Here is a 120,286-nt window from a genome sequence, read left to right on the forward strand (position 1 = left end):
TGTGTGTGTGTGTGTGTGTGTGTGTGTGTGTGTGTGTGTGTGTGTGTAATAAAACCATATATACAGTAATGCTGATCGTGAAACACTTAAAGCAATTTTATTTGTTATAGTTTGGTTATTGTAATAAGCCAAAGAAAATAGCTATAAAGTTCTAAGTTGGTTTAGTGTGGAGCCTTTGAAACCACTTCAATCGAAGTAATGTTCAGTCCATGTGACTTATAGTATAAGTATATATAATATAATAGTTTTAATTTATTTTAATTACTATTACATATCATATTAATTAAACTTTCTGTCAATCTTGAAGTACTTGACAATAAATAATTGCTTTTCAAAAAAAAAAAAAAAATGTTTTATCGATATACTCAGTGTTGGTGTAACATAAAAACATAATTTAAGAAAGTAGGACATGAGTAATCATACAAGCTTAGTCAGTAAACCAATATTAAAATTTAGAAACTTTAATAATTTACATTAATATTTAGTCACACCGTGTGTATTATATGCAAAGGTACTCATAATTGATCAATACTATTCTGCTTCTAGAGAGTTAACTACCTTGAGTATCATATATGATATACAACAAACTTGACCAGTCGGTCCAATTAATTTGAACATAAACTTTCTAACTCGTCTTGAGTATCACATTAGCTTTTTTATTGCTAAACGAATCCAGCACTAAAGAAATACTTAAGTTTTTCCAATGTAGTCATACTACTTTCTTTTGGAAATTATCGATATTTTTCCATCCATATGTTTTATACCATCGTTTTAAATCAATTTTGATTATATTTTATCAATTTCAAGTAAGTATCAATATTAATACTCTGGCCCCACTGCGTTGTTGTTATTTCTTATTAAAACAGTTAATTTTTTAAATTTAAATTTAAACTTGAATAGCATTCTAATTTATTTTAAATATCTATTAAGTATAAGTTATTATTTATTCACACGATATTACTGATTTTTTGGTTACTATCTTAGATTGGTCTGGATATAATAGTTCTACTAGAGGTGAAAATGAAATGAAAACAATAAATAATTGAAAAACTATAGGATTCCAAGAAGTGTAGAGGTGTAGACGTCTTGTCTTATAATACTTAATAATTAAATTTAATTACCAAAAATATATATCGTATTAAATCAGGCATGTATGTATGATATTAATGCATGCCATGCATGCATTGATAAAATTAAAATAAATAATTGAATATTAGAATCATAACACGATATGCTCCTAACATCGCCACATATAATTAACTATTCCGCTGTAGAATATTTTAATTAAGTATCAAAACTAAGCAAATTAATCATATCTTTATTGATTTAATTGTATTATATTACCATATATTATCGACTGCAGTAAACATTTCCAATGGTTAATATCCAAAAACAATCCTTTCAATGTGATATTTGTAGATTTAACGTTTCAAAATAAAATGTAAAAGATCAATTAAATAATAAAATTCGTTGATACAATATAACGTTATATCAAATGATTATGCTTAAGACATATAATCATTGTTAAAGTATATAGTTTTAATAAAAATGCATTAATGTCCAGATGATGAATACTACAAATTATATTTTGTATCGCAGAATCATATTATGCATTCGTTATTTATATTTAATTTTTTTAATTTTTTTATGCTAAAATTTAACCGTTTGAATTTATATATTTCAGATGTATCTTATCCCGGAAACTATTTTAGAGGACGTAAACCATCTGATAATGTTAGAAACTTTGTCAGATATGATGATGGAGAATCGTATCGTGGTACAAATAATCACGATCCGGGAATATATTGGACAGGGCTTGGAAAGAAAAAACGTCGTTAGCCATTATTTGCCCAATACATTTAAATACAGTATCTATCAGTTTTCATCAATCTTCACTTGCACCTACAATTCCAACAACAAAAACACACTGTTAGTTTACTGTGATTTAGTTATGTTTGATTTTATTCCATAACGTATTGTATGAAATAAACTTTCATTTACACAGCATAAATATAAAAATAATGTGTATTTTTAATTTGTTCATAAACATCAAAAATGTATATAATAATATATCAATATAATTTTCCTAGTTCAAACATGTAATACTGTATTGTAGCAAACACGAAAAAAAAATACGCAAGAGTTCCTTTATTGTTAAGTGCCTCGTACCCGGCATTACAGTGTATAGGAGTCATCTGGATCAAAAGTGATTGAAATTCAAAAATACTCTTTCGGTTGCAATTTATTCAGGTGATTAATGACTTTTTTTTGTAAAAATACCAAATATTTAAACATTTTTTCGTTAACTATTACCTTTAATCTTTATGAATTATGTACACAGTTTTACATTTGCTTAAAATCTATCGATACCTTCAAAGCACATTTCATTTCCGCTAATACCCTTCCTTTGTATGTTATCATTTGTTGGACTAAAATATTCAGATGCATTAAACATTTCAAATATTCACGATACCAAGAGTTCATTGAACTCAGCCTGCGCTCGTATTTCCGATGTAAAACATATTTGGTGTGTAGACAGTGTCTACTAGACACACGCGTCGTATAAACGTAGAAGAATTTAATTTAAAATACTCATACATACATAGACTTAAGAAAATGTATGCAATTACTGCGTGACAATATCACACATTATTGCGACCAGTTCCTTTTAATCATATGGTGTTGACATAAATTGTATGTTTTGTTGTTTTTGTTTTCTCCCAATGTTAAGAGATTTCCAAAAGAATCGTCATCAGAGTGCGTAATTAATTAATAAAGCTACATCGTTTCATACTGTATGTTTATTTGACTTTCAAAGGCATCTCACGAAGCCTTACTTAATATTTATTAATATAGTGGGATGAAAATTCGAAATCGTAAACAATATAATTATTATATCGACTTCTGAAATATAAGCTAACCATTTGTCAATAACGCTGTGCTTATTGAAGGGGATGGGGTCAATTTATTACGAAAATACAATGTACCACTGTTATAACACGGATTCGAGAATTTTATTATGTGTGTAACTATAGTCGAATAAAAATTAAAATTAAAATAAGTTAAGTTTTAATAAATTAAAATAAAAATAAAAATTATTTTCTTACATTCTTAATTTAATTAACTGTTGAAAATCTACTTTTGGAAAAAAAATGTTTGTATTCTAACGCAAGTTATCTTTTACTTAGATTTATTATTCTTGTTTAAAGACTTAAATATAATAATATAAGTAGTGCAAAACCAACACTAATAAAATAAACAATTTAAACATTTTAAATTATTTTTTTTTTTAATTGTTACACCTATTTACAGGATTAGTAAATCATTTATTTAATAAATTTGCTGTATCTTCGATGTATGCGTTCATAAAAAGAAAATAAATATTCAAATGGCTATAAATAAATAAATTTTTATTCAAAAATTGAACTTTATCTCTTTCTAAACACATAATAATAAAAATAAAAATAAAATATTTCTTATTTATCACATAATGTTGAACTTAATATACATACTATTGCCAGTTAATGTTTGGTTACATACGTAATTACGGTATATTTAAAAGCTATATATTTAACGTATTGTGTTATATGACCACCTATAGAAAATATAAATTAAACAGAGTTGATTAAACTGAATAATTTTGATGAAATCTATATATAGAACTTCGATTACTATAATTTAAATGGGCGTCTGCTACAATCAAATTAAAAGTTTTAGGAACAAAATTATAATTTCGCGTAAACTTTTAGATTTAATTATTCGTTCATCTTTTTATCAACTATTAAATGCGAAAAAATTAAATTATGAAAATCTAATGAGCACATGAATTACTATTTTTTTTTTTTTTTAACTCACATTTAAGCATTTGTGGCGATTGTAAGAAATAATAATTAAAAGAAAAACATCAGATAATGTACAAAAAAGCCCGTGTATAATGTATATAACTTCCATTGTCGCTTGACTGGGATAAACGTGTATTCTTCTAGTCCGAATAACAAAGGTAAACATTTTGATTAATTTTGGTAAATCAAAATAAAATAAGAAAATACTATTTGAGCAACGATGGTTTGTTTTTACCACTAAGCTAATGGCTGAATGTAAACTGCGGCAAGAAAAAAATTAACATTATACAATCTGTGACATTACCGATAAGATACATTATATGAGCTGTGGCAATTTATTTTATATATCTATGATATTATATACTATATAGTATCTAAATCATATACCTACCTATGTGTACCTAGTATATCGTTTGATTAATTATATTATGTTACGTCTTGCGTGTTCCTAAGCTGTATTATCACTTATTTTTGATTTATATTTAAATTTGAATTTAAAACTAGTTGACGCAATTAATTGTTTGCCATTCTGGCTAAACATAGTTAAAAATTCCATCACGTTGAATTAAATATTACATTTTTAACTACTTTTAATGATATCTAACACTAGTAAGTAGGTATTAACTTGTATTATCAAAATTAAAGGAACCAATATTTAGTATGTTTCGTTAAAACTGAAAAATATATTTGGATTTACTTAACAATTTTGTACACAAGACGTAATATAACATAATTAAACGATATACGTACATTAGTACACATAGGTACATATTACATATTATATAGCAGAGATGGATATCGATCACGATAACCTTTCCCATTTTCTTGAATTTTCCAATTTTTTTCAGAAAACAAATAAAACATTTTTTTTTTTTTTTGTAAATTTGTGTATCTTTGTATATACCACGAATATAAAAATTAGATTTAGAAAAAAGGCAATAAATAAAATAGAAAAAAGAGATTATACACTGATATCGAGTAATTATCGTATAGCCACAGGTACATTATGCGTAACACATATGTACATAGACATGTATTTTTTGTTTATTGAAAACCTTTTTTTTTTTTTTTTGTCGATCGCAACAACCTAGAAAAAATCAGAGGTCGATCGCAAGTCTATTAAAGTTGGTCACCCTTATATAATACCTATATAATATCATAGGTATATAAAATAAATAGCTACTGCTTGTATAATGTATTCATCGGTTTTGCCGCAGATTGTACATATAATATTAATTTTTTTCTTGCCGCATTTTAAATACCGACTTTCAGAAAAAGGTTAATTTTGCCGCCGCTTACCATCTCCTAAACTAATATCAGTTATGTTGGATGGTGTTTTTAAGAATTATATTGTTTATGCGATTAAAAGTTTAAAAATAGGTAACTTACGTATCCATTGTATTTGGTTATTTAATTTTGGTCATGACATTTATTTCGAAAAAAAAACACATACAAAAATACGAAATACCTTAAATAATAGTGTGCATTTGGTCAACGTGTAATTTTGATTACAGATCTTCGCTTTCAAGATTGATTCTTGGCAAAAATCATGTAATATTTTCTATGAGAATAGTTTATTTGATCATTAGTTTTAATTGAGTGCTTAATTGTTGGTTATATGCAATTTTTCAAAAGAAAACTTGAAGAAAATGTAAATTAATTTTCGTAAATAATTAAACAGCTGTACCAACATTAAAATTATTTTAAATGATTTAATTTGCTTTTAAAAATACTTATTTTTAATTTACAGAATAAACAGTTTGAAGATTTTGTATATTTAAAACAAGTAGTGAATTCAAATATCTTACGTGAGTCGCACTGTATTCGTTTAATAATTAAAATTGGTTTATAATAGATAATCCATTTTTTATTAATTCCTATGTATGAAATTAGAATTGGAAATCGAATTTTCTAGTAGATATTTATACAATGTAGTACTTCACTATTACTGTAGTAGTTATACAACGTTGTAACGATGGGAGAAAAAGAATATTCGTTATTTTATTTTATTATCAAATATTATTTCAACAATATAAAAATATTAAATCATGAAAAACGGACGATGAAACTTTTACACGGGAGATAAATTGGAAATAAGTAATGCTTGGAAATCAATTTTCTACCAAATGAAAAGAAAAACAAAAGGCAACAAGAAATCCATTGAAGAAAAAGTAACCTTATATCGGATGATAACTTTAAGTTTTTGTGAGTGTAAAAATAGAGAAAAAAAATGCGCGAAACGTAAAAATATGAATCGTCATATTTCCGGTAGTTAAGATGCGTCACCTGCCAATGGGTTAAGGAAAAAAAAAGAAAAGTGGTTGACTCACCCATTACTAAAAAATAACTTTGGTAGCGCCTATTATATTATGAAGCCTGGACGGAAACGAAAAAAGCAACAATTTGTCACAACAATGATACTGTGAACATATACTCTGCAATATCGCAAAAAGTCTGAAACGTCAGCACATTCCTGAAGCATAGGTGTATCTAGGGGTTCACTGGGAGCAAGTATCACCCTCGTTGGTAAAGAATAATATTAAAAATAAGTATATTTAGAAGAACTTAATAATATATAAGAAAAATAAATGTTGATAGGTTTAGTACAATATTATCATAATATTTTTAGGAATCTAAGTCCCCTTCCAAGATATCCCTACATATATCTATGATCAGCTATATTATATAGTGTTCCGATCGTAAATAGATGCTGAATCTGCCTTTGTATTGAAGGCATGAATATATCGTATTTAAAAAATTAAATATTAATGCAATACAAATAAATACAGTTTTGTCTAAAATCTAAAGTATAGATATGATAATGAGTACATTTTTTCAATTGTGTTTCATTCTAAGCATCTCGCTATAACACTTCACTATTTAATAACCTTGATTTCTGTTGACATTTCTGTTCTTTTAGGAAATTAACGACTGCAGTTTTGAAACCACATGTCATATACGAGACTAAACTCTTAGGTTCTTCACGAGTCGGTCAAGTAAATTTATTCAAGTATTAATCAGAGTGTTTTTAAATTCTTCGTATTCATTAGTATAATATTGTATCCCACATAAAAATAACGGTTGTTTTTCACACGGTTATGGATACATGATCGTAGCAAGTGTTACAAATATTCCAAAACTGCAATTTATTTAATGCAAGTAATGACTGATAATGATTACCAAGTGTATTGTTCACCATTTAAATGACGAACTTAATAATTAGTGTTTCCGTAGAAATTCTTATTGCATAAAAATAGATGATAATATATTAAACCTATACGCATTATTATCATTATTATTTGCAGTTTAATAATATCCAAATTTAAGTCTTAATCTATTACAACTACTTTTAGTCAGTATGTCTAATAATAATAATAAGTATGTCTAATATTAATATAGCTTGAATTGTATCTGTACGAATTTTGACGATTTATAGTTCATACTTGTACACCCACCATTAGTTACACCCATCGGTTAAAAAAAATATGAATTTACTTTTTCATAAATAAACAAATTTAAAAATAAAAAACTTAAATTTAGATATTAAATAAGCATGTAATGCTAATGATAATGATATGCAAATTACTCTTGGTAACAAAAAACCCCTGCTTTAGATTAGAAGAACTATATTTCGCACCATTACAATATTGTTATAAACTGTAGACGTTCGACTTGAAATTCTATACATTTTTCTGAAACGGAATATTTATTTTAAGATCCTGTATGTGATTTCATCAGGTACGATTCTTACTGTTTATGCATTAAGCCCTTCGTCAATATTGACCCGTTGTATACAAGTAATGTACTGTACGCGAAAAAGTTGCACTAAATAACATAGCCTACGGAGTACCTACAGACCATTTATTAAGCCCTATCGAAATTGTGTTTATACGCAGTGCTTCTATTGTTGGTTTTTTTTTTTTGCTTTTTTTCCAGCAATAAACAAAACATATGCTATACATTTTTACACTCGTACGAAATTCGCCAAACTATTTATCAGAGAATAATTGGTAAGCGTTTGAAGAGGTAACGCCTGTCCTCTATCAACAGTACGTTTCTATAAGTGTATTAGTCTAACGTGCGTATAACCCATGAGTATACCATCGTATACCCACTTACTCCTGTTAATTTTTTTAACACACCAAAAATAAATTGATAAAACGAGAAGAGTATATGGTCATAAATATTATACAAACAATCGTGATCTTTTTATTTAGAAAATAGGTGAAGATACAGCGTGTTATAAAGATTTTAAGGAGTATAAGATATTTTGATGCTTTCCAATTGGGAAGTTTATAATATTGTTTGGTATTGATATTAAGGGCATAAGCCTTCAAACCACTAAAGCATATATATATTCCTAGATGGGTCTAGAAGAATTGTAATTTTTTTTTATATTACAAGTGGTATAAATGTATTGAAACGAAGCAACTTTTCAAAATAATGAACTACATAATATGAGTCAATTAACGAAAGGAGACGCAAGTAATAATATATAAAATAAACGTTTTTAAATCTTCAACCATATTTTTAGATTATTTGTTCGTCGTATGGATTGCATAAAGGATAAAACTTCTATGATAATGTTATATTTTTCTTGATACCAATAAGAACCTGGGAATAAACTAGTTTAAAACTGTATTGTGGGATCCAACTCAATTATAGCAAAAAAAGTTTTTACAGTTCAATTGATTATAAGATTAATTTTATGTTTTATAACTTATATTAATTTTATCTTATTTTTTCATAATTATAGATATGGTTAACAAAAACAATAAGTAAAAATACGTTAGTCCGTTAAACAATAATAAAGTTCTGTACTCCAAATAATCTAAAGCATTTATACTAAAGTCTTATTTTTTATTTTTATTTTTTAATTATAGAACTTTAAGTAATAACTATGATATTTCCACAGTTAAAATATTAAATTTGCACATATAAATACTGAGCTTAAAGTGGCAAAAAAAGCCAAGGGGGACTCTAATCGCTATATAATTTTGAGCGTTTCATATAGTCTTATAAAAAATTCCTAGTTATTATTCATAGATTATACGTATATATTACTATATAATTTATAATTTATATTTAATATGAGTTAGTTTTTGTTTATAAAATACTGTTTAACATTTAGTGACATCAACTTGTTTTACTAAATATTACTTATCTCAAAAATGTTATTCGTGTTATGATATTTATAAATTATAAAAAATAAACAATATTTTTAAATGTATATAAATTAAATAAAGTACAATAAATTAAATTTAACATGGATAATAATAAAAATAACATGGTGAAATCAATATTATCAACAGTAACATAAATTATATTTTAAGAATATTTCAATATTATAATATATACATAATAAATATTTTATCTACCTCCTGTACTAACTAAAGTTATAGAAAATTAAGTATCGAGGCATTGCCATATAGGATAATACGAATGAGATTCTTTGTTTAAGTTTTTTTTGTTTCTTTTTAAACATATAGATTCAGTAGCAGAACGTTTTCCCTTTCTAATCCATGATTCAAAAAAGGGCTTAGGATTAAAATTATCTAAAGGTGGTCCAACACAATGAATAAATATTAGTGAAGAAATATGATTAGACGTTAATGTACTTCTAATAGGAGACACAATTAAATTCATCGAACTTAACGTACGCTCACATTCTGATAATGAAATTGCTATTGAATTAATTATAGTTAAAAGTGGTTTTATGTCACTGTTTAGTATTTTGTTTTCTTTGTACTCACGAAAACCCCGAACAGCTGAAACTTGGTCAATTTGAAACAATTGTGACAAGCGATGAATATTTTTATCTCCATATTGAATGTCTATATTTTCAGGCCAATTTTCTGGTGAAAGCACTTCAAAATCTTCATTAAGTTTTTAAAATTTATTTGAAATTCATTATAAATTTCACAAGACGAAACATTGCTTGAGTAGTCATGAGTCTTTCTTTCATATTATTACTTAAGCCAATGAAAAATTGCGCTATTTATATTTTTACTATTGACGATTTGGAGTAGAGTGGTATGCCTTTAAATTTATTTATTTCACAAGCAGGTATTACCTCTTGACTTTTGGGACCGGGTTATAATATTCGCCATCGATTCTAGAACTCTAATTGAACGTTGAATAGTTCTATGAGCAACAGGTAATGTCATATCTCTTTTTTGCAATTGTTTAGATAAATCAGATAGTTCTATTAATGAATCATATAATATACCAAGATTATACACAGATTTTTCTGAAGTAAGAATATTTTTTAATCCTTCATATTTAGCTCTTTCTTTAGAATCTCTGCGAGTGCCGGTAGATGCATAGGAAAAATGTTTGTATAGAGCTTCAAAATTATTCCATACAGCTCTTAATGTACGTTCACTAGAAGCAATCCATCGAATGGTAAAAATTTTACCGGTGGTCAATAATTGTTGTTCTAACGAAGCAGCACATTCTCGCAATTCATTTGAATTTTTTGGTGATATATGGTATAATGAATAAACTTTTTCAATAAAACACTGAAAATGATTCAATCCATTTACTTCTTTTAAACTGTCATTTACGGCTAATTCTAGGCGATGGTTACAACAGTGCCAAGATATTAATATATAGATATATAGATATAAATCTTTTTTCAGTAGAGCACTACACCAGCATTGCGTCCCAACATATTAGATGCACCATCACTCACAAATGATATAATTTTTTTTTTTAAAAATTCAAAATCAATTTTATACTTTTCAAGTACTTGCAAAATAGCTTCTTTTATAGTTATTGTAGAAGCATTTTTTAATTCAATTATATCAAAAAAAAAAAAAAAAATGAGTAATGACAGTAATTTTACAAGTGACCAAAGTCTTGACAATTAAAACATTACGGCGGATCGTATGTGGTCTTATTTGATTTTTCTATAACTACTTATCATTGCATTCGAGGTCAACAAAAAATATTGGAAGGAATGGCTATTTTTTTTTCTTATCTCACTCAGGGGTGGACCCATGGGGCACTAGAGATAAGAACTACCCCCGTTGGAAAAAATAATATCCAAAATAAAGTATATTTAGAACTAAATAATAAAAAAAAAAATAAAATAAAATAAAAATAAATAAATGTTGACAGTTTTAGTACAATAATATTGTCGCATTATTTGGGGGGATCTAAGCCCCAACCCATGACACCCTTATTTCTCCCCTATGTGTCTTTTTAACAATGCAGCAGAAATTTCAGCACCGAGAATTGAATGATGGAGATTTCTGATTACGATCCTAGAAGGATACTCAGAGCGAGAATGAAAAATATAAAAACTGATGTTATTTTCCATCAAATGCTTAATTATTATGTTGAAGTTATCACAGAGAAGTATACTAAATTTCTGATGTAAACAAGCAAAGCAATAGACCCAACCTGGTCCGTGGAATGATGTGAATGTGTGACGGTGTCATCATGAGAGAATCAAATATCGTGTTATAACTATTATCGATTGAGGAGAGGACAGCGAAACTGTTAGGTGAAGTATATATCTCTTTTCCTTCATGATTCTTAACTGAACAGTTGGATAATATTCGTTTGGATGACGCAGGCAAGTAAGGTGGACTTTTAACGGAACGAATTATAATTTTACATACGTTGAAAATAAAACAACCAATAATACTATTTACATAATTAAAATACAAATAACGGAACGAACGTAATAATAATTAATGAAACTTATAATGTATGTACAAACATCATAGTTTTCTGCGAATAATTTTAAAATGAAATTCCTACACAGCAGTTACTCGCAAGGAATATTTGTATATTTCATGTAATTATTATAATGTATTATAATAATTGTTAATTTCAGTTTATATATTATCGTTACAATCGTAACGTAATTATTCCTTGGAAAACTTTTTAATAATTATTTCGTTCAAAGAGCTTATTAAAAGAAAGTAGTTGTAAACAACCATATACGTGAGCTGTTTAAAACAATGGTCGGAAAGAATCAACCACTCTTTGTCTCAATGATTTATCAGTTATGAATAAGCTTCTGAATTCACTCATAATTTCAGGAAATGTTGTAAAGCTTATACTTCTCGTAAAACGTAAAACAACAAATTACCACAGCAATACAAGTGGACTACATATTTCATGTCTGGCTGTAGACTTTTTAACGCTAAACACAATAATATTAAAATATGCAGCGAGTGTATTTCACGCGAATAAAATCATGAGATAAACCCTTTTCGCTGTTAATATTTAAAACCCCACAGATTAAACGTTCAGATTACAAAAATGTTTACAATTTATTCGGATTTTTATTTTTTACCGTAGATGTTTATCGTGAACATGCCGGAAATGCGCGCAAACGTGCATTTGATCAAATGCCGCAATAAATTACAAGTCTGGTCAATGTAACAACATTTTTAGAAAATATTTATCAATATAATAACGAAGAACCGAATACATTTACCAGCACGTGGTAGTGCATCAATTTGCAATTTCGAAATGTGAGCGAATTACCGACTATGCGAATATAATTAGATACCAAGTAATTCCTTGAAATACAGTTTATACAGCATTAGGTATATGCGATTATTGGGCTCTGAAATGGAATTTGATGTAGTATTTGTATTTAAATGGAATTACAAAATTAACTCAACTGGTCTCGCAAGACGTGTACACGTTTAATTACATTTTATTCAGGTGATTCATAATATGCTGATATATGCTACACTGCTCAAGTTGTTAGATATGTCTCCGTCCACATACAAACCAATAATATATGTACTTATTTTTTATCCACTTTATTGGTAACGTGGTAATTGAAACATTGGTGAGTCCGTCACCTTATGATAAATGTACGTTCGTTACTCCAGCCCCCCCCCCCCCAATTTTTAATTTTGCCATTTTTTTTGCGCCAATAATTAGTGCTCAATTCTTGCCAATTCCTGCCATATTTTCAGAATTCCTGCTGTACCAGTTTTTTCAGAAAGTCGAATTTTCTACGGGTGGGTATGTCAATATTAGGGTTAGGTAGTTGTAGGAATTGCATATTGTATGTTCTCAATTTATAGCAGACCAAACTAGAAATCTGAACTATACAATGGTGAGTTAAAAGATTGAAAATTAAAAATGCATATTTTGCATATTTTGTCAATTTTAGTTAAAAAAATGCATATTTCATTGATTTTGCACTCGTATTATGTATAGGTATTTCATATTTTTCTAAAAAAAATGTTAATATTTTTAAAATTTTATTTTCCTCGTCTGCATATTTCTATTAATATTGAATACCTATATAAAATTCAAAATTATCAATGAAGATATTTATTGCCATAGTTACAGTTAAAAATTAATTTAATAACAACGATGTGATACGCATTTATTCTATTACGCTAAAATACCAAAATACTTATGTTAAGAAATTTTTATCTTATCGTCAAAATGCCAACCAATTATACATTTTTTCCATTATAAATAGTTTTTGTGTATATTATTGATTATTAACAACATCAGATAACATTAAATGTATTTGATGTGGTAATCAGGGGCGAATTTTCCATTAGGCACTGTAGGCTAATTAAAAAAAACTAACTATTTCAACAATAACAAAACCTACTATGATAAAAATTTATTAATAGTCGATAATAATATCATTGTTTATCTATTTTAAATTATTTTGTCCAAAGAAAATCATGAAGATTTATAATCATTATAAATACAGTTGGTCATTATACAACTTATATGAAAAGAGGATGCAGAAATTAGGAGCAGTACGATTTAAAAAAAAAATCCAGTCCAAGTAAAATAACAGACGACAGTACCTGTTGAATTTCTATTTTATTCGATTTAAAAAACATTTCAATTTAACTTTTTAATTAAAATTTAAAAATTTTATTGTAGATTTTATTAGAGCTGAACATAAATACACAAACTATTAAACATTTCCGTTGTGTATCGTATAATAATTATTATGGTGCAATTCTTTACAGGAACAATATAAAACAACATTAACGTAAAATTATACATTTTAACAAAATATGTGAATATAAGATACACTTAACTGTATTAATATTATAATATTACAGATCAATCAATATATCAATATTTAACAATAGTATAAAAAATTGTGTTCTCTGTAGTAATTGTGTACATAGATACGTCATCCATAAAAACATACCCACCCATAGAAAATTCAACTTTCTAGAAAAATTGAAATAGCAGTAATTCTTAAAATATTAGTAGGGATCGGCAGGAATTGAGCACTAATTATTGAATTAGAATTCATAAAAATTCATAAAAAAAATTGTAAAAAGTTAAACTCAAAGTGTGGGTGGGGCTGTGTAACGTTACCTCAGCCCCACTCGTAGAAAATTCGACTTTTTGAAAAAAACTGGTACAACAGAAATTCTGAAAATATGGCAGGAATCGGCAGGAATTGAGCACTAATTATTGGTGCAAAAAAAAATTGCAAAATTAAAAATTGAGGGGGGGGCTGGGATAATGTACGTAATAAATGTAAGTACATTCATTTTCAATACGTCGTGTACACCTGTTCTTACAGAGGCTCAAAACTAATATATTTACGTAGAACAGATGGCCCGTGAGTTTATTTGGCTTAGTCCCGACTTCGTAAATACATTTTCGTCAATATCACTAGTCGCGCTACGGGTTTTCGGAAAAAGAGTTGTGTGTCCGGATTAGACGTCATAGATTCACCCCACGGTTTCGAAATAATTTGGGCGCCACAGCACTTGTACGTCCACCGTAAACGCCTAACATCCGTAAGTACATCGAAACAAAGGAAACAAACGCGAACACATAACAATCCAATTGCCATCAAATAAACCGTACGGATTTTAATTAACAGCTAATCAAAACGTGCAATTGGCGTTCGACAAAGCCTGTTCAATGCGTGATTTACGTCGGTCGTACACCGTTTACGGTTATACACGCCCCGTCAATACCTATCTCAATTAGAGGTTGTGAGGCTCCGCAAATGCGAGTGCAGTGCCTCGGGGACCTGCGGCACACAGTCGCCCGCAATTTGACGCGCGGTGCCGCAGCGTCACCGCGCGCGTTCGTGCGCATAGCCAATCCAGTTGTGAGTAACATAAAACGTACAAGCGGTACCGCGCGTTTAAAAATCGCACGTGTGCATCAAGCCTAAGACATCATATAACAACGAAGCAAGTTTTAATTGATGCCGTGATCGTAAAATAAAGTTTATGCGCCGACGATCTGTTGGCATACCAAACACAGTGCTTATAATTTACCCAACATAGTTTACGCGTCACTCCCGGTGAACGCAGTGCACACACACGGTATAGATTACGCGTAGTGCAATAATTGTTTATTACCGGGAACCGTTACGCGGCGCTTAGAAATACGTTTATTATACGTACCGCTATTGCCGCCATATCGTACGCGTTGTATTATTACTGTTAACGAGAAACTTTCTTCACTTCGCTGGTATAGAATTACACGGCAGAGTCTTCCGGAAAAACTAGAACATTTGAAGTAGCTCTCGCGGAAGTAAAAAAAAAAAAAACATTTTAATTGCATTTTTTTTTTTTTCGTATTGAAAACAGAATAATGCATTGTATTAAGCCTTTAAAAGTTTAAAAGTTAGAAATATAATATCTTAAAATCTAACAGATGGTGCCTATTCGTATGTATGTATACATAACTATTTCTGCGAACATGGAAATGCGAGTTCGTCCGACATTACCAAGTTAACAACAAAACTGCAGTTTTCTGGGGTCGTCTTTTCCGTCAATTTTTTTTTTTTTTTTATTCTTTTCAAACCGTGGTCGCAATCGGCGGTTCAATAGCATCAGATCCTGCATGATTTAGATTGCAGGTGTTGGAAAAAGTGTTCTCATCATATTTCAAAAAACTTAATCCAATACATAATATGCATTTGCATATAAATCCGTTCCTTAGTTATTATAGTCATAATTATATAATTATTTTCGTTTCGTTGAATTAGATCATTTCCGGTCAGAAGAAATACTGCATGGGTGATCAAATGTCTGCACGTTTAATTTTATAAAAATCTGATTGCATAGGGTCTATAAACATACGGTAAATTAATTAAATTAAATGTTTTCTTAGGTATTTATTTAGCTGGACGCCATACCTAATCGATTCGATCATAATATATTTCTACGGGTATAATTTAATAATCACCGATTAAAGTCAACAGAGGAGTGTAGACACTATAATAACTGGTCAGTGTTGAATATCTCGTTCGGTATACGAAGCAAACGGCTGGACCAGCGGCGTAACCAGAACTTTTAATGCCCGTGGCTAAATAATCCAACAGGCCCTTAGTTTTACAATTTTGGAAAAATGAGTTATGATGAATTACCTACAAAAAATAACCATCTATGATACAAAATTCTTCCCTTTAAAGTGACAAACGATTAAAAACATGTTTAGTGTAATATTATTTTAATAATTTTAAAAACTTTACATTGAAAACTAAAGTGCAAATAAAATTATAATTTTCAATTTGTTTTTTAATCCCTTCAGCTTCATTTCGTTCATCTAACTTCGAGCTGCAAAGTATACATTTTGTTAAAGCTTTTTGAGTTTCAACAAATCTAATTTTAAGCGCAAAAACTGCATCATAACGACCAACTATATATATAACCAGTACTCGGGACTTATAATACTTAAAATCATTAAAATAAGCGCTTAAAAACATAATTATGAGCAACAAAATAAGCATTTAAAAATTTTAAAATCAAGCATAAATATTTATTCAAAAAAACTATAAAATTCTAACTAAAAAATCAAATAAAATCAAATGAAATAAAAATAAATCTTCACTTTCAAGACTTGAATGATTTCATGGATTTTTTAAGTAATTTTTCTGAAAAATAAAATGTAAACTGTTCTTTTTGTTTTTGATCATTCTGACGTTTGACACTCAGTTCTATTTTCAGCGTTACAATATCTTTGTTAACCCTACAACAATGCTTCGGGCGGCGACAAACTACGCGACAACGTAGATAAGAAGAATTATTTTTATTTTTAATTCTATCAAAAACGACTTTGCTGGAGAAAACTATAAAAACATTTAAAAAACTGGTCAAATAAGCAAAAATAATCAAAAAAACTGGAAATAATCATTTTTTTGAAAAAATGCTGAAAAAATCAAAAAAAGGCACTTTCAAATTTCATAATTGTACGTGTTATAACTTGATATACACTTCTATAGCACTCTTCTACCTTTTAAGTCAATCCATAAAAATAAGCAAATGCTTTAATTCCCGAGCCCTGTATATGTATAACTATAATGGTGATTTGTTTTTGAATTTGTTATAATTATTCTTGATGGGCCCTCTAGAGTCGTGGTCCGTGGCCCATTGCCCGTCATGCCACTTTATCGGTACGCCACTGGGCCGGACTTGTACGGTGTAAAAATGTCGTGTGACAATTTATTACGAATCATTTTGTAAAATAATCGTTTTCTTCCAGTAGGTTCTATACGTAAACGTACGCGTGCAAATGGACGTCGTTCTGCACGCGCGTTGATTTTAAAACTCAATATTTTTTACCCTTGGCCTTTTGGTGACACCGCATAACGTAAATCCTGTGATTTCAACAGTGAAATTGAGTATGTGTGTGTGCGTGCGTGCGTGCGTGTGTGTGTGTGTGTATATGGATACATTTTTTTACATCTGTGATTTCGAATCTCTATTCGTTCCAACCATGCACAACACTGAAGATTGTATCGAAATGGCGGCACATCGCAATATATTATTTATCAATAACTCTCTGCGACGGGCGAGGACGGTGTGTTAATATTTGATTACAGGCGTGCGGTCACGGAATTAGGTACGAACGTTCGTATGCACACGCATACGATACGTATATTTATATATATATATATATAAATGCAAGGATCGCGAGTTGCGGTCGCGGCGCGTTTGAGAGTTGAAAAACGAAAAATTAGGAAAATAAATAAAATAAAACGACGAAAAGAAGAAATAATACCAAAAAGAAGAAAAAAAAAAAGAAAGAAAAATTAAACAACGCGCGAAAACAATGACGGCACCTAGGGGTGGAAACCTTCGTGGAAAACGAAGAATACGAAAAACACGTAGGTATTACAACTAACGTCGACCGTGCGCCGAATAATTAATAAACATTGCACGTCGGTCGACCGACGGAACTTAGAACGCGAACATCATGTCGAACCGTCGTTGTCATTGCACCGGGCCGTGTTTGCCCACAGATTATCCGGCTATAGTACAACAATAATAATAACAATAATAACAATGATAAAAGTAAAACAGCTCGCGTGCGGCCAAAACACCGCGGGCCACTATCCCCGGGCTGTGATACGGTTACGAAACCGCGGTTACCTTAGACGGGAGTTTGTTTACGAAACCGGAAAGTTCCTCAGCCGCGGCGGTCCGTTATCTGCATATTATAATATACTCGAGTATTTGTAGTGCGCGCCGAAACCGTGTCCGCTCGGTTTGCGGACAGATCGGCGGACGGGCTGCAGGTCATAAATATTGTATCGTGCGACGTCCAAGATGGTTCGAAGTTGTAACGTGTACCCTTAGACCTTGTATACTTGTATACTTAGACTTGCAAGCATAGGCGTACGCGGGATTGTATTTCAGGTGTCGCGCACAACACTTTTGGGCCCTATCTTAACACGGCGTGTAGGTATATTTAATAAATTATAACGTAGAAATAATTAAATAAACGTGATTTTAATTTTTTGTTTAATACGAGTGTTGCGTTAGTCCCAACGAATATGTTTTCTTCGAATCTCAAATATTTTTTTCGGTTAGTTTCTTCGATAGTTTATGGTTTGTACTTTTTCAGTCGATCATAGCTATTATGTATCATTATGATAAGTTTTTGCACGAAAATGTATAATATTTAGCATCATTTTTGCTATTGCGAAACATCGTTTACTTTTTACCAAATATTTTAGAATAAATTACATTTAATTTGAGCAACATCAATTATAATACAGATCTCTTAGCCTTAGACTAAATTGTAGGACTCCATTTACAACATTTCGGAGGGTGTCCGGACACACCCAGCACTCCCCATGCGTACGCCTATGTTAATAAGGTGTTTACCTAATATACGGGAACCCCTAGCGTTGGCGTAGAAATTCAATTGGATCATCAACATAAGTGTACATTTGGATTGTTATAAAGAGGGGGGGTCTAAAATTGTAAACATAACGCAAAACACAGGCCTACCCCGCAACTCTTCTATCATTATTTTAAAATAATTGCTAAATATTTATATAAGTACTTCGCAATTATTTATTTTTCAAAAACATACGAATTTTAATTTACTTTAAAATTTTTATTATATTAACTTAACATGATGATACTTATGTTCATCTGAAAATTACTTAAGAATGACATCTTTAGAAATATTTTTAGTCTCGAATTTTTCTAAATATAACATAAACACATGATTGAATCTATCCTGTAACAAGGATATTCATAATCGTGTTAATATCCCTGACAAATAGCAAAAAAGTTTCTTTCGCACGTGGAAGAATTAATAGGTAACGTTTAAGTTTTTTTTTATACGAATTAAACAAGTTTTGGTAAATATTCTCTTGTAAAATAAGCTTTAATGGATGTGAAAGTAGAAGATAGTATTTGTACTGGGTTTGTATATAAATAGTATTTTTCCGATTAGCGATAATAATAGACGATAAGCTAAAATACGAAAAAACATTTTCATCGTCTCCTTTTAATTCATAAAATAATGTATAAAATAGTTCTCTATTAGATCTCTTTAAAATCAATGGACGTACTCAAATCTTCTTGATGTACTTTTGCGTTTTTTTTATTAGATTATATATTTAAAGGCCCATGATACGTCGCACATTACGTATAAATAAATCATAATCGTCGTCATTATAAAATAATAAATATTAATCTAGCGGCTAATTCTATAATTCCATATTTTATTGCAATACATAATTATTTATACATGAATCTTAAACCAGTAAATAGATTATTCAATTTTAATTTTAATTAAATTTATTCTGTAATAGATGTCCATGTACCGATGGTTATCTTGCTTAGAAATAATTATGATGCAATATATTTTATTAGTAATTTTATTTTTTATTTTCTGTTTGTTATTAATTTTATTTTTTAGGGGTCTATAAGATTGTTTGGAAGGTCTAAGCTCCCTCCGTATTTACGTCTATGATCATCAGACGTGCGAATCAAAACGTACAACAGATATTCATTGGATCGCGTGCGAGCATAACATTTCACGTATAATTTTAATAGTCGAAAAGCAACAATATTAAATTAAAATTCGGTAAAAAAAAACAACCATTTGATTTGAATCAATGCACGAAAAACTAGTAAATATTTATTATTTATTAAATTAAAATTTACTATTTTTTTTTTTTTTTTGCTTTACAACGCAGTGAGATTACGCGATGGAGAAAATCTATAGCACCTACTGTTTAAGCTAAAATATTAGAGTATTCTCTTCCGATTCGTGTTTTAGTTATAAGGGTCGGTTACGGTTACTGTGGGTTAGCTATGTGGTCGTGGTTCGATAGAAATTCAACACATTGATGTACTCGGAAGAAGAAGGGATATGTGGTGATGTTTTACCATTATTAGTAACTATCTTATTGTTGATGAGTGCAAAATTTAGAAAAATAAAATAACTATTTTCTCTTTGACCTCGTGCATATTTAGAATTTTAAAAACAGAAATGAAAGAATCTACTTCTCGCTTTAAATGGATTTTACCACTTTTAATTATTTTTTCTCCATTTTTCAAGTCCATCCCTCTATCACCAATATCAATTATAAAATAATAAAATAACGAGATTTTTACGTTTATTTTTATTGAAATAGAGGCAAAATTAAAAATAATAAAAAATTGATCTCGTAGATTACACGTTCATAACGAATTCATAAATATTTCAAAAACCTCATCGCATCACTAGATCTATAAATGTTTGTTGGAATCAGAAAACCAAAACTAAGATACTTATTTTACGTTGTATAATAATTTTCATTGAGTGCTTCCATCTATTACCAAAAAAGATGCCAATTTCATAATTGGAGTAAATGGGTTGTAGACGTTGGTGTATCAACACACAAGACACTTAATTTTTTTTTTTCAACTAAGTAGAATTGTGTAATTTATTACGTATGCATTCGATATACTGAATTGTACCTAAATAGGCAAGGTTATAAGGTACTAGTTATTCTTAGGCGAATAGGTACCTGATGCATTTTTAGAGATAGCCACCATTGGGCGTATGTACCTATTAAAAATATTGTAATAAACCTTTTTGAAATGATTTTCGTAGCTTTTTTTTTTTTGTTTAAGGGATTCTTTAATCTGTTCTCTAAGATATGTATATCAAACTAACAAACTGTGACCAAAACGATCAAATCGTTTATTATTCTCTTACAACTTGTTGAAAATAGTAATTTTCAACGATAATACAATACGTTTTAACAAATGATAGGTACTGGTTTCACTGTAATACCATACCAGTAATACTTTTATTTGTGAAACAAACACTCGCGATGTAAACAACTAACAAATAAGATATAATTAATTTATTAATTCGATCACGTTTTGTAACAGAATAAACATTTAACAGGTACTAGAATTCAATTGCGAATTATTGGTGTATAATAATTTAAAAGTCAAAACTACCAAAAACTATTTACAATTGTATACGATCACCAATACTATGCTGCTGATTATAAAAATATTTTATTTGTTTCCGTGTATAATTTAAATTTATTTGTGGTCCATTGATATTCGTTTCGATTAATATTGTATACAATAAATTTACTGTTGATTGCTAGGTAAATAAAACAAAGAAAGAAAACACAAATGTTTGAAAAAAACATTGCAATTTAATTAAATTTATAGAAATTGATATTCGAAATAAATTAAGACAAAATAGATATTAAATTAAATTACATTATATTCAAAGCACTAACATTTCATTGAAATGTTTCATTTTTTAAATATTAATAAATTAATTATTATTTAAATACATTAATATTAATTAAATATTAAATATATTTTAAATATTATTATTTAATTATAAATTTAAATTCAGTGAAATTCAAAATGTTGAGGAAAATAGTTTTTTTTTTTTTAAAGAGTTTATAAATTCAACATTTCAATTATTATACATGATCCGTATTTGATATTTTGTTTTAACAGAATAAGGTAAATATAGTACTTGCATATTAATATCAAAATTATTTATAAACTTTATATTTACAAGCAAACACTTTGATGACAATGTGTAATTAATTTACATTAGGTAATAAATGTAAATTGTAATTATGTACATATTAAATTACTGTTAATAAGTTATGAAGAAACACTTCAAGGAATAAACTTTTAATGTCGCATATCATTTTTAGTAAATTCAATTACCACTCAAATTCAAAAGTTCAATTGGTATTAATGATTATGTTAAAGTTATAATTCCAACAGCACAAGTTCATTAAACATGGTTTGATATATTATGTATCATTAAATTGTGATGTATACTTTTTACCACATTTATGAATTATTTTGATATAAAGCACTTTATAAATAAGCTATCCAATGCACAGTTTAATCAGGGTAATGGTCAAATAGGAATTTTTCCACAAATCATGTGCAATGGTATTACTATTCAATTAGTGCATTATTTACTGGTAATTATTTTAAAGTTTGTTTTAAAAGTATTATCAAACAGTTATAATACTCTAATAAAGTAATAACTTTTATTGATGCCAAATAATCTTCATAACTTGAATGAATTTATTTCAAACCAATATATATTGATTATGCTAATCAAATAATCAATTAATCATTAATATTATTGATTTCATTATTTTCATTACTATTTAAAGAGGAAGGTTCTCAAAATACATTATTTAGACATAATTGAAAACCATTTTTATATTTAAGCAAGTCTATAAATATGCAGTGAATATCAATAGTCTATTTATGAATAAAAAGATAAATTAACATCAAAAGATTAATGAACACATAACAACTATACTTGTATGTGCTCAATAATGTACTAGGTACAACAAATATGCTATTCTGTTAAAATAACAAAACAATTTAATATGAATTACATAAATTATTTTTACTGTTTTTAGTTTTCATAATGAAGAAAAATTAAGTTATGATACATACTAAATTACAAATATATTAGTATTACATAAGAGGAATTGAATTAATAATTCAAACATAATAATAATACAATAATAATATTAATAATGAAAGAGTATCCACACAATGCACAAATATACCAATGGATGTACCTTACACACAATACAAATAAGTAGAATGAACAATTTCTCTAATAAAAATTTGGTTGTCGTAGTAAATTCATGGAAAAAACATAGTCAAATAAAATGCATATGCACGCAATGCAAATACCTACATTTGCCACTGTTGATACTTAGTATTTGACATTCAGAATGATAATTTGGACATTTTAGTATTCCCTACCCCCACATACAAGCAATAAGATGTATCCATGTGTGAAAAATTATTTGTTTTCATTAGGTCTTACTATTAATATTGCAAAATGTAATGTTTTGATTAATTGATTTTATATAATAATCAGTCGCTTGCTCTAAGTGGAAAGGAATTTTTTCTCATTAATAAAATATTTCAAGTCAAAGCTATTCTCTAGAACAGTGGTCGCCAATCTTTTGGACCTCACGAACCACTAAATATATGCTCTAAATTCTACGAACCACTTTTAGCTTAAAATAGCTTTTTACATAATTACCATTAAATAAATTGATGAGGTATTTTTTTTTTCTGTCATATTTAACTTTTTATTTTCATTGTTTGTTACAATGGATCTATTATCCACATAATACCATGTCTAGGATCTTATTTTTTTGGGAAATAACGACAAAAAGATTCTATAAGTATACCTAACATTCAAATTTTTCTGTGGACCATCGGTTAGCGACCGCTGCTCTAGAGCAGGGGTGGGCAACCTTTTGAATCACGCGGGCCATATTTTTTTTTCGAATGTTTATCAAGGGCCACATTAAAATAAATTTTTTACACATGATATATACTAATAATTGTATTGCTATTATATTTGATTATTTTATATAGAAATATGAATGTAAAAATATACGAATGTTACTGAAAAAATTGCTTTTAAGAAAAAAATTAATTTTTTGACAAATTAAATATCATGGCTTACCTTTGATTTCGACGAAAAAGTATAAATCAACCAAAAAATTATTAAAAGAAATGATGTTCATCACAAATTGTTCTTTTTTAGTCGCCATAATGTTTGGATTTACTTGTAAAATGAAACTATTACAAACGCAAAAAGTCACACGTACGGGCGTAATCACGGTGTAATACTAATTGCTACAAACGCAAAGTAACTATGCCCATAGATTAAATATATTAGATACATAAGTATTAAATGCATAGAGTAAATATATTTAAAATTTTAATTATTAAATATATATAAGTATATTTAATTTATCCTATGACTGAGTAGTGCAGCCATCATTATCTTCGACTCCGATTAGATAATAATAAAAATTCTATTGATTAAACTGACTGTATAACTATATAGAATAAACATCAACTATTAACGATTAGATTAGATTTTGTTTATAAAGAAAAAAGAATTGAATAGTATTGAAAATTGTATGAAAGATTTTATTGAACAAAAATAAAACACAAAAATTAACCACCTTTGTGCGGGCCATAAAAAATTGCTTCGCGGGCCACATGCGGCCCGCGGGCCGCGGGTTGCCGACCCCTGCTCTAGAGGAACAAAAGTACGACTCTACATGAGTATTGTAAGACCAACGTAAATCTATGATGCGAATTATGGTTAACAATGCAAGTTTAACAAAAACTCAGAAGCTTTGAGAATAAAGTACTAAGAACAATATGTGGACCAGTTTATGATACCGAAATAAATAGGAGGCATAGAATAAAAAACAAAAAAATAAGGGAAATCATCAAAGTACCTCTCATAACAAGTTATGTAAAGGGACAGAGAAGAGGGACAAAATCCAATGGTTTGGACACATAATAAGACAAAGGGGAAACAAATGAAGTTAGTGTAGCAATTGAATACAAGCAGAAGACCCAGAGCCAGACCCAATAAACGATGGATGGATGGAGTGCAACAAGATATAGAGAGGCTGGAACAGATTGGGAGAAAAGGATACAGGATCGTGATTATGGAGATCAGTGATGGTGGCAGCCAAAACTTTCAGAGTTGTAAAGGCACATAAGAAGAAGTTGATTTTATATATTATATATTTTTTCATATTAAAACACTAACAATATTTGAAATGAATTCTCAAAAGAATTATTGAAAATGGAATTATTTTAATATTAATTAAATTAATCACACAAATTGAAATAACCAAAAGATGTAAAAATAAACAAAAAGTAATACATGACCATTTTTTATTCATTTGTAATTACGCATGCCAATAATTAAGAAGTAAAGTAAAACTATCTCTAAGGCTAATTACATTTATATAATTAACTATTAAAATAAAAAAATCATATCCAAAATATTATAAATGAATGCCAGATTAATAAATAACCGTTACAGATAAATTTTGATATATTTTAAATTATAGGGATAGACAATATTTAAAAAAAAATGACCAAGTATATATTATATACATGAATATATAATAAACTCTGATTCTAACTTTGTTTCTTTTCCAATAAAATTGCTACTGCTTTTAAATAAAATTTTCTTCTGGTTCTTTAGGAGCATCTAGATCACGGTAATGAATAATTGGCCTGTAATCAAAGCCACCAAAAAATTAATAAAATTGTACAACATAATAATACAAAACATATATGTGATGATTTACTTTTAATTAAATTAATTAATACTGGATAAATATTAATAAATAATGATACATACCTGCCACTACCTCTAAAACCCCCACGAGCTGGCGGTCTTGAATATCCATACATTCCTCGGCCAAATCCAGCACCTCCATAAGGTGGATAACCAGACATTTGATAGCTATAACATAAAAAAATTAATTATTTGTTAAAAAATGTAATAATAAATAAAATAATTTTTACGGATTTGCAGCTGGCGGATAAGATTGTGGAGCATCATTCACATCTTTTCTAGCTTGTTTGGAATTGCCAGGATGTTCAGGTAATTGAGGTCTTTTTGGATCGCGAAGATAATTATTGAAACACTTGACCTTAATAAATATAAAATTTAAGTTTATGAACTTATAATAACAACTAAACAGTTATTTAAATTTACTTCTTTTTTCACATCATCCAGTTTATCAATATGCTTATTGAAAATATGTTTGCGTACAAATTCGGGACCTTTAAATTTTTTGCCTGACAAAGGACACAGCCACTTTACTTTCGAAATTTCCTGAGTATTAGATGTAACAAACTTTTCAATTTCTTCTTCTTCATTTTTTGCTCCAAGTTGCAATAATTCTTTTTCACTTATTTCAGCAGGGGTAGAAATAGTCAGGTAATTTGCTTTTGTTTGGAAATTATGATTATAATCATTTATTTCTTGTTGGGTAGGCTACATTTTTTTGTAAAATTAGCAGTGTTAATGAAAGTTAAATTTTTAACTATGTGAATAAATAAAATACATACAGGATTACTTGGTGGTGCACAGCGAGCATGCATAATACCGCACCTATTTGGCATCTCATCTTCATTTACATACTCACTGTGGTTATAAAAGTCAACTGAGTGTACAATACGCAAGTAAAGTATCATTTTATCTAAGGCCTAAAAATATACACATAGTTATTTTACAATTTAATAAATTTTATAACTATATTGTGCATAATATATATTTAAAAAGTTAAATGAATAATACATTTAAATTCTTATTTAATACCTTAAGTAATAGCAAATCTTTTTCAGTACTGTCCTCGGGTTCACAGGCAGCATTTTCACCTAAAAGTTCTTCTTCTTCAGCAGATGCTTCTTCAATAAGAAAATCAGTGATGTTGTGTAACACAGGATTACGTGACACTAGACCATAAGTATTTTCTGAAGCAGTTTCCTCTCCCTCTGATTGCCATAATCCTGAACGTTTATCAAAGTTGTTTATTATGTTGGCACATATTTTCATATCATTACGAGCCACTTGTCTGTGATTGGTAATTCCATTAACAGATCGAATACGTTTACTTAAATCTCTATTGACTATTGCGCCCAACTCACATTCACGCAACTACAAAAAATAATAAAAATAAATAGGATAAATATTATTAATTAAATTTTATAATGCATTTGCTAACACTATTTAATTAATTAAAAATTATTCATTACAAAATTTTAAATATAGTTAAAACATTTACTTACTCTAACGCTACTCAGATTCCAACACATATCTTTGATATTAACATTTCTATCAAATGTTACCCAACCACGTCTAAACCAGCGACGTTCAGGTAAGGGATCAGCTATGGACAATCTTATAAATCCAGGGAATCGTTTAAAAATCTGCAATTTTTTTTTTTTTTTTTTACTATGTTAAAATTTCAATGATTAAAAATTTACTTACAGTTTCCAATTCACTTTTAGTTACAACGGGAGATAAATTACGCAAGAATACTGAAGTTGTACGATGCAATGCTCTTGGTTTTAAAATATCCTCCTAAATTAAAGATACATAACAATTAATTAATAACTATACATTTTATTTTAGTTAAAATATTTTTTTTATATATACAAACATTTTGATCGCTATCATTTGTTATGTCCATGACTTCTGGTTTTTCACCATCTACATCCTTAGTTTCTAGAAATATTTAAAATTAATTTAATTAAGTTATTTTAATAACAATTAAAATTTATAAACATTTTATAATTCTTCAGAAAAATTAAAAATAATAACATAAAATAGATGAAATTGCATTTATTCTAAAATACTAATTGTAATTACAGTATATATTTTATTTCAAAATAATTAAGTTTTGAAACAATTTTTTTTTTTTTTTTTTTGAACAATGAGATAGAATGAAGATAAAATAAATTTACAAATATTTAATTACCATAGTTTACTTTATGTTATAATGTTTAGCATTTTAATAAATTCCATAAAAGTTTTTAGTAATATTCAGTAGCATATTTATATGCAGGTATTATAGGCACATGCCAATAGTGGTAAATTTGAAGAATGTATTTTGTTATTAATTATCAATAAAATCGGTTTTAATCTTAAAAAATTATGTTTTAGCATTTAAATAAAATTTGTTTTGCATACTCAACTAGTTAATATATTTATATAGTAGGTAATTAAATGATAACTCAGTTAGTGTGGTGTATTATTTTAGTTATTTTGAGCAGACATTTCCCACAGGCCTACATGTGGGAAACATCTAAATATGTCCCTGGTAATATTACATTTTTAATTATTAATATAGTAAGACATAGTTTACCTTTAGAATTATTTGTTTCTGAATTTTCTTTCTTATCTGCTTCTTCACCTTCTTCTTTATCACTATCCACTTCACCATCAGAATTTCCACCAGCACTGAAACATTGACAAATTAAAATTTTTTTAATTAATAAAATGCATAATTAAAATTTTAACACACAAATATATAAATATTTTTTAAAAAACTATTTCTAAAAATAAATGATATTGAAGAATACAAAAAAAAAAAAATAAATAAATAAATAAATAAAATAAAAAAATATTGAAAACATAAAATTTTAAACGGTTTAAAATTAAAAATTAAATACATATATATGGACTGATTTATGTATGAAGTAGTTCCTGGGCTGAATAAACTGTGAGGCCCTTAAATATAAACAAGAAAATATACTATTTTACTTATTAAATAATATTTATTGCCATAATTAATAATTAAATGAATTATAAAAATGTTAAATAATTAAAATTAAACGCATGAAATTTTTTTTCTAAATTCTAAAACACCGTTCATTGTCAATAAACTTAAATATATCTACTATTAAGTTAGATTAAAATTAAATTTTAAATGTTCAAATAAAGTTCAGTATTATTTAATTAAATATGTGTAATCATAAATAAAATCATTTTTCTGTATCATATTGTTTCTAATTTAAATATCAATTAATTGAGGGGGCCCAAGGATATAGCCTACTCAGTCTTCCCATAAATCCAGCTCTACATATATTTATTTTTATAACTTTATAATAACATAAATGTAAAAATCATTACTCAATAATTTTTTTTTTTGATTCTTTTTTTTCAGATACCGGTTCATTTTTAGCTTTTAATGGCTCTACAGGATCTAATACAGTTAAGTCAAAATCTGTGCCTCCTTCAAGTTTTATAACGACTGAATCAAGAAGATGAACCAAAGGCTCTGTATTTTCAGCATCCACCGAAACAGAATCAATTTTACCATTGGCTAGAAATTCTTTAAAAACTTCTAATCGTTTCTATAAACAATATAAAATATATAAATACATGTTCATAAAATTTTAATTTTTTTTCTTATCTATTTACTTTCAATGCTATGGTTTGCTCTTCTTTTCGTTTCACACTATCATCTGGATGATATTTAATCTTAAACCTTTAAGAATAACATATTAAAAAATTATTTAATATTTAAAATAATTTATAAAATTATATTACCATTCTTCATCTTTATGTGCGATAAAAAATTCATTTAGCTGGTTTCTTTTGAACTGTAATTTATATTCATTATACTTTTCTAATGCTTCCTCATCAGTTATATTATCATCTTGAGTAATCAAAAAAGCTTTCAAAGACATCATTGGAGGTTGAGTTTCTCCTGAAGATTGGTCTACTGCTGGTGGAGCAGAATGACTTACAGTATGAGCTCCAGGATCTCTCATTGGCATAATTCTTAAATTTCATAAAACAATTATAATTATTGCATTTTAAGCAAAACTAAAGTAAAAAATAATTTTTTTTAATTTAATGAAATATATACATATGTACATATGGTCTCTAAATTACTTAGACATTTTTATTAAATTAAAATCATAATTGGTTTAATTACAAAATCAAATGTAAATTTCATATTGAATAATCTGAGTTTATATAAAATTAATTATTTCTTTGATTTCATACAAATTATAGATACTAAAATAAATATAAATATTTATACTGGTAATTTTGTACAACTTAATTGTAACTATGTCTATCGCTTAGAAAAGGGTTTACTCATAAGACAATAATAAAAATAAAAATTAAAAAATTATATTTATTACTCACCTAGAAACAGGAGCCATATGATGTGCAGGAGGTTCCCAAGGTGCACCATAACCATAACCAGGAGGTTCATAACCAATACGCCTATCTTCCCTAAAAAATATAGATTTATACAATAAATTAAAGAGGGTATTTCTAATATTTAATAAGACTACACTTACCAATCTGGAGGTCTCATCCTTTTAACTGGAGGTGATAAGTCTCTTTGAGCACCAGGACTATAACGATCGCGCATTGGGCCTCTATAATCTCCACGACCTCTATTACGTGCACCCCATGTTTCTCTAAAAAATATAAATACTTATACACATAATCATGTAAGTATATTTAAATTAAATTTAAGTAGTTATAAATAATATTGAATTAATGTTTATGCAACATATAACAAATTGAAAAATTATTATTAAGCTTATTTAAAATACAATTATTTTGTATGTATTTATGATTACATTTTTCAACAAATTCACTACTTAATGCAAAAAAAAAAAAAATATTATGTTATTAAGAATTTAATAAATTAATTAAATAAAAATGTAATAGTTATCAAATTATAAGTACCTTGGAGTTTTCATCATTCGGCTAAAAAAATAAAAAATAAATATAATAGGTTTTATACAATATAATTAAACTTATCTTTAAAAAATATATATATATATATTTAGGTAAAATAGCAAAGTTTTAACAACATAAGTATTAAAAATTATAGTATTGGTAATTTTAAGTAGAAATATAATAAAAAAAAATGTGATAAAAGCATTCTACTAGTTTCTTTAAATATTGAAGTTACGCCACTTATATTAAATGAATTTTTTTACATAAATATAATCATTACCTTTAATTAATGAATGGCAACTTTTAATAAAGTGTAAGCCAGTAAAGCTAAATTAAAATGTAAATAACTTTTTAAAATGAAAACGAATTTAATAAATTATTATAATGTAATAAATATACAGTTTAAAATTTTAACATTAATTTCATTAAATTCTTACTGAATTGGATGAAAAATAATACATAACTAAAAAGAACTTACAGAACATTTTTTCACTAAGGTTTAAAATTTAATATATTACAGTCAACATTTGTGACTTTATTAATAAATGCAGACGAAATGATTCTTTAGCTATTACATGGAAAGCCAAGAAAGAAAAATCAAAAATAAATATAGAAAATACTATTAATATAAATTCTTTTAGTTTCAGATTATATTGTTTTATAATTCACTCGTTTAAAATTATTTATTTTCAGTCAAGTATATCTACTTGTTGACTATAGAATATTACTTTTTCACAACAAATACTAAAGAAATTATCTTTTGAAATGCATGAAATAATAACTCTTATCTTAGCCAAGTAAATAAAAAAATTATACCCCCAACTAGTATCTTGAATATTCACAACTTATTTTTTTATTTTTAACTAAAACGTATAAACTCTTATTTTAACAATGGGATTTAAAATTTGTAATTTTAGTCATTCAGAAGTGTAAATAACACTAGAAATTAATAAAAATAACGTTACCTGTCATTCCAATCGTCTCTCATCCTACGGTCATCTCTTCGGTTGTCACCACCTCTGATTGACTCAGTTCGTTCACCTCGAAATTTGTCCCTCCGTTTCCTATCATACTCATCATCACTGTCACCCATTGTCTACTTTTAAATTTCGACCTATAAATGGTTTTAAATATCACTCAAGATGAACTTTAACCAAACATATACGCTTAATAATAAGCGCATATCACAATTAATGTTCAACAATTTACAATATATTTGTGTCAAACTTTATAATGTGCTTTAAGTGCAACGCAGGTTTTAGTGTGTATTCACAAATTAAATAATAAAACTTTCCAACGAATGGCAAGAAAATCAAGAAAAAATTAATTAAATATTAAAAAGTGACATCACGTATCGTGATTCGTGAAACAGCGAAATTAACAAGCCGCTAGAGAATCGGAAATTGTTGAAAAATTGTTAAAATCACACAGATAGAAGCTATATGGGACAAACAAACGTGAAAACAGTGCTGACAACTTAATATCACGATCAAATGTATCAAACCCCATGCTATTTCCTTATCCCTTCACACACAGTGGCGTATTTTCAAATTTTTTAGTGGGGAGGTGGGTTTAAAATTGTTCTAAAAAAAAAAAAGTTATATTCTATTATTGTAAAAGATTCAAGGCATGAATTAATAATAATATTATTCTATTATTATCATCGTAGAAAGCAATTTATGAGTTGAACCTTTTTTCTCCTGGGAGGGGTTGAAACCCGTGTCCCCCCTGTAAATCTGCAATCAACAATGGTTTAAAAGTTTTTACGGGTAAAATATCATATAAAATCTAAATTAAAAAAATGTTAAGCAAACCCGGATACAAGGGGGGCTATGGGGGCTGAAAACCCCTCCTTAGACATTAGGTGGAACCATAAGATATAAAAAAGACTTCGTAAAAATCGACATACGCAACGAATTATGACAGTAACTCACTTTACTAGCCGCCCCTGTTGGTAGCACATAAAATTGATAAATATTCACGTGTAGTGTAGAATCATTAGTTAAATGAGGTTACGATTAACAAGTGTTTTACAACCATTTCGCTGAACAAAGTCAAACGTTGTTAGAAAAAGATTCACAACAAACGAAATGATAAAACGCGAGTCCCTCAAGCATGATCGCCTAGAGGGGGTGGCAAGACGGGACATTTGCCCCTTCCCCCAAAGTGGAAAAAATTAATGGAACGGTTAATAACTAGGTATGCAATCCAACAACTGCGAAGACTTCAGTTTTTATTTGATAACGATCAGTGTCGGACGCAGGGAGGGGTTTTGGGGATTCAAATTTCCTAGGGCGTTATTGGTGGTTAGGATGGCACTGACGGGTAGGTACATATCGGGGGGCATCAAGTTTCAGGGGCGGAAAAATATTTTAGTAAAATTAATTTTAAAAATTATGTACCTAATGAAAAAAATATAAAACAATAAAAAAAAAAAAATAGTATGTTTTATTATGTTATAATTTGATTAATTTGTTTTGCATTTTAACTGCATTTTTTGAATTTAAGTGCATATTTTATTGCATTTTTTTTGAAATTTTTAATGCATTTTATAAGGTTCTTTAGTGCATTAAATTCACAGCCCTAGTTATAATTCTTATTGAACACAATTTTTTTATTGTGTTATAAGACCAGAACATTAAGTTCAGTGTCTTATACAGAAAAAACCAGTTATATAATATAATATTTTTATATATATTGTATTATAATATAAAATAATAATGTAGTAATATAGAAATAGTATTTATCATTGATATTATATATTAGTGATAACAAACTCAAGATGATAATGAAACAATAATTTTAGCCCTGATAACTGCTCCGAAAAACTAGCTCACTTGCTGTTGCGATCCTCTCGTTAGCCATTAAGGATGGCAAATTTTTTGTGAACATCGATGTATCGATTTATTTATTACGAAACATCGATGGTGACAGTGTTGATAAATTAAAAAACCATCGAAGTCAAGAACTCTATGTATTTAGAAAAACATCGATGTTTTTAAAAAAAGTAAACATACATTTTATAGGAAAAAAACTATTATTCTTTGCCATAGCCCACAAGCTAAATTAATTATTTACATTTAAAATTTAAACATACACAATCAACTCAATTTATTTAATTATTTTTTAAAAAGATTAAAAAAAAAAACATTGTGTAAAAAAATTAAATTTAAATTAAATTAATAAAGTTCACAGTCAAATATAATCACAATAAATTCGTAAGTTATAACAAATTTTTTTATATATTATTTGAAATTGAAAACAATGTTGTCATTCATATCGAAGCCAAAATTGATCGGCCAAGTTGTTTAAAAAAATAAATTTTGATGCCGATTATTGATTTCTATAATTAGGTATTTTCTAGCGATAAGACTATAATATTATGATGATTATGATTATTATGATCAAGATACAGTCATCCTGACTTGTTTTATTAACCAAGTTAATATTAAATTATAAATATCCGTTTATGTATCTATATTTTATTGTTTGCAAATGAAAAATTTTAAAAATATTTTGTGTAATATTCTTGAACATCGGAAATAAAGCAAACATCGGTAAACATGACACATCGATTCAAAATATCGTTACTTAAACACCGATTTTTTTAGCTTAAAACATCGATGTTTTTTTACATCCCTAATCGTTATACGTCCCGGAAAACCGGAACTGTCACTGGTTTTGGACTTCGTGTTCAAATGTCCCGAAAAATGTTTTCGGGACGTCCCGGCTTAGACGTTTAAAGGAAATGTAGCATTGTTTAGTTTTTAATTTGACTAGTTAGATTTGATCATTGATTATAAATACTATAAATAATGTATAAATGTTTTCAGAAATCGAAAGCCATTTAAATAAAACTTTTGATAAAAAGTTTATAATAAAAATAAAAAATGAGAAATATAATATAGAAAATATTACCTGAAAGATCTTTCTACTGAATACGAAGATGCAGGTAAAGTAATGGAAATTTTCACAGCCATACCTACAGCTGGGTTTTAATCTCAATTTTCAGCATTAAATGTAATTGTTTTAAAATGCAATTAAAATATGAATATAAGTATATAACAATACAATTAAGCTGAATAAACAATTTATATTGTTGTACCAACATAGTAAAAATGAATCCAGATTAGTCAGACTAATCTACTAATCGGAATACAAGTTGTGTTACATCTACTTCAATAATATACACTAACTACAAATTAAAGTAAACAGTAATAACTAGGCTTAGGAACTTCTAGAATTTCCATACTTTTTTTAATTATTGTTAAATGTAGCAGAGTGCGAAATAAATTCGTTTTTCGGTGCCATGATATCGGATCTAAAATTTGAATGTGCATATTTTTGCATAATTGATAGATTTTGCAAGAGAGTGTATATTTTAAAATTGTTATGCTTATTTTGCATATTTTGACAATTTTTTCAAATTTAAAATTAAAAATTACAGATATATATAACTATATATACATATTTCAAACGATTGAAAAAAATGTACTAAGAGGACTTAATACTATCAGTAATATGCTATCTGCAAATTACCTCTTATATCTGGTCATAATTTTTGTGTAAGTATAAATAATACTATAAACCCGTATCGATCGTATAACCTGCTGGATATCGCCCCTAAGTCAAATAATAATCATATATATAATGACTGACGATATTTGTTTCCATATTCTTTAACTTGCAAATATTGGTCAAAAATATATTTTTGTAGATTGAAAACATGGTTAAGATCAAGAATAAGCCAGCATAGACTAACAGGTTTAGCTTTACTACATGTGCATAAAGATATTATTGTATTCATTAATGAAATAATCAATAAATTTGCCAAAATGAAAAAAAGAAATTTGGAATTTGTTATTTGACTACTTACTGACCTTATGTTTTCTTCTTAGATATTTGTTAAATTAAGTTACCTATCTTAATTTTTTTTTAAAGTTTTTAAAAAATAATTAATACGTATTATTACTACTATGATTATTTGTTGTTTTTTTACACAGGATTCAGACTGAAGGTACAATTTAAATATAGGAATTATTTGTGTTGTTATTATTAATACTTATTTTACATGCAGTAGGTTTTAAATATATTTATTATATAAATATTTAATTCAATTTGGTATTTGTATTTTTATTAATTCACTTAAATGAGAAAGTAACAGGAACATGAGCTGTAAGTAATGAACTGTAAATTATTTTTAAGTTTATATAGAAGAAAAATTAGTTTCACCCCCTCCCCCTCTCACGGCTTCAACTCAAATACGCCCTTGAGTTACATTTTATAATATATATATATATATATTTATTAACACAAAAAGTTTTAGGTTTAGTTTTAAATTAAAAATTCATCATAGGCTTTACCCTCTTTAACACTATATCTTATTTAACTGTTAATTATTTTTTATTATTAATTAGTTATCATAGTTTAACTATTATCATAATTCTTAAATTTGAAAAAATTAAGTTATGGTTAAAAACATTTTTATTTCTTTGATATTTTAAAGTAATCAAGTGTTTACTATATTATATCAATATAGTAAATTGTATAAATTAAATAATAATAATTTATTTTTGTATATATTAATTGCATTCTGTTATTTATTTTTAGGTAAATGTGTTGTTGATGAAACAGATGAAGGCTGGTTCATTACATACATTGATCGTGATTTAGCAACAACTGAACTAGAAGAAAAAATGAGGAAAAAGAAAAAAGCAGAAAAAGATAACAAGGAACGTGAAATGGAGTTTTTGCAACAACAAATTTTAGAAGGCCAAAAAAAAAAAATCAGCTGAAAAATCAACTGAAAATAACAATCGTAAAGAACTTGTCAGGGAATAACAGTAAACTGTCTATAAATTTAAAAATGGATATTTTTAAAAAACCAACAGTGGCACCCCTTAATAATGTATTGAGTACAGCTGGTTCTTAAGGTATGTCTACGATATCAAAATCTAATACAATTTTTGGGGGTTTCCAAATTTTGGACAATTGTCCTTAATACTCCCCTCCGCCTTAAAATCTGGCCCTGCGTGTACTTGGTCTATAGGAGATTTATTATCAATCGAGTTTCCAAGTAAGGGAATAAAGTTTAATTAAATTCACCTTGGTTCCATTCATATCAATGTCATGCACACAGGCGGACATATCACACCAGATTAAGTTTCAAGTTCGAAAATCGTTATTGTTGATAACACCGACCATGCTTCTTCAATACAGTCATTGTATTGTCATATCTCAGGTTAAAGATTTTTTTTTTAATATTCATATAATTTAAAAATCATTAAATACCAACCCACTGTCGTACAACTAATCTATTGAATTATAGTATTAAAACATACTTATCTGTGCGTACACCCATTCTGCATTATTTTTTAACATGATACCTATTACGAGTTATTTATAGATAACAATTGTGACATTTTTTCAGAATTCAAGATATTTTAAAAGTTTTTTTCTTTCCTTAAACATTTGTTGTTATATTTGGTCAACATAGTGACTGCCATTAAAAAGGTTATCAAATACTCAGAACTGCGTGACCCTTTTGTGATGCACTCAGATATCTATACTACATAGATATTATAGTATAGTATAGTATAGATATTTATGGGTATACATTGATGTGTTGATAATATTAAGAAAATGTGGTAACTCCTTTTTTTTTTTTGTTTTGTAAAACTTGATATTGTTATTTAATGTAATTAAAATATAAAAACCATTATTAAACCAATCATTTTTTTTTAAACCATTTTATAGTTCAATATTTGGTTTGAGCATGTCATGGAAAACAATTTCATTATGTTTGTGTATTTATGGAATTTTAAAAGAGTTCCGTCCATCCGAATCATACGTGATTCCTTATTTACAAGGTCCACGAATGAATTTCACTGAAGAACAAGTAAGTTAAATTTCATGAATCAATTTTAGTGGATTGAATATATTTAATATTTTTAATTATCAATCAAGTTCATCCAAGCATTAATTGTTCATTGAGAAAGAACTTTATTGCAGTTCTGTAATTGTTTGTATTATTTTATTAGATATCTTATATTATCGTGTTAACTATAAAGTGTTCATGATAAAGCATTTATCAAAAGTTAAAGTAAGGTTTAATCTTTTTAAAATAACTTCTAACATTTTTATTTAGGTATCTATAGATATATTTTGTCATGAATCATGATAAATCTAGTTTTAAAACTCTTGGTAGCTCAAACAAAAAATGAATCTCAATTATTTTAATAAATAGCTTTAAAAATTGTTATAAATATTTAAAGATAAAAATTTTATAAAACTACACATTAAGGAACTAAAGTTCATGAGGAAATAAATTATTTTTGAAGCGTCTATCAATTGTTAAATTATCTTTTTTATTGAATCATATTTTTATTGAATTTTAGATTAACAATAAAATACTTCCTATTGGTGTTTATGCTTCAATGATATCTATGATATTTGTTTCATTAACAACCGATTGGCTTCGGTATAAAATTGTTATTGTAATTCAAGCATTATGCGGTGTATGTATTTATGCTTTACTATCTTTATTAACAAGTTTTACATCTGTTGTTGTAAGTATGATTATTATTAATTTCATGTATTAACTGATACATAATTATAGTTTTTCATAAATAATATATTATTTATTTTTAGATTGTTGAAATTTTATATGGTATTTTTGTAGCTACTGAGGTTGCATACTACACATATATTTATTCTGTTGTGGATGTAAAATATTATCAGCAGGTTACAAGTCATACTAGAACTGCCCATCTTATAGGGCGTTTTTTTTCAGGAATAATTTCTCAGGTGTTGATTTCAACAGACATAGTTGATTCATACCAATTAAATTTTATAACATTAGGAAGTTAGTTTATTTATATTAAAACTTATTTAAAAATTACAAAATTATAATTTACTATGTAACATCTATTTATATAAATTCAGGTCTAGGAACCGCAACAATTTGGTCTTTAGTATTACCACCAGTAAAAGAGATTGAGTCAGAAGCTTATCAACAAAAAGTGGTAGAAATGGAAATACAACAAATGAATCCAATTAAAACAAAAACTCAAACAATTAATGAAATGGAAACAGAAACTAAATTAGTAGAAGATAACGAAGGACAAGTTGAAAATCCTATAGAAGTAAATAACTGTAAATTAAGAAAAAAAAGAAAAAAAATTATTTATAGTTCATTATTTTAATTTATCATGTTTGAAAAAACAGAAATACATTTTTTTAAATTAAGGATAAAATGATTTTTAAAAAGAAAATTTTAGGATAACAAGATGTCATGGAAATATGTCAAGTCTATGTGCAATGAGTATAATAATTCATATATTTTGAAATGGTCATTTTGGGTGATAACAGCAACTTGTTGTTTTAACCAAGTAGAAATACAATTGATGAAGTACATATTTTTATTTTTATTCATAAATTAAATTTTTGGTTTATAGGTATCATTTTATATTCAATCATTGTGGGAGTCATTGAGTCATGATAAATGTCTTCATGCTGACTGTAAAAAAACTTCAGAATGGAATGGAGCTGTTGATGCTTTATATACTATTATAAGTAAGAACACCAATTTTATGAAACCAATGGTAAAACTTAAAAATTATTAATTATTAATTATTATACACATTAAGAGAAGAAGCTTAATCCTGGAAAATTAAAATATACTAAAATATTAGTAAAATAATAATTAGTATTAATATATTAATATATACCTTATTAAAAAGTATCCCAATTGAATCAATGACTGAAGAAACTTCACAAGTAATATATTTTATGAAATTTAGATATTAATAAAAACGTATACTAGACATGTGTTTTTATGTATTTAGAGTAAAAACACTAGATTATTATTACTTATTTATTTGATAAAAAATGTATAACTAAAGATGTTTATATACTCAACACATAGAAACACATGACTAGTATATATTTTTACTAATATCTCAATTTCATAAAATATATAACTTATGACATTTCTGCAGTTATCTATTCAATTGTTATGTATGTAAAATATAATGATTTAAAACAATAAAAATACTCAAAATAATTTTGAGTTTGATATTAGGTGCATATGTTACATATGAATGTGGTTCAATCAAACTAAATATGGATAAATATTGTAATTTACTTATCATGGTTGCATCTTTTCTTCAATGTGCAACTCTTTATTCATCAATTATATACAATTCAATTTATATATCCTATATAAATTATATAATTTATAATACAATTTATCAAGCAGTGATGACCATTGCCAGGTTAGACGATATACCTATTGCTAATAGTATTTTAAATTAAGTGTTTTTATTATATTGTAAAACCTATAGTTCAGAAATAGCCAGATGTGTTAGTAAAGATAAACATGGATTTGTATTTGGTATCAACAATTTATTAGCTGCAGTTTTACAATCATTTGCTACTTTTTTCATGAGTAGTTTATCGTCATCTAAAATTTTGGTAAATATTAATGGATTATATAATTATAACATTTCGTACTAAAAACAGTAAATATATATATATATATATATATTTTTTTATATAGTTTGAATGGTATGCTAAATTTTGTTTGGTTATTGGAATATGTTATTTATTCGTATATGTTAGACAAACCTTCAAGAAGTTGATATTTAAGCCTTGAAATACAGTGGATAATAAGTGGATAATAATAAGTGGATCTTAATAATCAGAACCTCAATACAATTTATTAAATCGAGAATTAATAATTAAAATATTTTATGTTACTTTCAAAAGTTTAGTTATTCTATTTTATGTATAAAATATGAGTACATCTTGCAATTTATAAAATGTATAAATTAAATCAGACAAAAAATGACCAGAAATTACAGAAGTGTGGACACAGAAGAAAATACAGTACAACTAAGAAATATACAGTATAAATGTTGTTGCAATATTAAATCTAGTTGTAGGTACTTATGTCACCTATGTATAATTTTTATTTTATCATGATAGAATCCTTAACCCTTTTAGAAATAATGATAAAATAAAACATTTAATTAAAGATGTATTATTTAAATAAAAAAATAGAAAAATAATAAAAATGTTTCTTTGGAATAATGTAATTCATTATAAGGTAGCTGATGATTTTGTATATGCATTGTTGACTAATGAATGTACTGTAATATAAGTGTATTTGCCTCAAAGCTTAGATTATTGTAATTTGTAGTCACCATAAATTAGTTTTAGATGTTTACTTACTAGGGTGCTTATAACCCTTTTGAATCAGTGAACTGGAATTACAAAATATATGGAATAGTGAACGTTATGCAGGAGCTGGCTGTATTAAATATTGCAATGGAGCCTGTGAACATGTTGAACGTAAAAAACTGTAACTTTACCTAAAATTCGACATTAATATCACTCTGTAGTTATGATTAACTGATACGAATAGTTAACCGTTGCCGAGTGATGTAATCATAAATTAAACGATGTTTTGTAAAAAAAAAACGTAAAGTTCAAACTTAAATTAATGGCGATTACCTAATGGTTGGTAACCTTTGGGAGAAAATATGGTAACACTATAGACATAATATATTATATTATTTTTATTAAATACAACATTTTTTATATTATTATATTTCATGTATTATTTTATGTCTATGGGTATTACAGTTATTTTTATAATGACCATAATGTCTTTTGTTGATATTTTTTTTCTATGTTCACGGCCGTGTGGTAGGTAACCGATAACCTTATCACGGATTAAACGAAAACATTAAATCTAGTCGATAACAAGACATTGACCAAAGTATCTTTGATTATTTGTAAATATGGGTGTCGAGTAATAGTTTTTATTTCGTACGGTCGCTACCCCGTGACGTTTGAAGATTTAAATTTGTATTTAAAAATAAGTGGTAAGCCAAATAATCGAATAAAACCATGGAGGATTTACGTGTGTTTTAAACATCAATTTTTACTTAACATCAGTAGTTCCGCTCAGCGGTTTACTCGTAATTTAAACTCCAATTTCGTGACCAAAGGTCATAGAGATCCTTTGTTCAGGTGATTATTGTAGTAGCTTAGTGGTTGGATATTACCAAAAATAATTGTTATTAATGATCATATTTCTGTTATAATTTTTTTTAAATGTTTTTTTCGTCCTTATAGATGTTTTATACCGATTTCGAGGATAATAGTTCCAGCGGTAATGGTCAAAATGTTTCTGTCAAATTGTATGAGTGAGTGATTTTGGATTTACAATTATATAATCAATTTATTTCTCTCGGTCATTCAAAATCAAGTTTTATAGAACATATATTTTATGTTATCTAGGTGAAAAATTAAAAAAATAACTCCTACAACTGAACAAGTGATAGTTTTTTAGATATAATTTCTTAATAGACATCTAGTTTCAATATAATAATTTTAAACTATTTTTGTACTGTGTATTTCACAAATAGACAAACAATTATTTATCAGTTATAATATTTTTATAATTTAATTGTAATTCAAAACTCATAGGTTAAGTGAAATATGTGTTGATTTTGTTTGGCGAATAGAAACAGTAAATTGGTACAATATTCTCTGAAATCTTAAATTTTTATTTTATTTTATTTTATATCTATTGTGTTTTTTATTATATAGGTCGGAGTGGAAATATTTATTTAATATTGATGATATTGATGAGTTGCGTGATATTGCAATTAAAGGTGAATTGCGAACATCTAGATTTCGGAGTATATGCTGGCGACTTCTGCTGGGACTATTACCATCAGATTCATCTGAATGGTTAATAACAATTGAAAAATTTCGATCTACATATGAACAAACCAAATTGATACATTACAATGATCCTCATACACAGGATTCAGGACCAGACAATCCTTTATCACTAGATGATGATGTTAGTATTTTTTCTTATTCATAGTTATATTTCAAACTTGATTTTATCAATTATCTTTGTAAATTATATATTAAATAATTAAATTATTTCAGAGTATTTGGAAACAGTATTTCAAAGATATGGAATTGAAGAAAATTATCCAACAAGACGTGATTCGAACATCTCCTGGAGTTGAGTTTTTTAGAACAGAAAAAATTCAAAAAATAATGGTTGATTTATTGTTTTGTTATTCAAGGGAACATCCAGATTTAAGTTATAGACAGGTATGTCCTTTTAAGGTACATTTTTGTTCTCTTTTACTTTTATTTATATCCTAGCTACTTGTTTAGGTAAAAATAATAAGTGGGATGCTTATTAAATAAATAAAAGAGTGAAAAATTATGTATGATGAAGTAAAAACAATAGCGGAAGGGAAAGGACTTAGGATGTATTTTATAATATAAATAATGAGATTTTGGAAGAAGTTAAGAAGTATTGTGAGTTGTGATAAGGTATGATATATTAATGAAGTTAGGTGAGGTTCATTGGTTTAAGTACCTAGAATTGTAGTACAAAGGAATGGTGAGTACGAGATAGATTTGTAAAATAGGATTAAAATTGTGAATAAATAAAGAGAAATATTATTTTAATGCTTGAATGTTTATATTTTATATTATTTATACATTTATATATTTATGTAATAAATTATAATAAGCTAGATTTTTTTTTTTTCTAAAAGTTTAGAATTATTTAAATTGAACACCACTTTGGTTGATTTGTGTGCATTAACAATTGACATTCCTACTACTCTATTTTATTTCCTTTATCAACTATATTGTTTGTAACTATAATTTATTTATTTTAATTGTAATACAAGATTATTACTGAAAAATGAATTATTTATGTAGTTAAATCAATTTTTTGATTTAAAGTATCTCATATAATGTGATTCTGATCATAGATTTTTTATTTTAAAAATGTTATTGAATTCCTATTTTTAATTTATGTTTAATATAGGGTATGCATGAAATTCTTGCTCCATTATTATTTGTTCTACATTGTGACCATCAGGCATTACTTCATGTTTTAGAGCAGTCATCTTCTGATGTTAGGTAACATTAATTTAATTTTTATTTATTTAAATAATTTTTCTATTAATATGTTTTATTTCACTAATATTCTGTTAACATTTTTCTTTCAGCGATTTAATAAAAAAAATTCTTGAACCTGCATATCTGGAAGCAGATGCTTAGTAAGATTTTAATAAAACAGCATAATCAAAGTTAATTAATTTTAATGCTTTCTAATTCTAGTTCACTGTTTAATACTATTATGGAAATAATGAAAGATTATTATAATATTAATGATTTTGTAACATCGACACCAAAAGAATCTGAGACAGTAAAGACTACTGTAAGTTGATAAATAATATAATGTTAGTTACTATTTATTTTGTTTTATATTGATTCATTAATGATTTTAGAGTTTGACATCTGAAAGTGAAGTTGTTAGAAAACTTTCCAAAATACGTAATACAATGTTAACTAGACATGATCCAGAATTACACGAGCATTTATTAGCTTTAGATATTTCATTTACAACTTTTGGAGTGTTAGTTAATTTTTAACTTTTTCTGTTTATTTTTTTAATAAAGTACTGATCAATAAAAATTTCAGTCGTTGGTTGAGATTACTGTTTGGAGGAGAATTTTCATTGATGGATTTATTAGTATTATGGGATACTATTTTTGCCAAATCACCTGAAAATTTTGCAATAGTTAATGATATTTTTGTTGCCATGTTGGTTCTTTTACGAGCTCAATGTAAGTATTTTTAATTAAATAATTTTTTTTTCTGTGAAAAGCATATTTAATTATTAATTTTACATTTTCAGTACTTAAGAATGATAATACTAATTGTTTACATTATTTAATGAGATATCCACACGTTGATGTGATGACCGTTATTGAATATGCATTGCATATGTCTGATCCTAAGGTAAAAATAAATTTATTATTATTTGTTTCATTTAAGTGAAATTATATTTTGTTCTAGAAACATTTGTTACCATCTGTGATTAATTCTCTGAAAATTGATAAAAGTGAAAACATTAAAACTAATATTACAGATGACCAGTCAGAACGGTTAGTATTGCTGTTTTATAAAGTATATTATATCTTGTAAATAAAAGTTGCTAAAACAAGAACACAATGTCTCTGGAAAAAAAAATATTGTGTCATTAGTTAAGAGTATGTTATGGGATTGTTTCCATAGTATCTCTTGTTGCAAAACCGAATATTGCCATTTTGTTTGCGTAGTGTAAATTCTGTAATGACTATATTGTATAATGATTTGTAATTGATAATTATTTTTATTTTAGACCAAATAAATTTGTCAACACTTATTCAACAAGACATATTCATAGTTCATCAGATGTAATTACAATTTTAAAATAAAATCAAAATTAAATATTGGTAACTGTATTGAATTTTAATTTTTTTAGGATTTGCTTGAGTTGTGTAGAGTTAAGTTATTGCAGTATCATTCCATTTTAAATCCAATTGTCCCTAATCATAATAAAGAAGCAAGACAAGCTTTAAGTGGGATTTTAGAGGTAAAATAAATGTACACATGTAAATATTCAATCTGTCTAATTATTATGAATAGAAAATATAATAAATGTTCATATCTATAATAGTTATGTGGTATGCTTAATTTGCGGCCTGGCATCATTGAAATGGGCAAAGATATTGTACGAAGTACAACTGTGATTCAAGCACCTCTTACACCTGAAACACCAGATAGTGGACCAATTTTACCTCCTCCTGCTTCTGCTATCACTATGAAAGTATTTCGAAAAATAGAAAGTTCAACTGATTCGCAAATACAAGGAGCACCTACCAAAAATCCATTAAAACAAATGAAACGATAAATAAAATGTTATGCATATGCTTAATTTTTTTGTGATTTGAATTTTCTGTGATTTAATATTTTACATTCTTATATAATAATAAGCTCTAAGTTTATAGTTATTAGTTTTAATTTATCCATTGTATACTTGGTTGTTATTATACAACAGAGTTTTGTTAAGTATGTGTTTATGCATTTTTTTTCAAGTTTTTATTTAATAATAATAAATATTTGAAAATAAAGGCTTAAATTTTCATTGTCTTTTCAATCTATGAATGTATAAATTTATATTTATTACAACCCATGTAAAGTAAATTACTTAATTTATTAATATGTCAGCTTTGATATTTAAGTGAAACAGCAGAGTAGCATGAAATGATGAGATTTTGTTAATACATGGAAATGGTTAAATTTAAAAGAATACATTTTTCTTTCAATGCCTAAGATGATAAATTATGATGATACGGCAGCTAAAGATGAAATGATAAATAGCAATACAATAATGTTTATAAATTAGCATTGATGAATCTGGATATAGTTTATCGAAAACCTTAAATATGTGTTGAAAATAAAATAAATACATTGCTTTAAAATATTATTTTTAATATGCTATAAGACCCCAATACCCAAATATATATGCAGATTTACAACACATTTACAAAAAATTAAACAATTTTTTTTATACACAATGGTAATTTTAAATGGTAAAAAAAGAAAATAATAATAATAAATTAATATATACCATATAGACTAATAAAATATTATTATTTTATAGATAACAAATTAATGCATTTTCTTTGGTATTTACAATTGGTTTTATCGTTGAATTAAGAAAAAAAAAAAAAAACGGAGAAAAAGATACAATATTGTTAGTCAGTTAAATTGAATTTTATTAAAGTTAAATGATTTAATATTATATACTTTGTTCTATAAACAGAATAAAATAATGCGCGTACACAATAATACTCAATTTAACATTCTAATCATCTATGATTGTGAAAAGTGAAATTTTGTAAAATAACTATAGCAAAATTAGATTTGTGTGTTGTTAAAATGAGATTACAGTGTACAGAAAACGACTATTAGTTTTTATTTATATGTATAAATAATATAAACATTTCATCTTCAGATAACAAAAAAAAAAAAAAATAATAATAATATAAAGATAAAAAGAAAGACAAATTAATAAATAAAAACTAATGAATATAATGTTAGAGTAAACAGTTTTTTGGCGTGGACAAAAACGACTTTGTAGTTGATAATAGTAGATGAATAATATACATGAAGGGATTTTGTGTTTTTAAGTACGGACGTTATGGGGGGGGGGGAAGAAACAAATAAAAACATATTATGTATAATTAATACTAGTAATATATAATAATACATTAAAAATAAAATAATAATAATAATAAAAATAACAGAAAAAAAAATGAAAATAAAATATCAAAAGTGCCTTACTTAGAGCGGGGCAATTATTACTTCAAACACGATATCGGATAAAAATCGTAAGCGAATAGAATAATATTTTTTTTATGGTTTTTTTATTTTTATATTTTTGTCAAAGAATCGGGACTAGTTGTATAATAACCGGTTCGCCGTTACGATTTTTTAATAGTAATAAACTAAATATTCGCATACACTATAGTACACCCGCGGAAGAGCACACAGTGGAATCACCGCCGCCATCGCACGGATGTCGTTATTATTTCATGCGATTCACTATTAGGTCGGGTACGACCAGCAGAGACTTTTGATACGGCGACTCGGCGATCTTGCCGGCCAATCGCGTTGCTTCGAGACAGTGTTTTTTGGCAAGGAACCGCGTCTGCTCGAGGCCCTGCGATTTGTGCACCAACTCAAAGGCGCGTTCCGCATCACCTGGTTCCTGGAACCGTCGCATTATCATGGCATTCAACTCCGGGTACTGAAAAAGAAGCAAACGTTTGACTGAGGCCAGAGGCGGCACGAACTTTTGCAATAAAATCACGTGCGAGACAACATCCAAACAGTTATTCGACCCACCCGTAACTATCTTGTCCACCAGTTAAGTATAACTCAAAAACATAAGCGGATATTGGGGGGGAGGGCTTAAGTCCCCTCTGGACATAATAAAACCATATCAGACGTCAAAATAAATTGTGTATTTTAATATTTGATATTTATAATTTTTATTTTATTTTGTTGGCAATAAATGAAATAAAGGAATATATTGATACAATTAAAATAAAATAAAATGAGTAGCTATTAAATATTTTATATTTTTATGTTCCTATTAATTATAAGTATATACTCGTATGTATATTTGGTTCCTCAACTAGAATAAATTAGGAGTAGCCACTAGTTAGTAGGTTGAAGTGTCTAAAAATGTCTGTTTACACTGATGGATAAAACAAAAATGTTCAGTCCCCCTCACAGATGTGACTAAATATCCGCCTATGCTCAAAAACAGACAGGAACGCCCGCAGCAGTGTAACTTGGGGGGGGGGGGGTAAAAATCGCTGAGTATGAGACATATCTCATACTCATAAGTCAGAACCGGTTTTATGTAAAAAGACTTCTTATTTTGTAACTGACATGAAAAATCTCAGGAGATGCAATGATCCCCAATGGTTCTCTCTCCGGGCATTCCTGCATCCTGATAACTAGATAATACATCAATATACAAAGAAACCTCCATCGTTATACCTAATAAGTTCTACAATGCCTTTTTCTAAAACCCTTTGAATTTGTAGGAAAATTTATTATACTATGAGTCTCTACTTCTTACGTTCGGATAGTACTGTTACTATATAAGTAATACTTACATTTACCCACCCATCTATACAAGAATTTAGGCTCCAAATTCATTTACAGATAAATACATTTTTTTTTATTTAAATATCAAATACCATTAATGTTTTCTTCTTGCTATATGATACGTGTAAGCTTAGATTAAACACATTTTTGTGGGTTTACCGTTAAATAATTATAAGACTTGAGGAGAAGGAGAATTTGTAAAGGGGTTCTGAGCTACAGCTCACTCAAAACTGCAGGTTGATCTATTATAAAAAAAAACAACCAAAATGTCAAATTCTGAGAACTACCCTATTCTAGTTTATCTTTTTTTTTTTACTGAAATTGTATAAGTTTCATGAATGGATAAGATTTTATGGACCAAGATGACATTTATTGGACACCGATAGACCGTGAGCGAAACTTGGATGTTTGGTCCCCTCAAAACGAAGTAATATTTTTTTAATTAATATAAGACATAGCATGGTAAGACGTGCAAATAGAACAAATCGTCTGATAATAGACACATTTTTTTTTACGCAAACCAAAATTGCGTGTAGAGCGATACTGGTCCGATGACAGAACCGTTACGAACTGTGTTTATAGATATTGTTAGATAATAAAGTGAATTCCCTTCCCTTGAGATCTTATCGCATTAGTAGCTGACAACAGGAAGTGCGTTCAACGAGAGCCCCGGGAAAGACAATGATTTTGTTATCTAACGGCAGAACCATACAGAATAATATTTTAATTACGTTTCCATAGGGAAAGATAATATGTGTACAAGTGTATGGACGAGTCATAATCGATGATTCTTGTGCACGGCCGTATATTAACAAATCGGTATAACCGTCGATACGTTCTATCAGACGATGGTTATAGGTGAAGTTGGCACATGTTCATGTCGTCACATCTGCACAATACGAACCGCTTGTCGGTTAAACTGTTTTATTTTCTTTCAATTTTTTAATCGTTCCCAGAAATATTTATTTCCATATAGGTACGTGTGTACGACCACAAAAGACGGCAACCGTCTAGCACCACGGAGTTTATTATGTAACGACATTTTTAGAAAACAGTATTCGTTCAAGCTTCATAGTTCATGAAATACAAGCACTGGAGTCGGTAACCGCATTAGGCACCGCCGCATGTATGTATAAAAGGTACGTGTGTTTGGTACATCGGATGCATATAACACGTGATTATTAGATTGTAATTATTTAAACGAGCATGAAATGGGAATAGATAGAAAACGAATTTTAATTGAACATTACGAAAAAAAATTAATTAAATTTCTCTGCACGCGTACGAAATTCGCAGCCGACCCTGGCTGAAATTATCGCCTATACTTGTATATTGTACATAAAATATAATGCGTATATACATTCTACGACGGTATTTAAACGCATACCTATATATACATAGTAATAACTTGAATTTCAACAACGCAACGTGTCGTTGAGCAAGCGTAATAAACTATACCTCCTATATTTGTATTATTATAATACATAAGCACACCATTTAATATGATGTATTTAAAGAAATACATCCATCGAAATGTAAATGTGAACATTTCAAGCGAAAAGTGTGGAATTCGAACACAATTGATCAAAAATCATATAGCAGCTCTCTGCCTCGGCGCGACGTATTATGTATACTATTAGTTATTACTATTATTATAACGTGGAGCGCGCGATGAACATTGATGTAATAAAAGAGAAAAATATTTTATAACCCGACGAACAGGTTTATTTTCGTGGGTATTAGAATTCCAACCAAAAACGCACGCAGACAACCAGATCCGATTGGTTATACAAGAAAGCAGGTATTCGGTAAAAGAAATTTAACGATGACGACCAGAGGCGAATCAAAATGCTGAAATTCGATATTATAATTTTTAGGCAACATGCATTCGAATTGAACATAGAGTTGTGCCGTGGAACTGTACGCGAGGAGAAAACAAGTGAGCCGTTAAATATTCTCACACGATGACGAGAATATGGCATTGACCACTACTGCCGCCGCTGCGTTAAGTTCGTCCACTCGATGATGTATATACTCGTATATATTAAAATACAATATTCGACATCGGTGAATAAGAAGAAAAAAACTTGAAATATATTAGAATTCTATTAGGATTCACTGTACACAAAGATCGCAGGAAGTGGACGACGGAACTTCAAAGCCCATTTTGATGCGTTTTAGATTGACATTTATGTATTGCATTTATTTACATTGTTATAACACAACAGTGGTACAGCGTTAAAATAGTGCAATCGTTAGAAATTAATTAAATCGAACTTGTTTTATTTTTCGAGACGAATATTAATATTATAATCGATTTGGTAAATTGGAATAGTATCACCAAAATACGTACGGATTATTATAGTAAAAACATATTCATGGTAAAATGCAGAAAGACATGACAGATGTTGCTGAGCTGAATGTACAAGTACAACGCTAGACTGCAATTAAATACTTATTTATACCATTTCCAAAGGTAGAAGTTTTGTTACATGATAATAAACAATAGGTCGTAGTGAGATTCGACCGATTAATGACACTTTTAAATGCTGTATAATTAACGTTTTAATATAGTCAAATATATTTTTTCGCGCGTCGAAGAAATTTCTTGGGAATAGACATTATAATAATAAAACACGTTTTATGCGTTTGACTTACTAAATAGTTATGCTTATAACATAATTACGAGATTAATTGTCTTACTGGAAAATTTGATGAAATAAAAGCTCAAAATCGGATTGTTTTTAATTCGGTACGTCCCAAAACACCATACGGAATGGCTGGAACTTTTTAGTATGCATAGAAAATATCGTTAGACTTACCTTTTCGCAGGCGAACAGAACAGGAGCGGTAGCTAAGCCTAGTTTCAAATCGGCTGCGGTCGGTTTGCCCATGGCATCTTTGCTGGACACGAAATCTAACAGATCGTCGACCAACTGGAACGCCAGGCCTATGTTACGACCGTATTCGAACGTTACATCGACTAGTTTGTCATCGGCACCGGCTAGCATTGCCTCCTGCACAAAACAAAGCACGAATATAACGAAACAATAATAATAATAATAATAGAAGAAAAAATAACGAAAACAAAAGAATTTAAACAATAACGTATCGTATCTGTGTGCAACGGCGGCATAAATGTTTTTGATTTCCCTAAAAAAACATAAAAAATTTTAAAGTTATTTTATAGACTCACGATTTTATCGGCTCTACGATTCAGAGGACTCAAAATTCGACCTTGCACACAAACTATAAGTACTTATCTACATAAAAATATCTACGAATAGTGTACTTTTAACGCAAAACACCAGGTTATATTATATCAATAGGAAAAAAATGAGATATTCTGTGCAGTGTGATAGTATCACAGAAGTTTCAATTATACTTTTCTTTCACTATATCATTTAAAAAATTAATACAACTAATCCCCTTTTTGTTTTTTCTACTTTGCGTCAGACACCTCATAATCTTATTACTACGCAGGATGAGTGACTTGACAAAAAAATGATTTCAGTCTACTTAAATACACGTCCTATATATATTTTCACGTGTTTTTGAGGTTCAACCCGGTGTTAATATGAGTGGAAAAATAAAAATATAATCCGAAATGTTCATTAAATGTAAAAATTAACGAATGAAATACGCAATAAAACCATTTTTTAATAATATTTTACGTTATAGTTAAAAATTAATCGTCTGCAAAAAAACCGAAACGTTTCTATTCAGATTTATTCAATGTAAATTCGGACGATCGTCATTCTCGTACCATGCACAGTTTGAAAAATAAGGCCAAGTGCAACTGGAATATTATATTATATATTGAATTGATATTTAATCACGTGAATGGTTGGTTAACGAATAATATAAGGAGTGCCGATTATATTATAGTACCTATACATACAAATTTTTTACCGAATTTCGGCAATATATTGTATTTAATATTTATTAAGCAGAGAAAATTTACTATAATAAAATATAAATGCCACACACACACAATTCCACGTGCAAATAGTGTTAATATATTTACTTTAAAATATTTTGTTACTCACAGCTTTTACTGAATTAGCTATAAGACTAGCTGTTTTTCTGTATGTTTTCGTTAAGTAGTGAGCAAATCTTTCGTTCTCAGTCTCTTTGGAGCCGAGCTGCATGAATTCTCCTTGAACCAAGTCAGTGATGATCTGTAAGGTTTTCAATTTTTGTTGTTTTTTCGATACTATATAAGGTATTTTTTAACTTTTGTTTGTTATCAACTTTATAAAATTACACTTACTTGACTAAGTGTGATCGTGACGTCATTGTGGTTAAGTCTAGCGATCATCATAGACGTTACTGCCAATATATAATCACCAGCCATGGCTACCTAATAAATAATTTATTATTATATTTCTTATAATATTAATTGAGGTATTTAATTAAAAATGTGTAGACTAATATATCAAATTGAAAATAAATTTGATATTTGAATTTGAAGAAGTACAATTAATGTTATGTTAACATTGAATGTTAGATTTTATTTTATAGTTGGTTAAGATCAATAAAAATAACAATAAATCTCTATTTTATGAAATTATTATTTAATGAACATTTGTAAAATGAGTTAATTCAATTTCTTTATTGTGCTATTATCAGTAAAATTATAATCAATTTCGATTTAAAAATTTAGCTCAACAACGGTAATTTATACTAAAGTATTCCAATGAGATCGAGTGGTATTGTATGAATAGTATAATGCATAAACATATGAAGGCAGCTGATCGATTATTAACGTCTGATTATAGGTTCTACCTATGAAGCGTATACAATGCATTACAAAAGAAGATACTTTCACTACTATAACCATTACTTGGATATAAAGAAGAATACAACGTTAATTATGTATTTTTTAAAACAAATACGTATTATTTTATATTAGTCGATTAGCGTCTTGGATGCAATAGGAGTTGCCTAACTTAAGCGCCCGATTATGTTTTCGAGGTGACCGTACTAATGATCTTTAGTTAAAAATATACATAATATAATATATTAAGATTTTTTTTTCGTCCGACTTAATATAATATTATTATATTAAGTCAAACGAAAAAAAAATCTTGTTTACATATATTACATTAGTAAAATTATAGAAGCGTAAATTATTGTTATTTTTTTATAGCATAGGATTTTGAGGGTACAATAGTAAAAATAAATAATAAATAATGATCAAGAAACCTATTAAATGAAACCAATACAAAATAAATAAAAATCTATGCGTTTTAACTAAGAACAACCTAGTTTAAAATTCCTCAAAAACTAGAAATTGTGTTTGGAAAAAAGTATTAACATTCGTAGAGTCATTCAACTTGTTTAATAACATTATTAAATGTTGTAATATGAACAACCAGTTTATTTCTCTATAAAAATAAAATACCATTCAAGGTCATGAATATTAGTTAGCGTATTTAATTTCACAAGCATTTTTTATGTTTTTTTGTATGATCGTATTCAAATACAATTGTTATGATATTTACAAATATTAGGTTTTCTTCAAAAATTGAATGTTTCAAATAAATAAACATAATATAAATTTTATCATGTGTAGTTTCATATCAAAAATGCAGTGTTATTATTCATTTGATTAATATTATATAGCTTAAAGTAAATTTTCTCATAAATATTTTAATATTAAAATACAAAACATATGTACACGAAAATCTTAATAATATTTCTACATTTTACATAATAAGTATGAGACGTATTTAATTTTATATAAACGGAATTCATCTAGAATTTACGCGTTTAGTCAAAACGAAGTTCTTATGTTAATAACGACAAAGATTACACTATTGATAAAGATAGATATTACATTAGTATTTGTTTAAAATTGATAGTGTACAATTTATTTTAATACTTTGTAAACGATGGAGTAGTATAAAATTTATAAGGTAAAATAAGTTTTATAATACATAGAAAAAATGTCATTTTAAACACTAATTCAATGGATAACTCAAAGACTATGAAATGGAAATCGCCAACAAATTTTTATAGAAATATGTGCTTATAAAAGCAAAATAATATTTTACTGCATTTATACGAGATAAAAATCTTATAATTTATCAGAGGAATTATCAAAAGTTATTAAAAACCTGTGGATGATAAAATATATTTATGATTTAGAATTGTATTGCAACGTAGACATACAAGTACATAATTGTATAATTAATGTAAAAGTTGTTAATAATTTTTAGATGCGTAAAGCATACTTATAATTAATTTATGTCATGAGTATGAACCTTAAATATTTTATCAAAGTCTATAGCGTAATTTTGTTCACGGTGAACATCCGGAATGACCTAATTACGGCGTAGGACGTGAATTTCCAACGAGTTTTCAATACATTTACTCATAAATAATTGATTTATCCATCAAAGCTTTGAAATGTCTGACATAGTTTAGTACGTGAAGCCGAAAAACCTTGGGTATTCAAAGCCGATACATATTATGTTCGTTTACTTTCGCCCATCGGACATTGAGTATCGTCGTACACAATTTCGCAAACACGTGATAAAGCCAAGACGGCGAACAAATCAAAAACGGAGAGACACAATTGTCTGACGCAATCAAACAGCTCAAAAAAAATATATATGTGCAATAAAATACACACACACACACACACACACACACACACACACACATACACACACATATATATATATATATATGTATGTATATAAATACAATTTAAAATTATTTATATTGTACACACATTAATCCGAATAATTTATGAGTGAAGCGTCGTAGTATCATCATGGCAAGCTATACCAAGGTCGGATGGTTTTTCGAAAAGAAAAAAATCTAAAACGTCCGACAAGGCCTGAGAGGGAGGTGCGCCTAATGGGAAAATACACACTCATCACGCGCACATATACCATGATTGCATAATTCAGTCGGATGTGAAAAGAAACCGCATTCCAGCAGATAAAATGTAAGGAGGTGATGATAAAGGTGTGTGCTGGGGAAAAGGATAATACGCGATGGATGACCAACCAAGAAGAGTGCAGCCTTGTATCCGGTCAAGGACGACACCCGATGTTGATTGTCGGTTATACACGTGGATATACTCGATCATTCACCTGAAAACGTTCTAACTCGGTAAAAAGGGCCTACTTGGTGATTTTTGAAAAATAATAATAATGCAATATAAATGTAGATATTAAAAAGATAAAAACTGATCACTCAACTAAAAATGTGGACAATAGCGATAAATATATTGTATCATCGTCCGTAAAATAAAATGTACATCACTTGAATGTTTTTAAATATTTGGAACGTAGTTTAATTATTCTGGTTTTAGTTTTTATCAAATCTGGTTAGAAAATAAAATAAAATACAACATATAAATCACAAAATGTGTATTTCTAATAATAATATAAATGTTAAAATTTTTAATATGTTTGGTTACTTGTATTTTAGAATTCTCTAATGGAGAATAATTTATAAAAAAAATTGTTTAGAAATTCATATACGCTTTAGATAAAAATATAAGATTATCAATATTGAACAATGTTAATAACCTAGGTTTAATTAGTAATATGCTTAAGTATATAAAATACATATAAGTATACAAACATAAGTATTTAATAACGTAAGAATAATGCAATTTTTTGTGAGTCCGAATTATTTAACTGTATAAACAATATGTAATTTAAACTTAAAATATACTATGGATATGGTAGCAGTGGCGTATCCAGGATTCATTTAACGGGGGTGTTTAAAAATTTAATAAAATTATGGTAAGCGAGGGCTCCGCCTCTCTCCCCGTATTATATTAATAAATACCATGTTTTTATAAAAATTATTATATTAAGACAGTATATGTAAAATCTACAAGTTATATACAAAGTTTATTTAAATTATACTATAAGTTTGCAATTAGGTAAAATACCATAAAATCCGGTCGATGGGGGTTGTTTTAATACCCATATCACCCCCCTTAAAAACGCCCCTGTATGGTAGTAATTATAAAATTAATTTAAAAATAATCGAAACAAAATATTAGTACATGTTTAAACTTTCAGATTTCAATAAATGTACATAAAATTACTTAATAAAAGTTGGCCCACGGTTTGAAGCACTAATTATTTCAGAACTGGATAATCCTAGAATTTATTTTACCAATTAATTAATTCAAATTTCCCATGAATTTTCGCGTTACTTTCGAGTAAAATATATTATTTGTAAAACTGTATGGCGTGTATTAAATATAAATAAAAAATTTTCATTATAAACTCATAATAATTAACAAATAAACACAAATATACGTTAACTATGTTTGAGGGTATGTACTGGGCTTTTTTTTACTTAAGTATAAAATATTATATTTATAAATAGTAATGTGATATAATAATGTGTATAATGTATATAGTAATGTGTATAATAGTAATTGTCTCATGTGATTATAAATGATAATAAAATAATGAACAACAAACTATTTCACACACTCTGTGGCAAGTAATATATAAATAATTCGAGCAAAGCACAAAAGAACGAATTTACAAATAAATAGGGAATACAGCAATATATACAAAATCAGTTAAGCTATTGACTAGCCAAATACCTAACAATTACACTATATTATATGGTATAGTATTTCATCATCATCAAATTTCATAACAATTTAAATTGCATTACCCTAAATTATTTTTTCATCAGACGTCGTGACCCAGTCAAAAACAATAAAAAAGCTCAGCTAAGACCACAAAATGATTTATGACGTTACGTTACATACCAACGCTGACAGCACATACATTTTGACTTAATTAAATGAAAATTGTATAATAATAATTATCATTGTGCAACATATAATTTTCATAGACAAAAAAGAATTGAAGACATTAATAAAATAATATTTGCTCTCTACCTCTTTGTAATTTCAAATAGTAATTCGAAATTCTATATTTTAATACAAGACCCCAAGACACAACATTTTGTTTTTTTATATTTATATTCATTAATTGTATGTATATATAAACTTTGAAATAACAACAAATTTAGACTTTTTCGACAATTAAACAGGTATATAAATATGGAAGTGAGACCTGGACAATTAATAAGAAAGAAAAATAAATGTTAGAAGCTCTAGAGATGTGGTGATGGAGAAAGATGTAGAGAATAATCTGGACTGATAGAAGATCAAATGAAGACATCCTGAGCACAATAAATGAAAAACGAACATTGATAAACATTATAAAGAGGAGATGGCAGATGATAGGACACACGTTGAGGCATGGAGATAAATCGCATAGTTTAATAACCGAAGAAATGATAGAGGGTACAATATCAAGAGGAAGACCTAGGACGAGATACATTAGCCAAATAATACAGGATGCAGGAGTCACTTCCTACAAAGAACTTAAGAATATGGCGAATGATAGAGAAAAATGGAGAAACCATTTATTGTAAAATATTTGTTAAAAACCAATCTTCGGATTGAAAAACAAAAAAAAAAAAAAAATAATTAATTATGGTTATTATCGTTGTATGGAAATAATGATACATGTTTAAATTATTTGTCATTTTTTTTAGTATTTAATGCAATTCTAAATAATTAAAAAACAATCATTATATCAATTACAGCATTTGTTGTAAATTATATACTTTTGAAAATAATAAAGTAGTTGATAATAATAAATGTTATGTATCAAATTTTAAATTAGAAAAATAGTACTTAAAAAAATAACACAAAAAAAATTGACAATAGAAAATGAACGCGATTTGTATCTCAGGGTGATCAATAATTTATATAAGAATTATTCTTCAAATTCATCATTTACTTGTTATAAAATAACCTGCGAAATTCGTCCAAGGATAATGAATTTATACGAGAATAATCGGGTTGCAGACATATAGACGCCAACCACAATCTGGTTTTATACCAAGGTGTATCCATATATGCGTAGAACAATCATATTTCTAAAATAAGTCCGTTCTATATTGTTGTAAAGTTTTATTAAAACATTCTCTACAAAGTATTGAGCTGTATGGAAAATTATTTGTACTTCACAAAGTTTTGTACCAACACAAACAAAAGAAAAAAAAACGCATCACTTTATAACTAGAAAGTTGGTTCATCTTGTGCCAATATAATAATTATATTATAGGTGAAAGCAATCTATGTATAATATTTTGTGGTAGGAATATATTTTTGCAAGCGTGCCTCGGGTTGAACTTGGGTGTGTCATTTTGGAGGGATTCGACTGCATTCCGATTGCCCTTCTCTAATAATTTCACTTAAGGTCATATGGCCATTCTGGGTCAATCGGTTTGTAGGGGTTTTAATAACAGATTTCGTTTATGTTTTTTCACAATCATAAAAAAGTAGGGGTATTACATAGGTATCGAATTTAATTTTGTACTTGTTTAACAATTTTAAAATATATTCACGAAGAGTATACAATATTTACACACGTATATTTGTACATGAATGAAATAATAACGACTAAATATTTATAAATATTATTAGTATTACATTAGTATAAGTACATATAAATTGGCACATATTAGTTGGAAAACTATATAAATTAAGTATAATTTATGATTGTGTAAATATTCATTTATAACATCGTGGCATGTTACAATTACGCCAATTTACCAATGACGTATCTAAATAAATAATTACAGTATTATAATTTAAGTAAAAAATTAAAAACAAAAAAAAAAACAATAGAAAGTTATTTTAAATTAAATATTTGTTTGGTTGATGTGAAAAAAAAATCTTTCATATTATTTTTCGAACTGGCATTATTATGAAATAACATTGTTAGAAAATCACAATAACTTGAATATAAGATCCCATTACAGAAATTCCATATAATATATGTTAAACGATCCGATGCAAATATAAAAAAAAAAAAGTAAAATACTTGTAAGTTATTATGTAAATATACAGAAATTTACTTTTTAAACAATGTCTAAATATTTAAAGACGAAACGATGTTTACTCATTGTATATTTTGTTGTTTATTATGTTCAATGACTATGTCAAAAATCCAGTTGTCAATTTAAATAAATAGAAATTAATGATAGAATGAATTAAGAACTATTATAATTGAATAGTAAAATGGTTGATACATTTTTCAATTTAAATTTTTATATCAACAATGTACTTAGAGAAAACTTATTAACTTATCTCATCGCAAATAATACAAATGCATTACATTGCATAATATATCTATACACGAATAATGATATATAGAAGTAAAATATTTGATACGTTCATTAAACTTAGCTATAGATGTGTCAATAATTGTTAAGTGAAACCTTTTTTTTTATTGTAATATTTTTTCAAATACTATAAATAACGACTATAGTACATTATTATATATTATTTCATATTCACTTATTAATGTTTTAAATAAATTTATTCTGATATTATCACAAATATAATTAAAAATACTTATAATTAGTTAAAAGTTAAGGGTTATGGACAATGATAACGAATTATAAATAGTAATTTTGAAGTTTTTTAGCGATTTTTTTAGGAGAATTGGAAATTTGATTTATCAATAAAGTTAAAAAATGTATATAACTGAACATTACCCGGTATTACCACTAATTACTTTTTATTTATTTTGAATTAATTATTCGGCTATCATGATTTGTAATTTGAATGCATTTTAAATAATGTCATCTGCAGAGATTTTACTTAGCAATATTCATGAAAAGTTTACAAATTTGATTCTTTAATTTAATTAAATCTTAATATGTTATGATTGTAAACAATCAAAGTTGTATATGTTAGAAAAAAGTGCCAATACTTTGTGATTTCTATTAATAAGCTATAACACATTCACATTCATGTTAATGAATTCAGTATATTATCATCAATACAAATAAAATAAATGGCAAAATACTATGTAATCATATTATATATATTTCGTTTTTAGTTCCTTAAAATTGTACATTATTACAAATAACTTAAAAATATATGAAAAATAAAATGCAATTTAATTTTACTTCAAACTTGAATAAAGATAACTGATGCTATGAGCATTTACTTTATAACAAAACTAACAAGTGCGTTTTAAAAAATTAAATACAATTTGATGGAATGCCGACATCAATTCGTTTCAACCAATGAAGCATTTCGGTAACTGGTTCCACGTAATACAACGTGTAAATGGGTTAACGTAATTATTCAGCCAAGATATTGGTCCTGAAATTCATTAATTTGGTAAGAATATTTAAAGGTATTCAAATTAAAAAATTATTTAAAACTGTATAAACTGTAAAACTTCAAATAAATTGACATATTAAATGCTTAATAGCGATATTTATTGTCAAATCGTTGATTAGTATTTTTCGGTGAACTAGTAAATTATTGAAACGGTCATTCATATTTCGCTCTCACCATTTTTTTTGTGCTATCATTAGCCCTGTTCTCGTTGAACTATAATTTATCCGGAAACTGGATATCTGTCTTTTTGATTCTTAGGAATTTTATCTCAAATAATGTCTAAGACCAAATACACTCTCTACATTTGGAAGACAGTGGATACGTCAAAGTATTATTTATTAATGAATAAAAAAACAAATTTGTTGTTTACACATTGCGTGAAAGGCCTTCCGGAACAAGTGTCTAATTGTGAAACACACAGGATGTACACTCCTAAATATACAAATTGTCTACACATTGAACTTTCTCTATATGTTGCCACCATCATCGATTCATATATACAGGCATAAATATACACTGTAGGGCTAGGAATAATAATAATACACGGTTTTACGATATTATCAAATTTTTAAGCGTGGAAAAGGATGTGATGTAAGATAGAGAAAGAAGAGAGAGAGAGAGAGAGAGAGAGAGAGAGAGAGAAGAGAGAAAGAAATTAAGAAGAAAGATTTTTCACCTCTTGAAACCACAGAGGTGAATAATGAAATGAAAAATATTCTTTGATTTATAGGAGGAATGTTCAGGTATGGTTTCGAGTATATTTGGATGATGCAACGCAATAGCTGTGACTGCAACGGCGGCGACGTACCATTTACCTACATTCACGCCAACATCGCAGTGACTGTTGTTGCTACTACTGCGTGTCGGTAGTCGACCTTGCCCTTTATCGACGAAGTAGCAGCCGCCGTCACCATCGCGGCATCGGGGCTATAGTGAGTCCGACTAGTCTAGTTGACATTTTCGTTTTTATCATTTGTATTTTTTATTTTTTTTTATCATGCGCCATAGAGATTGGATGAGCAGCAGTCTTTTATGGTACGAAACGATACGACGATACGAATATAATGAACGAAAAAAAAAACCAGCAAAATACACACAATCCAGCAATGTGTGTACAACTTTCTTATAAAAGACCGCTTTCGAGAGAACTGTGTTTGAGTTCTCCAAGTGAAATTAATCGATACCCGCGTGTGCGGCGGTATGCCAACCAGCCATCTCCGACGTCGCGGTCGTAGCTCGACGAACGCAAGTATTAAGTGGGTCTCCATCCGTAGTGAAAGTAAACCCACGATGCCAAACCTTCTTCATTCATCGACCGACCGTATTGGTCTTTGCCGGGCGGCTGGACACCGGTGCCGTCGCCGTACCATATTTAATTATCACTCTACATTTTTACAATTATTATTAATGTAATGTACCGAGCATACACACATACACACAAACGAACTACAAAACACAATCATAATACGTGGACCCAGCGACCTGTGCAGATTTTCGTTTTTTTTGCGACCAATATGCGTCATTTTATCCACCATAATAACGTGTATTTAGCTCAATTAGTCATACACGTGGATATTTAAAACGAATATATAAATACACCAAACGAAACCATCACACGTAAAGCAACTCGCGTGAAACTAAATTTTTAATTTAGCCTGGATTTAATTAGCATTATAGTTATTTTGCTTAAGCGTAACAGATATGTTAAAGTCTAAATGTTTGTGGTGCTGGTATATTAAACAGCTAATTACTGTTAAAAACATATAATATTTAACGTTTTTTATATTTAATAATTTATAAAAACAAAAAACGGTTTTTAAATTTATGACAGGATTACAGTTTCAGATTATTTAAGTTACTATTTTTTTCTCTAGTTGTAACGTTAAGTTACATACATTTAAAACATTCATACATATTTAACATTAGTTAACAAAGATAAATTATTCTATACGATTAGTCTGCCACAGAATTGTCTAATGTAATAGTATGTTAATAAGCAACATCTTCTTTAGAGCCAATAGAATATAATATGTAGACAAAAATTATTGTATTTCAAAAGATTTTCAAAATACTTAGTTCATACATAATATGCGATTTAGTTTTTGTAATTAATGCAGAGAAAATGTACTCGTAACGGGTATAGGGCCAAGGTCACGCTATTTTCCACTTGTAAAATATTAGATTAAACAATTGAATCATTTTAGTAGGTTGAATCTTGAAAGTATGTCTTTGTAAGTTGTGCGTTACTTTTTACTCTACCTAATTTATTTTATTTAATATTGAAGAATAAAAGTAACAGATATTTCAATAATTGAATATAATTATTATATTGTAGACTTTTTAAAAACTAAATTTGGTACTTACAGTTACTTTCGATAAGTTAAATAAAATTATATACTGAATATATGATTTGAGATATTTATCATTTAATACATTATTGAGAATAATTTTTGAATGGTAAAAATGGTTGAAATTACTGTTATTGAAAGGCAGCTGAATTTTAGGAGGATAATGATTACGTATTAATAATTTATAATAAAATGAAGAAGTGTTTCATTGGTACCAATTAAACCACTGGATCCAGCCATAAGGTAATTATATGCCTTAAGGCTATGATCAAGGTCTAATGATTTTTACTGGACAGGAAAGGTTCTTGCTTTCAAATTTAACATTAAACATATATACATGAGTCACATTCAATTCAGTCTAATTTATTATTATACAATATATAATTAATAATTATTTATTAGCTAAAAAAAATGATGAAGTTTAATCTCAAACCGAAGGCTAAAATATAAATGTATTATGTATACATAAAATAAAAGAATTAATGATATAGAATTATCTTTAAAATATTAAGAAATATATTTAGCATAAAAAATATGTATATGTAAATACCTACACGATTATATACGAAAATTTATGTTGCTTAAATAATAAGTTATAGAAATACAATATGTAATGAATATTTTTGTTTAAATTACAATTTTGAGAAACTGTTGTAGTGAAATGATCATCAACAGCTATTTGATAAGTAGCACTTCCATTTTTAATTTTCCGAAATTATTCAAAACCGGTAAGTAAGAAATTAAAAATAATATTCTAAATTTAATTTCCTTTTAATTTATTTGTATTACATAACTCTATATTTCAATATAATTTCTTTAATTTTATGTCATACAAAAATATATAGTATTTAGTTAAACAAATATATTTAATTAAATGACGTATTTTTTTGTGACTCCAAAGTGCATTTACACTAGGCTTTCCTCGACGAAAGTCGGATTGATCAATAACATCGTCATGAATTAAGGAAGCAGAATGTATCATTTCCGCAATCATGGCTACTTCTCTTTGTTTTTTGTCCAAACCACTGAAATAATATAGTTTAAATTACTGAATTGGAAGGAATAACTTTTTAATTTATTGAAAATTGTATTATCTATAGTGTTGTGGGAAACCGAAAGACTACTCTACTTTTAATCAAATTTATATGTAATATATGAGGAAAATTTTTAAAAACAAAAAAAAAAAAAAGAAAAGCTGTACATTTTAAATAACTGGTTACTAAAAAATCCTATAAGACATTATTATTACTTTAACACTCCATATTATTTTTCATTATTGTATATTCTTAAAAAATTAAATACTTATTTTTTTAAAAATTATTTTATAAAATAAAATAATGGTAATTACTTTAAGTAATGTAGATAGATATTGTTATTGAAATATGTGTATATAAAACCTAGACCTAAATGTAAGTAAAACATCTAGGTTACATGAGTTATAACCAGTTTCGATATCCTTGACGTCTTCCTGCGTAGGAGCATTTCAACCCGTTTTAGTTATATCCCTATCCGTATATAATATAGCACATATTATATGCTTTGATCTAATTTTTGTACACATTTTATTATTTTAATAAATTTAATAAATTTTTTTTGTAAACACAATTTATGTTAACCTTTAATAAGAGAAAATTTCTAGAGCTTAGCAAATATAATTTCTAAAATCATAAATTAAAAATAAGCTATATACTTACTTATTATTCATATGGTAATTTATGGCATGCGCCATAAGGATAGCCACCATTGGCCTGAGGGCTTTTCCTTGCCCATCAAAGTAATATGTAGCTATCGTTCGTAGCTCATCTTGATTAGTGTTCAGTTCGAGTTCCTAAATATAAAATCAAAAAAATTATTTTCAAATAAAAAATTTTGTTTAAAAGTTTTTAAACTAGGAAAAGATTTATTAACTAATTTATATCCCCCTAAATATCATTCTTGAAGTAGTGATACTGAATATCCCATTATATCATGCTGTCTAGCCTAGTACAGCTTTTTTTACTCATCATATATTCTATTTCAGTTTGTAAATATTTCTTGATAGAAAATTAAAAATTAAAATAATGTATATTTATTAAATTCTTTGATGTTTTAAAATATAAAAATACATTAATATTTAGCTATCGTTATTAGCTTATTACATTTAAGTATTATCTTGTATCAACATTATACTATTCATAAATAGTTATAATGTATAAAGTACGTAGAATACTCAATGTGAAGAAGTACCTCTGTATCGAATTATATACGTAGAGAATACTATAATGTATGTGCATAAAATATAGAATTGATTCTATTATACTAATTGAACATGAAATGTGAGCAATTGTAAATGGTAAAATTACAGACGCTATTTAAAAATAATATATTATACGCGGTGAAAGTTTCTATTAACATCTAATCATAGAGATTCGCTCAACCTTTAAAATAAATGTTTATTGAATAAAAATGTACGAGTTATACTTTGTCTCAAATTATTTTTATACAAATTGTGTAAATTGTATTTGGTTTGCAAAAAATAATAATAAGAATTATTCAAAACTAAGCAATAAACGAATCAATCTAATATAATCATTTATTGCTTGAATGTACACTTAAGTTATATATGCATATGAGTACTTATGATAAAATAACAATTTATTTTGTGTTAAAGTAAAAAAAAAAGTTCAGACGTTAATACGAAATCAGTTTTAAGGGTAGAAAATGTACGAATATTATAAATATATAGCTTAGGATACTTAGGTGAAAACAAAAGTAAACAATACAAGCATAAAAACACAAACCTGTCTGATGTCGGTGTATACATCTCTGAGGTCATCATCTAGCAGTCTATATGGGTCGATAGAAGACAGAGAATCTGTATCTGTATCTTGTAAAGTAGTAAAACGCCGGCAGTGATTCCTTTGATGATCCGATCTTATTCGGTTTAATTGTTTCTGTACAAAAAAAGTTGTTGATAATTTTTTATTTCTAAAAAATTATTTGTTGGTATCAATCACGCCCATATATTTAAAGAGATATATTCAAATTCAAACATTATTATATTCTTTCTAAATGACTAAACGACCGGTTTTCTGTAATATACACGTGTTTATACTTTCCATCCTGCAGGCATTTGGCCCCCTCATCATTGACTTGGGTTATGTGGGACATGACCGAGATACATATATTATTCATTGTTTCAAAATTCCGTCCCCTTATAAAGAATCAAGGGTCAAGCGATTATTATATTATGCAAAATTTTATACAATATAGATTTTTTTTTTGTTTCGAAATTTAAATGCTTGTATAGGCAATTTTTTTTTAGTAAATACGTACCAGAAAAAATATTATAATCATTAAAAATACCCATCGTATGATACTCAAAATAAATATTACGTTTCAGACAATAATATTTATTAAATTTTAATATGATCTAATAAGGCAGTAAATTATTTAACAACGAAAGTTATAAGCGTTTTTAGAATTTTAAAATCGTAAAATACGTTTGAATTGTTCTTCAAAATTGTTTACATAAAAAATATTAAATTTCCTGCTAATGGTTATTGGTAATAATCCGATAGTTTTAGTTCTCTTAAATCTAGTTTTGAAATACTATGAACTAGGTAAACTAAATATTATTGAATATATAGTTCTGATTACTCACTCTAATTAACATAATTAGATTAAAAATAATAGGAAGCTCATCCGTGTGCAAATTAAATACTAGATATAATATAATATTATACGTAGAGTGTTTACTAAAAAAATATATAAATATTATCCGTCGTATGAGACCGGTTATTTAGACTTTCTGGTTTCTATTAGGTATATATTGAAATAACTAACAAGAAAGTGAGTTCTTCTGCATTACAACGTAGTTTTTAAATAACTCAAATTAAATAAACATTTAAATATAATACAATTTAAAACAATCTTATAATAATATTTTAAAACAAACAATAATGATTTTATTATACTCAAAATTATTTCATTTCTAACCAAAATTAATCTTATAAGCAAATGTTAATAATGTACAAAACTTTTTCCATAGTTTTAAGTGCAAATAATTTTTGTAATTTTACCTTTGTTTTCTACTATTTCTAATATTGTAATAATTTATACCGGGCTAATGACCTGTAATTTTGAAGCTTTGCTTCTAATAAAAAAAAAAATAAAAAAATATTGATTTGTACCATAATTTGTCTTTTTAAAAACTATTTTATAATTTTAATGTTTTTACTCGTAATATTGTACTCAAATAATTTGATCATTATTTGCTTTTTCTGATAGGTATAATATTAAAATATTATAAATTAAAATTACAGTATTTCGGTAGGTCAGGTGCAAATGGTTTCTAACACTAAGATTATTTCTCCAAGGTTATTTTTTCTTACTGACGAATATTGCTTGTTAGATCTGAATAAATATTGCATTTTTAACAATGCAATTTATTGAAATAAAAACTATTCAAATGTATTATTATATACGACGAATACATTTTATTTCAGTACGTCAATTAATAAAGTCTGCAATTTAAAATTATTAAAAAATACGTGTTTAAGCTTTTAAATGCATTACAATATTTCAAAAATAATATAGATAAAATTTTAATAAGAATACATAAAAATATATTATTTTATGTACTTAAAATAATATTAAACTTGTATAGTCTATGAAATAATTAATATATTTGTTGTGTTGTATAGTATTTAGTTCAAAATTAGAATATTATAGTAATAATAAAATCTTGAGCTTTAAGATTTTCGTGGATTTTTTGTATTTTGATATTTTAGTTTTTATTTCAAGCTATGCGTGAACTAAACACTATGGATCTATACCTCTTATGCCCCCTGTCCCTTCCACCTTTATTTGTTGACAAAAACATTATTTAAATTTAAAATTCACTAAATTAAAAGTTGAATTTATTATTCACATTATTTAAAACACATGTATTTGCGCTTTCTAATGCTATATTTGACAATAATCGGTGCATGTCTAGAAAACAACCGATTACTTGAAATAATGGACATCGTATTTGAACCGCAAGCCCACAGAAAATTGAAGTTCAACCATCTTACCACAACAACACAAATTTTTCGTGGATTTCTCGCTAATATACATAAAGAGCAACTATGAATAGTATGAAATAACAGGATATGAAACGTTCTTTAAATATTTTATCTAGATATAAATTATATATTAAACATCACTATTAATTTACTTGAAACTTTAATTTATTTCTTCATAAGTAAAATATTATAAAATATAATACAATTGTACTATTTACAAGATTATATCGAATGAAATAATTGTTTTTATGAGATTCATGAAATATATTAGATTCAATTAAATTGAAGTTTTTTTATTTTGTATTTTCATAATTTAGAAAAATTGAAAAATTATGAGTATAAATTTCTAATATTAAAACGAAAACATAAAATAATTCACAAAAGAATTTTTTTTTTTTAATTTAAATTAATTATTTAAAAACTACAACATGTAATTGGAAAAATACAGCAAATTCAAAGAAATTCTTTTTAATAATTGATACAATAAATTATAAATCTGATGACTAAATAACAATATTCAAATTATTATAATATATAATATTCGAAAACATGAAAGATCACACGGTACTAAAGTAAATTATTAATAAGTCAAATATATATGCTTTAGAGTTTTCATGAATTTTTATATTTTTAAAAGAAACAATAACCGTAATATATACATTTGACAATTAAAAAAATAATTTTCATAAGTTTTTCTTTTATAACTATTTACTCGATTATTTACCCACAAAACTCTTTTAATAGGTACACCAGAAGTTTTTTTTTTAATACAATTTTGAAATCGGTTAGTCATATATTTGTCACTGTTCCAACGTGAAAGCTTCTATAAGTTAATATATGAATTCATACAGGTACATATTCAATTATAATAAATTGCAATCAAAGCATGATGGAATTTCTAGGTAAATCCCCACTAAGAAATAATTATAAGTTAATTGATTCTATAGTGCGGTATGTTTAAGGATTCTTTGATTTTCAAAATATGATCCTGGTTCACTATAAATCTAACTTAAAATGGTTTCGTGCCAACTTATTATTAATTTTAAGTGTTATTACTAACGATCATTTACAGAAAAAAATTGCAATCGAAATCGCACAAATATAGTACAATTTAATGTTCATTCACACGGTTTTGAGGTTTAAGATAACATTTTATTGTTTGCGATTTATTTTGTGATTTTTTTTTAACAAACAACTTAATGATTGTTACAATTAATAAAATTAGCCACACATAAAAACTTTCGTTAAAAATTACAATAAAGTAACCTCAAATACAATTTAGTCGTACCATATTCAACATACTAAATACCTAATTTAATAAAATGAATAAGTTATAAGTTTAAATTTAGAATAAGTTTTATAGAACAAAATATATATGACATTGTGTAATTCAAATATTAATTAACATTATTTCTGAAAAAGTAGGATAACAATAATTACAGTAAATTTTTTCATTTTTTTTTTTGAAGCTTAAAAAATAATATGAAAATGCAATCAAAACAGGATTTATAATATAAAGCTCTGATTATTATTATTATTATTATTATTATATCAAGTATTGCTTTTCATTAATTCGGAAACATATATACAACAAAAGAAATACAACATAGAATTAACGGAAGAAAGAAACAGCCATTATTTTTTTTCGATTGGCCTCAATTCGGACACTGTGATCGCACTAGACGACACGACACATTCCTGAGCGTTCTTCTCTTTGGTGTCTATGCGAGTTTGTGCACGCTTGCGTACTGAATAAAAGTAGAAGAAGAGAAGAGTCGAGGGAAATTAAATAAAAAAGGATATGCCGCTAACAAATGGAAGTATTTAATATAGACACCTTAACCCTATTTATCCATTCAAACGAATGGAAACGCGGAACGGTTACAATTATATAGTTAAGTAGAGATTACAATTGGTTAATATTGCTGTAAACAATCAATAACATCAGAAAAACATACAGAATTGACAAATATTATTACCGAATAATGATGAATAGTGTATAACATTATTAGTTATACGGAAATAAATAAGTATTATATTTTGATAAAACAATACAAATGGTAGAAGTCTAATTTATACAGTTAGACAAAATCACATTTAGTTTACTTTACAAAATAATAAATAATAGGTATGAATAGATTAAATTAACTAAGTAGGTAAAGTTAATATTAGTTATTTTGTAGTTAATATTAACGTATTGGCTATTATTTAATTAGTCAGTACATAAAACATAATACGGTTTTGATAATAGATTATACAGACTAAAAAAATAATGCATTCATTTGTACACATAAAACATTTAAAATAAATTTTAACTTAATAAATTTTTTTAGTAAGTAATTAATAGTTATACGAAGAAATCATTAGATAACTATTTGAATAAATAAATATTTAACATGGATTTTTAATATTACGAAAATAATTTATCATTCATGTTCGCATGAAAACCTATTTAGATACGAAAGGTTTATTCAAAATAAAAAATACATTTTTAAATTATCAAGCGGAAAAAATATAAATAATGAATTATAAAATAAATACGGGTATATGATAAAATCCATACTGAAGACAGTAAATACTATCTAAAACTATTAAGTATGTAAATAGGGTTCGGATATTTATGAAATTGCGTATTTTTTCTATTTATCCAATTTAATGTGGATTTAATGCAAATTTCATTCATGTTCTACAGAATCAAACAATACTATTTTTATTTTGCTTATTTTATACTTTTTAATTTTAAGTACATATTTTTGGGATTTTATGAGTATAAATGGTTATTTCGAATTTTTTTAAAAACAATTTAAAATTAAAGAGTCAATAAATTAAAAATTATTGTCCCGTATAATTGTATTTGTCTCAAATACTTTTAGATTCAAATTTGGTTAGATTAAAAAAAACAGTGTAACGCTCATATTGCGAATTAGTATATAGTATTAAAAAAATGTAAAATATATAAATAAAAACTAATAAAAATGAAGTACTTATAAATTAAAATACATTTTTAATATTTAAAGTAAATAAATTGTATTCTGCATGTTTTGGTGGTTTATGTGCATATTTTGAATAACTACAGTAAAACTTCGAGAAAACGGAAACCTCAGTATTACGGAACATTTTTTTGGTCCTGTTTCAAATTACATATAATTAACTAACCCCGTCAAAACGGAAACCCGTTAGCACAGAAAAATATCATGATTCCAAGCGATTCCGTCTTACCGAGGTTTTAATGTATTTGATAATTTTTTAGTGTAAAAATGTATACGAGCCATAAATGACACTGGCTAGACTTTAGATATGACTTTAAAAAAATACTGAGCTTCATGAATAAACATAAAAAGTATTTATAATTATTAACACGATTTTCAAAATGTATAATTACATATAAATTCTTTAGTATTTTACAAAACGTATATTTTAAAAGAACTAATTTCAAGTAGGCATAGAAATGTCGCTATAAAATATCAATATTACATACCTAAATATTAAAAACATGTAATATACTTAAAAACTGAATACTACAAGGAAGTTTACAAGAAGGAAAATAAATAAAATGGTTTTTAATAAATTTAAAAATATTTAAAAATCAATTATAAACGAGTCATAAGCTTATGTAAAAAAAAAAAACTAATGATTTTTATATGATTAGTACACAGATTATTATAAATGAGATAATGGTCTTTGGCTATAATAATGGTCTGCTAGTAATATTATTTTTTGTAGGTAGTTACTTGTATATTCAACATAAAAAAATGAAATTAATTAAGTGCGTCCTAAATCCTCACCAATTTTTTTTCAATATATTACATATTTTAATCAGTTTAGATAAGAAAGAAATGTTCAACTCATAAATTAAAGAAACCATACATTTTAGGATAGGAATTTATAAAATATATTACACATATAAAATGTATTAATCATTTATAATATATTACACTTTACAAATATAATTTTTCTAAGTAAAAATGATTAATCATAATTTTATAATCATGTATTTATCATGAATTTTGATGTCCTGGTTATTAATACAAAAAATAAAGGCTAATACATAGATTGTTACTTATTACTTGTTGTCACCTATTAACATACCATTTGTTGAGTATACAATTTATTTTTAATGTAATTTTCGTTCTATATTCGGTAACAATTTTCACATAGTTGATATTGTTTGTTTCTTATTTAGGTGTGTTTATCATATTTCTGTTTAATTTGAATTAAATTAAATTTAAATGTGTTAATTTTTATCATATAATATATCATTAACAATAGTAATAATATAACAGTACTATTTACTCAATTTGAAACTCACAACCTGCGTGTGGAAATAAGAAATGTTAAATGCTTGTTAAACACTAATGTTTTATTTATATTCAGTATATAGAACCAAAATTAATTCAATAAAATACAACAAAATCGAACATTGATTTTGACACTTTCTAAAAGCACCCTAATGTGAAAGTAATTGATCTAATGTCGAAAGTATCATGTGATTGTAAAAATGAGAACTTTAAGAACAGTAGAACTAAAATTACTATCCTATTTTTTGGAAAAATGTAATTAATAAGAAATCTAATCATGACACGAACGCAATAAATTATTTTGATAAAAATGAACTAAGTCAACATTTAACTTAAATACCTTAATAAAGGATTTCAGTGGCACACGAATATATATATATTTATTAAAAATGTATGGGAATAATGTTATTCATAACTTCTATAAATAAATTCTCATAAGACATTTAGTGCACATAGTGTAGTTATAATATATATTAACCATATACATATATATATACTAAATCTAATTTCCAATTATTTTATAATCTGTGGTAAGCTATATTTTAGTTACAAATTTTAATTATTGCGAGTTTATGACCAAAGTAAACAAATTCGGTAGATTTTTTAAAAAAAAATATTTTCAAAAAGCGAATCATATTTAATGATTTTAAAAATTGGGCCTACTTTGTAGACATTGAATTTAATTTTAAAATTAATTTTTTTTACTTAAAAATGAATTTTGTTTTTTTTCATTTAGCGAACAATATTATCTAGAACGGATGGTAAAAAAAAAAAAAAAATAATAAAAAACAAACCACCCATGAAGATGATCATCATATGAGCAAAAGAGAGCTATGGCTTTCACTACACATATTAGAACAATTAAGCGATTACTTGGTTTGGAAACGAAATTAACCTATCTGAGCAGTAAAGCTTACATTATCAGATAAGTATCTGTTTATGAAAACAATCGTTTATTTTTATTTTTAATTAGTAATTTTTCAAGGAATAACTCAAAATATACTTTCCAGATATATTTAGAGAGTTTTAAATATAATATAAGAAAATGCAGTCTGAACTTCAAAGAAAGAAAAAATTATTGATAGAAGGATTGTACACAGGATATAATTAGGTATAAGATGTGTATACGTGCTAAATACCACGACTGAAGACATCCTGGACCGGTTTGCATGTTTCACTTGCGCTTTCACCCAAATTGCGCGGTTAAAAGGAAACATATTATAGCGTAGGTAGACGCAAGGTCATTATGCCAAACATTTAAGTGGCTATCATACTCGGAGAAATGGATTTTAGTCAATATTTTTATAATCAAAAAAATTATTATTCGATTTAGTTATATTAATGAATGACACATTACTTATAAGCTGAATAAAGACACAAGTTTTTAAATTTTAATTAAATACCTACTCTGAAAGCGCAATAACTTAGGTTACTAACACTAAAACATGCCAATTCAACAAAAATTATTTGATTATTTGATAGTTCATAAATACAGCAAAAAGTATGAAAAATTAAAGTAGATAAAAATTATCTACTAATAGCTAAAAATAATTAAAATGTATTATATTGTTGAAGTATTAAACTCAATATTAAACGTTTTTAACATTTGTCTTATAATATTCTTAAATGTTTACTGATTACAACCCCTTTAATGTTAATTATAATAAATGTTAAAAATCTATTAGTCGCTTCAAGATGTCTAGTCAAGATAGCATTAAAGTTATTATTAATTATTTATTTACCAACATATAAACTACAGTTATGTTTGCACAATACAATTGATAATATACTTTGTTAAGGGGGTAATTTTAAATACATAAGAACAAACATATCACAATGAGAAGCATAGTATAAATTAATATAATTTAATGAAAAATAACAATAATACATGACTTGTGTTCTATTAATTATAACTAATACATTTCAAGGACAAATTATTATTTGTAATCAATACAACTATTTAAGAAAAAAATTATTTTTACATTTCAAATTTCATCAGTTTTAAACAAATATAAACAATTTGCACAATTATTAATTTCTGCAAGAATAAAGCTAGTAGGCAAAAGCAGTTTGACTATAGTGATTTAATTGTACGTATCCATTTTTTAAAATAATTATAATAATTAATAACAGTTAATAATGAACTAAATTATGGTAGTAAATGTTCAAAGGGCTGCATACGAAATGAGTTCGAATATAACTTTTTATGGAAAATTGAGCCCCGGGTTGTATTAAGGTATTGAATTCCATGAAATTATAGATATAACACTAATTGAGTTCAACTTTTAATATAAACTAAATCTAGTCAAATTTATAAAAAATAATACATTTTTCTTCCCATTTTTAGTGGCACTTTTTTTTTAACATTTTATAATCTAATAATATAGGAGTACAAAATTATATGAATGATTTATGTATAATTAAATATATTTAGATAATGATAAAATAACATTTTTCATATTGGTAAAATGTATGGGATAAGCATTGTGTAAATTCAAATCTAGTTATTGTGTTTGATTGCAACAGCTGCATTTGATCTCTGATTTCTTTTTCTTTTATATAATTTCTTGTATTAATTATATGAACACTTCTACTTTTTATATATGTCTCGTATTTTACATTTAATAAAATGTTTTTAAATTGGTAAATGTTTGGAAGGGCTGAATAAAACAGCATTGATTTTCGAATGAAGGGATTCACAACTATTGGTGGTCCTCCCCAAAGAATATGTAAATGAGGCCCACATTAATAAGACATAAATATGACAAATATATATATAAACGCTGAGCTGTATAATTTCCGCTGTGTCTGGACTCTGGACGGTTGATTTATATTTTATTCAAAATAATCCTCGGACTCAATTCGTAAACTATTAGTTTTCTAAACCTGGACTCAATTAGTACATGTTCCGTTTGTATTCCCATAAGTCTAACTAAAAGATTAAATAAAATACAGTAGAAATAGTTTATTAATAGATACATATTAAAATTTTTTTTAGGAAATTTAGAAGTATTATGATTGACTGTGCATATAAAATTACCATAGAAAGTTTTAAGATATAAATAAGTACAACTAAAAATTAATTCCCTTAAATGTAGGGATACCTGGGATATTACGTGTTATCTAAATTTCTAATCAAACCTCATTGCATTTACGTCGGAAATTTTTATCCAACCATTTAAATTAAATTTTACGGAAAGTAAATAAACATATAATTTTATTTTTTTATTTTGAATAATAATCGACGATCATTTTCCATTGGTTTTAGAAACATTTACTTCGCGCTTTTTATGTCAGAAATTTTGATCGAATCACATTTTGAATAGAAACTATAACGCACTTTTTTGGCCTCTCGAGTGTTAGAATTCACTGGTCATTTGGACATGGTCTGGTTTCGGTGCGGTGGCGGCGATGCAATATTGAACGACAGACCAAGTGATATGTGTGTCCGTGAATAGACAGAGAGAGGAAAAATACACGACTGCACACGGGCTACCCAGGTTGTCGAACTTGATTAACGGTCTCGGCGGCTATGAGTTTTTTTTGTTTCTTTTCTATTTGTTATTATTTCTTTCTTTTTCTCTCTCTCTATCTCCTTTAGTAGGACAGTATAACGCGTTGTGCACAACTGGTTTGTTTTTATGGTGATTCACCTTACTGCAGACTGCCGCCAATTATATACACATATACATGTGCGCACATGCAAATTGTACCAACGAGACAATGATAACGCGCGGTAAAGTCGTCACAAGGACGAATTGAATAAAGCTACTGACCCACGAGGTGGACCGACAAGTCAGTGGGTCGAGGTGTCCGATGCCACCAAGTCATTTTCAAGTTCAACGCACAACAACCCTCTGTTGTATGATGACAACGTAGGTAGGGTCTAAAATTGTGTAGAATAAAAAAATAAAATACAATGAGATTTGAAAGTCTGTAATAAAATCTAATTTATTGGAGTTAAAAAAACAGCTACATTCAAAAATAATATGTATCATAAATACTTATCATTTCTATTACTACTAAACCAATTTTTCAAAAAGTTTATGCTTAACTTTAACTGCAAAGTACGACATGGATAAAAATATTTATTTAAAATATAGTATATCCTATGAAAATTTAGAAATTTTAGGCTCTGCTACGGAGGCAAGTGCTCTCTAAAACTGATATGTGTTTTCAAATCAACGATAACTCCACGGCTATAGCATACGAGTATAATAAATATCATTGATTATTAAAATAGAATGTATAATATTTATAATCGATGATAATATGTTTTGCGGTAAATTTTTGTGAACGATAAATATTATTACGTAATAAATCATTGCACATAGATTAAATTAATTGTTAGTTGAGAATATTAATCAATTAAATGAACGGCATAAAATATAATATTGTACGTTCAATACGCGTGGAACCTAAATCTATTAACGTTGTCAAGTAATCCGTACAATTATTATGAAAACTACATTTTTAAATAAACTCGTACTGACCAAAGAAGTAAGTAATAAGTTGTACACTCCTTTCATAACTCGCATCTATATGTCAATTGAAATTATATGTTTCAGATTATAAAGAAAACTTTCAGGCAATTTCTAAAAATATCATTACTATGCAAACCTTACATAAACTTACCATGAATTATAAAATTATATCAATGTATTATTTTATTTCGCTGTTGTTATCAAAACAATATTGTTAATTAAATTAAAATTGATAAAAATATTTTTTAAGTGGGACACAATAATTTTAAAATGAAAATGAAATTAATTCTTAAATGTAAAGTTGTAAATTTGTAAAGCATAATATACTTAAATAATTATACTAATCATTTTAACTAACTCAACCTAATTAGTAGATAAGTAGTAATGTTATTGTAAATATTTAGATAAATATGAAAAAAAAAATAGACATTTTTTTATGAAGAACGAGGTCGTTTCTTTAAAATTATTAATAGATTCTTTCCTTTTCTAATAAGTTCCTCAATAATTGTGTAAAACACACAAACTGAAATTATGATACCCGGTGAAATTAAATGTAAATTGGAAGTTAGGGTATATAGTAGATATTGATTACAATTTTTAAATTAAACTATAATTAAAACATTGGTTCTCTTGATTAATTTATGGAAATTCGTGAATAATTATACATAAAATTTAAAATAAAAACTTCGTGAATTAGAAATAATTGAAAAAACTTAAAAAATAGCTTATACAATATTATACCATGAATTTGTTATAGTCGAAATGTACTAATATAAATAACATAAGAAACTAATCATTTTTACAGTTTAGTCTTTATATACTTATAACTAGAACTATAAATAATACATTTATAAAATTATAGAAAAATGATTAAGTTTTTAGTAACTTTTTGATGAAAATATATTAGAATAATTCATTGCAATATGTACGAATATCATTTTCAAAGTAAAGTTACTGCTTATATCCAAAAAAACAGATTATTTTTTTTAATTATGCATTAAAAAGATTCTTCATAAGAATAAAAGAAAACTTAGCAGTGCAAATGTAAACATGCAATTATAAAACTATTAGATTTAATTTTTGCAAAAAATTAATCAACGAAACTAATAATACCAATTTAAATATATTTTATTTCTTATATATAAATAAATAAGAAAGTTCACTAGTTGCTAACTTAATAATAAAAATTCACAATCAATCAATAATTATATATGTAATTTAATGTATTTGTATCATGTAATTTAACAACCATCTTTGGCTTAATAGCAAGATTATAACTGTACCAAAACAATTAAAATGCCAATATCATAGTGACAAGACAAATCCAGTTAAATATTTCTTCTCAATATATGAAAAAAGTGTAGGGATCTAAAGGTCAGAATTGTAACAATTAACAGGTAACTCAACAGTGTCACAATGTTTGATTGAGCTCAACCATAGGTTTCAGCGAGTAGTCCATACAGTTAATCGGATGGATGGAAATCTTAAGAGCCATCTAGAAATGGTTAAAATTTAACCATTGTCCATCTACCTATGATCTAAACACGACATCTGACAACTGCAAATGCGTCAGTGATCAAGAACTCTGATTGGAATGGGATGATTGCCAAGTGAAAAGTCATTGAAAGGACCTTGGAGAGCTCCAAAATCGTAGTAGAAAATAGGAAAACATAACAAAATTGACAACAATAAACAATATATTATTCAAAGGGTAGAGAAAGAGACAGAGTGAACCCAGGTTGTTTAACCATGCAATAACGATCGCGGCGGTGGGTACATTTCACTGCAGGCCGCTAACCCCAGGGACGGATATTTGGACGCATACCGTTACTAACCTGGTAACATTGTAACCTGTCAGACCGGGGACCAACAGCCATGTCATTAGCGGCCACGGTGCTGTGGTGACGGCTCCTGGACAAATTGCACACGAGCTTATCGATACTGGCGCGAACGCACAACCGGGCACCGGACGTTATACGCGAAGCCATAGCACTGAACTGGACGAGACGTGTTCAACACCATCGGCGACCGAACCGCAGCGACTTGTTGGTCGGCCTTACACACGGACACTGATCGGCCGGCGACTGTGGCCGCCACTCATAACGGCACAATCGAGAGGAGCCGAGCGTGCAAGAAGTCGCGCGCGCCGGGGAATCTCCGCGGGCCGTTCCTTTCCGTTCGGTACGCCACCTCTTCACATTTCCTCACGCTAACGAGCGATCGTCTTATCACGCGCGGACATCGCGGAACAGCTGCTGCTGCTGTTAGTGCGATTACCGTTGATAACGGCTATTTACCGCAGTAGCCATGCACAGCTGATCGCGCGTGGTAACAACATTTGATAACATTCGGCCGTAGCATGGTTTAAGATAGTACTATCATAAACCGTGGTCCATAGTCATCGGACAAGTTTCGCATTAAATAAATGACAATTAAAATTCTCTCCGTGGCCTTTACAGTCACAGACGGATCGAAGAAATTGAATATTTCCATCGGATACGACTGTATAAACCGTTGATATATAAAAATATATAATTATTACATTATATTATTACATTACTATTACATTTCTATGATGTAAACACAATCGACGTTATCGTGTTACTACCACTCCTGTACTTTCTCGCATGCTTGGTGATCTTTTATCATGTGTCGCGTGATAACGGGCTACGCAATAACAAAAATAATAATAACAGAAAAAATAACAAACGACAATCGAGTACCGGATAAGAACAAGAGAACAATCGCAATAATTTCCCTTACAATTCACAATAGCCTCGCATCGCACCGTTGTCAGTTCGTCGTATGTCGACCGTCAGATCGGTTCGCTTCTTGTGCTACAAATGATATTATAATTTAATCGTCGCGTCGCAATGGAACGACAAAGGCCTAAAATGCACGCTCCAGCCAAGACCAAGCGTCCGTCTTATGAAGTATGTACGGAACGATTGTCCAATTGTGACTGTAAGGTTTTTCCCTGAAATGCATTCGGATCTCCCAACGACCAGCATCCGGTCTCGCGTTGGCTGTTGTTTTTGAACGAAATGACCACTATTTCCGCAGCACCGTTAACAAATCTTTTACTGCCAAAGACGGTTTTTCCTCTCACGTTTCACAATTCACGTTACGTAATACGCGCGTGTGTACCAGTGTATTTCCTTACAATCAATTTAGATATTCAATTATAAATTATATTGATTCAACAGAGTAATAATTATTAGGCCTTTATATTGGCTCTATTTATAGTTCATGGGTTGATGGACGCATTAGATATTATTGACATAATTTACAGTGGCGTAATTGTGGGGGGACAAGTGCCCCCATGACAATTTTTTGAGAGATAAAGCTATAATTTTCCCCCCCCCCCCCCAGATAATTCAATAGTACAAACAGCACCTTTTATTAATGAACTCTTATAGGTATTATTTATCAATATTGGTACCTAGTACCTGCTACCTACAATTTATGTTAATCTAAATCACAAAATGAGTTAAAAGACTTATGTAAAATCAAACAATTAGATATACTGTATAAAATACATACAATAAAAATATGTTTTAAATGGTGAGGGGGAGAGGTGTCAGAGTTTTGGTAATAATAAATATATTATATTGCCCCCCCCCCCCCCCCCCCCCCCGCTAGATTTTTTCCCAGTTACGCCACTGATCATTTGTCTTACACTTATTTATAGTTTCTGTCAACCATTAAACAAATAATTGAGTTGTGTTTTAACCTTTATCACATAAATCAGGTATACTCTTAAGTGTAAAGCACTCTTAATAAAATTAAATATTAATAAAACTGAAAATTTCAACATCTTAACTAAACCCAATATTTTTCAGTTAACAAGCATATATTTTTATTATAAGGTTTTATTTAATTTGAAATTTTTCCTATAATTGTATAATTTCATAAGTAATTTTTAATTATTTTTATAACTATTCTTACCATATTCTTATTTTATAATTAAAACCAATTTTATCAAAAATTTTTCTTATTCTCTATTCCTTTTTAGACAGTTTTTAAAATTTAAATTTATCCTATTACCTATTATACTTATTTCCTAATTATTTTGTATTTGATTCTATAATACATATTTCATAATTGTTTTCTTTCCATAATAATTTCAATAAAGTTTAGTTACAGTGAAACTAAAAAATCATTAAATAAATTATTTTAAATTGCTTAGAAATCATCAATCTACAAAATCTTGTACTTAAAGTTATACATAATTTCTTTGGTAATAGGATTATGGTTTTATCAATCTTATTTTTGAATAAATTATTTCAAAAGAATATTATACTCATTATAAAAATAGTGTTTATAGTTTTATAGTGTTTTATATAATTATGAACAAAGCATCATACTGTAGTGTAAATATTGACTTATCAGTTGATCGATATATGGTGAAATTAGTATATACTTTTTTTTATTTGAAAAATGTACTACGCTACCGTACCTAAAGTAACACTCTCATGGCATAAATTAATGTAGATCATCAATTATTAGTCTATTTTGTTAATTTTACATATTTTAATGTCATTAAATATATTTGTTTTTAGTTAAACATTTAACAATTTTTTTTTTTAATTTATTTAACAAACTAGACCAATATAATGTCATAAAGTTTGGATAATTATGATAAATGGTATTATTTAATTTCAGATAAATGTCGAAGAACCAGAACCTATTGATAATATATTACATTCATCTACAGTAGATAATGTTGAAAATGCTCTTCATGAAGCATTCAATGATATTTTAATAAGTACAGAACCACCAGTGGAAGTTAATGAAAATATTAGTAATTCAAAAAGTGATAATATTAAATTATGTAAAACAGAAAATTTTGTTGAACAATGTTCTGTTGATAATACGACTTCATCATCTATACTACCAATGTCAATACCATGTTCTATCGGTTCATTACCAACTCCCTGTGCTCCAGAACTTGATGATTTGTGTAGTTCATCAGTTTCTGAAGTACCTTTTGAGTCTTTAACTCCATTTACTGATGACCAACTGGCTGAATATTATCAAAACAAATTATTATTTGGTTTATCAGAGTATATAGAACAATTTAATTTGTCTGAATTGAAATCATTCAAAAACTGTGAACATCCACTTAATATATTACTCCAAGATTATTTGCATGCAAGACTTAAACTTGAAAGTAATAAACAAGAAATAAAAGAATTAAAATATTCATATATTACACATGAAAAACATATTTGGACATTAGAACCAGCTACTTATACACAGTATGGAGAATGTCAGGTAATTAATATTTGATGTAAATTTTAATTTGTTTAATGTATCTATCATTTTTATTTACTATTTAAGCTATGTATAAACTATTATTGAAACAATTCTGACTATTGAGTATAATTAAGATATTTATATTACTATTTAACCTAAATTAAAAAAAAAAATGACTTAATTATTTTTCTGTTTATTAATTAATCTAATTTTATGACATGTATATTTAATGTTTATATAATGTTATTTTAGGATGGCAATCCAGTATCAGCTACAAAAAAGTATGATGTATCTAGATTCAACCAAGTAGCTTTAGATAATTTAGTGGAGTCCCTCAAACAGTTACGGATTTTAATTAATAATTATTATTGTGCCTTATATGATTGTCAAATGATTAAAGAAAAAGTTAGCATTTTTACTTCTTTTGTTGCTTCAATTAATTAGAAATATGTTCAAGTATGATTTTTGAATAATGTAATTACTAATATTTCAGATTGATTATTATCTGCATGTTTTATGTCAGCCATTTTCTGCTATTTCTTCTGATACTCCTATTGGACTTTCTTTAAATGCAGATGTCTTCAGTATAAAAGGAAACAATCTTCAGTCATCCATATATGATCTCAAATCTTCCATTTCTATATTATTTTTATATCAAAGAAAAACAATTAGTGACAAAGTTTTTATTAGCGAAACTAGAAAATTATTGGTTAAAACAATTGGTGTTTTACTTAGAGTTGCTACCTGGAAAGATCATTTTTTCGTTTTAAATCACATTTTAAGGTAGGTAGCTAGTTTTTTATTAGTCGATTATGAATTATATTCCTTTTATTCATTAATAAATAACAGTTTTTCAATAGTTTTGTTTTATTTCTAATGTTTCAGATGCCCTACAGGTGTTGGAAAATGGGCTAGCTCTTTTATCCAAATACCATTAATTGATTTTAACTATCAAGAAAATAATTTCCATTTAGATTTTATAATCACAACATTGGCTATTATTTTAACACCAGTTTATGCTCGTGAAAAATTTTTAGAACAAGTAATATATTGGGTGTTATATTCCATCATGTATTTATAAAATCTTAATCATTCATAAAATCCTTTAGATCTGTAAAAATGATAGTGATACTAATGAATCTATTTGGGTAGTAGTAGACAGTGAAGGTGAAGAAGAAAGTTCGGGAACCTATCAACAAACACTTCGTGAAAGTGATATTATAGCTTTACTAAATCAAATACCATTTTCAACTCTTTTTAAAAAAGTAATGTAATTTTTAATTTATTTATAAATTTATATTAACTTAATTTTTTTAATGCAGATCATATTTTCTGAAAAAAAAGAGTCTTTATGTGTTAATTTATGGAATGAACAAAATTTATTAAGACTGATTGCTATTGGGACTATTTTAGTAAAATTATTCAAATTAGGACTACAAACATACTGTTCTAAAAGTACTGAATATAAACAATTTTCAAAAAGACTAGGGCATCTTCTTCAGGATACTGCAAACTATGTTACTGATGTGTTGGATGAATTTAAGTTAGTTTTAAAATATGTTTTGTTATAAATTGTTTTGTATATTAACATAGTTTAAATATCTTTAGAATTCATAAGTTTGTGTCAGCCAGAATTCAAACAGAATATGATTCATTCTTAAAACGTATTGTTAGTTGTTTGTATGATAATGATGATAGAACAACTTGGCAATATTTGGTAATGTTGCCTTTTAGTCAAGTTTCTTCTCCGATGGTATTACATCTCTTCCAACATATGCTTCATATTAAATCAGGTTCATTCGAATAATACTTATTATTTCAAATTATTATTATTATTATAGAAGTTCTGTTTTGTTTTTAGTTTCCAATGAATATTCATTAAAAGAACTATCAGAATGCGTTATAAATACTTCTGATGACGAATGTTACTATTTATTAACAGCTATTTGTAATATGGCTTTAAGTAGATACATTAATGATATAGATTTTATAAAAACAGTGACCATTTGCTTATTCAAAGTAAGAATATCAATTATAATTGTTAATGATTTGATTTTATATATGTATATATTGTTTTTAAAATAGATAGGGTTTGTGAGTGAAACTACTAAAGAACAATGTCAAAAAACTTGTCGAACATTGTTATCTAATTTATCTGATAAACATCCTTTCCTCATTTCTGAAATTTTGAGTATTCTGAAATATAATTTTGACGATGTTGGCTCGGTATGTATTTCAAATGAATTTTAAATGTAAATAACCTCGTGTCAAATTTAATTAATTTTATCATGTTAAGAGTGCTATATATCTTTTCAAAACCCTACCATTACCAAATTGGAAAATTACTATGGATGATTTGTCTTACTTAGAACATTTGTTATTGAATCATTCTATTACATCAACCGAAAATTCTTTAAGCCGCTATATACTCTCTAAGTTATTTTCGGGGTGTAATGAAAATGACATTAAGTAAGTACTGTTTTTATTAAGTTTTCAGCTATTAGTTAATTAATATATCCATAATTTTGATATATTTGAAAACATTATTATTTTTTATTTTTTTCAATGCAGTGATTTTATGTTGACTAAGGAAATGCACGGTTATATAGCAATCATTATTGTGAAAGCTGTTATACAGCATGCTCCTATCACAGTAGATGAAACATCAGCTCAATATTTAGTTCATAGTATAAAACAAGTAATTTAAAAAAAATAATTAACAATTTGTTTCTATAATAAAAAAAATATATTATTTAGTTGGTGCAAATTAAGTCAAATGAACAAGCTTTTAGAGTGTGGTCATGGAAAGTTTTATATTCTCTAAAACTTCATTTAATGGACCTACCTGACATCATTGTACGTGGATCATTACAAGACTTGAATCATTACTTACATTCAGTAATTAGTATTGATACTAATAATATTGTAAGTAAAAATAATTTTCCACAAGTATAGTTTTCGAATAACTTTTTGTACCATTTTAGGACATTAAATGTTTACATCACAATGACCCTATAGCTTTATATACTGCTATTCACGTAACAACTGTAGGTCATTGTGTTCCAGTTATATTGAACAAAGGGTTGGACTATTGTTATAGACTAGTACAGTATAGACACTATACAGCAACTATTGCATGTTTAAATGTGATAGTTCCATTTTTTTTTGAAAATTCTGATTGTTTACTGGAATCAAAAAAGTAATAATATTTGCATTTAACATTTTAATTTTAATAGTAAATGACGTGTATTTAGGTTTATTAATATTGTGGCTGGCATTATGGCAGACAATCGAAATAATACTACTAAACGAGCCATGAGTTTATTGACTATTCAAGGGCCTTCTGAAATCATATTGCAGTTTACCAATATGATTCAATATCAAATATCCAACTATGTACGATATGGAATAACCAGTCCTCATTTAGTGATGGATCTATGGACTAAAGCTGTATGTGCTGTATGGAGAGAAGAGGAGTCAGAGTGTTTCGTTTATGTATTGAATACGGTTTTCAAAAATGTTTTTCGATCTGAATTATTACAGTGGGCTCGAGAATTGTTAATTAGTTTAATTACTGTAAGTATGTTTTTTAGAGAAAAACTTATCAGATTATTAATTTTAATTATATTTTAGCAATTTAGTGATGTCAAAGAAAACATTACTGCTATTGGGTCAATTTTTAATTTTATGTTTCAAAGTCCTGAAAAACGACCACTCTTATTACCAAAATATCCTATGATATTATATCATTGTCCGTATTATGCTCTATTGGCATTAGAAGCTGAAGAATGGTGTATTCAAGGCAGGAATAATATTTGGAAAAATTTACTGATAAAATTACATTTACAACAAGGAAAGGCAAATGTGGATGATGCACTTAAGGTTTTATATAATTGTTATATACTTTACTATTATAATTTTATTTTATTTATTTTTTCATTTATATAGAGAGTATGTTCCGAGTTAAAATTACCTTATTTTACATCCGGGCATTTAGCAATATACCGGTGGATGCAATATGGATTGGAAATATCGCCTGGTCATCCAATGACTCCATTATATTGGCAAAATTTTTTTAGATTATACTTACAACGAGTTCCAGGGTTAGTAATATTTTTACATATGTCCTAAGTAATTTATTTTTTTACTTTTTAAATTATTTATAATTAGAACTCAACAACTTGGCTGTGTTGGTCGTAAATTTTTCGAAGGTCTTGTTAATTCATCGTATTTAAACAAAATTAATAATAAGCTAAAAGAATGTATAGATTTTCATCGCACAAAACTTCAAACTGAACCAAATTCTGAAATAGATTTGCGATTAGGAAGGTATATAATATATATTTTTATCTATATAGTTAAATTATTATGATATTTGATCATTTATTTTTAGATTTTATGAAGCCTGTACTCTGTGGTTAACAGATGTTCGACTTCTTGAATCAACTTTGTTTATTCCATCATTGGATTCAATGTATGAACCAACTGACTTAACTCATATTATTAATGGTTCCCATGTAATTAAATTAATTTAAACGATTTTTTGGAAGCATTTTAATTACATTTTTGTCTGTAGGAATGGTTATCAGATATAATTAATCATAAGTTGATAGAAGAAAATAAATTTGAATGTATACAAAACTGGTGTGATTTATTTGGTAAACATGTACACAACAGTGGTAATATTAACAGAAAACCTTTAGAAAAGGATCCTACTTCTAGAATCGTTAACAGGTTTTGAAGATAAATATTCATTCTAATATATATGTTTGATCTACTAAATTTATATTTTCAGACTTAAGTCTTACGATGATCCTTTACAAAGTCCTGATTTTGTATTACGGCTGTCAGATATACAGTTAGTAACTGCTGATATTTTGTATCATCAAAATCATTTATTAAATATTGTAGAGTTAAATATTAAACAAATTGTGGAATTCATTAAGTAAGCAATAAATCTATTAATAATTTTTTTGAAACTAAATATTTATGTTCACTAGTCAAGTGTACAGAATGCAAACAGTTTGTCATGAGAATTTAGACAGCCGGTATATTGATGGTGTAAAAATGATTTATGTTCAAATAAATTCAACTACACGAGTTCAAGCAGTTTGTGATTATAAAACAAAAAAAGGCAATGCAAACAGTATTAATTGCGCTGGTGCTGCGGAAATAACTTTCCAAGTACAAATCAAAAAATTCAAAACTAATATTCTCACATTACTTATAGTGTATATTATATTTTTCAGATTCATGAATCTAAATTAAATACGGATGTAGTAGAATTAAATTCTAACAACAGATCAGAATTAGACACATTAATCAATGAAATTTTAGAAAAGCCTTTGCCAAGCTCTTTAACATCAGCATGTACTACTTTGAATCTTATTATTCAGTATGTACATAGATATTAGAAACCCAATATCAGAATCGTAGTACATATAAAATATTTATGTATTGTAAACATTTTATTTTCATTAATTTCTACTATTCTAGATTAATATTAAAAGAACTCAATGAATTGAATAAAATTGGAGATATTGCATTAGTTACTGATATTCGTTCATCAGGTGTTCGATTGTTCTATGCCCTTATGTCTGAATATGTTGTATTCAAGACATGTCCACCAATTGATAAATTTGTATTAGCTATCTTACAGACTATTGGAAATGTTCGTAATACTTAAGTTATTATTTTAAGTATAACCAATTATAATTATTAAGTATCTATGTATATTTTCAGGTTTTCATTATGAACAACGAAAAAGAATGCTTACATATTGAAAATACAGCATTGAACCATCCAGAACTAGCGGATGTACTTATTCCCTTATTTTCGCCCTCCACTGCATCCATACATACTTTTATACAATCCTATAAAAATATCATAAACAATTGTAATGCAATACATGAACCTATTGCATTAAAATTACTATCTAAAGTAAGTGCAATAGAACGACAATGTGTAAAATAAAATACTAATATAAAAATTAATTTTTAGTTTGATATATCTGTTTACCTTTCAACAAAACAACCTCTACTTCATGACAGGTCAATACTTATAGATTACTGTATAGAAGCATTGATATTAGTAAAACAACAAACGCGATCAGATTACACATGGTCCTTACACGAAGTTAGCAAATTTAATATTTATAATTCTTAATTATTTTTTAACTAGTTAATAATTTATTACACTATTATTTGTAGCTTTTTAGTCAACATTTATGCAAAATAATGGAACATGATTTCCCTGAACATTATGGTGAAATATTACTAAAACTTCTAGATCATTCTAAAGAAGGTCGCATTTATTGTCAAGTATGGTTTAATATTCTCAATACTATCTTGGCTCAAGCAGTGCCCACCACTCAAACAAATACTGCGAGAACAATTTTATTGCCAGAATTATCATCAGATCAACTACGGGATGTAGTTAGACGTTATGCAACGGATCAAAGATCTCTTAGTTCACAACAAGTATGTTATGAATAGGGCTCAAATTTATATGTATTAAAAATAACCAATATATGTTATAAAAAATTGCTTTATATGTGATAATAAAATGAAAATATGGAATATAAAAAAAATTAAAAATCGCTTTATAAATGACAAAAAATTAAAATAAAAAATTTAAGACACTTGAATTGAAATTATTATAAAATTGAACCTTGATCTTGATAACAATGAGATACCATATACATGTTCAAATTTTCAAAGTTAAATTATCTACGGTTTGGTTGTAACATAGATTTGCACCTACTAAAAGAGCATTCTACTTTACACAGGTAATGGGTGCAAATTTCATATTTCCAATGTTCAAAAGAGTGAGCTCATTCGGTAATATTACCCCATTCATTCTGCAATATATATCTCTAATTCATTTTAGACAGTTTAATTCAGGATTTTTGTTAAATACTTTGTGCTTTTTTTCTTTTACTGCAACTCCCAATATTCTTTGTACTTGTTCTATAAATTTTACAGCTTTTTCTACGAGTCCTAAACTTTGAAATTAAGTCATTTTTCTTGTCGAACATATTGAAATATTGAATATCAAACATATATCAACCATAGATTAACTTCAATAATTGGTATTATTTTGTTTATGTACTTTTGGAAACATGAGAAATTGTATTGAATTATTAATAAATCGTAAATAGATAAATGGTCGAAAAATGAAATTATTGAGAAATATGTAAAAATTTGTATTTATAACAAAATATGTAAAAATATGTAAAATAAAATATAGATAATTTCATTGGAAATCTCTTGAAACGAATTTATAACTTACCTAAATTAATTTATCAAGTTACAGTAAAAATATGTATTTACATATAAATCCGGGCCCTAGTTATGACTTATAATTCTATAATATTTGATAATACATTCTAATTTAGCTTTTTGTAACGCACAGCTTCAAGAAACTTTACATCTTTTGACCACCCATTTTGCCAATGAAAGACTTAAGTCTGCGACTGGAGAGTTGTATTCAAAATATAATGTATACATTGGACCATTAGTTGGATTGTATGGTATGGTTAGCCATGCATTAGTTGTAGGGACATTACAATCTTACCGAGGAATGTTAGCTAATAAAAGTAAGTATGATTTTATAAAAATCATTTATGGTTCTAGATAATTTTTTATTAATTTGTAATTATAGAATAAATATAAGCAAGTAATCTATTGTGATAGATAAAAATTATTTTAAATTTAAATATGTGGTTATAAACTTTAAAGTAAAGAAATATCTGAAAAATAATTGTTATAATATATATATAATAAAATAATAGACAATAGATAGTGTGTATTAAATGTCATTCTTTTTTAAACATTTTCATCTTAAAAAAAATATTTACAATAATTATTTTATTTTAGTATGCGAGTTTTTATGTCCAACTTTAATTAGTATGTTTGGTCCATGGTTGGAACCTTGGTATGAAGGATGGAACACTGATCATAGGTCATTGAAACTACCATGGTTAGCTACTGATTCATCAATATCAGCTTTAATGGTCAATGCATTTGTAGAGTGTATTACATTTGTTCTGGACACTATGCCAGGTGAATTCTTTGTTAATATTTTATTTGATAAATATTTTGAAAGAAAAAAAAATTAATTTTTGTTTTACATGGATTATAGCGTGTGATAACGTTTTAAGTTATGTATGTCAATGGTACATAAAAATGTTTGCTCATATTCAGACAAATGATTATATTTTTGAGACGATTCATTCAAATCTTGAAAAGTTACCTTGGCAGAGATTTATACCCACACCTGTAGATTTAGATTTGATTATGAAGGTAATGAATGATAAAATTGTATTTAATTAATATGGTATTATAATTGATAATCTTGGTAATTTTCTTCATAGGTTATGGATCAATTTTTACCACAATCACAATTTTTTTTGGCAAATATTGTTTTGGAAGTACCTTGGCCATATGTGCCTAATCTTGATTCACGTATTCTGTTATCATTGTTCATAAAACTATCCAATCAGCCTAACATGAGAAAAGTATTTCTAAGCATACCTTTTAATTTTTAAAAATTTTACTTAATTATAATGTTCATAGGGTGGAAAAATCAGGCCACTTTTGTTAGAGGCCCAAAAATTTGCTTGGCATCAAATTGATGGTGAAACATATGAAAATATTTTGAGTTGGTTTGTTTCGAAATACGATCCAATGACGGTTCTTCAGCTCAGTAATGAAGATTGGTGTGGCACAGATTCTGCTGTGCTTGAGTAAGTTACTTGATAATTAATGAATAATGCATGAATTATTTATTTGTTCTATAACATTTGAAATCAACAATTTTTACTTTTAGTCTCTTGAAAACTGCTGCTGGTTACAACAATGTTGAACACAGTATGCCATATGCTGAACTAAGTTTATACAAAAGACGAATATTCATTCGAGCAATGGTTAGGATGTTTATATCTTTAGCATCTCGATATAGGTCAGTATTGGGTGGTCATTACAAACATCTTAAATGTGCTTTCCACCGGCTATTAGATGATACAGAAATGGTTACAAAACACGGCGAAGAGGCTAAATTATTAGTCTTAGAGCTATTGGTATTAGTCAATCAACCTCCAGGTTCTATACTTTCTTCCTTAATGTTGCAAACTATTCAAGAGTGGATATCACATAGAAAAGCTGACTGCACTGTGTTACAAGGGTTTTTGATGGTGACATGGGCGCATGTTACTGATCAGCAACACAAAAGTGATATATTTGAAGTTTGTTTGACATCATGGTTCAAAAATGTCGGTAAGTTAATCATATTAAATGTTGTATATTAGTTTTATTAATTTGGTTTCTATAACAGGAAATGAAGACGATTTTAAGTGGGAAAGAGTATTGGCTTTGGTGCAACCTGTACGTCTTCATTACCAAGGTTTAGGTGAAGTTTTAATGTCATCCAGCCATTTACTCACATTATACACTTTGGCTTTAAAAGAATCGCAAAATCGATCAGCCTATCCTGACGTCTTGCATACTTTAGTACAATGCTTAGAAGCTGTAAAACCTAGGTAAGAAAGAAAAAATTGTTTTATCATATTGTATTCCTTTTAAACCATAACAAGGATAAAATCATAAATTATATATAGACGTTTTAAGCAATTCATTTCAAAAACATTGAACCCATTTAGGTTAATAAATCAATGCTTTTTATGTGTAGCAATATTGCTGAAAACAAGTTGCCCCTATTGTGGTCCTTAGTTTTACGATTAAGCACTGTTGAAGATGATCAAACAGCTGAATACTTATTTAGAGTTGCTAGTACAGCAACACTATTAGCTCAACATAAACAGAGTTGGAGTTTATTTGATGCTATAAGGTTACAGAAACAGACCAATATTACACCAAAGTAAGCCATCCATACATTGTATTAAAGATTTTGTTATTAACTATGTAAATGTGTAGATGTCGTGTGATGTGCCGTGCTCTAGTAGCTTTTATATACTCACAGTTACCTGAGAACAAATCTAGTCGTAAACAGTATATAAGACAAGAGAACAACTCACCTGGTGGTTTTACATCTAATAACAAGTAACTTTCAATTAATTATAGCTTAGTAGTTAAAAAATTATTGTCTACTTTAATGGATTATATCAAACCTAATCTAATTTTGTATTATTTCAGTGATTTTACTATATCTGTAGATTGTTTAAAAGCAATTAACAGTCTGGAATCTTTAAAACAAGACCGACAGTTTTCTGATTGTGTTGTAGCTATTGATGTAGCACTAAAGATGATTAAAGGACCACAGAGTTGTATGAAAACCGGTGAACAGTTCATAATAAAGCTAGCCAAATGCTTGTATACAGATAATTTTATATACCGTATGGATACTTAATGATAACAGCAATTATTGTGCTCGCCAACAATATTTTTATACATAATGTCTGTGATATATTTGTTGTTGTAGTCTTTTTGTTTTCAAATTTATTGACTACCCATTAGTGTTAATATTAATTTCTTGTAATGGTTACGATCTATTTGATAATAATATTATTTGGCTTTATTCTAATATTATTTTAATTAGTTAATACTTTCTTTTTTATGTTTCAGAGATATAAACTACATTATATATTTATGAGAAATTTTATTTAATTATCATTGGTGGTTGTTAATTATTATTATTATTGATTAAAATGACTGCGCTCAATACGCAAGTTCTAAAAATTGAATATTTAAATTAAAGTAAACAGATTAAAAGTATGTTCATTAGGGTGTTCCTTAACTTTACATGATGAAAAAAAAATCCTAATATTTCTGGTCTCACCCCCTAAATGTGTGCATATATGTATAAAAATGAATTGTAAAAATTTTGAAACCAATCGGTTAAGGTTAACCCGTGCCGACTTGTAGTTTAAGGTCGAACTCCTAAAATTTTTCAATATTTACAAAAATTTTCCACATTTTCGTAAATATTTCGTTAACTTTTAGAAATATCGACATTTTTTATATTATATATTTTGAAGTAAAATAAATTTCCTATAACTTTTATAATATTATATTTTTAATATCTCCAATGGTTCGTGAAGTATATTATACATTGACTGTAAGAAAACACAATTTAGGTATTTTTTTCATACTTATTAATTATAGTGCAGACTAAAATAATTTTATAAAATTCCCGTATGAACAAAAGTTGAATGAATCAAACAGAAAAGATAATTATAATAAAGATCATCCATCAACTTCGTCATTAAATTTTATTCAATTTGATAGCACTTCAGAAAATAAGAGTCCAGAAAGTAGTGATTCATCAGAATTAGAGATTAATATTTCATTAGAAATAGAGCCCCTTCCAGAAAAAAAAAAAAATGCCGGGAAAAAATTATTTTTATTGCACTAAAACTAGCCGGAGCTTTAGATAGGTGCCAGTTAAGCATACGGGATATATTATATGTTCTACAAGCTACTTTAGAAGCTTTAAAACTTAATGTTGAGAAATATGTTCAATAATAAATGTATGTTAATTATCAAACTTCTATACATAGGTCTAGAGAAATATATCGTCGCGAGTGCAGTGAACTAATTAAATTAAGATTTAAAGAATCTGTACCTAATTGCGTGGATGTAGATTGGGATGGAAAATTATTACCAGACACTAAAATAAAAAATAAAACTGATTAACATCAAATTCTATACAAATTTCATAAGTAAACCCTTTCCGAAAATAAATTTAATCACCTATGATCATAGAATTATGACTTGTAAATCAATAAATCTGCAAAGTTTCAACCATCAAACATGAAAATAATATATTACCAACATTCTGAAATGCTATAATTTAGTTTAGATACTTATGTATAAATTAAAACTTGAAATTTTGAAAAAAGAACTAAACTATATTTGTTATGGAGTTAAAATAAAAAATATTATCACCAGATATATATAATGTACCAGCTGATCCGACGTTGTTTTATCATATAAATTATTTCTAGAAAATATTTTGTTAGAAAAAAATAACTAATTTAATATAGGTGTGTAAGGATGTGGTATATAAATAGAAGCGGTATGGAGAGCTGTGAACGGTGACGGAATATAAAAATTATAAAACATCAAACATTTATTTTTTTAGTAATTTATTAAAATTGATCCTTTAAAATTATATATATTGCTAATTATGACAATATTAGTAAAAAACAATATCAATCCCTTAATGCAACAGAGTATACAATATTTTTTGTTATCCCATCTTTCGCCAACATAAACAAACTGGATGGTTCGAGAGCACGCCACGTATAATTGTCCATGTGAAAAACATGATGTGCTCACAAACAGACATCGTTTGGCCTTAAGGCTTATTGATAGTCATTGCAAATGCCAATCTAATTGGAAATTGAAGGCGCTTAAATTGTATTGGCACATCTGTGGGTATAATAGGGATTTGCGGTAATAATATATTTTCACCTCGGAATTTACCATTTAAAATAATTAACACTGCGACAAGTCTTCAACATCTGTTTATACGAAAATTTTATTCATTGGTTTGCTAGACGCGACAAGTCGCAGCGACCTAACTTTGAGTCGTCGCGACCGACGACACTACTGCTCCGAGAGCAGTATCTTGCGATATGTCTCCGCGACACATCACAACGACTATTGAAACGTTTGTAGATATGACGTCAACACTGATATTATCGGCGTCGGAAGACGAAATTCTAATTCGTGAAGTCCTGAATAATACACTTCTTTACAATATTGGAGGTCCAAATTATAAAAATATTATTCAAAAAGATGACATTTGATCATCATCAATTATTCTCTATCCCGATATATAAATAATTAATTTATAGGTTTTCTAATGTTTGGCGATGAGGTAACTAAAATTTGTTGTTGTTGTTCTAATAATAATAGCGCAAGAAGAATATTATTATTATTTAAAATATATCTATTCATTTTGATATGATAAAATTGTTTTGTATATATTGACTATTCATTCTCCGTGCATTTATTATGATATATGTAATATTCATTAGTGAAAAATATATTACACATTAAACTTCTCTACTCAAAAAACAAATTGTTCACGATCGTTTAATATTATAGGGGAGTTATATGATACTTTTAAAAAATACATGGACTTTTGACCCACAAATGTAACGTCAGATAGATTTTTTTTTTAGTTATAAAAACGGTTAATGCATCAAGCAAGTTATTGGAAAAAAACAAAATTGGAAATATGCCTAAAGAAATTGCAATATATTTAAATTTACTGTATTCCTGAGATGATACAGGTCGTTTTTTTCGACCGAACTTCAGCAACATTACTTACCGATTCTGCTGGTGATGTTATAACTAGTGATGGAAATAATCGAAATAATGGTAACAGACATATTTACCAAAAGCAAATCAATTAAATTATTCGAAAAATTGCGTGTTTTACTCATTTCCTATTGGGTACTAAATTAAGAAGTCGACTGTCCATCAGTATTGTATTGTAATTGTTAAAAATAATAAAATTACTGAATTTAACTGAAACTACAGGTACCTATTTGGTAAAGGGCCCAGGTCTTATAATTTTTGAGAGGGCCTACCGGGATTCTCCCGGTATCCTTGTGGTCCAGTACGCACCTATATGAGCTCAATTTTCATGGTATTGATATCACGAAAACTGTTTTATAAAGATTACATATAAAGAAATATATAATATACCAAAAATAAAGTTTATTGCTAAGGACACACTATTCACATGCCACGTCTTAACATGTCTTTAAATGCCACGCGTTAACACGCCGATAATTTTAAATCAAGTGTTAACGCGTTTATTTTTAAATATTATTCGATTTTGTGATCATATTTATAACACGCAACGCATTCCTACTTAATTCCACGCCACGCGTTTCAAATAATATTGAAAAACGTGTGACGTGTGATAGTATCGTGTTATTTAAAATACGATAATTTTACTTCAGACATCAGCCGATGTAGTTGGTTTTCCTATCTTTTTAAAATGTCTTGATTTGAGGAGTCATTAATAGAAAATGTCCGGGAACATAAATCTTTATACGACATTTTTTTTGTCGAATAAAAATAATAACCTTCGTAAAGAGGCATGGGGAGAGATTAGTGCAAATTTACAAATGTCAGGTAAGATATTTAAGTTTTTAATAATTTATAATAAGGAATACTAACTTGCATATTGACATATTATTATTCACGTCATACCTATACTTCTTATACTTCTTAGCAGTTATACATAATACATCATACGAAAAATAAATGTTTATTAGGTATGTTTTTATTTAGTGTACCTATATATGAAGTATAAAGAACAATTTTTAATTTAAAAACAAAGTTGATTTATTTCTTTCGACTATTTTAAATATACGATTTTTATTCGATTAAATTTTTTTCTCCATCATAGTCGTTGATAGGTTTTAATTTTAAAACGTTTAAGTAATTACAGTGACAGAAGAGTATACATCTCCATAGCTGCGATTCTAATGTTTTCGAACAACGTGGTTTGATGATTTCTTGCGCGCAATTTGTTTTGGGACCAACACCGATTTTTCTCGATCTATCAAACAACACGCGGAACAGAGAGCCACAATCGCGTGGTGTATTTTTATTTTTGTGCAGGTTTCGTTTTCACGGATGAAACGGCGAAGCATATGGCATTATTGCTTTATGATTGCCTCGAAACATTAACGAAGTCTCGTGTGCTGCTGAAAGTCTGTTCACGCACAAGTCTGTATACTTGGTATAAATGAAGTTTCGTAATAGATAAAATAAAACAAAATGTTCTGATTGTTGATTTAGTAATTGGTAGAATATATATATTATATCAATCTATTGTTTACTCAATTAATTGATAGTACGATATTCATTTCTAACCAGTGTAGTTTAAAATTGCAATCTTGATTGACAATGTATCAATAATTGATAAGTGTCAATATAAAAATTAAAATACAATTTAATTTTAATCATATTAATAATCGTGCATTGTTTCAGAAGGGCGCAGGCCAATTGGAACTATAATAAAAGTAAGGGGTGAAACTTAACCTCCCCCAAATGAAGCCCCGTTTTGTAATATAATAGATAAAATATATTTAAGTCTGGGGGGGGGGGGCAGACTTCAGGCCCCATTTTGGATCTGTACACTGTACAGGACGATTCTGTATCTTGTGTAAATCATAACATCGAGATTATGCAGTTAATCCGCGGTGTCATGCATTTTCGGACCAATAGTAATTACTGTCAATATCTCTTTTCACGAAGTAATTATGGTTATATAAATGTAACTACGCATACCTACGTAAGTACGTGATATTTATTACAATTACTTGCATTGATGTTTTATTTAATTTTTATTTCATAAATACGAATATACATATAGTACGTTTTTTAGATTTTGCAATCCGGAGAAGAATATTTGTTCAAATAATCGAACTTGTTAGCGGTATTATTGCTTTACACGAGCGTTTAAGTAGTCGTACATTATACCAGACGAACGGATAGCGTGGAGAGATGATTACGGAGGGGAGGGGGCGTAAGCGCTCGTATTTTTTAATATATACATTTAAAATACCGTAACACTTATAGCATTTATAACGTTAAATAACTCACCCTACGTGTGCAGTGCATGTAATACGTATTGGGTAGGAGGGTAGGAGGTGCATATGCCGGGTTGCGTGCCAGAATCGACCTGTGTCGTAAAACGTTTTTGCTTCAAAGCAAATATCGTAATTAATAACGTCGGAACGGTACACGCGTATTATAGTGTTCGTGTGCGTATGTATAACATATATGAATACGTAGTATATAGTAGAAAGGCGAATAACGTTAAGGTATTTTTCGTCGCACACAACATGTGAGTCAATATAATACAACGGTTACGTTGCGTTCTGACCTTCCGGGAAAATAGTTGGTTCGTTTTTTTCCCGTCGTTCGTATGACGGAAAAATAATAAACAAGCTTTTTTTAATTGTGAACTTTTGTTTACGGAAAAAATTTTCTACCGCCGCGTTCCGGAGACTATATTACAAACACTGAACGCTGAACTGCGTATATTATAGTGTGTTTACGCGATGTGATAATAATTACGCACCAAATTAAGTCATTCGCACTGTACAGTAACCGACGTTGTTATTATCGAAGTCTTAAATAAATCGACAGATCCAGAAACCAGCCCTTGAAGATTTATTACTTTTTTTATTTTTTTGTTATTACTTCGCCCAGTTGCAGAACTTCTTTGTCGTTATCCGGTGGGCAGGAGACGACAAGAGCTGCAGTTGCAGTCGGGTAGTCCTCGGAAGCGGTAAGTGGTGGTAGTTTTCGTGTTGGTGGTGGTGGTGGTGGTGGTGGTGGTAGTGCGGGAACATGGGGGCGGCTGCCTACGCAGTGTACATCGGCGGTCGCTTTAATTAGTTGTCGAGGAAAACAGCCACGCGCGTAATGAAACAAGCTTTACATTCCGGGGTGGGGACCGTATTATAATATCATAACGTCACCGGGTCCGAGGGGGTGGAACACGGGGAGAAAAAAAACCTTTTCACGGGCCTTTGACTGCCCAACCATTTAGCATTTGACGGCGGCGGTGGAGACGATGAGTCACGAGGAAAGAATACGCTAGCGCACACGCCCTTCGCGCTACTAGCTAGTTAACGTCAATTATTAATTATATTTTTTTAAGTCGTTGATTCTCCGCGAGCTCGTAATGATATTATTATTATCATCATCATCATCACCATGTATGGCGGGGATAGATCGCGTGCAAATATAATACCCGTCTAGGGCAGTAATGCTCAACGTTTATTTTCCTCGGCGGGCCGCTTTGCAAACAATTATCTTCTAGTGGGCGGCCAAACATGGAAAAGTGCCGATAATCTCAACCATAATCTTATAGTTATGTTACACATAGAAGGTGCGCAATATACATGTACGAGTACTTATTGGACTTGTTTTTCTTTTATCTTTCATCGAATCTTGAAAAGATTGTAAGTACAGTTGGTTATATTGTACACGTTAGTTCGATCAGTACACACATTAAATCGTAAGACTTCTAATCGAAAATGTATGCAAATGCCATAATTATTGCCGAATTTTCAACGAAAAATAGTCGATAAATTATAAGTTTATTAGTTTTATTATTATTACTATTATAACTATTATTATTGTATTTTGGGAATATTTAAAAGAATTTATAAATCAATAAAAATCGCATTTCATTATAATAATTTTACTTTTTTTTTTGTTGAATATTTTGTTTATGTTAAACATTTGTATCGGGACACATATAATACCTTTGCAGGACCGCGTTAGTGGTGTAACCACTGGTCTATAGATATAGTCAAAAATATTATATTATTATTATATTTACTTGAATAGCTATTCTATGGTTACTCGTGCTCGGTCTTATTTTCGTGTTCAATTTTATTTTATTTACACTTTTACCTTATTTACGACCGAGGAGTACAAACGACGTGCGTGCAGCGTCATATCGCGTTTCTCGAATTGTCCGCGAACCTCTTTATTATAATATACCGTTTTCACGCTCAACACGCCATGTGTTTTATTATATTACATTTATATCGCAGCAGACTCCTGTCGTGCGGTACACACGGGGTTGGAGATGTGTTGCTGTCGCGCGAGTTCGTCGTCAAGTTACTGTGGTAAACCATGTCCGCACATCGATCCGATTATGCGTCTAATATTATTATCATTCGCGTTATGATACAGGATGGCCTATCATATTTTTTTGATGCAAATATCTCTACCAGTACTATATTTCCTCTCCTCATTTGTTTTTGATTTTTTATTCTTGTGTAATTTTATTGCGAGGAGCCATATGAAAAATAAGTTTAACGTAAAGTTCATCTCTTAATTCGTCATCGCGATAGTTATATGTACCTGTAGCATTGCTTAATCCCAGCGATGTGATCGGGATGATTTCAATATCATCAAGAATTAACACGTTCGTATTATACTAAATGCGCTGTACACATCTTTGATACCACACGCGTTGTTTCTTTCTCATATAGGTAATGCGGCATCGGTCAGAAGTTAAAGCTTTTAATCGTTTGTGTATCATCGGCGAATTTCATCAAACGGCATACAGGAGAATAACAACTAATATTCATAAGCGGTAGAGAAAGGTACGGATTAAGGGAGCAAAGTTTCTCCGAGTCGACATGCATATACCCTAAAGCTGATACCCGCTTGCAGAGTAGTTAGAATATTATTATATGCTTGTATGCGGGTTGGTTGTACGAACAAATTGTGTATACGACTACAGCTATACTTTAATTTTTAACCCGTGTGTGTATTTATTTATATTTCTAAGTGTATTCTTTTTCTGCGTTCCGACTTGCTTTGCAATGCATTACCTTTGCTAGTCATAGTTCACTGTTGTTTACTGGGTCTATTCATTTTAAGTGTTCGCGTGGACTGTTAATGAGGCAACCGGTATATGCGCGAGCAAATCTGCACGGTGTTGTCGTCCATTTTCTTATCTGTTTCTTTCCCAAGTTGTGTAGATACTTTTGTGAATTTTAATGTAAATTATAATTAAATTTTTGTATTGATAAAATTACGTAACTTTTGTAATCTTTTTTTGTTTTTTTTTCTTTGTTCGTCGGCCAACGCCCTTTTTTGGTTTTTCACTTTTGTCGTTGTTGTTCGTCGGTCGCGTTTGTTATACCATATTATTATTATTTTTTCGTCGTCGTTTGTTTTTTGGTTGTTGCTAGTGAAGCACAATTTGAACATTTTGTTCTTTAAATTTATTATTATTATTTTTGTATTGATTATTGTTATTATTCTCGCCATAGTAGCACTTATCTTTTTTAATATTCAACTGAATAAAGTAAATCCAGTTACCGCTTATTTATTCCTTTACCAATGTGTGTATTGTGAATTATATCCTGAATTATATCTTTTGAGTCTTTGCTGTCATCTTCGTGCTCCGTATTCAAACCACCAGTACTCGGAAGGTGCTGGTAAGGCCATCCGACTTGAATGATGCGACTTGCCCATGATATCAATTACCATCGTCACCGTTATTCTGTGGTCAAGTCATCGTTGTAAGTTAGTTTTTAAGTTGTGGCCTGATCGTTTAATTTTAGTATTTGTCCGATTTGTGTGTGAGCTCTGTGGTCATTGCACTAGACCGATTCGACCACAGAAACCTTACCCCCGATAACTAAACTCAACTTCCTGTTTTCCCTTGAATAACTAAATTGATTCCGTTCCTTTCAGTCGCCGCCGTCGTGTCAGTGGCCGCCGCCGAATTCTATCGGTCCATCGCGTACCTTGAAATGCCTACCTACAGAAGGTACTGCATGGAGTAGATAAAATTACCTATACGATTAATTATAGGCACCCACCACATTATTATTTATATTTTTACTTAAAATCTTATTGTTTCTATGGTGTCATTGTGACTGGTCCTTCGATCCTCGTTTCGGCCCATTTATTAAGGTTTATTTGGCTGCTGTTCTATTATAGTATTACCCCATATTTTAGTTTGGATTGGATGGTTGCGTCTTATATTTTTATGAGTGATTTCGAAATACCACCCCATGTAGTGTGGGGTAGTATTTTAGATATTTTTAATAAACTGATTGTTGATTTTTAAGATGTTTTATATAAGGTCACAAAGTTAGACGACTATCGAAAATAATTTCTAGCATTTTAACAATGTTTTTGTTAGCTATTAGAGTTTAATTTAATTTTAATTCTAGTTATTTTATTATTTTTCTTTTGTAAAAATCGAGCAAATAGACTTCCCCAGAGAGAAGTTAAATTGTATTTTATTTATTCAGTTTTCGATTTTATTGGTGATTATTTGAAATAGATTTTGCATGGATATAATATCTTATAAGACTTTTAAGATATTACTTATTATACTATTGCTTCTCTTTACTTCAATTAATAAATTTAAAATTAAGGTAATATTTGAAATATTTTAAGTATCTAAGGCCTAAATGGATGAGCTTTATCTCCACAGTCCCCTTTTTCTTGTATCCGCGCCGGGTTGTTGATTTTATTCAATTTCGCCGCTTAAATTTCATTAAAATTATGTACCACCCAAAAATAACGCATGACTGCTTGCACCCTTGTGATGGGCTTGCACATGTTGACGAACAGCAGTCGTTGTACAGTTGGACAACCTTGAGTATTTTAATGTTATACGGAGTGCTGCCTGCAAACATAGGCACATAGATATAGGCACATACACGAGTATTGGCATGACTTATCGCGAACGCGATTTATAATTATTATTATACGTATTATAATATTAGAGGCGCATTCCAGAAGTACCTACATGCTGTGAATCGATAAAAAAGTCGGACAGAAGAAATATCAAACACATATAAAGGAGAATAAAAACGCGTTTACAGGTAGACGTATATATACACACGTGTGTTCGACCATGAGTAAATGGGGTCTTTGCTTTTTTTTCCTCTCCTTTTTCTATATTTTTTTTATTTTATTTTTACTTTCCTCCTATCAATGGCAATCGGGCGCACTGATCCGTTACAAATATCTTTTGAAAAAATATTTTAAAGCTACTACACACACATTGGATAATATTGTGCTTTTACCCAAAACGATGTACGCAGACGGAGGGACGAATGGGCCGCGGACAAGAGCTTTGGGTGGACGGTGAGAAAGGAAAGTGCATGTGTCTGTGCGTGCGGGTGTACAGCAACGGCCGGTAACAGAATTATATCGGGTCCAGTAGACGTCTTTATTATACGTACACGTATTTCTCTCTCGCATTACTGACGCGTTGACGAGCATCGGAGAAATATTTTATTTATTACCACTTTGTCGCCCGCCCGATCGGTGTAATATTACGCTCAGAGTACGCACTGCGCCCATTGTCGTGTATATTATTACGCCGTGTGTAGTGTATACAATATTAACGTTATCGATTTTTCGTTTTATCTCGCAACAGAACCGTACCGTGTGCGTGCACGAGTGCTTTGGTGGTACATGATGGCGAAGACCGTTTGCGTGCGAACGAACGTTTCGCGAGATGTACACAACAGTTTTGGCGGGTCCCTCGGTATTGTAGTTGATTCGGCTAGGAATTATTATTCTAATTCTTTTTTTCGATGATTTTACATCGTAAACATTGAAAAGGAAAGCACCAAACGAAAAATTTGATACTGTCGTTTAAACATTTTAGTCGTGATCTATATATTCGCTAATGGGTAAAAAAAAAAATGTTAATTTTCACGTAACTAACCTTACATCAATTGTTTGCGTATTGCACTGTTGTTGAAGTATGATACGTTTTAATTCCAAACAGTAGTTATTTGTAAATAAATAACTAATATAGAGTACATTATATATATAGAGACATTTTAAGATTACGTTTTAGAGGCAATTTTTTTTGTAGAACGCAGGGAAATTACTATTTCTACGTAAACAAAAAATATATGTTAAGTGCACAATTTTCGAGTATTCTAATGATATATTTTTATATTATGTTTATTTATTTATACATCAATCGATGTTTATTAGACATGTTCAACAAAATAAAATATTTTCTAGATGACCAAAAAGTGAAAATATTTGTACATTCAGTTAAAAACTTTTTTGATCCTTAACAATGTAGTTTTCGAATAATCCCTTTTTATTGTGTACCAAGAGAGTAATTATTATGTCAAATTTCAAGTTCATATGTTTTTCGTTTTTTAGATGTAGCGAGTAAGTGGTATTCGAATTGCATGTATGTTATATTTACGTTTACTAATTGGTATAGAAAATAAAAAATGCATTTTGATGGTCGAAAATGCTAAAAAATACAAGCTAAGAATATTATTATTGATGTATACGACTCATAAGAGTTTTGTGTTGGTGGTACCAGTTAAATCCAAATTATATTTCGTTGGGTGAATCGAACACGAATAATATTTTTGGCGAAATAATTCAAGTTTATAATATACGAGTATATACATATAAATAATATTTCAATAAGTCCCGTATTTATTCATAAATGTATAAACGAATGTGGTTGATTTATAAAATATTGTAATATATAGGGCTGAAAGTGATTTTTTTGCGTCCAGTCTTAAGCATTTTGACAGTTCTAGAATCGAGAGGTATAAGACGAGTTTGAGGAAAATTATACGTCTGGGAAATTAAGGGGATCACGGATATATTTTTTGTTTCGTTTTTGACTAGCTCTAAAAAAAGAGATATATATATATAAATACGACTATAAAGTAATAATAATAAACGCTTTATTACCTCGAGACAATGACCGTATAATAATGGCAACGATAAAAGGTGACCGTAGGGCTAAAAGCAAATCCTCGTCAAGAAACTGCTCTGGGGACTCGCGAATGTTAACGGCAGCTGATTAATAATATACAGTCGTTTTCCACCTGTATAAGACAAGACTGATGATCGGCTGTGATTCGAGTGAATATTCGTGTACAAAGGAGCTCTTAGCTTCCCGAGGGACATATATAATATATACATAGAAGGGTAGAGATTATTCTCGGTTTCTTTTTGTTCTTTTGTAATTTAGCCGTTCAGTAATAACTTTTTAACCAAATATTATTATCATTTCAATGTGTTATAACTTCAGCTGTCGTTTTGTAATGGCAGAAAACCGAATTTGACTTAAAATATCACGGTACCCTAAAGGTCGTTTTTTTCGTAAACACACATAATTTGATATATGCGGCGTTGATTAAATTTAGCGAAAGGTCATCATTTCATATTATCATGTAACTACTTACACTTTAAATCATATTCTATAATGTTGGCACCAAAACTTTTTGTCAGCTTTAGCCAACTAGAAGGCACAATTTTTATTTATTTTTTCAAAACAGCTAGTTGGTCATTTGTATATAATGACGATTTATTGTTTTTATAATTTTGTATTAAAACTCATTCAGATTTCTGTTTTATTTAAAACCAATATAAAAACGTAGATTTTATTACATAAAATGTATAAAATATCAATGGGATATATTTTTTAATATAGTATAAATTATGGAACTATCTTTACACTAGATACTATTAAGTTTCCTGATTAATATTTATAGCCCTGTTGCGAGACTCTAAGCGCTCATCAACCTCGTAAAATATAGTTTTCAAATGAGCAATATGATGTTTATTATTTAAATATAAATTATTATAAAGCAAACGTATACACCTGATTAATGGACCAAATGGACTATAACATTCAACAATGGTGGTCCGAATGACGACGAAGATAACACACACGACGTACTTGATACTATTTGGATTTTAAGTTAATCTAGCTAACATGTTAATCAGTCAACTTTTCTATGCGTCATTATTTACCGTTAACATGAGCTGTCATGAGATCCCCAGTCGTGCAATAATATATTTGACATTTGAGGTTATTTGGCTAAAAAACGGAGAAATGTTAGGCTTGTATAAAGCAGTCGTAACAATTATTAATACAGTATTGATATGTAAAATAAATCAAGTCATTTATATTATGTATAAAAACTTATATTTATTTATTCATTCAAATCTTAATGACTTAATTATCAAATCTAAAGGAGAGAGAGAGAGAGAGAGAAAAGTGCAGTTATTATTATGTGTATGGGAATTGAAAAGTTGGATCTTTAAGTTATTTTACTTGATTGGAATTATAAATAAAGCTTTTCTATTAATCCATCGTTTTTATTTGAGTGCAGTTGTCGAAAAGTAACATTATGTAGTGTTCACAGCTCAATTATATTATGCTTCATCTATAAAACGTGACACTTATATCAGAATGCGAAAAATTCATCTAATCCGTTTACAATGCATGCAATTAAGTGGTATACCTTTAACTCACTGCCATCTTCAAAGGGGAAGGTTTACGGCCTCAGTAATTTTCTCAATTATAAAAGGGTTCGAGTAGAACATAGTCAAGGGAAATCGGAAGTTTGTTTTAATTACAACTCATCCAATACGCTTGGCCCCTGTGAGACTTGTAAAGCAGTTTTAAAAACCAATAAAACGACACGGAGTATAAATTTGATTTTTAACGTACCGCATCGGAAAGTCTCTATCTACGTTAAGAGTTGTACGCTGCAATGGTCGATCACACACTGGTAAAACGAGCAAAAGTTGCACCACATACTGTGCTATAAAAACTACGATGGCGTTACTTTCTTGTCACATTACTTACCAAACTTCGCTGCACGGTATTTACCCCCTAGTGCTGAATTTAGTCTCATTATTTTATGTTGTTGTCTCAAAAATAATATAGTTATAAAAATCTATCAATGTGATACTATTAATTATAATTAATTATAATTGTAACTATTAATGCATTTCATGGTAGTTATCTCGAGTTATCCCTAAATATCATTTAGATTTACGAAAAATTAAAAAAAATATATCATTATTTTTTTTTTGCTTTTCAGATCTACTGTTTACAGCTTAAGTTTTGTCTTTTTAGAGCAACAATATTAAAAGGTGAACTTGTCCTTGTGACCGCGTTAACATTTAATTTTTCAGTTTTTTTTTTTTTTTTTTTTTTTTTTTGTCAGAAGTTCTAGTTTGTTAGTTAATCGATTAATAGCTATGTATCTGTAATAAGTTTTTAGAGCTTCAAGTATACTCAAGTGTATTCGTTCGCATCAAACGTAATTAAAAACGATGCAAGTATATTATGGTAAAATTAAAAATGGCATTATATCATGGAAACACTTAAGCGAATTTCACAGTGTATTATTTAATACACCTCGGCCGCCGTTTGAATGCTGCAGTTTGCTTTTACCCTTATGCCAGCAGTTCTTCACCCAAGTACGAGTATTTTTTATATTTTACATTTATTTTTATTTTTATTTACTGTTAACATTTTCATCATTCATCATATTAATATCTTTTCTCCGTTTTTATGTTAATTATCATTTCCCTCCTTGCCAACCAATCGAGAACGTCTGCCCTTTTTCATTCGCTGACTGAGCGTTTTATACACCACGTCTAATGTTAAGCACTAGTCTCTATAGTTGACGTTGATGGATAGCCACCGACGGGGGAAAAAAGTACAAAAGAAACCTTTTGGAGCCTTTTGTTGCGCTGAGTTATAACGTAGTCGTCCAGTAGACTTTTTGGTCGGTCATTCCAAATAAAAACGTCGATCACGTTGGACCCCAACGTGGTTATAAATCCGAACTTTTGCGTACTGTATAGCTGATGTACAACTGGAAAAAGAGGTGCATGCATGTAGTAATGTGCTGTGGGAAGTCTAAATAGTCCACGAAAACGTAAACTATAGAAGCGTGTTTTATCACGGGTCTTTTTTTTTTACAACATTTACGTGCTTTTTGGACAATAGCCAAGCGGAAAATAAATACGTTTTAGGAAGAAAGGGAAACATTGTGGACAGCAAAAGAAACTCGTGAAAGGGTTGTGTATTTTGGTTTTTTTTTTTGTAAAGGGTAGTTTTTTGTAATTAACAGAAAGAATAAGGGTGTCTCCGGTCCGATATCGATATCACGCACCCTTCTCACCGATGTTCGTTTAGACACTTGCGGTTTGGCACCTTATCGTCGTCGCAAACAAAACGGCATGTATTTCCTTGACAACAGCAATAATTTACCCCTTTATATAACGTCGATTTTTTTACCCGTTCCGACCACCACTCTTATTCGCATGACATACATGATATTTACATTACGATGTGATACATATTTCGTATATATTATAATAAAACAAGATTTTCATTTTTATAGATATTTTAAGTAAAATCACTGGCTTGATATTTTGAAATCGGTGTTAAATTTTAATATGTATATAGATGTTCCTTTTAATAAACTCCCTTCCTCTGTGCATATCAAACAGCTCACTACACAAATAATCTAACGTCTAAACTTGAAATCGTTTATAAAATACATTAAACCGGTATAAACAATTATACTTGGACCTATTCAGTCATATAAAAATCTGTTCATTTCCAACCAATAGATGGAGAAAGCATACCAGAATGCCGTACCCGTCAATTAAAAATATGCCATTTTAGAGATTTATTAAATCCCGAATCGTAGTTTTACTCCTTGATGGTTTTTGTCACTGGAAAACCTTATATTATACTCATGATATTTTAATATTTATTTCGTCAGATTAGTTAATGAACAAATGCTACCGATTGTAAATTACTAAGCTTTAATATTAAAATGTCTGATCCGAGTAAAATATTCTAAGGGATATATTTGAACTATTAAAATATAATAGCGGGCATTTTTTGAGCTTTTACTTTTGATGAATTGCTTCTTTTCACTCGTGGGATGCGCCCATATTATAAAACGCTGTGGCTTTATACATATATATATTTCTAGGGTTATTTATTGGATTAAGTGTCACGGGCAGTTGAAGAAGGCTTGACATTGAACCAAGTGTCTTGGGCGCACATAATAAGGGTAGGATCTTAAATGGATATGTGTTGATTTCCCTCGTGTCTGAAGTGTAAAATATTTTCGCGTGAACATGATAAAAATAATAATAATTACAATCATTTAGCATAGTTCTCATTTTAGACTCTTAGACGGATAAGCGTTCGAGAAATACGATTATTCTAACACATGACGTGTACATTAATAGCAGATTTATGAAATCGTAGATGCCGTTTCCACGCGCACCTTCGTTTCATAATATTATGTACGTCTGAGCAGTAATTTTGATGATTCCGGAAGGTTAACCTTTAGGCGTACGAAACCCTAACTGACATTTAGCCGTGTAATAGTAATATCACGTATAATTGACATTTACTTTTTGTCGCGCAACGTTGCTCACACAAGTCGATACATACTTGAGTGGAAAAAAACTGAGCATAAATCGTGTGTTGGTAATAATCGTGGTGCGAACAACGAAAAATGTCCTTTGAACGTTGTAAAAGTGAATGAATTCGGCTGCGTGTATAAAATAAGATTTGATCAGAAAGTTGTTATTAATATTTTTTTTATTATTAGTTAGTTATCGTTTCGTCATTTTCAGACTTTTTTTTTGTAACTTTTTAATTAAAATTAAAAGTTTAAAATATAAAAATAAATAAAAAAATAAATGAATAATCGTTTATAATTTTTTTTTTTGTCGAGATTCGTTCATATTTTCTTCGATCGTGAGTCTTCAACTTCTCGAGGAATTCATAATGAACTATACAGATATAACGGCTCTACAAAAATATTTTATTACTTGTAATTCATATCCAGTAAAATTGTTGAGTAATTTAGATCTTACGTTTGATATACATGTCACACATGCACATTTATATCTTGTTAACGATGCTTCAATGATTGTACGTAGTTAATATTATCTCATATTAGAAATAAAAATGATTTTCATTTATCTATAAAAATTAATCAATAGATGATTTATATTTATATAAAATTACTATGTTATATAGACATTTAAATTAGTATGTGTATAACTTATGAAATGCAACTTTTAAAATGTTTCAGAAAGCAACTTGGAGACTTACTCGTATTTAAACCGATTTAATTTTTTCATTCAAATGTTGTGTTCAAATTATTGATTACAGTAAATTATTTTATTAAAAAAAAAAATAATTTATTAAAGTTAAACTTTTGCATAAATTATTCAGAGTAAATTTTTAGTCATTTTTTAACTAATATATTATCATTTATTATTAGTGTAAGTACTTACATATATTTTCAATTAAAATATTTAAAAAATAATCAATGCAATACAATTACATGATGTCTTTTGTGCATCGAAGTAATAATTGTTTAATTAGTACAAATTAAGCGAATATTAAATGAACTGAAATATTTTTTGTAGAGCTTAGCAATATGGTTAGAATATTTTTTCAGAAGACATGATTAACGTATAAAGAAATCGTAGTTCTTTAATAATTTTACCAATATAGATTTTTTACATTCAAAACACACAAACTCATAATTAATTTTTGCGAGGACTTTTAAAATATATTTTTATATCATGCTTTTTTCTGACATAATTTTTTTATGAAAACGAGAAATATAAAACAAAAAACATAATTAATTAATTATTATTATTACGCCATGAAAACTGCCATTTTAAATCTTTGTTAACCATAAAAGCGAAAAAAAATTTCATAAAAAAAAAATAAAATTAACCGTGTTACTGAAAATGTTTTTGCTCTGTTGTTTCCTAGAATTAAAAACAAAGTGGAATAAAAAGTATAAATAAAGTGAAGTCTCGTTTTCAAGTCGTTTGTATATTGTATATCCTAGTCTTAGTGTATTTAATATACACGAGTTTTTTTTTTTTTTTTATTAAAAAAAGAAGTGAACAGAAATAAACTTAAAAATAACATTTTTATCACACAATTTCTTCAATAATTGATGGATGTTAAATTATTGATTGAACATACATTTTTTTTTTAGAAAGTTCGGACGTTCTCCAATCACGGCAATCCATATTCCTTTTTTAAATTCCGATTATAGCTGCTGTAATAGTTACAACTATAAAATACATTTTAAAAGACATACATTAAAAGCGAAGTAGCTCTTTTTTTATTTTATGAATTATGAGTTTTTATTTTTTTATTTTTAAACTGTACACTTCATTAATTATTTTTCTAATTGCTTGATATTTTATACTTTTATAAATTATGAGCTAGTGCTAATTTTTTTTTGTATATCTTTTAAAAATTATGTGCAAATAAATATTTTTAATGCATCAAGCAAACGCAACAATAAATAAAATTGATTTTGAACATTTGAAAAATAAAGTATACGTGCAATATTTTATTGTCTATAATTAATCTTTTTTCTTATTCGTTTAGAGCTATCATTATTATTAAAACTATAACATTAGTATTTTATTGTAATCGATTAGTGGTGGCAGATCAGCATTTATCTAATGTCTTCAATGCGCGCATTTGTTTACCATAGAAATAATAATGGTACAACAGTGTAGTAGTTAGTTGTAGTATTCGTAGAAAATAAATAAATTACAGTTTTGAATCCGAACTTAATGGTTTCGGGATTCGGTCAATGGGGCGAAGGAGAACAGTACAAACGTTTGTCGAATTTCGCACTTTCTATCCATCAGCTATATATATCTATATGTATGTATACGTTGTAATGTAACAATCGTTAACTGAAACTTTGGTGGGCTTTGTCCAAGGCTAGCAGCTTGCGGTAGTGAACCAAACAAAAGCGGAATTCCGATACGCAGTGATAGAGCCGTGAAAGGACGGCAGGACGAGGAGAGATAACCGTTGTGCGAAACTATAACACAACAAGCGTGGTAGTGGAAACTTTCGACGGTGTACCAGTGCGGCAGGATACGTGTGAAAAATGATAATTCGACTGTTTTGCCATTGTTGAATATATTATAATTTACACGTTTTGAATTCCGACAATTATAACCAGTGATTCAAAACAACTGATTATGAACAATAATGTGCAGTTCGCTCTAATTGGTCCGCACAAAAGACTTACGAAATTTTCTCAAATGTGAATTCAAACGCGATAAAAATATTTAAAAACGCATTACGAACAACGCGCGGCCTATTAATTAATACACACCATGCGTTTGATATTTAATTTATGCACGCAAGGCGTTGTTATAATAATGGCTTGGCGTGGATTTCAATACGTTTAGTTATTATGTTTGCTATACACCTACTCTGAAAAATATGTTGGTGAAGTTTTGTTAAAAAAAAAAATAAGTGGAAATATTTATACTTTATAAACAAGCACAGTGGTTTTCATAAAGTTATTTGATTGACAATATCGATTGATCTGATATGTCAAATGTCCATATACAGTATAAAAAAAAAAAAATTATGTCATAATAAGTATTACCTAATAAAAAAAAAGAATTATAGATACCCCGTTTTTGTTACTGTCATATATATAAATTGAATTATTAGATTTTTTAATGTGAATGTTGAATAAATTTCAGAAAAATACTTATAGTTTTGAAAATAAATTTAACTACAGAGTTTTCCCGATTAATATCGAGTTGAACATATTATGATACTTTGCTGATCAACTCCCCAGAGATTTTCTAAGCCACCAGAAAATCATATACTCAGTGATGTATTTAAGTAGATGCGACGGCGATACTCCCGAATGCATATTTTATTTATATAAGCATATACTATAGAATATATAAAACATGTACCAACATAATTTAGTAATCTTTCATTATATTTTGTTACTTTTCATCTCATAACAGTATTTTCGTATAAATATATTCTGAATGAAATTTCATCTAAGTCTTCAATATATAATAAGCACAGATCCAAGTGGAGGGGTAAAAAATACACCTCCAAATTCCTCAAAAAAGTTTTTCATACACTGCAAAAAAAAAATGATTTAATTATTTTTTATCGATAATTTAATTTTATTTGTTAGTAAATCCTGAGTTTATAAAATACAAAAAAACCTACTCATGAGAAATTAAATTATTTAGATCAAAATTACTATCCAATATATACATAGTTTCTTTAAATTTTAGTTACATTGCCAATTAGTGTCATAACAGCAGAAAGAAGTTTTTCCTCTTTAATGCTGCTTTAAATATGGTTAAGGGCAAGAATGGGAGCAGAAAGATTAATAGGATTGGCTCTTATATATATTCATAAGGATATAATTATTGACAGTGAAAATAGTATAAAAAATAAAATTAAAATATTTTTTTAAAGAAAAATAATGAAAACCTGACTTGGTATTATAAAAATGAATTACGGATATACTATTCATTTGTAATACCATATAATATTATGTTATTTTATTTCTTTAATTATTATAAAATGTAATTTGTTTCCAAAGTTACAATTTTCCATACCCCCTCTCCCGTGAAAAATGTCTGGATGCACCCCTGATGTACATAGTATATCGATCCTGCTGTCGATATGAACCGTATAGCGTTATGTACTTGTAATGTGCTGTAGATGTGTTACTTTCACATTCGCCGATTAAATATTTATCGGTTAAAAACTATTTGAAATACTGCACGTTAATTTATGTTAATCTGAAATTTTTTGATTTACCGAAAATGTCAAACTACATTAAAGTTCCGAGTTGAGCAACAGTTTACATTTCCATCAGCATTCAATGCGTGTGCGTAATATACGATCAGTGTTTGAAATCACCTTGAGACGGTTGTGCACTATAAATAAATAATTTACAAAACGCTTTATGGAAACTGCATTATATTATTTTTTTTTAGACCATTGCCTATGTGAAATCGTTAGTTTTTTTTCCCCCACGGAAAACGAGGACGGCAAGAATAATAATGTTTCTATTGCTTCTATATTTTCGTTGAAGAGTTGTGCATTAAAAACTGCAACGTGGATTTAAAACCGCCGAACATAAACCGACACGGATGAATGAGCTTCCGACTCGTTTAACGTGTGTGGGTTTTCAGAAGTTTGGTGAAAAATGCTCGTTTGTTTTTCCGGTAAAAGTGCCAAACAACAACAGTTATTTATTATTTCGGCGCCGGGTGAAAGCGAAACACGTGTGTATATGTTTTACAACAAAAACTCCACCGACAAAGCAGTTCCTCCTGAACAATTATACGTTTATACCCTAATTTAAGTTTGTACATGTATAATTCGTTTAAAATGTCAACTAAAACAACAGCAGCAGGTGTAACTTATTAAAAATAATTTTGAATCGGAAACTGCTAGTTTATTATATAATATCCTATATAATAATAATATTTTGACCGCGTAGTCAGTTGCCGAAAGGGCGTGATCAATAGTTTAGTGTTGAGTAATCACAATTTTGTTGATAAACTAATTTGATCGTAATGCCACAGAATAAATTGAATATAATTTAACGCTGTAGCGTTTAGTGTCATAAAAATTGGGTGTGTAGAGTGTGTATTGCACACAGGCCCTGGGCCTTATATTTTATTATGGGGCCTAAAAATGTACAACGACTGACACTAAAATATTAATTTATAATTTATTTGAATGAAACCATTGTTATTTACTATCTATACCAATACCTTTTGACCCGTACCTTCTAGATTTATTGCATTATTTTCTTATGTTTGTAATGAATGTAATTTTTATTGTAATAAAAAATGATACATTTTTTAAGACTCCTTTGGTATAATAGTTTAAAATAAATTATTTATTTAGATATTTAGTATCATATATCGTTCAAACTTTTAAATTTAAAAATTCCTGCCCCTTCTAAAAATTAAATTTTTTTAGTTGCCATTGAAAAATACATAATGGGTGCTCAAGATTTTGATTTGCACACAGGCCTCAGGTAGTGTAGTCACGGCACTGACCACGTTTTATTTTTTATACTACAAAACCAGATCGATTGGTTATAACGTGGAAACAAACAATATCCGCAATGTTCGTGTCGGTATTCCATCAGATGTATCATATGACTTTTGATGAAAATATTTCTCAACGTGAATTTCAGTTTTGTTCGAAGTACATTATTTTCGTTGTATTTTTTTGAAACGCATTTGATGCACTCTACATATTATGAATCGGAATATTGCGGGATGCATAGTTCAAATTTTTTATTGCCTGCAATTCAACATCACCCGTTGCATACATTTGAATGAGTAAATAATGCACTCGCGTTGGTATAACGCCCTTCGGAGACAATGTTCACGAGATTTTATAACGAAACCATCGCGACATCTCACGAATTCAATATATTTCGGTTTTTGTTTTTTTTTTTAAGTTCAAAATTAACAGGTGCTATTTAATTAGTTCGTATTATCAGCACCACCGCCCGTTCGGCTAGAAAACAAAAACAATTCAAACGTCCCCTTCATCGGAGACGCTCGGGCATCGTTGGCAGTGAATTATAAACGGTAGAGCGGTTTTTCGAGATTCGTTTTCTGGTTCCCGTGCGTTTCTGATGTAATTAGCCAGGGCCAAGTGTTCGTGTTCTCACTCAATTTAATTTCTCGCTGTAGAGGTTAACCTCGGGTAGCGCAGCAGCAACGGTGGTCGTTTAGAGGGGAAGAGGGCGATACGGCTCGGTTGTATGTACAGCGCTACACCGTAACGACGGGCATGCTCGTTATCTCGTACCGTTTTGGTCAATTGTCCATAATGTTACAAATGTTTTCCAATTATTTTTCCTGGCCCGCCCGGTGCCGAAATTCTCCAATGCGATTTTTACCCCGTCCGGGATTCGAAACAACTGTAATTTTTCAAACGGGTGCGCGCGCCTCCTCCGGCCCGCCGCGATAAAGACGTTTGAAACGTTTATTTACAGCGATTCGTCTACGTCGTCGCGGTTCCATTCGATGGGTCGGCAAAAGTTTTGCGTGCGGTAACTTCAGGTAAACGAAAACGGTGCGACTTGCAGGGTAGGGCGGGAAAGGTGTCCGAAACTTTTTCCGAGCAAAGCGAAAACAATCGACAGAAAAGCACGCACAAATCGAAAAAACAAGTGCGCATTATTTCGTCGGGACACGTTGGGTTGCTGTTGCGTATAATTTTGTGTTTTTCGCCGTCCGTCGGGTGTTTGCGCGCGTGCAATGATGGTGTTATGATTTTGGATCTTTGTGGTGCGAAAACGTAAAATTATGCAATGTGAAATCGTAGTTCACCTCCTCTGTACAGATTAGGCGACAATAACGAGGACAACGATGACGATGATTATAATAATAATAATTACGTCGTACGATGATTTTATGTTAATCGTAACTCGATCGATTTCAAAGCTATCACGTATGCTACGTAAGTTTACCTCCCCCCGTCTTACACCACTGCCCTGTATTATATTATTGTAGCGCGCATAATAGGATTTAGGGTATTTCCAAGACGGCGTTGATAGCAATAAGCAATATTTGCATTGTTCGGTGTGCGCGAAATACGACGGTCTTGTTTTGTTTAGGCGGTGTGACAAATTGTTACGGCACTTTTCGGGTATACGCGCGCGCGTGGAAGACACCGATAGTGGCTCGAACGGGGCAGGTCAACCACGGGGAGAATTATTATTATCATTGTTATTACGGCGCGTACGTACAGTGTATAATAATATGTACACTTGTCTATGCGATAATACGAGACTGTGGGGTCGATGGGATGCGGTGCGGTGCGAGTGGCTTTGGAGGCGAACGAGGTTCTAAGACGCGGTCGGTTCGGTCCAAGGATTGTTGATATTTCATTATCGTGGGTGCGGGCGGCGAGGGCCAAGGATTTTCCGAAGCTATACATTGCTGCAGCAGCAGCAGCTCCGGCTAATCCTTCGCGCACACCAACCACCTCTTCCCGTCGACGACGACGACGACGACGTCCTACGTTTATCGTAAGTCCACTACTTCAGCGAAGACTTTGAATATTAATTGGTTGGTTTATAATCTGCCACCACCGCTACCGCCAGCACCGACACACAGCCGTTTACGGAGCCCTCCGCGCCGCCGCGATCGTTTGACTCGCCACTTTGCATTATTTAATTGGTTCCGCACTATTCATCACCGCAAGGGTAGTTCACTGTTTACTTAAACGGTTATCAGTACAATTGTACCGTATAATGCTTTAAGCGTGCTCTTGTGTGTTTGTGTGCGTATTAACGGCAAACGTTGGGTTTTACTGCGTACAGGCCGTGGGCGGTTGATCGAAATAAATGAGTCGTGTCCAACACGATAATAAAACAATGTAAAAAAAAAAAAAACTCGTAAACAAACCCTAAAAGGACCTGGATATTAACCCGAACTGCTGTTCTAGATGTATGATTAATCATCATCACGTTTACTACTAAATAACGAATACTTTTACGTGAACGTACCGATTATTTTGTAATGTATATTGAATCAATATTCACATCAATTGGGTTAGTACATATACTTATAACATATTATGTCAAATATTATTCCTTTTATATCTGTCCATAAGTTAGTTACCGTGTGTATACATACTTTATTTAATTACTAAACAATTAATAAGTAAATAATTGTGTAACGTACCAATTAAAAGTAAATTAATGCTGGCCAATATTCGAAACAGATAACTAAGTATAGTTAATTTATTCATAGTTTAAGATATATAATTTGTTTAAGATCTTACTTATAAGCATATTTAAGTTACCAAATTATTTTTAAACTGTGTATAAAATTATAGTTAATTATTTCACTTTTAGAAACCGGGAATTCAGGTCGCAGAGTGAGCTTTTCTGACTTGATGTATTTATCTATATAAGACGACTTTAATATATTGAAAACGTGTAAGACTAATTAACACTCGTTTTTTTGGGTAATCATTTATTTTAGAACTGTAGTATTACATATTGATATGATTGGCAGATTGTGCGGCATAATATGGACAATATATCTTGAAAATAATATTCGCTACTAAAGAGCTATTGGTGGAACTTTAATAGAAAAAATATTTCTTAGGATTTTTAAGTCCAAAGTCCAATGTGCTTTGTCAAAAACTTAATTTGACTTTGATTACAACAGCTGAAGCGCAACGTATATCAAATTAAATTAGAACATAACAATTAACTTTAACTGCTGTAAGAGTTATATTCAAAAGGGATTATCTCGAAACAGCGTTATCTTATTGCCGTGCGACAGGAGAACAGTGGAGAACCGTTAAGACGAACGAGTTGTCAAGTACGTCGTACTCTGTGTATGTATGTGTTATCAGCCAACCAAGTTTCGTCGAAATCTCATATTCGGTTTGTATAATAATATTCCTCGCTACTCTCTGTATTATGCGAATGAAGAGCTCTGACGGTCTGGGAATAATAATTAACAAACTTAATTTCATTGTTTCCTACACACCAAACGCTAATCTTAGAATCACCGCAGCTATAACCGCAGAGGTTTGAAACACTGTTGCCGTGTATGAATTTGTTGGTTCAAGTGGCAAGTTTTAAATTAAATTATCAACCTCCTCTTTCCAACCCGCCCCCCGTTCTTTTCACTATAGGATTTACCTTGCCACATTTAAGTAGTGAATACGTGTTTACGCTGTATGCAAATCAATTTTTGAAGAACTTTACACATGGTTAGCTTTGATCGAATTAAAGTTACCTACCAAAAAGACTATTGGGCATGGGCTTATATGAATGTATTCTGTTTCATACACCAATACTTAATACCTGTATTTACCTTCATGTGCACCCATCACGCTGTAATATTTTAATCCCTTTTGGATATAAAACATAATTATGCGAACAAAAAATTATTTTCATAGAATTACATTAAGCTTAACATTTTTCATCTCATTAATATGATACAATTATTCATTACATTTCGACTGTGATAATATAAAGGAAGATGATTGAAATAATGCCGAAAGTAATTAATTTCAAATATTTTTGTAACAATATTAAAAAGAGCACAATTTTTTTTGGTTTTCTGCTAAAATATTTGCTAAATATATTATGGAAATATTTCAGTTCCGATTGTTTATAATTTTAAACCGGTAAACTAATATTTTTTTCGCTTTTTTTTTTTTAAATACGTATTATTTTTTTTCTAATCAAAAACGAACTCATAGGCCCATTTCATACACGATGGTTTCGTCCGTACAGATTTCTTCCGAACGGACGTTATTTTCACACATGATGGATTTTTATTTTCAGCCATCAATGTTTAGTTATATTTTGCTTTTAAACTTTTAACTCGGTTGGCTTTCAACATGAATCGAAAACGCATCATTGTCATATGGCTTTTGTATCGTCGTTTGTAATTACGTAGAAAACGACATAACAATCGTATTTACCCAATTAACGCACCCAATTAATGCACACCTCTTCTTAAGCATTTTAGGTTTTATTTCTATCTCTGTAAATATTTTGAGACTTATCCCATAAGATGCATTACACAACAGAGATTAACATTTCTGTGTCAATATCCATGTATTTTTATTACAGAAAGGGACAACGAGCAGTTTTGACAACAGATGACAGACGAAGAAAAATCGTTTTTCGTGAAAACGAGCACTAATTCACGTAAGTTACTGATATGTCCGTACGGAAAAAATCCGTCCATTATCTTGTGTGAATGCCGCAATTAGTTTCATGAGTTTACTGTCAATTAAAGTCTGTACGGATGAAACCGTCGTGTGTAAAACGGGTTATACTCACCTGTACGGACAATGATGTAAATGTGACGTATTATATAATTTAAACTCACCTATATAAATATTTAATTTCTAAATAACTAATACTTGTTATTGCTTGTTTTAAACATCATTATTTGCATGGTTTACATAAATTATTCGCGAAAATGTGAATTACTGTTTACTCATGCATGGCAAATGTTCGACTCCGACCGACCGGCCCGAATGTTTCGTGTCAATATGGGCACATCGACGTCAGAACATTTCTAAACGGATGTTATAATAATCAAAACTTAACAATGGAAAATATATTATACTAAAATAGAATCTCTGAAAGTTGAAGGGTTCCTTTCAACACTAATAAATTGATAAGCTCGGTGCATTGTGTTGTGACAATTAAACGCTGCCATCGTCGATTGAAATCCTCTTTTGTCCTGTCGAACAGGTGACAAGTCTGATGGGTGGTGAGCGGGTATTCTGCTCCTCGTAATTTAATTATCCTTCCCCGGCGTTCTAAACGCGTGCTTGACGTCTTAATGCGTTTATCTTGAGTTCTAACCTACCTAGCTATTGTTGAACGTCACCGCACAACACAATAAAATACGTATATATATAACATATATGTATGTACCTGATAACACTGTAAATGCGTAATAACATACACGGTTCGGAATAATTGAGTTTCGTGGCATTTTCCACTTTAAAACCTGAGTTATCGGAACAATGCGTGTTACTTATTTATGCCTGTTTCAAATATCGACCATTTTCGTTTAATGAACGTTAAAATATAATATTTAGTTATGCTGTGCACAAATAGTCGAATTTCGTTATTTCTATAATATAGTATATTACGACGAGACGAAGGTTGCTTATAGACTTAAAATGCAAATTATAAGATTAACAAACACAAAAAGGCCGAACGTTCAATGTCTGCTGCATCCGACTGATATCGCATCGAACTACCGTTTCTCACGGGACGTGTCTATACTTGTATGTTTTTATTTAATACTCGATATGGTCTTGGTAATATTATTATTATTTTATGCTTTTGAGTTCTTACAACAAAATGCCCACATGCACTATGCTGAAAAGTTTTTGAAACAGACGGAATGCGTCCGTAGTTTGAGCGCGGAAATGAAAATAATAACATCATCTGTAAAGATTTAACAATGGTTTATTGCTCCGATGCCTCGAAAGTATCGTTAAAATCGCCTGCGTGTATAATATCCGGAAAGCTTCTCTTCGTCGTGTTGTCAACGTATTTTTTTTGCTCACATTTCCGGTGTGAGCGGAAATTTCCACAGTGTTCGCGTATTTGTGAAGTTTTCATGCATTTTTGATCGAGTTCGATTTAGCTGGTTTACTCGTAGACAAACGGTGAAAAAAAAAATAAAAAACGCAAGGGAAGAGAGGTATTTCGAGCAACGAGACACGTATAAGCGCAGTACATCACTAGGGTTGCTTCTCGGAAGTCACGT

The 120,286-nt window shown here is 28.6% G+C and overlaps 5 protein-coding genes and 1 pseudogene across 11 annotated transcripts; 3 read left to right on the plus strand and 3 right to left on the minus strand.

Moving 5' to 3' along the window:
• LOC112684293 overlaps positions 1 to 2,001 on the plus strand; it is a 13,642-nt pseudogene extending 11,641 nt beyond the window's left edge.
• A 7,247-nt stretch (positions 2,002 to 9,248) lies between these two features.
• On the minus strand, positions 9,249 to 10,515 carry LOC112684304 (E3 SUMO-protein ligase KIAA1586-like). The gene is made up of 3 exons (XM_025555749.1): positions 10,495 to 10,515; positions 9,916 to 10,363; positions 9,249 to 9,718 (listed from the first exon to the last, which is right to left on the minus strand). The coding sequence occupies exons 1-3, from the start codon at positions 10,513 to 10,515 to the stop codon at positions 9,249 to 9,251; spliced, it is 939 nt and encodes a 312-aa protein (XP_025411534.1).
• Positions 10,516 to 25,283: 14,768 nt separating this feature from the next.
• LOC112684298 (serrate RNA effector molecule homolog) lies at positions 25,284 to 41,138 on the minus strand. 3 transcript variants are annotated; one of them, XM_025555735.1, is made up of 18 exons: positions 40,866 to 41,138; positions 31,598 to 31,746; positions 30,639 to 30,659; positions 30,242 to 30,364; positions 30,084 to 30,173; positions 29,478 to 29,711; positions 29,349 to 29,415; positions 29,058 to 29,281; positions 28,291 to 28,385; positions 27,586 to 27,650; positions 27,414 to 27,506; positions 27,212 to 27,352; positions 26,742 to 27,080; positions 26,492 to 26,629; positions 26,136 to 26,417; positions 25,943 to 26,070; positions 25,776 to 25,880; positions 25,284 to 25,648 (listed from the first exon to the last, which is right to left on the minus strand). In XM_025555735.1, exons 2-18 carry the CDS (start codon positions 31,723 to 31,725, stop codon positions 25,588 to 25,590), a joined length of 2,334 nt encoding a protein of 777 aa, XP_025411520.1. In that variant the 5' UTR covers positions 31,726 to 31,746; positions 40,866 to 41,138; the 3' UTR covers positions 25,284 to 25,587. The 3 variants fall into 3 exon arrangements, with proteins under 3 accessions (XP_025411520.1, XP_025411519.1, XP_025411521.1); XM_025555734.1 differs by lacking the exon at positions 40,866 to 41,138 and adding an exon at positions 31,842 to 32,059; XM_025555736.1 differs by lacking the exons at positions 30,639 to 30,659; positions 40,866 to 41,138 and adding an exon at positions 31,842 to 32,059.
• Positions 36,753 to 45,649, plus strand: LOC112684297. Of its 4 annotated transcripts, none has more exons than XM_025555729.1 (23): positions 36,753 to 36,873; positions 37,063 to 37,279; positions 37,389 to 37,530; positions 38,030 to 38,200; positions 38,283 to 38,496; positions 38,577 to 38,776; positions 38,912 to 39,022; positions 39,089 to 39,206; positions 39,715 to 39,907; positions 39,977 to 40,106; positions 41,775 to 41,845; positions 42,252 to 42,510; positions 42,603 to 42,773; positions 43,507 to 43,601; positions 43,691 to 43,741; positions 43,803 to 43,902; positions 43,973 to 44,100; positions 44,166 to 44,311; positions 44,383 to 44,486; positions 44,544 to 44,632; positions 44,869 to 44,923; positions 44,992 to 45,102; positions 45,187 to 45,420. In XM_025555729.1, the coding sequence occupies exons 2-23, from the start codon at positions 37,275 to 37,277 to the stop codon at positions 45,418 to 45,420; spliced, it is 2,898 nt and encodes a 965-aa protein (XP_025411514.1). In that variant the 5' UTR covers positions 36,753 to 36,873; positions 37,063 to 37,274. The 4 variants fall into 4 exon arrangements, with proteins under 4 accessions (XP_025411514.1, XP_025411518.1, XP_025411516.1 ...); XM_025555731.1 differs by lacking the exon at positions 36,753 to 36,873 and adding an exon at positions 36,890 to 36,979 and having other exon boundaries at positions 45,187 to 45,649; XM_025555732.1 differs by lacking the exon at positions 36,753 to 36,873 and adding an exon at positions 36,890 to 36,979 and having other exon boundaries at positions 37,063 to 37,276.
• Positions 45,650 to 46,922: 1,273 nt separating this feature from the next.
• LOC112684300 (decaprenyl-diphosphate synthase subunit 1) lies at positions 46,923 to 78,799 on the minus strand. The gene is made up of 8 exons (XM_025555739.1): positions 78,419 to 78,799; positions 65,534 to 65,686; positions 64,448 to 64,581; positions 63,637 to 63,778; positions 52,468 to 52,557; positions 52,244 to 52,375; positions 51,017 to 51,211; positions 46,923 to 47,322 (listed from the first exon to the last, which is right to left on the minus strand). Exons 1-8 carry the CDS (start codon positions 78,569 to 78,571, stop codon positions 47,101 to 47,103), a joined length of 1,221 nt encoding a protein of 406 aa, XP_025411524.1. The 5' UTR covers positions 78,572 to 78,799; the 3' UTR covers positions 46,923 to 47,100.
• A 165-nt stretch (positions 78,800 to 78,964) lies between these two features.
• Positions 78,965 to 92,308, plus strand: LOC112684299 (ectopic P granules protein 5 homolog). 2 transcript variants are annotated; one of them, XM_025555737.1, is made up of 37 exons: positions 78,972 to 79,516; positions 81,249 to 81,860; positions 82,095 to 82,247; positions 82,336 to 82,625; positions 82,728 to 82,884; positions 82,952 to 83,107; positions 83,165 to 83,385; positions 83,451 to 83,635; positions 83,704 to 83,861; positions 83,928 to 84,068; positions 84,139 to 84,311; positions 84,414 to 84,540; positions 84,600 to 84,767; positions 84,827 to 85,041; positions 85,097 to 85,418; positions 85,476 to 85,724; positions 85,791 to 85,945; positions 86,013 to 86,171; positions 86,236 to 86,359; positions 86,419 to 86,576; positions 86,638 to 86,787; positions 86,843 to 87,026; positions 87,092 to 87,237; positions 87,339 to 87,513; positions 87,585 to 87,782; positions 87,843 to 87,977; positions 88,052 to 88,321; positions 89,256 to 89,439; positions 89,720 to 89,905; positions 89,985 to 90,145; positions 90,217 to 90,360; positions 90,419 to 90,588; positions 90,672 to 91,117; positions 91,176 to 91,380; positions 91,530 to 91,718; positions 91,775 to 91,900; positions 91,994 to 92,308. In XM_025555737.1, exons 1-37 carry the CDS (start codon positions 79,457 to 79,459, stop codon positions 92,205 to 92,207), a joined length of 7,266 nt encoding a protein of 2,421 aa, XP_025411522.1. In that variant the 5' UTR covers positions 78,972 to 79,456; the 3' UTR covers positions 92,208 to 92,308. The 2 variants fall into 2 exon arrangements, with proteins under 2 accessions (XP_025411523.1, XP_025411522.1); XM_025555738.1 differs by lacking the exons at positions 91,176 to 91,380; positions 91,530 to 91,718; positions 91,775 to 91,900; positions 91,994 to 92,308 and having other exon boundaries at positions 78,965 to 79,516; positions 90,672 to 90,803; positions 90,860 to 90,950.
• Positions 92,309 to 120,286: the final 27,978 nt, after the last annotated feature.

This window comes from Sipha flava, unplaced genomic scaffold, assembly GCF_003268045.1.
Source record: "Sipha flava isolate LNK unplaced genomic scaffold, YSA_version1 248_pilon_pilon, whole genome shotgun sequence".
In the NCBI taxonomy this organism is placed as follows: Eukaryota; Metazoa; Arthropoda; class Insecta; order Hemiptera; family Aphididae; genus Sipha; species Sipha flava.

Coding starts and splice junctions, on each gene's coding strand:
- LOC112684300 (XM_025555739.1), bottom strand. CDS start 78,571: ATGGCTTCGCGTATAACGTCCGGTGCCCGGTTGTGCGTTCGCGCCAGT. Junction 63,779..64,447: donor AATTACCATATGAATAATAA/GTAAGTATATAG, acceptor ATATTATTTCAG/TGGTTTGGACAAAAAACAAA. Junction 52,558..63,636: donor CACTTTGGAGTCACAAAAAA/ATACGTCATTTA, acceptor ATTATTTATTAG/GTAGCCATGGCTGGTGATTA.
- LOC112684299 (XM_025555737.1), top strand. CDS start 79,457: ATGGAACGACAAAGGCCTAAAATGCACGCTCCAGCCAAGACCAAGCGT. Junction 85,419..85,475: donor TGTTAATTAGTTTAATTACT/GTAAGTATGTTT, acceptor ATTATATTTTAG/CAATTTAGTGATGTCAAAGA. Junction 85,725..85,790: donor ATGTGGATGATGCACTTAAG/GTTTTATATAAT, acceptor TCATTTATATAG/AGAGTATGTTCCGAGTTAAA.
- LOC112684298 (XM_025555735.1), bottom strand. CDS start 31,725: ATGGGTGACAGTGATGATGAGTATGATAGGAAACGGAGGGACAAATTT. Junction 30,174..30,241: donor AGGATGAGACCTCCAGATTG/GTAAGTGTAGTC, acceptor TATATTTTTTAG/GGAAGATAGGCGTATTGGTT. Junction 26,630..26,741: donor AAGATTTGCTATTACTTAAG/GTATTAAATAAG, acceptor GTATATTTTTAG/GCCTTAGATAAAATGATACT.
- LOC112684297 (XM_025555729.1), top strand. Junction 40,107..41,774: donor TATCGTCATCTAAAATTTTG/GTAAATATTAAT, acceptor TCGTCCTTATAG/ATGTTTTATACCGATTTCGA. Junction 44,101..44,165: donor TCATTTACAACTTTTGGAGT/GTTAGTTAATTT, acceptor TAAAAATTTCAG/TCGTTGGTTGAGATTACTGT.
- LOC112684304 (XM_025555749.1), bottom strand. CDS start 10,515: ATGTTGGGACGCAATGCTGGT. Junction 10,364..10,494: donor TGTTGGGACGCAATGCTGGT/GTAGTGCTCTAC, acceptor AATCATTTTCAG/TGTTTTATTGAAAAAGTTTA. Junction 9,719..9,915: donor CCGGTCCCAAAAGTCAAGAG/GTAATACCTGCT, acceptor AACTTAATGAAG/ATTTTGAAGTGCTTTCACCA.